Source organism: Dama dama, chromosome 20 (genome assembly GCF_033118175.1).
Source record: "Dama dama isolate Ldn47 chromosome 20, ASM3311817v1, whole genome shotgun sequence".
NCBI classification, from domain to species: Eukaryota; Metazoa; Chordata; class Mammalia; order Artiodactyla; family Cervidae; genus Dama; species Dama dama.
In genome coordinates this window covers 30,210,711-30,352,154 of record NC_083700.1, presented here as the reverse complement: position 1 = coordinate 30,352,154, position 141,444 = coordinate 30,210,711, and the positions used below count along the sequence as shown (strand labels likewise).

Below are 141,444 nucleotides of genomic sequence, written 5' to 3'. Positions count from 1 at the left end.
ATATTTCAGAATAATCCCTTTCTAACTTTATTCTCTTTTTAGGGAGGGATAAGATGGAGATAAGAAAAAAAAAACAAGAAAGTCAATAAGAAACAAAAACTTGCTGAGATCCAATGTATGAGGATCTGAAAATAGCATCTTAGCAGAACTGCAGATCTTCTTTAAAAGCAAGCAGCAATGCTCAGGATTCTGTTCCACTCTCAAACCAAAGATACAGAAATATCGTGAAATAACTAAACCTCAAAAACCCACTTAGCCAAAAGGCCATTTCCTGAGCAGACCACTCAAGCAAGCAAAAAACAAACTGAAGGTGAAAACAAAGCACCCATTTTATGTTTAATAAATCTAAGTTACCACTTAATTGTTCACACTTCTTTTTACAGATACTGGAGGACAATAGGAGCATAATTCTTTTTGATGACGATTCTGTTGACTCATCTGTATCTTGTGGGTAGATCAAGAGCCGGTGAAGGAAAACAGGTCATTCAGCAAAGATTAGCAAATACCTTAAAGAATCGAAGAGTTTTTACAATGAACCATTTAAACCAGTCCAGCATAAACCCTAAGTGAACACAACAGTTCCATGCAGTAAAAGAGTCATAAACACTTTATCAGAACCATCAAAGGCGGGCTCAAGTGGAAAGTAAAACTGTAACGCCTGAAAAGGAGTCAGGAAGGAACATCTCACTGCTGCCTCACCTGCCACTGGCATTTGTTCAGAAGAAAGATGACAACAAGGAAGGGCGTCAATCACTCTGTCACCTGTTCCAACCAGAGGGGAATGTGCCAGTTTAAGGGGAAACATCAGTGTCATAGGGATTGGGAGTTAGAAGACAAAAAATCTTTAACCAAAGAGAATATCGGTGGATCATTAAGACAAGATAAACTAGTCAACAAGGAAGACATTCCATTTTCTCAGAACATCCTGCTCTCCCAGGAGGCACGTTTTACCTTGAAAAGCCACTTACTAGTCTTGGCTTTAATTTCACTACCCCTGCCTTCCTTTATATCCTAGGGCCATTGATCTTATTTGGCCTTTGCGTATTATGTGTGAATCACTCAGTGCTTCATAAGCGTCCTCTTGCTTACCAAGGTCTCCTGATCCTTTCTCTTCAATGTCTTTCAACTTCAACTTGTCTTCTCTGTTCCCATGTATACCACCATCCCCATTTCACGTTTGGATTCCTGCAGTGATAAGCTCTTAGTCATCTTCCTATCTGTATTCTCCCAATCTGGTATCTCTTGGTAACTAAAGCTGGATAAAAGTTAAGACTCAGGATTTCCCTGGTGGTCCAGTGACTGGGACTCCATGCTCCCAATGTGGGGGGCTCAGGTTTGATTCCTAACAGGGAACTAGATCCCACATGCCATAACTAAGATCCTGCACACCACAACAAAGATCAAAGTTCTTGCGTGCCCTGACTAGGACCTGGCACAGACAAATAAGTAAATTTTTTAAAAAGTTAAGACGTCTCTTTAATGCAGAACAACCGAAGTCATTACTGATAGTCAATGAGAACCAGTATAGCTTCCTCATCAAATATCCCCAACCAACCGATCCAACCACATCACCCTAAGACCTTGTTCATTCTACAGCCATATCTTTGGTTACTTCCTATCATTTCTCCTGATTTTTGCCAAGAAAATAAAGCCTAGTTAGTTACTCCTTGCTTCAAAGATCCGGCCCCTAACTCCATCTCACTATGAACTTCTCTAAATCTGAATCTCTCCAGTATAAGTCTTTATGTTCAGCTATGGAAGCTTAGTTTCTCCACATGTTCTTTGTCTCCCATAAGTTTATTTAAAAGAGGAATTTATTCAAAGGAAAACATATAAAATGCCTCCTATAGTTTTAAGCTTATCAAAGGCAATGACAGCATCTTCTATACATTTGTGTGACCCACAGGACTTCACATGGTTTTGAGCATACCTAAAATAGCTCTACTGTGATAACTAACTTATTGTGGTTAGGCCTTGGTGAGAGATCCACTCTGACTTGGTTACTCACTCCATCAGTTACTCTAGGTCTCTTGCCTGTCACAGTCTCTACTTGTCTTTGCCTGGACACCTTCACTATGCCAGGAGCAGATGGGCTTTCCCTACAGGGAGGACCAGGAACCTGCCAAACAGTACTTGCCTGAACACTGCTGACCAAGCAGCAGGGCTAGTGTTATAAAAGAAATGGTGCTATTACGGAGGCAGAGTCCACCCCAAAGGGCTGCAATGGCCCAGAAAGAAATGACCTTCTTTATCTCCAGAATCAACTACTTCTCTTTTTAGAAATGAACATTGAGGGCTTATAAAACATCTCTTTTTTCCACACCATCTCTAGCAATTACTATTTGTAGATTTTTTTTTTTTTTTTTTTTTTGGTGATGGCCATTCTAACCAGTGTGTCATGATACCTCATTATAGTTTTGATTTGCATTTTTCTGGTAATTAGTAATATTGTATAAAGGAGACAGCTAGTGGGAAGCTGCTGTCAAGTACAGAGAGCTCAGCTTGGTGCTCTGTGAGGACCTGGGGGGTGGGAGGGAGGTTCACAAGGGAGGGGATAAATGTACGCCTATAGCTGAGTCAAGTTGTTATACAATAGAAGCTAACACATCACTGTAAAGCAATTTACTCCAATAATAATAATTGAAACACTTCTCACTCAGTTAATTTGCTTTGCTCATGTTTTCACATCATCCACAGCAGGAAAGTCCCCTACCCATCTTCCAATTGGCTTCTAGTCATTGCAGCATTCTGGGATCTCATCATGTTTTTCAATCTACCAGTCATGAGCTTCACAGTCAACTTCCCATGTACTACACAAGGAATCACTACACAAGGAATCACACTCTGCCTTTGGTTTAAGAAACAGTCAAGAGGCAAAGGTCAACTGATAACTTTCAATTGAAGCAATTTACGGTTTTTGTTTTTTTTTTCATAGAGAGTTGGAGCTCTTAGGCTTGGCGTCTTGTTCAAAATATAATCAAACCTGAAGTCTCAGCTTTCATTTGATTGTTCATTCATTTTTCCTTCATTTGTCCATTTAATGAATTTTTATGAAATCCCTATACACGCAAGAGAATGGGGAAGACCCACGTCTCCTGCGTCTCCTGCATTGGCAGGTGGATTCTTCACCACTGAGCCACCTGGGCAAAGTGATAGGCAAGAAGTAGATTTATTAATATCCTTTATAAAGAGATTGCAAGAAAATGAGGCATGAGAAGATGGTCATGTTCTAGGTCTTGGGTGAGCCTTTGGGATAGATACCGAGTGAGGGTCCTTTTCAGAGGCAGAAGAGAATTCAAGAGTGAGCCATAGTGAAGTGAAAGCAGAGATACACATTCTATAGACAGAATGTGGTCTGTCTCAGGAGGCAAGAGCGTCCTGAGGTGTGGGGGTGGTTAGTTTTTATGGGTTGGGTAATTTCATAGGCCAATGAGTGGCAAAAATTATTCCAGCTACTTTGGGGAAGGGGTGGGGATTTCAAGGAATTGGGCTACCACCCAATTTTTGCCTTTTATGGTCAGTCATAAATGTCCTGGTGTCTGTGGTGTGTGTGACCTAACTAATGTATTACAATGAGTGAATAATAATGATCAAGGTCCACTGGAAGTCAAATCTTCTGCCATCTTGGGCCTAGTAGGTTCTAACCAGTTTTTGTTGTGTCCTCAATGACTGTCACTCTTTTAGTGGTTGTGCCCTGCCCTCTTTCCTCCTGTCTTAGGCACATGCTGGCAGAGGAAGCATGCAACCATTTGCAGAATGAAGGAACTGATGCTGCCAAAAGTGTTGGGTTTCTGTGCCCACTGAAGCTGAATAAAAAAATACAGAGACAGTTTGGAGGAAATAGAAAGGTGGCATTAATCGTTAGACAACAGAGGGCAGACACAACAGGCTCATGCCCAAGAACTGTGCCCCCAACTTCCATGAGGAGTCTAAAGGCTTATAAATGATGAGGGCTCCCAGTCCCGGCAGGTGATAAGAAACAAAGGTATAAAGATCTTGTATTCTTCCTCTTGCATTGTTTCAAAAATAGTCACAGGGTGGTGTCAGACAGCCCAATAATTGTCCATTGTCTTTTGTGTATTGCGCTCCTGGGCCTTCTTTCTATAATACAAGGAGAAAAACTACTAGGGGGGGTCTGCAGAGAGAGTGCTGTAAAGGTGAGCACCAGATATAGGATGTAATTAGCATAGAGTCAAAGGATAATAGGTACAAAAGGTAGCTAATGCAGAGTTAGAGGGCAGAAAAGCAAATTTAGTTACAGACTACATTAGGAACAAACTAGATTAGGAACAGTTATTTAAAGTAAACCTAAGAGTGATCAAGGGGCTTCCCAGGTGGCGCTAGTGGTAAATAACTCACCTGCCAATGCAGGAGACATAAGAGACGCATGTTCGATCCCTGGGTCAGGAAGGTCCCCTAGAGGAGGGAATGGCAACCCACTCCAGTGTACTTGCCTGGAGAATCCCATGGACAGAGGAGCCTGGCAAGTCCCAGTCCATGGGGTTGCAAAGAGTTGGATATGACTAAAGTGACTTAGCACAGGAGTGATCAGGCTTGCTCACTGTTATCTTCTTTGTTCTCAGGAAAGAAAAGAAAAACTCATTCTTCTTTTTCCCTTTTCACTGCAACAGAATGATGGGTGAATTGCTCAGGAGAAGTTTTTTGAGCCTCTGCCTGACACTGTGCCTTACCACACTCTGACACACTCCTCACTACAATCCTGTGAGGTAGGGATTATCATCTGGGCCATCGTACAAATAAAAACATGGAGCCTCTCAGAAGCTGAGAAACCTTCCCACTCGGAGTTGTGGGCGGGGAGGGTATAATCCAAGTTTACTTGACCTCAAAGTCTCAGGAGCCAAGGAGAACTTATTTAATGTGTCAAGGCCGCACTTCTTTAGAACAAAAAGGAGGATGAAGGTCCAGCTGAACGGAGGGAATGGGCAGGAACAGATCAGCAGAGTTAGCCCAGGAGTGCTCAGTACATCCAAAGTGAAAATCAGTCGTGTCCAGCTCTTTGCAACCCCATGGACTCTAGCCCTCCAGGCTCCTCTGTTCACAGAATTCTCCAGATAAGAATAATGGAGTGGATAGCCATTCCCTCCTCCAGGGGATCTTCCCAGAGATCCCAATCTAGGGGTCAAACCCAGGTCTCCTGCATTGCAGGCAGATTCTTTACCATCTGAGCCACCAGGGAAGCACCATCCAAGAACCAATCAAAGCCCAAGCTCTGAATAAAGCAGTGTGTCTGTGTGATCTTGAACTGAGTCACTAGAAATGAGGGGGTAAGGGATATGAGGAGAAAGGGGCATCCAGTCCAAGAAAATAGTGTTAATAAATATTAATCTTGAAAATGAAGGCCAACTTAGGTAAATTGGTGGGACTGAAACAAGGAGGTTAATGAGGCTAGGAAAGTAAGAAATAAGGTTAGAAAGGCAGATAAGGGGCCTGATCAGGAATGACTTTGTGTGGCTTCTTAAAGGGGTTTGCATTTTCTCCTGTTACAAGCAACAGAGACCCACTCTCCAGTTTTAAACCTCTGAGCAACATGATCAGTTTTGCATGTTTGTAATATTACTCTGAAATGAGTTTGAAGTAATTCAAACCTAAAGGCAGGTCTGGGAGACTATTTCAATAATCCCTGTGATGGAGGCCTTAACTGTTGACTTCTGGGCAGGGAGAGGAAAGGAATGGCTTTACCTAGAAATGGGTTTGAAGAGGAAAAAAAAGTAGTCCTGTTATAAACACAATGAGTTTGATGTGATCATGCTATATCTAAACTGCTATCCACACACACATTTGAGAGGTCCACATCTATGATCTTATCACAGATGGTCTTAAATTATAGTTATTTTTGTGACCTAGGTTAAAGTTTAACTTTTCTTCACTTCAGGACTTTTCAGTGCCTCCACTATGCTATATCACGAATGCAGAGGGAGGATATAAGATGCAGTGTTTACCACACTTAATCGAACAAGAGTATTTCCCCCAGCTTACTAACATGTCTTAGGACAATGGGGCTACCTGCTGTTCTAGAAGTTTTCAACTATATTAAGATTAAAAAACAACAGTTTTTTGAACTGGCTCAAAAGCAATTAGAAAGCAGACCAAAAGGAGCTTAAATAATCAGCAAGGTGTAAAGAATGAGCCTTGCCTGGCTCATGTTCTTAACAAGTGGTAAGAATGGAGAGATCTGCCTAGTGTTAAGGACCCTGTGAAATATACTATCAAAGTAAAACAGATGTAGAGGTTGCTTAAAAAGCCAACTATGTCCAAAAAAGGTAAGCACACAAATAAGTGTAATTTAAGACCATTTGTGATAAGACCATAATATGGTGCAAACAAAATTACGAGAAGACAGTCAGGGTCAGAGCCAGAAAAAAAAAATTATTATGAGAAGGTAAAGATCACTTCTTACTTGGATTATCTAGATAGCCTTTAAACAAATTATTTATTTATTTGGCTGCCCCAGGTTTTAGTTGCTGCATTTGGGATCTTTGATCTTTGTCAAAACATGTGGGATCTTCAGGTGCAGCATGCAAGCTTGTGGGATCTAGTTCCCTGACCAGAGATCGAACCCAGGCCCCCTGCTTTGGGAGTGTGGAGTCTTAGCCACTGGACCACCAGGGAAATCCCTTATCTGTATAGTCTTCACAGAGGAAGTAACATTTGAATTGGGTCTTGAAGATATCTGTACAGCCTGAGAGAAAGCAATAGAAAACAGAGAACAGTAGGCAGAGGATGGCGTAATGATGGCTCAGTTTGACTGGAGCATGGGTTATATAGAAAAGAGTCTTGATTTGTAACACTAGAAAAGACAGCTGGTGCCAGACCCTGAGAGAACTTGAATACCAGGCTGAAAAGTCAGGCTTTATTTGATGGGAAATGGGAAAACACTGATTAAAAAGAAAAAAAAAAAAAAACTTTATTGAGGTAGTACTGACATACGATAAACTACGCATTTCCAAGTGTAGATTTGATAAGTTTTGGTATGTGTACACACTCATGAAACCATCACCAAGGTAATGAATACATCCAATTACCTTCTACTGAAAGATTTCAAAAGAATGGTAATCAAAGCAATGCTTTGGGAGAATGATTCTTAGTTTTTAAATAGTAAGTGCTCCCATCTGACACATTTTTAAAGGAATTTTTATTTTTTAATTATTTGTTTTTGGTGTGCTGGGTCTTCGTTGCTACACAGGCTTTCTCTAGTTGCAGCAAGTGAGGGCTACTCCCTAGCTGTGGTACATAAGCTTCTCACCGCAGTGGCTTCTCTTGTTGTGGAGCACACGCTCTTGAGTGTGGGCTCAGTAGCTGTGGCACATGGGCTTAGTTGCCCTGCAGTGTGTGGAGTCTTCCTGGACCAGAGATGGAATCCATGTCTTCTGCACTGGCAGGCAGATTCTTAACCACTGCACCACCAGGGAAGTCCTGATACATTTTATTAAAGTTTTAAAATCTTGTTCAGTGGCATGTAAAATTTCAAAATGAATTATACCATATCCAAAAAGGGACAAAAAAAAAAAAAATAAGTCACAGCTTTGGCCAACTTGGTGGTAATATATGGGACAGACTGGAATGGGTCAAGCTTGCAACAGGATGATCAATTGAAAGCATAACTAGGTTTTATCAGTAGTCCCAGCAGGTGGTAATAAATTCTTGTAGGAAGAATCAGGACAAAAAGGAAGGAATAGTGAGAAAGACTAACCAGGGGCATAGAACTGAAGAGAGGGAGAAGGGAAAAATGACTGAGGCTTTGAGTTAGTTGGATGGCAATCTGAGAAAGTGTGGGGATAAGAAAGGTCGATAGAAATAAAGAGTTAGAGTTTGTGGGTCTGGATTTAGGAAGAAGGAAAATAAGTCAGATTTAGGATTCACATTGAGGCGAAATGTAAAATAAGACTGGTTTGCCTTTGTGGGAAGCAGAATTAATGAAGAGAAAAAAGTCAAGCTAGAACTTTATGAATTTCAAACCACAGGGTCTCCAAATTGTTCAAGCAGTGCTTAACATATTCCAGGCATTAGGCTAAACCCTTCACAAAGTGTATTTATCATTTATCCCTCACAATAATCCTATCGTGGGAACACAGGCACAAAGGAATTGGATTACTTGCCCAATGTCACATGGTTTGTCTACAGTGAAATCAAGTTGTTAAAATCAGACAGTCTGAATGCATTCATGATTTCTGGGCTACAGTATCTCTTTCATGCAAATCACTTCAGCTCTCCTAGGACAGAGGGTGGCCTAGCAACAAACACAACACCCAGGCCAGAGCTGCCTTATCTATATGCCTAGCACCATATCCTCTGTCTCAAGGTATTACAGAACAGGGGAACTCCTTGGTGGTCCAGTGGTTAGGACCCTGCACTTTCACTGCTGTGGCCCGGTTGGGGAACTAAGGTCCTACAAGCTGTGTGGCATGGCCCCCAAGAAAGATACTACAGTATACTTGGAGCTAGATTCACATTCTGATGTTTTGTGGGCAACATAGAACAAAAAAGGGAGCTGGCATGGCTAAGAGGGGGAAGAATAAAAAGAGGGCACTGCTGACCTCTAATACTTATCATTCAGTTTATTTTTTTCCATTTTTATTGAGATATAATATTGTGTAAATTTAAGGCATACAATGCAATGATTTGATATTTATCTTTGTAAAATGATCACCATAATAAAGTTAGTTAACAAACCTATCACCTTACATAGCTACAATTTGTGTGTGTGTGTTGAGAATTTTAAAAATCTACTCCATTAGATTCAAATATATATTCTAGTATTGTTAACCATGTGCTTCCCTGGTGACTCAGCAGTAAAGAATCCGTCTGCAATGCAGGAAACATGAGTTCATACTCTGGATCAGGAAGATCCCCTGGAGGAGAAAATGGCAACCTATTCTGGTATTCTTGCCTGGGAAATCCTACTGAGAAGCCTACAGTCCATGTGGTTGCAAAACAGTTGGACACGACTGGTGACTGAACAAGATTGTTAACTATAGTCAACATGCTATACATTTCATCTCCAGAACTTTTCATCTCATAGGAAGTTTGTACCCTTTGACCACCTTCACCTATTTTCTCTACCCCAACCCCCAATCTCTGCCCTTGGCAACCAATCTGCTTCCTGTTGCTGTATCATTCAATTTAGATTGCACTTGCTGAAAATTAGATCAAATGCACAGAGAGAATTTTATTTCATGAACAGTACAGCATTAGTCAAAGTGAAAATAATGATTTCACCTAAGAGGTCAAATACCACAAAACTCACCATGTTGGGTTTATAGTAATGTAAGGGACAAAGAAATACATCAAGTATCTGAAGTTGGTAGCAAGAAAAGCTAATTTCTACTAAAAAGAAACATGAAATCTCATTTCTGGATTGCCAACCTAATTCATTGAAAAATAGAGGAAACAGCATAACTTGAAAAAGTCAAAATATATTAGCAGCACTATATCTTTATGTCTGTACATCTGGAGGAGCCAGATAGCTGGCTAGTTGAAGGGAGGGGATGTGGTTAGCTTTGTTAAACTTAAGCCAAAGCCATTAACGCCTCACTTAAACAGTAGTGCTTTTCTTCTTGATGTTTAGGTAAGTCATCTAGTTTCTGGAGTTTAGAGATGAAGAAGTCTCTACTTGATGACTGTCTATTAATCCATGAGATTATTAAGAACTGTTATGTGATACACAGACCATAGAAACCATATGTTTTACTTCCAATCACTTCCAATCGCTTGTAGCAGGACCAAGGAAATACACACCTCTATCAAATACTCAGGAGTCCCGGAGTTCACTGATTTGCCAAAGGTTTTAGAGAAAGTGTGGACTATGCAAGAACTAACAAACACTCAAACTAAATTCTGAAAAAAAGAGTCATCCTATCTACGGTTTCTTTTGGAATTATCAGGATTGCAATAGAGTTTAAATTACTCAAGGAGAAATGGTCATGGAGCTCTAGAGCAGAGGTCTGAAAACTTAAAGGGCCAGAGAGTAGATATTTTAGGTTTTACAGGACAGGCTATATGGTGTCTGCCATAGGTCAACTCTACAGTCACAATGCTACAACAGCCATAGGTAATATGTAAACAAGTGAGTGTAGTTGCATTAAAAAAAAACTTTCTTTAAAAAAAAAAATGCTGTGGGCTGATTTGGTCTGTGGGCTGTAATTCCCCAACCCTTACTCAAACGTGATGGTTCTCAAAATTTGTATGCACATCAGAATCACCAGTGGAACCAATTAAAAGGTAGGATCCTAGGCCCCAGTCTACCCCTACCAAAACAGAATCTCTAGGGATGCAGCCTGGAAATCAGCAACGCATACGGTTCACAAGTGGTAAGTGAACTGCACTCTGAGAAACACTGTGGCCTGTACACAGCTAGCTTCATCTAAACTAGGATGGCCCTACAGTCCCAGAAGGGGGCCAGCACTTCCTGTATTCTGTAGTGATAGAAATGCAGTGAGTACTCTATTGCTCTTTGGGCTTTCTAATAGAAAAGCAGATGAACAGACTGCTATTTTCTTGCTTCCAGCCTTGACAATACATAAAATAATTTGGCTCCAGTGAAATTAACATGACATTTACGTTATGAATTTAAAATAAAATCCTCAAGTTAAAATAACAAGATTTTCTAAACCAAAGATCTCCCTGGAATGCTTTAGACAGCAAAATTAGTAGACAAGATGCCTTATCGGAGGATGGCGCTAAATCTGATGGAATGGTTCACTGTGGGCTCCCTTTTCCCCCACACTATCTCCAGCAACCTGCCCTGTTGCCTGGAACTCCACTTCTAAAGTCATTACTTTGTGTCTGGAGGTATTTGTTGCACTAAAAATCTCATTAAAACTACTGCGTCACTGTGGAAGCCCCCTCATGTAAAAACAGAAAGTATAAAAATCTCTGTAGACCTCTGGGAGATGCTCCTAACTTTAACAATCAGTAGAAAAGAGATTATTCAGCTAAATTCAGTGCTGTCCAAGAGAAAGAGGGTTTTGATTTGGTTGTTTGTTGATTTTAATCACCAGAGATCAATCATCCAATCAGGCAAAGAAGTCCTGTTCAGGCTGGGAAACAGCTCCATCTCTTCTTCAGCCCTCCAGATTTTCCTAGGAAAGACAATGAATATCCTACAGTCAAAGGGATGGTCTTCAGGAATTCCCTTAAGAAACCAGAAGGACCTGCAGACACTTCAAGGGAAGGCAGCTCCTACTAAGGCTTTTGCTCATCCTGGAAATGAAGAGACATGCTTCACAGAGCAGATGCTCTAAGGCACAGGCTTAGAACGCCGCCTGTCGTTACCACTACAGCAGATGTCGTTGTTCTTAGTTAGACAATAGTAAGATGATTCTGAACTTCCTCAACACACACCCAAAAGATGTTAGGGGAAGAAGACCCAGAAACTTACCAAGGGGTAGAGCAAAGTCAGACTGACGTTACAACCTCACCATAATTATAACCATAGATGATTATGTGAAGGAAATAGAAATTAGTTTGACAAAGTTAGCAGTCAATATTTTAGGCAACCTGCCTCTGGGGTCCAGGGCTTCCCTGGTAGCTCAGCGGTAAAGAATCTGCCTGCAATGCAGGAGACAATGCAAGAGATGCAGCTTCGATTTCTGGGTCAGGAAGATCCTCTGGAGGAGGGCATGGCAACCCACTTCAGTATTCTTGTCTGGAGAATCCCATGGACAGAGAAGCCTGGTAGGCTACAGTCCATAGGGTTGCAAAGAGTTGGCCGTGACTGAAGCGACTTAGCATGCATGCATGCACGCATAACTTTGGGGTCCAAGACCTGCTGGCTGAGCTTCTGACTGCTCTCCTTTTCCATGGCAAAAAAACCCCCGAATAATCCTGTCATTTTCAGCAAAGCTGGAGGGCCTATTTTCCTGCATGGTTTCCAACTGACAGAAAGAACCATGAACTGGAGTCTCAGGCATTAATATTAATATGAAAACAATGCCAACGCCCAGCAAAGCCAGGAGTCCAAAATACTTACCCATCCTCCCTGGCCCTGGATGTATTCTCGGATGGCAGTGTCGCCATTGATCATATTCGCCATGGGCCTCGCCACCTGTCTTGCCACCTCAGGAGCCATGCTGGCCACACGTTCAAGAAGTTTCACTAACACTGCCAGAAAGGCTCTCTCGTAAGCCAAGCTGGAATCTTGGGCACACCAGGCATTGCTGAGCGATTTTACTGTGTTCTGAAGTACAGCTCCTGCCTGGGGAAAGACAGAGGATCTATCAGTGGAGTATCACTAAACAAGTACAGGAGGCTACAGTTGCAGGAATCCAGTAAAGCAAGTGTTTCTCAAAGAACAGCAAGGACACATTGGTTGTATCTAAGGTAATCTTTTTTTCCCCCTTGGTCATATTTTTAATTAAGTAAATTTATTTTGAGATAGTATTTTTTTCAAACTTTTTATTTTGTATTGGGGTATATCATATTAACAATGTTGTGAGTTTCAGGTGAACAGCGAAGAGACTCAACCATATATATACATGTATCCATTCTTCCCCCAACTCCCCTCCTATCCATAAGGTAATCTGAAGGAGTAAATGGATAAACTTTTCTTATTTTAATATTTTTTAATTTATTGCAATGGGTATTAGAAAAAAGAAAAAAACACAAGTAGCTCATCAAACCCACAATTTGCTCAGGATGAACAAAATGATTAAAGGGGAAAAAAAAGATTTGAAAGAAAAATCCTAAGTACATGACAGTAGAGCTGGTCAAATTCTGAATGTCTGGCTTAAATGACTGAAGTCTGAGAAACTCTAAAGTAAAAAATAGATTAAGCTTTTCCTCTTCCTTTATCCTTCCCCAAAAGTTTGATCCAAAAGCCATTATTTGGGGCCAGCGAAAGTGAAAGTTGCTCAGTCGTGTCCGACTCTTTGCGATCCCATGGACTATACAGTCAGTGGAATTCTCCAGGTCAGAATACTGGAGTGGGTAGCCTTTTCCTTCTCCAGGGGCTCTTCCCAACCCAGGGATCAAATCTAGGTCTCCCACATTGCAGGTGGATTCTTTACCAGCTGAGCCACAAGGGAAGCCCTAGGTGGGGCCAATAAAGATTCCTGTGGTATGGCATAGAGGGCCCATGGTTGTCAGAACAGGGTGTTAGAACCAAAGAAGCTGAGAAGGGCATCCACAGAGAGAATGCCTATATCCTGGTTTCCAAATTTCATTCTCTGTAAAAAGAAATCAGAGTTCCCTGGAAAATGGCTAATTTCAGGTTGGGGCTTGGAAAATACAAGATCTTCTGTAAAAGAAATTAAAGTAGTACTCAGAGAATGATAGGGACATGCCAAAATCACAGTTCAGATTGAAAGGACTACTACCGGTAGAATCTGGGGCAATTTGGGCATACAAATAAATAATGATAGCAATAGATTATAACCCATTGAATAAAGTAGGAATTCATGAGTCCACATTGAAATAAAAAAATAAGGTCAAAATGTGAAAAGGCAGTTAATTTTATGGTGACGGAGAGAAACCAGACATTTGGTGGTGAGCATGCTGTGGTGTATACAGAAATGGAATTATGTGATACACATGGAACTTGGACTTCCCTGGGGGCTCACAGAGTAAAGAATCTGCCTGCAATGCCTGAGACCTGGGTTTGATCCCTGAATGGATCCCCTGGAGAAGGGAATGGCAACCCACTCCAGTATTCTTGCCTGGAGAATCCCCATGGACAGAGGAGCCTGGTGGGCTACAGTCCAAGAGGTCACAAAGGATCAGACACGACTGAGTGACTAAGCACACACACAGTTTCCTTATCTGCTTAAATGGATATTAAGTCAGAAAATTGAGGACCGATCAGCAGTCCCCAACTTTTTTGGCACCACGGGCCAGTTTCGTGGAAGACTATTTTTCCACAGACTAGGGGTGGGGGGATGGTTTCAAGATGATTTAAGCACATTACATTTATTGTGTACTTTATTTCTATTATTATTACATCAGCTCCACCTCAGGTCATCAGGGATTAGATCTTACAGGTTGGGGTCACCTGGCCTATAGGTTCTACAATCTAAGTTGTGTCAATACAGCAAGTGGACAAAATTGGGTTAGATGTTTGCTCTCACAATGTTATACATACATGGGGAGAAGCTGCACTACAATTGTTTCTATGATGCCTCATAGAGTAGTGTAAGGATTAAATGAGATAATAAGTATAAAACATTTAGAATATTGTCTGACACATGGTAATGAGTTAATACTAGCTGTCATTATTGATATTAATCAGCAACCTCTTCTAAAACATGGTCTATGGTATTTATATCCAATACAGAATCCAAGAATCAGGACTCTGATGAAAAGCCAGATACACCTAAGTGGGCTGCTGTAAGTACTTATTCCCCATTGCATCAGACTTGTCAAATGCCTGTCCTTCCTATATATAATTTTATTGCTGGATCCTGAGGGGAAAAAAGATGCCCACTACCAACAAAATAAAGGCTTCCCTTGTGACTGAGCTGGTAAAAAATCCGCCTGCAATGCAGGAGACCTGGGTTCGATCCCTGGGTCAGGAAGATCCCCTTGGAGAAGGGAAAGGCTACCCATTCCAGTATTCTGACCTGTAGAATTCTATGGACTGTATAGTCCGTGGGGTCACAGAGAGTTGGGACGTGACTGGGAGACTTTCACTTTCACCAGCAAAATATTTTAAAAGGTGCTAAAAGAATAGAATGTTTTACCAAGAATAAAGTTCTATATATATATATACACACACATATACATATATAGAGAGAGTATATATATATTTACACACACACACACTCTATGCCATAAAGCACAGCTCTGATGAAAAACAATCAGAAACAATCAGAAGGCTGATGAGCCTGTGGAAAAAGCTATTCACCTCAATACCACCTTGTCTTTGATCAACTGCTAAAGACTTGGAATTGAAGAATTCCTGCTGTATCTCCTTGGATGCAGTAAGCCCTCAAATCTTTCATAGAACATTTGTAGTCACAGTTGTATAGGCGTAGTAAGAGAACAGTGTCTGAAATAGAATAAACAAGAAGCTAAAAATAGAAAGAAGTAGTGGAAACTTACCTGTCCCCGAATGGTTTCTGCGATGACATTTTTGGCAGAAGCTTCCAATTCTCCATTGAATTTGTCACCCAGCATCCGAAGGCGACCCGCAATGATGGCCACATCAAAAGAGGAAACCTCCCCTGAAACATATGGGGCACAGTCACATTTATCACAATGCCTGAAGCGATGGCAAGCCCCAGGGACCTGGGCATTGAAGAAAGTTCTCTAGACTTTTAAACAATCCAGTCCTCATCCTCCCAAGAAAATCTTTAATATAGTGTCAACACCAATAGACAAAAAATTCTGCCTTCACTGAGAATCTCTTTCCCTGCTACAAGGACTCCAGATATTGAAAACTTAGCTTGCCTTTTGCTACTTCAGAGGAAATAAGCAGATTCAGATTCTCTTACTGACCTGCAATTACCACCTCAGGCCCAGAAGCCTTACCTGAATCTGTTTCGTCTTCACTTTGTAGGGTCCGGTTACCAACCTGCCAAGCGGGGCCTAAGAAGTCAGCGAGGAGAGAATCCACTATGCATTCTGTTTGCTCCTCAAAAGTTCGGGGGCTCTTCATTTTAGATGTATGTTTGCAGTCAAGTTTTGCTTTCCTACAGAGCAAGCAATTCAGTTCAGCAGGGAAGTCAGAAACCCTGGTGAACCAGATGTGTCCTCACGTAAAGTTACTTAGTGGGATGTGGAGTCTTTTCTTACACCTGTCCTCAAAACAGCTGCTCAGAAAGGGGAAGACTTCTGTAGAGCTCACCCACACACAACTGGAGAGGTTTGTTGAAGACTTTCAGTTCCCTATCTGAGAGCCACACCCAAGCCAGGGTTAATGGATAACTTATATTAGTTAGATAGCCAATCTAGAACTGAAATAGAGACAAGGAAGAGTCTCTTGGGTAATATCACTAAGAAACTTCCTGTTGGGTTCTGGGTATGGTGTAATTTAAAGAAAGAAGTTTTTGAGGTTATATTACACAAACATTCAACTCCTGACTATGGCATTCATTTGCCACAATGGCACATTGATTATTTACTGAGTACCTGTGTGTAATGAACTGCACATACTTGGCATATAAATAATCCAGAAAAATGACAGATACAGTTCCTATCCTCATGGGGCTCACACTTGGACATAAATGACAGATTTAAATAACTAATCACATAATTTCTTGTGCTTATTGAGATACAGTGTGTTATTATAGTGTGTAGTAAGGAAACAAACCAAAATAAAGAAGGCTTCCTTTATGTTGTAACATCTGAGAGGAGCTCTGAAGGACAAGTAAGGACTCATTAGGCAAAGATTAGGAGTAAAACCATTCCAGATGGAGGGAATAGGACATATAAAAAGCTGAGGAGATGAAGAAAAATTTGGGCATTTGAGGAATTGTAAATGGGAATAATATAAAGTATTTCACAGGGAAATAATGAGGATTAAATGAGATAATGTTATGTGGAAGGATCACGCAGTATCTGAAATATGTGTGTGTGTTAGTCACTCAGTCACATCCAACTCTTTGCGACGCTATGGACTGTAGTCACCCAGGCTCCTCTGTCCATGGGATTCTCCAGGCAAGAATACTGGAGTGGGTGGCCATTCCCTTCTCCAGGGGATATCCTTGACCTAGGGAAACCTGGGTCTCCTGCTTTACAGGTAGTTCTTTACTGTCTGAGCCATCAGGGAAATCCATCTGAAATATAGCAAGAGTTAAATGTCTTCCTTTTAGCCCAAGGTCTAATCACCGGGATGAAAGGAATCTGGGATCTACTCTCTAAAATTAACTGGGGTCTTCCAACAGGGCTGGACTCCATCGGTGTTTTACAGGTTCTCAGGACTGGACACTTATTTTTAGTGGTTGCCTTCTTAATGGAGCTACACCTAGATTCTGGGTTTGTGTCTCAGAAGCAGCACTCAAACCTATCAACTTTTCCAGGGTATTCTGACCTGGTGAACTAGTAGGACGACATTCAAGCATAAACAGTAAGTTAATTGTTCAAAGTGGAATTTCTAGCTTGCAAAATAATCAGAGCCAATCTTCTGCTTTCTATTCCATTCTTAAAAAAGAAAAGATCATACATTCCTTTGGGACTAGGAGTAGGAATTATATAGCTAAAGGGTCATTTTTATTTGTCATTATCACCAAGGCTAAAAATAGTGTCTAAGTAGCTTTCAGACCTCTAATGTCAGAAGATTCTGCAAAGATAATTCTAGGCCAATGTCCTTTCACACTAGAGCTAGCCACTGACAAGTTAAGGACTCCAACAAATACATTTATGACATACTCCCAAAATAATACACAAAAACAAAAAAAAATTGTAAGATACAATCCAGCTGGTGTTAAATAGCCTCCCCAAGGTAAGTGGCATCAGTAAGTGGTAGAACAGAAATTTAAAACCAAGTATGTCTTACTATCAATAGTAAACCTTTCCCCATAATAATAAACCACTTTCCTCATTTCACTACTGGTATACTTATGGGCAAATACCATCTTGGGAATCTAATCATTGCATAATCTTATCTATCCTTTGCATTATTTTGTACAGTCAATGGTGTGAGGCTAGAGAACCAGAATATATCTTTCATGAGCAATGTGGGGTAAAATTTCCTCCTTTGTTTACTTCTCTCTGGGCCTTCCCCACCCAACCATCCCTTCCCCTCCCTGCCCCCAGCCCACATACTGTTCACTAGTGTAGTTCAAATATTGTACTCTTAATTATTACTGAAAAATGAGGCCAGAACTTTTTCACTTTCACTTGCTTCTCTTGCTGCTCTGGTCATAATAATTTCTATCTTTTCCCCAAAGCCTCATCTCATTATATCATTGGCTCAAAATCCAGGATCTTGTCATCTGCACCAGGCCTGCATGTGAACGAGGATCCTGGGGTACAGCTCCTCTCAATGTGATGACCTGTAACTAAGAAAATAAGTTCTTTGTCTCCTCACCCCCAAACACTCAATCTATGAAAAAGTGATAGAATAATTGTAACAGAACTCCAATTCAAAAAGGAAGAGGGAATGGAGGCATCTAACAGTTGCTGGTCCACAGCCATAAAATGATCATCAGGAACTATGTAAATGATTGCTTCTGTAATGTTCCAAAGCACCACAGTCATTGGTGGGCCCTCATTATATGTGTTACCAACTAACATATTAGAAGGCCATTTTTCTAAAAGCACAGTATCAACTACCTTCATAGATTTTAAAGATAAGCATCTGCCTATATCATCAAACCAATATATCTGCAGAGACTAGAGAGTGCTCCTAGGGAGGAGGAATATTAAATAATTAACTTCATTTTATGAAAGTAAAAGTGTTAGTCGCTCAGTCATGTCCAACTCTTTGGGACCCCATGGACTATAGCCCACCAGGCTCCTCTGTTTGTGGAATTCTCCAGGCAAGAATACTGGAGTGGGTTGCCATTCCCTTCTCCAGGGGAGTCTTCCTGACCCAGGGGTTGAACCCAGGTCTCCTGCACAGCAGGCGGATTCTTTACCATCTAAGCCACCAGGGAAGCTTTAATCATTTCGCTTGTAAATGAGTAAAATCAGGCAACAGTTAAATCAGTTCTTCATTGAGATGATTTTAAAATTGTTGCTGCTGTTGTTCAGTCACTCGATCATGTCCGACTCTTTGCGGCCCCGCGGACTGCAGCATTCCAGGCTTCCCTGTCCATCACCAACTCCCAGAGCTTGCTCAAATTCATGTCCATTGAGTCAGTGATGCCATCCAACCATCTCATCCTCTGTCGTCCCCTTCTCCTCCCGCCTTCAGTCTTTCCCAGCAACAGGGTCTTTTCCAATGAGTCAGCTCTTCCCATCAGATGGCCAAAGTACTGGAGCTTCAGCTTCAGCATCAGTCCTTCCAATGAATATTCAGGATTGATTTCCTTTAGGATTAACCAGTTTGATCTCCTGGCTGTCCAAGGGACTCTCAAGAGTCTTCTCCAACACCACAGTTCAAAAGCATCAGTCTTTTGGTACTGGCCTTCTTTATGGTGCAACTCTCACATCTGTACCTGACTACTAGAAAAACCGTAACTTTGACTATACGGGCCTTTGTCAACAAAGTGGTGTCTGCTTTTTAATATGCTGTCTAGGTTTGTCAGAGCTTTTCTTCCAATGGGCAAGCATCTTTTAATTTCATGGCTGCAGTCACCATCCACAGTGATTTTGGAGCCCAGGAAAATAAAGTCTGTCACAACAATTTCCATTGTTTCTCCATCTATTTGCCATGAAGTGATGGGACCAGATGCCATGATCTTAAGCTTTCTGAATGTTGAGTTTTAAGCCAATTTCTTCACTCTCCTCTTTCACCTTTATCAAAAGGTTCTTTAAGTTCCTCTTTGCATTCTGCCAACAGGGTAGTGTTTTCAAAAGCAACAGTTTCATATTCTGCTATGCTTCTTACTTTACAGGAAAGCAACCAAGTAGGGCTTAATATTCTAAAAGCTCCTATAGTTAGGATCACTGTAGTTAACATTCAATTACTGAGCTGTACCTAATTTTCTTTAGTTCAACATTTCAGTGATAACCCTTAATTTTTTAAGAAGTCGATCAATTTACTCAATTTCTACCACTCACATCCTGTTTCCTTCCAACACTTAAAACTGGTAGCACTTAACACTTCGACTTTGTTTTAGTACCTAATTAAATATTCAGTTTAACTGAACAAGTCAAAATATGGAAAGTGGTTCTGAAGATGTTCTGATCCTCCTCCTTCCAGTCCCTGGGGATCCAGGATCCAGATCTGTCTTTTTCAACTGTGGGTGATTTTTTTACTCCCATGGTAACCTGGCAACATCTGAAGATATGTTTAGTTGTCACAACGAGGGCTTGGGGGCATCTAATGGTGTAGATCAGATTCTGATGATTATCCTACAGTGCACAGATAAACCCCCTACAGCAAAGAATTATATGGCCCCAAGTGTCAGTAGCACCACTTCTGAGAAACCCTAGCCAAGATGGAATTCCATCTATTATCTTCTATGGTTGACGCAATATAACAAAACACACTTCAAACACCAGTCTACAAATACCATCAGAATCTAATTATTCAAAACTTACAGCCATTCATTCAATACTATTTATTGAGTAACCACTATCTTGTAGGCACTGTAGACAGAAGGAAAGAAAGATAATCACTGTCCTTAAAAATTGTCTGGCAGAGACAGACAACTGACTAAATCCAGGCCCTTGCCAGAAAATTCAGCACTATCTGTTTTCTACTCCTATTAAAAGATTAGCTGAGAGAAATCATAGGCAAAGCATTCTCTGAAGGATATGCAGTCCATCTATGGATCCAGGTAGAAGAAGTCCTTGAGTTAAGCTGGATGATATTTGGGTCGTAGTATCTTTAGTCCTTGAAGAATGCCCTCACTAAGCTTCATATTAAAATTATGTTCTCTGTTCATATTGAAGACCACCACAAGAAAGTCATGTGAAACACTTTACTAACTTGCCACACAAGTATTTTACATACCATTCAGTACCATCCATGTAAAAACTACATGTAAATTTCTTTTAGAAATTAGAATTGAAATATTTCTTTCTCTCTGGTGACAGCTACCCAACCATTCCTCTTTAATTCTGGCTGCTTCCAAGTGGCGCTAGTGGTAAAGAACCCGCCTGCCAATGCAGGAGATGCAAGAGACGAAGGTTCGATCCCTGAGTAGGGAAGATCGCCTGGAGAAGGGCATGGCAACCCACTCCAGTATTCATTCTTGGAGAATCCCCACAAACAGAGGAGCCTAGCGGGCTACAGTCCACAAAGTCACAAAGAGTCGGACATGACTAAAGCTACTTAGCCTGCAAATCACTTACAAAGCTAAATACGACCTCAACTGTATCAACTATGTAGACCCTTTCAGCCTGGACATTTGTATACTTTCCCATCCCTAACTCAACTGGTCTTAACAGGTATTTTTATTTTTCCTATGCTGGATTCTCTGGTTATTTATACTTTACCATCAGTTTATTACATCTGTTTTGGCCATAAGTTGTCTCCATGTCTAAAATGTGGTCAGTTATGAAGAAAATTAAACATGAGAAAGAGTGACAAGAAAACAATTACAATAGTACTGCTGTGCTGTGCTAAGTCGCTTCAGTCCGGCTCTTTGCGGCCCTGTGGACTGTAGTTTACCAGGCTCCTCTTTCCATGGGATTCTCCAGGCAAGAATACTGGAATGGGTTTTCTTCCAGGGGATCTTCCCAAACCAGGGTTTGAAGCCATGTCTCTTATATCTCCTGCATTGGGAGGTTGGGTTCTTTAGCGCCAGCCCAATAGCACTGCTAGACACATGCACTGACTGCCTTCACAGCTTGAATGAAACCCCAATGAAGGCAGCGAGGGTCACAGAAAACATCCTGAAAGAGCTCATATCTGAGCTGAACACCAAAAGATAGACTAAGCGTTACTTAAAAAGATTTGAGGGTGAGGAAATATTGCAGGCAGGAAGTAAAAGCACAGAGATAAGAGAGAGCTGAGTATATTCAGGGAACTGCATGTGCTTTGCTTTTGCCAGAACACGGGGTATTCTGGTGAGCGCTGAGACATGGCACAGAGGAGGAACTTCGGATATCCTACTAAGGACTTTGAACTCTGGCCTGAAAAACATGATTAGAAATATTATAACAGTAAGGAATTTACTGTAATAATCCAGGGAAGAAAAGATGACCCTTACAAACTGATGTCCCTGTCAGTTTCCAGACACATCAGACATCTTTAATTAGTAAAATAATCCCTTAAACTAATTAGAAAAGAATACAAATTCTATCCTCACCCTCTCCCCAACAACATTAACCTTTACAACATCACTTGGAAAAGTGGGGTCATTCACCAATAGGTATGAGAGGAACATGTCAATGTTCTTTGGACAAAAATGGAAGAATCCTCATTTCCAGATTCCCCTTCTCCTTTGCATCTGATATTATCTGGACTTACAAGCAGTGATGATAAGAAAAACTAAGGAACTCTGAGAGCTATTCATCTCACTCAGGACAGACAAGAAGCCGTTATGATTTTATGTCTCCAATCGTTCCGATCACAGTTTCTAAAACAGAAATAAAACTCTTCAGTGTCTCTGTCCCTGCCTCGCTTTGTTTCACTGAGATCTGCATTTGCACGTTCGCAGGCTCCAGCAGCAGTTCTGTTAGGAACAGACAGCCAGTGTCATCCTGAGCACTGAGGTAGGCTTTCCATGGCTGAGTCCCAGCCCGGCTCATTGCGATGGTCTGGATGTTCACGACTTGCAGCGCCATCTGCAGGGTGTCAGGATGGACTGCTCCCTGCCATGGGAATGCCTGCTGATGAGCAACTTTGAGGCTCAGCCAAGTTTTCTCAAAACACTCCGCAGTAAGCTGGTGATTGGGGATGAGCATGAGGGCTCCGGAATCAGGGAGTTCCTGGACCCTCTCCCTGTTCTCTGCGGGAATCAGCGGTCCTACAAGAGTCAGAAAGCTTGTTTAAGAGATGCTCTCAGTCTGCTGGAACTACATTTTTAACTCTAGATTTCCAAAAGTACACAATGTGATTTTTATCTTTGGAGAAATGGCTTAAATAACCAATGGCAAATTTTCTTGTTCACAAAGACGAAATTCAAGCAACAATCTGAAGTTTAGCTGGGGTACTTTACTCTCTACCATAAAGATTTTTCATAACAAGATAGAAAATAAGGATGATTTTTACCTGATGTGGGAAAGGCTGCAGTGTTAGGAAGCTCTGGGCCATGATGTTCTACTCCCTGGCATTTAGAGATGGTTGCCCAGCGGGCTTTGCCATAGACTGGCACCAGAGTGTTGAAGTCCAAGGCCCAGCTGTTCACAGGTCTTTCTGCCTGATCCTCCAAAAGTCTGAGGGAAGGGTCAGATTTAGGGCTACACAGGATCTGCTTTACTTCATTGATGCCCGCTAAGAGGAGGCGATAATAGAAGAGACCTCGATCTCGTACTGCCATGTCCTTTTCTTCCTCTGAGGTAAGATAAAAGATTGAGTTAATTAAAAATAAAAACATTCTTTCTATCCCTGTGCCCACCAGAATAGGAGGGAGGAAACCCTAGAAAATGTTGACATTTTCTCCTTGGGTCCCAGACACAGCTCATCAAACAATGAAAGCTGTGAGAACCTCTATGACTGACAGTGAAAATGTTAGTCGTTCAGTTGTGTCTGACTCTTTGTGATCACAGGGACTGTAGTCCACGAGGCTCTCTGTCCATGGAATTCTCCAGGCAAGAATACTGGGGTGAGTTGCCATTCCCTTCTCTGGGGGATCTTTCCAACCCAGGGATCAAACCCGGGTCTCCTGCATTGCAGGCAGATTCTTTATCATCTGAGCCACCAGGAGGTATACACAACTGGCCATGGCAAGTACCATTTCCTCTCAAGAGCCTACCTATGCAGTAGTGTAACAAGCGGCCTAGCATGTCCTGGCACTCAGCTGGGCGAGAGAGGAAGAGGCGCAGCACAGCTGTGAGCAGCTCCATCTTGACAGCTGGGAACGTCTCCGACTTCACATTCTCTATGAAGTCTTCCAACACATAAGGAGCATTGGGGATTCTCTTCCCATGGACACCGAGTAACCAGATAAGTGCCTGCTTCCCCTAGGGAATTAGGGAGTAAGAACAGATGCTTAACATTTGGCTGTCCAAAACATAGGCGAGAGCAGACGGCAGACAGCAGAAGGTTTTGCTTCTCCCCTAGAGTTAGCTAAAAAAGTATATTTTATTTGCTTCAACTTGCATTTATTGATCTCTACCCACTACTAAACTCTCTACAACAAATAGGAATGAAATTCTACCACAAAAAAAGGAGACTTATGACTCTCATGCCTATGATGTTTAAGCAATAAAGATTCCTCAGTTTTGGGGCTTCGGCCCCAGTTTGGGGTTTCACACTCCAGTGAAAGTCACTGGTAGATTTCCCTAAGTTACTCCATTAAAGTGGTGATTAACCTAGAGTGCACGTCAGAATCGCCTGCGAGGCTTCTTGAAAGTGTATGTGTCCAGGGTTCCCACTTGTGAATATTTGAGTAGACCTGGGATGAAGCCTAAACATTTATAGAAAGTCCACAAATGACTCTGATTTTCCTGCCAGCTGAAAACCCTATGGTCTAAATCTCTCACTCAAAATAATGAATATGTTACACGACAATAATGGTATCAAAATATTTGTAAGGAAACCATAGTTAAATCCTAATGTTTGCATAATTTATATCCCGCCTACACCCAAAAGAGAATCTGAGGTGGCAATTGATTCTAAGAATTCCCACTTCAGACACTGGAGAGAAAGAATAATTAGATTCCATTTCAGAGAGCAGGTCCCAAGCACTTCCCCTTGACCTAGAAGTAAAGGAGAATCATAGTCTACCTCACCATCTTGAATGTTCTCCTCACAGCCGGGCAGGGCCTGACACACAGCTTCCGTGCATTGAGGACACAACCATACCAGGTCTCGGAAAGTCTGCACCACCGCTGCAGCACAGCTCAGGACACAAGAGCATAGGATTAGCGCCTCCGCGTGGGAAGGAATCTTAGAAAAGGCACATAGGCTGCGGGAATGTCTGCAAAACGGGTGTTGGAGGGGGTGGTCGGTGATTATCTGAGAAAAGTCTGGCATGGGCAACGATTTCTTAAATGAATGTTGCTCTTCTCAGATTGCCATGAGGATACAAGAATTAATGTATGCAAAGGCACTTGGTAAACTGGAAGGCCATACACAAATGTGGGGGAGTGCTGCTGTTGAATGATGCTCTGAAGACAGTAGAAATGGAGACGCTGGGGCTATGGTGAAGCCCTAAGGACCCAAGCAAGGTGCCAGGTTGTAAAACATAAGAGGACACACAGAGGTAGCACCTGCATGAACCTGAGACTGAGTGACTCTCTATATACATTATATATATATATATATATATTCATATATTCTTTTCTCATAAGGCTTTTTTTTTTTTTAGCTGTGCTGGGTCTTTGTTGCTGTGCAGGCTTTTTCTAGTTGTGGTAAGTGGGGGCTACTCTCTAGTTGCAGTGCATGGGCTTCTCATTGCGGTGGCTTTTCTTGTTGCAGGGCACAGGCTCTAGGCGCACAGGCTTCAGTAGTTGTGGCGCACCAGCTTAGCTGCCCCGCTGCATGTGGAATCTTCTGAGACCAGGGACTAAATCCGTGTCCCTTGCATTGGCAGGTGGATTCTTAAACACCAGGCCAGCAGGGAAGGCCTCCATTCTGGCTTATCACAGGATATTGAATATAGATCCCCGTGCTGTAGAGTAGGACCTTCTTGTTTATCCATGCTCTATATAATAGTGAGTGCCTCTTTAAATGTCTGTATCCTTGGCACCTTGTTTACATCATTCTAGTCCCAGGTCTGGCAGCCACTGCTCACAGTTGCTGCTGTAAAGCAAAAAGAGGGACAAAGGTGGGGAAATGACAAGCAAGGTCATCTTTAGCACCCTTCATTAGCTATACAACAGCCTTGAAGACTCATGGCAACCGGAAGACTCCCTGCCCTGTTAGGTCTATATGCTCCTCTGGTGGCAACTGATGATGACATAAAGAAAAGCTTAAACCTCTCATATTCAACAACAAACATATTCTGAGAAACCATCACAAGCCAGGAAATTGGTCCCCCCTCAAAACACACAGAAAAATCCTAGAATGGTAGCTATTACCCGTGGTAATGTGCTCTTGTCGAAGCCCCAGCAACTCTGTTAGAATCTGCACACACTGATCGGTGTAGGTCCTGGCAATGCCACCTACAGAGGAAGGAAAGCAGAAAAAGTGTTAAGTCAAATATTAGCACCTTATTCTAAAACAATTTCCTACCAACCAAAAACAAAGAGGACCGGAAACACCTAAAAAAAAAAACCAAACCAACCCTTGCTTGATGAAATAAGAATTTAAGGGAACTTAGGTAAAAATGAATTCCCTGTTGAACAAGGTTGAAAACTTTCAGAGTATTTATGTGGCCGCCAGTTTGCTGCAGCACACCCGCACAGGAGTATTCCTGCTGGGGACACTTGACAGCGGCCTCCGGATGGCAGGATTTCTACTCCCCTCGTTGTTTCCTCTTCTCTGTCCCTAAAAATAGCCATACTTTATTCTATCTAGGAGAGTTCCTTCTCCTCCTTCCCTGAAGTCCTCCAAAACTGAGCTCCCCAGCTGCTTTCACATTGTGGCTCACTCTAGCTCTTTAGATTCCAGACACGGTAGTGTGAAAAGGTCTGTAGGCCTTAGGTTTTACTCCATGTTGATCTATGCAGCACAATACGGAGTAGCCCAGAGTAGAAGCCCAATAAATGATTGTTGAATGACATAGGACTTTGAGTCAGGAAAGCTGGGTTTCAGTCCCAGTTCAGGAACTATATAAACTTTGGGCAATTTAAGAACCTTTTTGTGCCCGAGTTGCTTCATCTAGAAAACGAAGTTAATAACCACTTGTCCACTTTTCTTGACTGTCTCACAAGACTATGGGAAGATGATATACAGAAAAGCATTTTTGGTAAGGTACAACAAAAGGCAATAAAAATTGTGTTGGACTTCCCAGATGGTCCAACAGTGGATGGGAATCTGCCTGCCAATGCAGGGGACACAGGTTCGATCCCTGTTCCAGGAAGATCCCACATGCCACGGGGCAGCTAAGCCCGGGAGCCTCAACTACCCAGCCAGTGCACCAGAGCCCAAGAGCTACAGCTAGGGAAGCCAGTGCACCTAGAGTCCATGCTCCACAACAATAGAAGCCACACAATGAGAAGCCTGTGTACCACAACAAAGAGTAGTCCCCACTCTTCTCAACTAGAGAAAGCCTGAGAGCAGCAGCTAAGACCCAGCGCAACCCAAAATAAATAAATAAATGTTTTTTAAATTCAATTAATCAATCATGTTATAGTTTGAATCACCTGTAGTCTATATCCTAGAAAGACATGGCAACGCCGGTGTTGACCAAAAGAGCCTTCCTCCTCCACTTATTCATAGTCACTGACCCAATTTTTTGGTGCTAAATACTTTCCCTTGAAGCAAGACTCATTCCCCTTTGCTCTCTGTGGTTCCCCAGCTCTCTAGCTGTTTGGTGTAGGCTCTCATGAAGGAAAAGCAGCAGACACCTACCAATGGCGAAGATGGCGGCCTGCGCGAAGTCGGCAGACACGTCGGTGCAGTACCCTCGAAGCTCCTCCAGCACCTGCTGCACATTCTCGTCGTTCACCAGTTCACACAGCACCTCCACCTTCTGGAGCTTGATGTAGTGGGGCTCCGAATAGGAGCAGAAAAATTTCTTGTAGTGGCCGCTGAAGTGACCCGGCAAGCTGTGCAGGATCTGGCGCACATGGCAGAGGGCAGCAAAGCAGAGCTCTCGGCTCTCGGAAGAACAGGCGGCCAGCAGAGGGCCCTTGACTTGCATGAGCACGTCGGTCTGCACGTGGGGGAATTTTTTGGCCAAGATCAGAAAGAGTTTGGTAGCTCCCATCACCACGCCTGGGCTGCTGCTCTTGAGAAAACTGTCCAACAGATTGAGAATGTCAAACAGCTCCTCCTCACTTCGGGGTTGGTAGCGGAGCAGAAAGTTCAAGACTTCAGCCTGGCCCCACTGGTCCAGTTTTGACATTCTACCCCCAAAAGAAAACAAATGGGCTATGTTAGCAACAAAATTAGGACTACCTCCATGCGATTTCTCTGTTACTAGTCATTTGCACATCACAATAAGGGTAGAATTCTTAAAAATAGGTTGTACCATAATCGAATTATTCTTTTTACATATTACTTAAAGTTTATACAAAGTCTTTAAATAACAAGATGAGTTCACAGTACAAATGCATACTCATCTAAGGCCAAAGACATGACTGGTATACCCTAGACCCAGACTCTCTACAGTGTAAGATAGTATGTGTGAATGGCTTAGTTTCGGGGACATAATGACTGCAGGAGACAGAACCTATCCCCGAAGGATCTTTCTGCCATCTCTCTATATTATCAAAAGAAACTAAGACAAAAAAAAAAAAAAAAAAACCATAAAACTTACAATGAAACATGAGGTAGTTAATGGTTACAGTTAACTTTTTTCTACTGCTCTACAGAAGTTGTTCAAGAACCTCTCCTTCATTGAATACATCAACAAGATCCCACTATGATGCAGAGATGCAGGTCTGATCATGATAAAAAGAGAACAGAGGCATCCAAACCGATTTAAGAGATGGTGGGCGATGGGCTTATTGATGACAACACCTCCTTCCTGTTTCAGAATTTCCTCTAGAGACCTCAGGCAGTTCACAACCACAATTGGATCCTGGTCGCGCAGCAAACTATATAATTCATTTACCAGGGCACCATCTACAAAAGAATAAAGATCTCATATAAACAAAAGCTTCAGAATCACGAGAATAGAGCCAGAATGATAGTTCTAGGCAGACAAAGCTGAACTTCTCTGCTATTACACAAAAGTAACAAAGGCAGTAACAATGTACAAGGCTAAAAATTGCCATTTCCAGACTATCCTAAGTAGTTGATGCAAAGAATTTCACCTGAACCCCAAAGAAAGGACTTCTTTAATCTCAGAAAATACCAAGCCTTGCATCCTACTTAAAAGAGACACCTAGGGTGGAAGGGAAGTTCAAGAGGGAGAGGATATATGAATATTTCTGGATGATTCACATTGTTCCATGGCAGAAACCAACACAACATGTAAAGCAATTATCCTCCAAATAAAAATAAATTTAAGAAGTAAAATGAAATTTTAAAAAAGGGACATCCAGTAGAGCCACATTATTATTTTCTACCAAAACGACATAATCTTTTACAAAGTCATATAATGGAAGCACAAATAAATACTGATCATGAGAGATTACATTGAAACTTACCCACTTCGGAGTCTCCATGGAGATTATGCATCTTGGCACAGCCAAGGACTGCTACCCTCCTGACATATGAAGCCTTGTCCCGCAGACCATTGAGAATTGGTTGTTGGATATATTCCTGCACACCAGGCATCCTAAGCAACACAGTCTGGAGTCAGCCAGATCCTATAGGACTACTGTTGACATAATTTAGCCTCTATTCACTTAGGGTTTAGTAGATGTTTGAATATGCATTGGTCAGATTCTTCTCAACAAACTCAAGAAAGCTGCTGCCAAACTTAAAAAGCTTCACTTGACTTTTCATGTGGATAATGCTGCACAGGCAAGTTAAAATACACACACATGTAGAAATCTTTAACCATCTCACTGAGAGTAAAGTAGGAAGAAATCCCTTAATAAAATCATCTATATAGTTTTTTATATCAAAGTAATGACTGACAACCTGAGTTCACGTTACAACCATGTTTTCCCCAGTACTAAAGAGCTCAAATAAATTGTCACCATTAAAAATCTGCCTGTGAGATCTGAAAGAGACACGTGCACCCCAATGTTCATCGCAGCACTGTTTATAATAGCCAGGACATGGAAGCAACCTAGATGCCCATCAGCAGATGAATGGATAAGGAAGCTGTGGTACATATACACCATGGAATATTACTCAGCCATTAAAAAGAATTCATTTGAACCAGTCCTAATGAGATGGATGAAGCTGGAGCCCCTTATACAGAGTGAAGTAAGCCAGAAAGATAAAGAACATTACAGCATACTAACACATATATATGGAATTTAGAAAGATGGTAACAATAACCCTATATGCAAAACAGAAAAAGAGACACAGAAATACAGAACAGACTTTTGAACTCTGTGGGAGAATGTGAGGGTGGGATATTTCAAAAGAACAGCATGTATACTATCTATGGTGAAACAGATCACCAGCCCAGGTGGGATGCATGAGACAAGTGCTCCGGCCTGGTGCACTGGGAAGACCCAGAGGAATCGGGTGGAGAGGGAGGTGGGAGCGGGGATCGGGATGGGGAATACGTGTAAATCCATGGCTGATTCATGTCAATGTATGACAAAACCCACTGAAATGTTGTGAAGTAATTAGCCTCCAACTAATAAAAAAAAAAAAAAAAAAAAAATCTGCCTGTGACCACATGAACTCATCAGCCACTGACATGCAGGAAGGGAAGAGAGTGCTCACCTGAGGCTACACATGCTCCGTAATGCCAGCCCTCGCACCATTGGGTTGGGGTCCGAACAGTCTTTGCACAGTGTATTGATGGCCAGGAGAGCCAGATCTGGTTTCAACGGAGCGTAGGTACACATGTAGAGATAAACTAACTTCTTCTGAACAATATCTACAGTGGCACTAGCTTTCACCATTTCCATGAAAACACCAGACATGTCCACCCCTTGAGTCATGTGCCTGAAACCAACACACACAGCAGGGAAAAGTAAAAAACATATTCCCCAACTCATCACCAACAACCTACAGAAAGCCTTTTACTTATACATGTCCTGGATGGCCAACTAGATTGTGACCTTTAGAGGGAAGCAACCAGGTCTACCTTTTCTATCATATCACACAAAACTTAACACGGCCTGCAATAAACGTTCTTCTATTCACTCAACAAACACTTAACAGAATTCCTAAGTATTGATACATTCCAACAGCATTCAGCTTTTACATTCCAGGGATAAGTTCTGGGGACATAATCTGAGGAAGGCATGTTCTCAGATCTGAAGGAACTCAAATCTACCAAGCAGGCAGACAAGGACACCTCTAATTACAGAATGACTGATAAGTATTACAACAGAAGGAACAGATAAGGTGCAATGGGTATCTAACACTGCCAAGAAGTAATACTTGAGCCAAATCAGCAGGAGCTCGAGGGAAGTCTAGTAGATAGGTAATGATACATACTGTAAGGCATGTGGACATGAGCAAGAATGGTATGTTCTTTTGACAGTCTGAAGGTAGTTAACAGGGTGTTCCTTGGATGTTATGGTAAGAAATTTGGACTTTATTCTGTAAAATCACAGTCTGAGAAACTGTGATCTCCTATAGGAATTTGAGGGGATGTCTGTTCAAAATGCAGATTCCTGGGTTCCATCCCACCTACTGAAATCAGAATTCCTGGATTGAATGAAATTTTTACATTTTCTTAAAAAGCATTAAAGAAGCATTAAAATTTTAAAAAGCATTCTTAAAAACTTCTGTGCATGCTAAAGTTTGTGATACAAAGTTTGCCACAGGCAAGAGGTATATTGTCAAATTCATATATTGGAAAATCACTCTAACTGAAATGGGAGCAAGATGACCTAATACTCTGCTGTTGTTTTAGTCACTCAAGATGACCTGATACTTTGTTGCTCTTTAGTTGCTAAGTCATATCCGACTCTTTTTGCAGCCTCATGGACTGTAGCCTGCCAGGCTCCTCTGTCCATAGGATTTTCCAAGCAAGAATCCTGGAATCGGTTGCCATTTCCTTCTCTAGGGGATCTTCCTGACCCAGGTATGGAACTGGAGTCTCTTGCATTGGCAGCGGATTCTTTACCACTGAGTCAGCAGGGAAGCCCTGACCTACTCTTAAACTACTGTAATTCTCTTTTATAAAGAAACCAGAACAGCAGTGCCGATTTTTTAAAGAGGATGGATATTTAGAACCATAAATCCATACCACCTGACTTGAGCAGTGAAGATCAGGTGTCATCAAGACTGATTCCCACACTTGGTCAGCTGGGTGGTGACATTTATCAACACAATACAAGCAGAAGAGCAGGTCTGGGAAGGTGGAAGGAAGAAAGCAGGTGCTATTTTGCATGTCTTTGAAGACATATCCAGGCAGAAATACCAAGCAAGCAACAGGATGTGTGAGTCTGAGGATAAAAAAGGACGTCTGTACTAGATATAGATCAGCAGTACAAGGTCAAGATATGGATGAAACCACCCATCTGAGTAAAAGAAGCAAAATATGCCCCACAGGGGAGACTTAGATGTCATTCCAGAGAAGCAGAAAGACCAAACCGTACAACTGCCATGCATGAAAGTTCATTAATTCTTTCTGCGCAGCCATGGGGAGAGAGGCCTGCTGGGGATGGCAAAGGGGAAATTAGGGCGTTAGGTGATACCTAATCACTCGCTGGATGACACTCCGATAGCGCAGCCTATCAGCCTGAATGTGAGGATTACACAGAGCCTTCTTCAGCTCCTTCACCACGTCCTCGGAGCCAAGGTACGGCATCTTCTCCAACAGTCACGGGGCAGTTCCCACAGATCCCTAGGGAACTCGGGCTCCTTCTAGCCCTGATGTGGGGACCTGGGTAAAGGAAATGTCAGTCAGTGAAGGGACAACAGGCGCGATCTTGCCCCAGCCTTGTCTTCCCCAAGGCCCGCAACCAGGACCTAGCATACTCAACTTCAACCCTCTTGCTTCCGGGAGAGGCCCACCCGAGGCTTTGCGGTTCTATCCCGGGACCTGCAGGCTGGTTCGCTCCGCCCACAGACTCTGCCCAACCTCTAGGTTCTCGGCCTGATTTCCAGCCCCGCAGCCAACTGTCCGTGAACCCCTCCCTCTCCAGTTCCAGCCTTTCTTGCGCCTCCACGCGGTTGCCATCACCTAGAGGCCCAATCAAGCTCTCTGCGGAAGTCCCGCCTCCTCCAGAGGGACCGCGTAGAGCGGCTGCCAATCACCCTCTCCCAGGGAGCGCCGAGCGCAGCCTGGATCCCGACCTTTGGGTGCCCTTCCCCCAACCTCTCACCTCCCGGCGCAGCCGCGCGGCTCCCTCTGGTGGAGCTGCTGCGGGCAATCGGAAGTTGGCTACTTCGGCCTGTCTCCGCCCAGCAGCGCGCGCTTTGAGTGCCGGGCTTTGGCCCCTGGTCCTGCGCGTCCGGGGGAGTGGCGCTCAGTTGGGCGCCTTCTGCGGTTTGAGATTCCACCCAAACTCCTACCAGCAAGATCACTTCCTTCTTTCTGCCCAGTCTAGCCATTCATTCCCTCAGTGGGCTGGCTTTTCCTTACGGTCTCTAGCCCTGTTCTTGCCCGAGCATGTTTTTTTTCAGGGCGGCATGGTAGGAGCCTCACACAGGAACTCTGTTCCCATAAAGAACCCACTGGTGACTCGAACCCCGCCACCATGAATGGGGTCTTGATCCCTCATACGCCCATCGCGGTGGACTTTTGGAGCTTGCGCCGGGCTGGCTCCGCCCGACTCTTCTTCCTGACCCACATGCATTCGGACCACACCGTGGGTCTGACTAGCACCTGGACCCGGCCCCTCTACTGCTCCCCAATCACGGCTTACCTCTTGCACCGTCACCTACAGGTATGGGGGGTTGGAGTCGGCCTAGGAGAATTAGTCCTGGCATCTGGGTGGGGCCTTCCGATCTGTTAGTCTTGGAGTCATAGAGTTGTGGCCTGGAGAACTGATTTTTACCAAAGCGACAGTTTTGGGGAACCCAGAAATGCATATTAAACCCAGAACAAGAGAGGTTTCCAACTGGCCGGCTTGGGATGTTTCTGCGATAAAACTGGGGAGGACTTCTAGGCCTGTCAAGGAAACTGTTCCTACCTCTTCACATAAGCTAGGCCAGTGTTTTCCCATCTTGGCTCCTAAGAATTCATCTAATGTTCTGAGTAAATAGATTCTTCAGTGCCTCCCTCCTCCCGCATTTGAATCAGTAGACATAGCTGATGCAGGTCCTGGAAATCTGGCTGGAATTTTTTTTAACAGGCACCCCCCAAGGGCTTCCCTGGTGATTCAGACGGTGAAGAATCCGCCTGCAATTCGGGAGACCTGGGTCGGATCCTGGGGTCGGGAAAATCCCCTGGAGAAGGGCGTGGCAACACACTCCAGTATTCTTGCCTGGAGAATTCCATGGACAGAGGAACCTAGTGGGCTACAGTCCATGGGGTGGCAAAGAGTTGGCCATGACTGAGTGACTAAGCACAGCACTCCAAGGGATTATTATGATTTGGAAAGTTGAAGAATGGTTAAGTAGACTTGCTTTCTGGACTCTTAATTTAGCCTTTTAGGAAGGATGGGGTAGAGAGAGGGAGGAGGAAGAGAGGACTGTGATCCCTATCACAGCTTCTGATCCAGGGAGGTATCAGGGAGGGGCGTCTGTGTTTCCTGGGATGACCTGCTGTTTCTTCAGGTGTCTAAGCAGTGGATCCGAGCCCTGGAGGTTGGTGAGAGCCATGTCCTGCCTCTAGATGAAGCTGGACAAGAGACCATGACGGTCACCCTCTTGGATGCCAATCACTGCCCGGGCTCTGTCATGTTTCTCTTTGAAGGATACTTTGGAACCATCCTCTACACAGGTGGGCTTCTGGAGGGCTCCTTCCCACTTGCCCAGCCTAGACACTACTTTTTTTTTTTTTTTGACCAAGCCCCATGGTTTTCAAGATCCTAGTTCCCCAACCTGGGATTGAACCAGTCCTGCCAGCAGTGAAGCACTGAATCCTAACCACTGGACTGCCAGAAAATTTCCAACATTACTTTTCTTGAGTAGCCTTGACTCATAGTAGAAGCCTGGAGGCCTCCTAGCTTCTTGTCACATGAGCAGAATGATCCTTTCTCAATTGATTTTTTCATTCTTTAAGGATACAGACTTTGCAAAGAGTACTGAAAATGCAGAAGCACAATGGAGACATTTCCACAAAGAAACTCTGCTACATTAGATCACTGCTAGACTTTTCCAAGGTGCTAGGTTTTTTTCCAAGATGCCAATAGGCAAATGCCCATCTGCTGTTGGAATTGGGAGAAGCTTGTCTTCTATGCTTTTGTCTCTGACTCTGCCTCCCATATTTTTTCCCCAGGTGATTTTCGGTATACACCATCTATGCTGAAGGAGCCAGCCCTAAGACTGGGGAAACAGATTCATACCTTATACCTAGACAATACCAATTGCAACCCAGACCTGGTTCTTCCTTCCCAAGAAGAAGCTGCCCGCCAGATTGTTGAACTCATTCGAAAGCACCCACAACATAACATAAAAATTGGTGAGGGTTTTCCTTTTTCTCTCACTCATGGAACTAGTGAATCTAGGTTCTTTGGGGGTTCTCACATCTTTCATGTCTTTGTGCAGATCTCCTTTTCTCCATGAAATCTGCCCTGACCTTATTATTTAAAAATACATCACTGCTCCCACATTCCCAACCTCAGATCCCCTAAGTCAATTCAAATTTTTCATTTTTTCATGGCACTCAACTTCCCACATACTTCATGTTTTCCTGTACTATTGCTTATTGTTGATTGCCTATCCCCATTTCTGCCACACACGCATTTATTCCTTGAGAGTATGGTTGGAGGTGGGAAGAAGTGTTACGTGTTTGTGGAACAGAGAAGAAGCTGTGTGACAGGCGCATAGTGGTTGAGGAGGCTGGAAAGGCAGGAGGGACTGAAGTGCCTGTGAGCCATTTTGCACTTGATCCTAAATGCAACCATTGCTCTTAGGTCAAAAAGCTATATTGAAGGGTTTTAAGTAGGAGAGGGACACTATTGCAGTAATCACCTTATAATATATTCCATAGTTTACGTATTTATTGTATTTAGTTCTTATTATCTGTCTCCCCCTGCTAGAATGGAAATTTCACAATGAACAGGCTCTTTGTTTCACTTAACGGATATATGCCAGATGCCTAGATTAATGCCTGATAGAGGAATTTGATAAATATTTGTTAGAAAGTGAATGCAGTTTATCAGAATGTAGATGCTCAAGTGAGTGTTATGCTTACAATTAGATACATTGAAATCACAGCTGTCTGCTTGTGATTTTGTAGTTCTACGAGAGTACAAAACATTTGGGGATTCTTGGAATTGCCTTTTGAGATAGTTTATGAAAATCAGTTTTTGTTTTTTTAAATGTAATAGATTTAATTCCAAATACCTTTTTTAAAAAATTTTAATTTATTTAGCTGTGATGTGTCTTAGCTGTGGCATGTGGGATCTAGTTCCCTGACTAGGGATTGAACCCAGGCCCCCTACATTGGCAGCATGGAGTCTTAGCCACTGGACCACCAGAGAAGCCAAATGACTTTTTTAATTGTTTCCAAAATTGTAATAAATCCACAAAAGGAAGAAGATTTGCCATCATGATGAATATTTTAAAAGGATATGCCCCAACTCTGAAAGGAGTTTCGAAATAGGCTTAAACAGAGGCATTGAAAACAAATTATATACCTTCCAGAGTGACACCAAATTGATGGAGAGATATTATCTTTCAGGATTGCTTGACTTCTTGAATAAATACCAGTCCTAAGTCTTCTTGGAGTTTTTAACACAGAATTTTCCTAGAGGAGCATAGCTGGCTAGGAGGGTAATACAGAAGGGCTTGATTAATTTTTCAGATATACAATAAGCCCATACTATGTGTCAAATATTCTGATAGGCAGTGGGAATAGAAAAATGAATAAAATATGAGGGCTTAAAGTCTAGTAGTAAAGGGCCTAGAATGGGTTCTTTTTAAAAAGGGTGAGGGGGGATAGGGAGAGAGAAATCAGCTGCATTTGTGCCCAAAGAGTGAGATTTTGAACCATGATGAGGAATAAAGTAGATATAAAGGAAATACAGATTCTTTAAAGGAGGTCACAATCTGACTGTAGACTTTTCTCCTGTATCTGTTACCATAAGCATTATCCAAATTCAGGCCTCCGTTTCTTTCTCTCTGAGTACTATTTGGACCTTCTAACTGATTGTTGTTTGGTTTCACAGTGCTAAACACTTGGTAGGTGCATTCCTTTGCTGAACTGAATGAATGAGTGGATTCTGTGTTAAATTTCTCTCTACCCCCTTCTCCATATGTGCTCAGTCCCACCCCACCCTCTGTGACTCCATGGACTGTAGCCCGCCAGGCTCCTCTGCCCATGGGATTCTCCAGGTAGGAATGCTGGCATGGGTTGCCATTTCCTCCTCCAGGGGATTTTCCCAACTGCCTGCATCTCCTAGATTGGCAGGTGGACTCTTTACCACTGAGCCACCTGGGAAGCCCCATCCTCCATATACCTAGCTCACATGCACCTCCTTCCTGATATACAAACAGGGGATAGTCCCATTAATTTTGTGTATTTTTATTAAACACTTTGTTGACTTATTAGGATTCCCCCATAGCTTCATTAAGGAGGGCATGGCAACCCACTCCAGTATTCTTACCTGGAGAATCCTCCATGGCCAGAGGAGCCTGATGAACTCCAGTCCTTGGGGTCGCAAAGAGTCAGACACAACTGGGTGACTAAGCACGTAGCTTCATTGTGGCTTCCCTGGTGGCTCAGTGGTAAAGAATCCGCCTGCCAGTGCAGGAGACACGGGTTCAGCCCCTGTGTCAGGAAGATCCCCTGGAGGAGGAAATGGCTACCCATCCCAGGATTCTTGCCTGGGATATCCCATGGGCAGAGGAGCCTGGCGGGCTACAGTCCCTGAGGTGTTACAGAAGAGCTGGATGTGATTTAGCAACTGAACAGCAACTACAGTAACATAGCCTCATTGTCTTCCTTTGTTAGTTTCCCCAATCTCTTTAACATTATTCAGGACTCTACAGCCTGGGAAAAGAGTCGCTGCTGGAGCGTCTGGCCCTGGAGTTTCAGACCTGGGTGGTCCTGAGTCCTCGACGCCTGGAGTTGGTACAGCTGCTGGGCCTGGCAGATGTGTTTACAGTGGAGGAGAAGGCTGGCCGCATCCATGCTGTGGACCACATGGAGATCTGCCATTCCGCCATGCTGCGTTGGAACCAGACCCACCCTACCATCGCCATCCTCCCCACCAGCCGGAAGATCTACCGCTCCCACCCGAATATCCATGTCATCCCTTACTCTGACCACTCCTCCTACTCGGAGCTCCGTGTCTTTGTCGCAGCCCTGAAGCCTTGCCAGGTGGTCCCCATTGTCCGGCGACAGCCCTGTAGGGACTACTTTCAGGACAGCTTGAGCCCCATCCTCTCTGCGCCCCTGATTCCAGACTCTGTACGGCAATACATGAGTTCCTCCTCCAGAAATCCAAGTTTTCTCTGGCCATTTTTAGAAAGGAAGCTCAAGAGGCTGAGAACCCAGGGTGTCGTGTTTGAATCCCTTGAGGAAGACGCTGATCACTCTCAAGCTGATAGGGACTCGAAGACCAAGAATGAGAACCTGGCTGGGAAGCTTGAGAAGCAGCCATCCCACCATCCTTTGCAGATCAAGAAGCCGTCGTTCCCAGATGTCTGCAGCCGAGAATGGGAGGGGGCAGTCCTTTCCTCTGAGTCCCAGAAGATGGTGACTGTATTAACTACCCCTTCGGGTTTTCCTGTCCACTTAAGGTCTACAAATGAGAAATTTCTTTCTCCGAAAACTGGGGAGGAAATTGGTGTAGGGTCCTACTTGGTACCCGTGGGAGACAGTGTGGCCTCAGCAGCCACAGAGAACCAGAGAGCCTGGATGGGCCAGGATTCTCCCCTGTCTCCCAGCAGTGAGGCTGCCCCTCTTCTGGCTCCTGAGCTCAGGGGCCTGGCACTGAAATACCTTCTGACTCCAGTGGACTTTATCCAGACAGGATTTTCTCCCAGGATCTTCGACCAGCAAGTGGAAAAATACCATAAACTCTTGAGTACAGATGGGAGAGTACAGAATGACAACCTTGTTTGATCCAACTCTGCACTTTTTTTTTTAAACTCATCAAGAGTTGTTTATTTTCAAAGTTAGCTCTCTTTGTATTTCCACCACTAAGAAATGGGCAGTGCCACAGCCCTACTGTACTTTTGAAGATAGTGGCAGATGGCTTATTTGGGGCCTTACTTTTCTGTATTACAGGCCCACCCTTTAACAACACTTCTCAAGGTGTGTTCATTGGACTCCTGGTGCTTATGGAATCCTTAGTTCTCTAATTGACTTGGTGTTTAAGAAACACTTTCCATTCTAATACCTTTACAGTATTTGTGCGCACTTAAAGGTTTTGAGAAGTCCTATAGGAACTTAATCTATTTAACTTTGTTTAGCCCAGTATTTCTGTAACCTTTGTGAATATGTAGTCCTCTTTTGTGACTGCAGAGAGAGATGAAGGGTCTTTTCAGAAAGGACCAGTTTATTCCCACTGTTTTGCATGTCATGTGTCATTCCCCATGTCGCCTTCTGTCTCTTCCTAGATGAAAGCCCCTAGGTAGTTCTGTTCTTTAATTCAGGAACTGTGGAACAGGAAGATAGAGTGGTGACCCAGGCAGCATGCTCCAGTCCTGAATGTCACTGACCCCATCTAAGTCACTTCCTGGGTCTGCCCCAGGGAGGGAACAGGAAGTGATGAACATCCTTAGAAAAGTGGAGAAAAATTCCACCTCTCCTCCATGAGAGTTTGCAGTTAGTGTCCCTGCGGACCTACCTGGAAGAGAGCCAGCTGGGGGTTCTGGACGCCCCTCACCAAGGCAGTACCTGGAACTCAGCCGACAATTAGGCTGAGGGTTAGAATGGGCCTCTCAGCCACCTGGAGGCCCCGACTGTTTGGCAAAATAAGGTTACAGAGATCAAACTTGCTGCCAGGTAGTCCTGATTGGTCACATAGCTGGGATCCTTGCTGTCCCTGCCTTCCACTCTGTATCTCCCCTCCCCCATCCTCAGGTTGAGAGCCAGAGGACACAGCCTGTTGGTTTTAGTATCCAGGGCAGAGACCAAGAAGCCAGCTGGTGGAAGGGGTGGGGGTGTGACGTTCTGCCCTGTCCTTCTGCTCACAGCCTGACAAAATGCCAAACCAATAAGCAGGACAGCAGACACCATGGTCTCAGAGGGTGCAGGCATGTGGAGCCGGACACATGGATAAAAACTGTTTCACAGTGGAGCTCAAACCTTCCCAATGAAGAGGCCTGTGTTTCTTTTCCAGGGGACAGGAAATTGTCTACTTCTGGAGGAAGATATGAAGAGTTTAGAAAGCAAAATAAGGCCTTTCTCTAGGGCAAGCTATCCACAGTTGTTTTGTCAGTGACCTTCACTGCAACCCTCCCATGGGCCTGCTAGGAACCATACTGGTGAGGCATGTGGGGCAGCAGGGGACGTGGGCACTGTCCTGGGCATGAGTCCAAGGCACCTGGGCAAGTAGAGATTCCAGGCTTCCATAACAGAGCCTCAGTTTCTCATCTGTAAACCAGCCATGGAGATGCTTTTGTGTGTGTGCTCAGTCGTGTCTGACTCTGCAACCCCATAGACTGTGGCACCTGTCCATGGGATTTCCCAGGCAAGAATACTGCAGTGGGTTGCCATTTCCGTCTCCAGGGGATCTTCCTCACCCAGGGATTGAACCCACATCTCTCATGCATTGACAGGTAGGTTCTTTACCACTAGGGCTACCTGACCTCTCCTGACTGCTATGGAGCTTAGATAATTGGTCACATTCCTAGCTCAGTGCCTTCCACATGATGGGTATTTGAAATATTGGTTCTCTTAGCCTCTGGTTCTTAAAAAAAATTATTCTCTGATAAAATAAACTGGAAGTCATAAAATATAAAGAAAGAAGTCAAACTTCTTCCATGTGGATCAATTGTCTTCTAGTCTTTTTCTGTGTGTGCAAATATATTAAATGTACAATTTTTTCCAAATTGGGGTAATACTGTATATAGTTTTATATCCTGCATTTCACTTTATTAATATCCTAAGCACTTTCTCATACAAAATGTCATTTTAATAGTTTTATAATACCCTATTATGGGTATACCTTAATTAAACTATTTGTTTTATTTATCATTTTGTGTGCTTTTTTTTCCACAGTTATACATATTGCAATGAATATCCTTATGCATATATCATGGCATTTGTGTTTATTTTCTTGGAGTAAATTGCTGGAAGTGGGATAACAGTTTTAAGGTTTTTTAATTTAGTTCATTGAAGTGTAGTTGATTTTCAATGTTGTGTGAACTTCTGCTGTACAGCAAAGTGATTCAGTTATACATATATATACATATAATGGAAAAGAATATCTTCATATTTTTTATTACAGGATATTGAGTGTAGTTCCCAGTGCTGTACAGTAGGACCTTGCTGTTGATCCATTCTCTATATAGTAGTTTGCATCTGCTAATCCCAGCAGTTTTAAGTTCTTGATGCAAATGGTGCCTAGTTGCCCTCCAGAAAGTTTCCTTACTACCTTTTCTGCAGAATAGGATAGCAGTAAAATACTATGAAAGGGCTTCCCTGGTGGCTCAGTGGTAAAGAATCCACCTGCCAATGCAGGAGATGAGGGTTTGATCCCTGCTCCAGGAAGATCCCACACGCCACAGAGCAGCTAAGCAACTCGAGAGCCTGTGCTCAAGAGCCCGGCAGCCCCAACAACTGAGGCTGTGTGCTGCAACTGTTGAAGCCTGTGGACCCTAGAGCCCGTGCTCCACAACAAGAGAAGCCACTGCAGTGAGAAGGCTGCACACAACTAGAGAGTAGCCCCGACTCTCTGCAACTAGAGAAAAGCCCACAGGCAGCAATGAAGACCCAGCACAGCCAAAAATAAAATTTAAAAATGCCACGAAGACTCATTAAGTTCAAATGATGTTATTAGAATGGTAGATGTCAACACATGGAAAATCATCTTCCGTACTTAATAAATATTTACTAAACTATGTGGGCAAGGTTTAGACTTCATCTGGGAGCCTCTAGCTGTCTCACTTCTGTGCTATGCAAAGGTGGCTGGGAGAGATAAGGTAGTCTTCCGTACAAGGGCCCCCAGATGGGAGTTATCTTCTAGCAGCGAGGACACTTGTCCACTCTTGGCACATGCTGTGTCACACGTATTCCTTGAAGCGGGATCTATATGAATTCAGATGGTTGGGGGGAGGGTGAGAAGCGAAGGGCTTTGAGAAATGTAGTTGTCGGTAGCATGTCTGTGTATTAACAATGAGAAGATTCCATGCTATTCTAAATCAAATTTTCTGGCTTATAATAGAGATTGGCAGTTGTATTATTTGATTTCTCAACACTCTCAAACAAAAATGCTTCAATGCATGTATCTTTAAGAAGCCAATTTATTTTTAGAATCTAAGGATGACCCCATTGATCTGTGAAGATCTTGCAATTAAGCTTCAAGTTACTGGGAGAAAGAAAGTTCCCTAGAGATCAATTAGTTATTTGCTTCATGATCTGTGGGAAAACTTGTACTTTTCCACAAGGAGACTGACAGTGATTTAAGTCCCTTTAGGGAAGAAAATCTGCCTGACTGGCCTTGGGCAACCATCTCTTACATGTGACCCAGACTGCCCTTTGTGGTAGGAAATAGAAGATAAGTGAGTCTGCTTGTTCAAGAAAAGGGATTTAGATCTGGGTTCTCTATCTCAAGTCCACTCCTAAGGAGACAGTTCCCTCTGCATTCTTGGAGTGGTTCATAAGTAGGAGAAATTCCATCTGGAGGTCCATGTACACATTTTAAAAAATTGTTTTATTGAAGTATAGTTGATTTATAAAGTATTAATTTTTACTGTACAGCAAAGTGATTCAGTTATACATACATACATTCTTTTTCGTATTCTTTTCCATTGTGGTTTATCAAAGGATATTGAATATAGTTCCCTGTATGTGCATGAATTTTCAATGCAATCACTGGTGAGTAGCCCTTGGTCTGTTACCTGCTTCCCACCTCCCACCCTCCCTAAGCACCACCACCACAAGCTGTTTTGTCTTGAGTTCTTGGCACTTCCCCCTTTTTCTTCTGTAGGACATCCCATCTACATCACTAGAAAATGATTCTGCTTGCCTTTATATAATATTTGTGTCTACAACTGCCCATGGGGGATTCTCATCCTCAGAATGTTGTCTTTTTTTTTTTCCCAGATGATTTATTTATTTTTGGCTGTGCTAGGTCTTCATTGCTGGGCTTTCTCAGAGTGGGCTTTCTCTGGTTGTAGCGAACAGGGGCTAATCTTTGCTGTGGTGCATGGGCTTCTCGTTGCAGTGGCTTCTGTTGGGGCCGAGTACAGGCTCTGGGGTATGTGGGCTTCCGTAGTTGTGGCACATAGGCTCAGTTGCCCAGAGACATGTGGTATCTTCCCAGACCAGGGATCGAGTCCGTGTTCCCTGCATTGGCAGGCAGATTCTCAACCACTAGGCCACCAAGGAAGCCCCAAGCTTGTCTTTATTTTGGTCACAGTGCTTTTATTTAGATACCCTTCCACCTTGACTGTCTCATTCCTAGGTAACTTTCTCTTTGAACACCTCCTCGACCCACCAGATCACAGAAAGCTCCCAGAATCTTGGACTTGGTTCTTTTCCTAAACAGAAAGCTTACCGAATCATCTTTCAATCACACAAAACTTCTGGCTCACCTTGGGTTAGTTTTTCCCTTGCAATATTTACATAATCAAAACACCCTTGGGACTTCCCTGGTGGTCCAGTGATTAGGAATCCACCTGCCAATGCCAGGGACACAGGTTCAATTCCTGGTCTGGGAAGATTCCACACGACGTGGGGGGAACTAAGCCCCTACACCACAACTACTGAGACCTCATGCTGCAACTACCAAAGCCCCCGCGCCTCGAGCCTGCGCTCCGCAGTGAGAAGCCACTACAATGAGAAGCCCAAGCACCGCAACTGAAGAGTAGCCCTCACACAGCAGTGAAGACCCAGCACTGTGAAAAATTTTAAAAAACAAGCAAGCTACTGCATTAGGGCTATCTAACCAGTCCTGACTCCTCTCATCAATTTTTAGTAACTTTGGGAAGTGAGGGATGAAGTTCATCCCTAGTGCTACAGTCCCATCCTTAATGTGCTCTCTGAAAGGTATGCTTTTGAGAAGCGAAGAAGATTGGGTCAAGCCCACTCCCCCTACTAACCAGATTGTAGAAACAAAGCATGAGGGTGAAACCAGACTCCTGCTGCTAAAAGGTCTGAGCATCCAGTTCCTAAACTGGAACCAGGGGTTTCCCTGCCAACCAGCAATGCTAACACCAGCTGGGTGTCCTACAATTCAACTCAGGTCTGAGACTGTCTACTTGGAGATAGCATCAGATCTAACAGATTAAGGCTTCAGTCTCACAAGACTGTCCCCTCACCACCTGAGATGCCCATTGCAAGTCCAGGTCATCATCTGTGCTTCTGAGTGACCACAATAGATTGGAGGTTTCAATGATCCCCTCTTTGGATTTGACTGGTTTGCTAGAGCAATGCACAGAACTCAGAGAAATACTTTACTCACTAGATCATCAGTTTATTATAAAAGGATATAACTCAGGAACAGCCAGGTGGAAGCAATGCACAGGGCAAGGTATGTGGGAAGGGCTGGGAGCTTCCATGCTTTCTGAGTGCTGCTTCCCCAACACCTCCACCTGTTCTGTTCCTCCTTCAGAACGCTATCTCCACCCTGGATGATATCAACATTCTGGTGTCCCAGTCTCTGACCTCGTCATCTCCAAAGACCTCATTTCCCTCTACCTTACCACCCTGTCATTACCAGAAGTTATACTACATTTGAAATCTCAAATTTAAACCCTCTTTTCTCCAGCTGACTTGCTCAAGCATCTTCATTGCCAATGTTTCACTGCTCATGAGCCCTCTCATCTTCACTTCCTTCCTTGACTGGACTGTATCCTACAATCCATCTTTATAATATCACTCCCTTTCTCTCTCTCACTCAACCTTACCTTGGAAAACTCCAGTTCTGGATAAACCATAATATCCATTTACTCTTTGCCTGTACCGGAGCAGCTAGATGTTCCTGGAGAAATCATTCAATCAGACTGTCTGGTTTCATCTTAAAATTGTGATTTCAAACATCAGAATGGCCTTCCATACTGCTGAGCAATCCTATTACATGTCCCTAGTAAGCTTGGTTTCATATTCTCCCTTTCTCATTGCTTTTCCCTCCCACCTGCATCTCAGTAAATCCTGTTGACTCTACCTGTATCCTGAATCTTCCTTTCACCATCTTAACCTCTACTACCCTTGTCCAAGCAAACTTTGTCTCTTGTACAAGTTCTTCAATAGCCTCCTAAATGTTCTCTCTGCTTCCAATACTGTCCCCCTTCTCTCCAAATACAGAGTCCCCATGATAGCCATGATATAAGTCATAGCATGTTATTTCTCTGCTCAAATCCTCCAATGGCTTTCCAGCTCACTCAGAATAAAAACCAAAGTTCTCCTGGTGGTCTGCATGGCCCCTATGATTTCCAGATTGCCTCATCTACTCCTCCTCTGCCACCTTCACTTACTCTGCTCCAGGCATGCTGACCTCCTTGCAGCTACTCCAATCTATCCTGTAGACAATCACTTCTTCTCTCTCCCCACCATCGTTTCCACCCACATGGCTCCCTTACCTACTTCAAGGTTTTGCTTAATGAGGCTATTCTTGACCATCTTATTTAAAATTGCAACCACCTTGCCCACCACTCCCTCTTTTCTTGCCTTGCATTTTCTCCACAGAGCACTATCCATATGATATCATTTATCTATTGAGGTTAGTGTTTGCCTCATGGACTAGAATGTAAACTCTAGGATTCCTTTTTTCTTTTTGATTGTGTTGTTCACTGTTTTATTCCTGTCTAGAACACATACCAGGTTCTTAATGATAAATATTGGGTGAATGAATAAATGAATTAATCTGGAGGAATGGATGCATCGCACATCCTTTAGGCAATCCTCCTTCAATAAACACTATTTCTCTCCAGGAGGGAATAAAGCAGAGTTCAAAGTCCTCCAGGAGCTGACTACTATTGAATGCTTAAGTTTGGCAGATACAGTATAAATATTATCTCTATATTAACTTGCAACTATCCCAGTGAGAAAACTAGTGCCCATAAATCTCTTCATTCATTTGTTCATTAAACAAATATTTAATGAATGCCTATGTGCCAGGGAAGTTTTCTAGACATTGGGGATATGAAGTAGTGACCAAGACAGAAAAAGGCCTACCCACATGGAACTTCAACATTCTAAAGGAGAGAGGCAGTATGCATAAATAAATATCGAATGGTAATATGTGTTAAGAAGAAAATAAGACTGGAATTTCCCTGGTGGTCCAGTGTCTAAGATTCCATGCTCCCAATACAGGGGCCCCGGATTTGATCCCTGGTCAGGGAACTAGATCTCGTGTCGTCAACTATAAGTTTGCATGCTACAACTAAAAAAAAAAAGATCCCACATGCCACAACTAAGACTGGCACAGCCAAATAAATTGATAAATAAATAATAATAAGAAAAATAAATAAAAAATGTTTTAAAAGAAGAGGAAGAAGAAAATATTAATACTGATTTAATGGATGTGGGGAGCAGTTCAGATAAAGGTCAAGGAAGTATCCCAGTGGGAATGACACTTCAAGACCTGAGAGATGAAAAGGAGCCGGCCAGGGGAAGATCTGGGGGCAGCATCAGCACCAAAACCACGTGATGGCCGTTAGCTCTGTGCCCAAGGAACATCAGCAAGAGCTGTGCAAGTGGAGGAGAAGAGGAGATGGGATCAGAGGCAGAGGGAGGAGTCAGATCCGATGTGACCTACAGAGCGAGAAGTTTGGGTTTTAGTCTAAGTGTTGTGGAAAGTGCTTTGGTGTACTGGGGTGGTATGATCTGATACATAGTTTTGAAAGCAACAGATGGAGAATGGGGCAAGAATGAAGCAAGAATGCCAGTCAGGAAGCTTTTGCAGCTGTGAGAGATACTGGTGTTTTTGCATTGTGTTTGGATAAAAATCAGAGTTACCTCTTTAGCACAAGCAACTGAAGGGAGAGAGACGTCCCTTTTCTTCTACCAGAGCTTTCACAAGGGAAAAGTATATCTATACCCAAAGACATTATATAGATAAACATATTTGAAGGAAATGAAGAAAGGAAGAAGATAAAAAAAGATTTATCTACAAGTAAATAATTGAAATATTTTATGAATCAACATTATTTCCTATAATAGACATGTTTTAGAACTATGTACTTAAGAGGAAAAAACATGTTTCACTTGCTTTGGAGTCAACACAAGCCTTGGGGTTAGAGGTTACACTTCCTGAGAGACTAGAACTTTTCAGTAAACAAAAATGAATTTATCAGAGAGTACTTATTTTTTTAATTATTTAAATTATGATGAAATTTTATAGCAAATAACATTAGTCCTGACCTTTGAATAGCTGCATCTTCTAGGAGAGATCTATAAGATACAGTAGAAGACACAGCATTATCATATTTAGTCTGATTTAATCTTTTCTGTTTAATTCACCAAGTAGTGATATTTTATCTCCTTATAGAAATGCGCCTGAATGAGCAAGGCAATTTTGGTTCATGAAAGAGCAGTCTCTTTCTGCAAGGCTCTTAGTCAGTACATACATAATTAAAACCTGCACTTTTAAATCAAGATAGGACTGACAAATCCATATTTGTTATTATTCTATATTCTACTTCTCAGAGACTTTCTGATTTTGTAGACAGTTATCAGTAGAGATGAATGGGAGTGGATTTCAGGATATTTTTTGAAAGTAACATTGAAGAAATTTTCCAATGGACAGAATGAGGGAGGTACAGAAAAGGTATTATTACCATCTCCATTTTAAGGATGAGATAAGTGAGGCTCATGAGTAGACCCACTATCATGCCCTCGTAACTAGAAGAGTTAGGACTCCTAGTGACATTAAGCTCCAAAGTCCACGCTTTTTGTTTATACTGGACATTCTGGGAGCACTGAGGTTGGTCAGGCAGAAGCCCTATTTCACATCAGAAAATTTACCCTCTATGCTTACCCTCTATGATAGGGCAGCTCCCCCGCCCCAACCAGAGAGAACCACTTGCTAATCACTTGATGACAACTTACAGATTTTATACAAATGAGTTTCCAAAAGCAATAATAGAAAAAAAATCAGTTAAATGTATGGCCAAAGGTGAAGACTGCTATTTTGAAGTTTCTTAAACTCTATTCTATAGTTTACTGAATTCTGATGCTTTGAGTACCATGAATAAACAGTCAGTAATTTACTCAGCAAAATAGCTATTATTACCAACCACAAATCAGGAATTGTGTTAGGCAAGGGATACTTCATTAAGGTCTTTTTGATTTCAGAGTTTGTAGGAACTGCAAAATGATAGAGCATAAACAATAATCAGTTATTAAATTTTGAGGTCCTGTCCTGATTTATTGCCCTCTCCCTTGTGGGTCTCTGTGTGCATTCTTAAAGCATGTTTTGGCTTTTGCTTAGAACTGATGATAGGGAATGACGTATGGAATGAAGGTGAGAAAAGCTCACGCATGTAACAGTTGGTCAAAGAAAAGGAGAGAGGCTAGGAAATGATGGAGGCATGATAATGAGAAATGATGCTGATCCAGGTAAAGGGAGAGAAAAGCACTATCCCTTGGTTTTGCTGAATAAAGATCTAGTACTTGAAGAAAGTGAGAGACAGGATGATGGTTACGTGTGGGTAAGGGAGGAAACAGAAATGAAACCTCAAACCCTCCTTCCCTCATAATTGTTGTATAAGTGGTTAAGGCATTTGCTCTTCTCCCAGAAGAGTCTCTGGGTTGACCCTTGAAAATCAGAAAAATTAGGGGTGAAGTCTTTTAGCCATTATTTCTAAATCCTGCAAACTTCCATCCTCCTTTTTTTTAAAATTGAGGTGAAATTCACATAACAAACAACCATTTTTAAGTGTACAATTCAGTGGCATTTAATGCATTCACAATATTGTGCACCACCACCTCTCTCTTGAGTCACTTTCCTGTTCTTGGTTGCAGTACACAGGCTTCTCATTGTGGCGGCTTCTCTTGTTGGGGAGAACAGGCTCTAGGCAAACGGGCTTCAGTAGTTGTGGTGCACAGGCTTTAGTTGCCTGCAGGATCTTTCCGGACCAAGGATCGATCCAGTTTCCCCTGCATTGGCAGGTGAATTCCTATCTGCTGCGCCACCAGGGAAGTCCTCGACTCTTTCTCTTTAATCCCACAGGCATAGTCTTCACTCAAGATCATGTTCGGCCAAAGTCATCACTTCTGCTGGAACCCAATCCTCAAAATGTCCTATTGTGATCCAAAAAGAAAACAAGATGTAGACTTGAGAGCAAGCAAGTCAGACTCCTGCCTGCAATCACACTATTCAGCCCAGTAACCAACCTAGCTTTAATGGGGAAATGCTGGGGAAGGAAAGTAATGTGGATGCAGTGAGGGACATAGCCTTCTCACAATGTATAGAAGGGACCTTCATGATGATATGGAGAGTTCTTGCTTACCTGATTATCCTAGGCAGCTTCCAAATGTGCATGGGTGATTCAGTTTTCAATTTTGTATATCATGCTCTTCTCTGCCCTGGTTTTAGCTTCTAATCCCAGGGCTGTCTGGCGGCCTAGTGCAGATGATAACCACTTCTTCCCAAGAGTGTACCTGTCATACTTGAGCTAATATCCCTTATATATGATAACATAATGGCATATTTATTCCTCTGTTCACATTTTACATGAAAAATGTACTTAAGATAGTTACTAAAAACAAAGACTGATGCCCCATTGGAGCACAAGACAGCCATGGTAGCTCCAGATCTTGGGTATTCATCCTTTTGTCTTAGCCAAAAGACAGAGACAGGAGCAAAAGAAATTTTTCTCTTTATGCAAAAAATAAAAAATTCCCTAGGAGCCTCCCAGAAGACTTCGTTTCATATTTCATTAACCAGAACTGTGTCCTGTACCCACTCCTAGACCAATCACTGGCAAGGAGAAATGGTATCACTATTGATTTAGATGAATTGTGATTTATCCCCTGATTTGAGGGGTGGGAAAGGGCTTCTTGGTGGCTCATATGATAAAGAATCTGTCTGCAATGCAGGAGACCCAAGTTCAATCCCTCAGTCAGGAAGATCCCCTGGGTAAAGGAATGGCTGTCTACCCCAGTATTCTTGCCTGGAGAATTCCAAGAACAGAGGAGCCTGGCAGGCTACAATCTATGGGGTCACAAAAAGTCGGACATGACTGAGTGGCTAATACTTTCATTTTTTCACTTAACGGAGAGGAACTTAGCTTCCTTGAAATCAAAGGATCTTCCTTCTATCTGAATGAAACTGGGATTCTATTAATAGGGAAGCATGAATCTAGGGAATGGCATTTGGATAAGTGTGACAGTGTTAGTCTCTTAGTTGTGTCCGACTCTGTGTGACCCCATGGACTGTAGCCCGCCAGTCTCCTCTGTCCATGGAATTCTCCAGGCAAGAATACTAGAGTTGATAACTATTCCCTTAATTCTTACTGAATCATATCTATTTTCCTCTTGGGCACACAGCTAGATTGCATCATCTCCTAATCTCTCGGCAGTTAGCAGCATCCATGTTCCTGAGTTCCCAACAATGTAAAGTGTACAGAGTAGATGAATGTATTTGCTACCTCCAGTTCTGGCCTATAAATAAAAACTTCCCACACAAATCACCCTTATTTTCTTTTCCCTTTTTTTTTCCTGGCCAGATGCAAAATACTCAGTGGAGAAATTCAAGGCTCCAAGGAATGGTGAAGCTGCAAGAATTTAGATGGGAGGCACCTGAATCCTTGAATGATTCCACAGAGCAGAGCAACTCTCTCATCCCTGGTACTTTGCTCTGGCCACCACCAACAGACTAGTGACATGAGTAAGCAATGCAGCTTAATTGTGTTAAGCCACAGAGTTATGGATTTTATTTGCTACAGCAGTTGTGAACCCGAACTCTTCACGGAATAGGCAATAAACAATGTCTGCCATATTCTTCTACCAAAGCTTTCTTTGCTAAAGACAACCCAAAGGAGCTCTGGAAAGAAAAATCTTGGGGATACCAGAGTCTTGCAACCCTGGGGGAAGGGATGAGTAAGCAAACTGTCCATTCAGGGTTGGCAGTCACACCCAAGGCCACAAGTATCCTTTAAGAAATCATTACGTACCTAGTGCCCAGACTTTGTTTTCTAATATAATTCCCCACAAAAAGAACCAGGACTCCTCAGAGAAATGGCTGATTTTAGGGTTAAGGAAGAGAAGGTACAAGAGGAATCTAGAATATCTTGTTATAGAGTATGCTGGAAATTTTTGGCATTCAAATAATTAAGAACAGCAAGGTCATTGAAAAACATAGTAATCCCCAAGTCTATATCATTAATAAATAGATAATTAAATTAACTGAGAGAAGGGAGGATTGGTACAGGTAGGAATCACCAATTGATTATAAATCTAAAGGAACGTGTTTAACGAGGAGCAGCATATTCCAGTGGTCTAAGCTGTCGCCCCACAGATTACTTATAACAAGAAAAAATAGTAAATATGCTGTGGAGAAATCAGATAGCTCAACAAGGTGATCAAAATTATTATCACTCTATCATTATATGTAGAATCTAAAAAATAATACAAATAAATCTATACACAGAACAGAAACAGATTCACAGGTGTAGAAAATACATTTATGTTTACCAAAGTGGGGAGAAGGGGGAGGGATAAATTAGGAGTATGGAATTAACAGATATAAACTTCATGCATTGTACTCAATTGTGTCTGACTCTTTGTGAGCCCATGGACTATAGCCTGCCAGGTTCCTCTGTCCATGGAATTTTCCAGGCAAGAATAGTGGAGCGGGCTGCCATTTCCTCCTCCAGGGGATCTTCCTGACCCAGGGATTGAACCCCAGTCTCCTGCATCTCCTGCATTGGCAGATGGTTTCTTTACCACTGTGCAACCTGGGAACTCACAACAGATATAAACTACTATACATAAAATAGATAAGCATCAAGGATTTACTGTGTATCACAGGGCACTATATTCAGTATCTTATAATAACCTATAATAGAAAATAATCTGAAAACTATCACTTCATTGTATGTAATTGAATCACTTCACTGTACACCTGAAATTCACAATATTGTAAATCAAGCACACTTCAATAAAAAAAAAAATTATTACCCAATGAGGGACAGGGACATCATCTGACTTTGGGTGTGATATTCTGAGAAGGACACAATATCATTATTCTGCAACAGATGCGGGTTTGATCCCTGGGTCAGAAAGATCCCCTGGTGGAGGAAATGGCAACCCACTCCGGTATTATTGCCTGAAAAATCCTATGGACAGAGGAGCCTGGAAGGTTACAGGCCAAAGAGCCAGACACAACTGAGCAAACAAGCACATAAATGTTAAAGCAAGAGGGTCAAAGGTTAATTAGTGAATCTGAGTAAAGGGTTATATGGGTTATATATTATTATTATTATCATTGTTGCAACTTTTCTATGAGTTTGAAATTATTTGCAAATAAAAAGTTTCCTGGAGTCTAGATTTAAAAAAATCAGTGAGGGGGACATCCCTGGTGTTCCAGTAGTTAGGAATACACCTGTCAATGCAGGAGACATGGGTTTGATCCCTGGTCTGGAAAGATTCCACATGCTGCAGAGCAACTAAGCCCATGTACCAGGACAAATGAGCCCACACTCTAGAGCCCATGCTACACGACAAGAGAAGCCATGGAAAGGAGAAGCCTGTGCACCGCAACTAGAGAGTAGCCTTCTTTCACTGCTACTAGAGACAGCCAACGTGCAGCTATGGAGACCCAGCACAGACGAAAATAAATAAATAAACATGAAAAATCTTGAAAGAAATAAAAAGTGACACAAATAAATGGAGAGATATACCAAGTTCTAGGACTGGAAGAATCAATATTGTGAAAATGAGTATACTACCCAAAATAACCTACAGATTAAATTCAATCCCTATGAAACTACCAATGGTATTTTTCACAGAACTAGAACAAAAATTTTCACAATTTGTATGGAAAGACAAAAGACCCCAAACAGCCAAAGCAATCTTGAGAAAGAAACAAGGAACTAGAGAAATCAATCTTCCTGACTTCAGACTATACTACAAAGCTACAGTCACCAGGAGAGTATGTTACCAGCACAGAAACAGAAATATAGACCAGTGGAACAAGATAGAAAGCCCAGAGATAAATCCACACACTTCTGAGCACCTTATCTTTGACAAAGGAGGCAAGATTATACAATGGAGAAAAGACCCATACAATAAGTGGTGCTGGGAAAACTGGAGAGCTACATGTAAAAGAATGAAACCAGAACACTTCCTAACACTATACACAAAAATAAACTCAAAATGGATTAAAGTCTTAAATCCATTCAGAAACTATAAAGCTCTTAGAGGAAAACATAGGCAGTACACCTTTGATATACATCCCAGCAAGATCTTCTTTGACCCACCTCCTAAAATAAACAAACAATATGAGACTTAATTAAATTTAAAAGCTTCTGCACTGCAAAGGAAACAATAAACAAGATTAAAAGACAACCCTAAGAATGGGAAAAAAGAATTGCAAACTAAAACAACTGACAAAGTATTAATCTCCAGAAAATATAAACAGCTCAAACAGCTTATATAGTGAACTAAAATGGACCAGAATAGGCGAATTTAATTCAGATGACCATTATATCTACTACTGTGGGCAAGAATCCCTTAGGAGAAATGAAGTAGTCATCATAGTGAACAAGAGTCCCAAATGCAGTACTTGGGTACAGTCTCAAAAACGACAGAATGATCTCTGTTTCCAAGGTAAACCATTCAATATCACAGTAATCCAAGCCTATGCCCTGACCAGAAATGCTGAAGAAGCTGAAGTTGAATGGTTCTATGAAGATCTACAAGCTCTTCTAGAACTAACACCAAAAAAAGATGTCCTTTTCATTATAGGGGACTGGAATGCAAAAGTAGGAAGTCAAGAGATACCTGGAGTAACAGGAAAATTTGGCCTTGGAGTACAAGATGAAGCAGGGCAAAGGCTAACAGAATTTTGCCAAGAGAATGAACTGGTCATAGCAAACACCCCTTTCCAACAACACAATAGACGATTCTACACATGGACATCACCATATGGTCAATACCAAAATCAGACTGATTATATTCTTTGCAGCCAAAGACGGATAAGTTGTATAGAGTCAGCAGAAACAAGACCAGGAGCTGACTGTGGCTCAGATCATGAACTCCTTATTGCCAAATTCAGACTTAAACTGAAGAAAGTAGGGAAAACCACTAGGCCATTCAGGTATGACCTAAATCAAATCCCTTATGATTATACAGTGGAAGTGACAAACAGATTCAAGGGATTAGATCTGATAGAATGCCTGAAGAACTATGGATGGAGGATTGTAACACTGTACAGGAGACAGGGATCAAGACCATCTCCAAGAAAAAGAAATGCAAAAAGGCAAAATGGTTGTTTGAGGAGGCTTTACAAATAGCTGAGAAAAGAGGAGACGTGAAAGGCAAAGGAGAAAAGGAAAGATATACCATCTGAATGCAGAGTTCCAAAGACAGATAAGAAAGTCTTCCAAAGTGATCAATGCAAATAAAGAGTAAAACGATAGAATGGGAAAGACTAGAGATCTTTTCAAGACAATTAGAGATACCAAGGGAACATTTGATGCAAAGAAGGGCACAATAAAGGACAGAAATGGTATGGACCTAACAGAATCAGAAGATATTAAGAAGAGGTAGCAAGAATAACAGAAGAACTATACCAAAATGATTTTAATGACCCAGATAACCACAATGGTGTGATCATTCACCTAGAGCCAGACATCCTGGAATGTGAAGTCAAGTGTGCCTTAGAAAGCATCACTACGAACAAAGCTAGTGGAGGTGAAGGAATTCCAGCTGAGCTACTTCAAATCCTAAAAGATGATGCTGTGAATGTGCTGCACTCAATGTGAGAGCAAATTTGGAAAACTCAGTAGTGGCCACAGGACTGGAAAAGGTCAGTTTTCATTCCAATCCCAAAGAAAGGCAATGCCAAAAGAATGTTCAAACTACCACACAATTGCACTCATTTCACAAGCTAGCAAAGTAATGCTCAAAATTCTCTAAGCTAGGCTTCAACAATATGTGAACTGAAAACTTCCAGATGTTCAAGCTGAATTTAGAAAAGGCAGAGGAACCAGAGATCAAATTGCAAACATCTGCTGGATCATAGAAAAAGCAAGAGAATTCCTGTAAAACATCTACTTCTGCTCATTGACTATGCTAAAGCCTTTGACTGTGTTGATCACAACAAACTGGGAAATTCTTAAAGAGATGGGAATACCAGACCACTTTACCTGCCTCTTGAGAAATCTGTATGCAGGTCAAGAAGCAACAGTTAGAACCAGACATGGAACAAAGGACTGGTTCAAAATTAGGAAAGGAATACATCAAGGCTGTATATTGTCAGCTTGCTTATTTAACTTATATGCAGAGTGCATCTTGCAAAATTCTGGGCTAGATGAAATACAAGCTGGAATCAAGATTACCAGGAGAAATATCAGTAACCTCAGATATGCAGATGACACTACCCTTATGGAAAAAAGCAAAGAGGAACTAAGAGCCTCTTGATGAAGGTGAAGGAGAAAAGTGAAAAAGCTTAAATGCTACCTTAAAACTCAACATTCAAAAACCAAAGACCATGGCATCCAGTCCCATCACTTCATGGCAAACAGATGGGGAAATAACGGAAACAGAGACAGACTTTATTTTCTTGGGTTCCAAAATCACTGCAGATAGTGACTGCAGCCATGAAGACGCTTGCTCCTTGGAAGAAAAGCTATGACAAACCTAGACAGGTTTGGAGAAAAGGGAACCCTGCAGCACTCCTGGTGGGAATGCAAATTGATATAGCCAGTATGGAGAACAGTATGGAGATTCATTTAAAAACGAGGAATAACATTACCATGTGACCCAGCAATCCTACTACTGAGCATATACCCTGATGAAATCATAATTGAAAAAGACACATGTACCCCAATGTTCACCGCAGCGCTATTTACAATTGCTAGGGCATGGAAGCTGCTGAGATGTCCACTGACATATGAATGGATAAAGAAGCTGTGGTACATATATACAGTGGACTACTACTCAGCCATAAAAAAGAATTTGAGTCAGTTCTAATGAGGTGGATGAACCGAGAGCCCATTATACAGAGTGAAGTAAGTCAGAAAGAGAAAAACAAGTTATCATATGTTAACACATACATATGAGATCTAGAAAGATGGTACTGATGAACCTATATGCAGGGCAGTAATGGAGAGGCAAACATAGTGAACAGACTTGTGAACATAGTTGGGGAAGGAGAGGGTGGGATGAATTGGGAGAGTAACACTGAAACATACACGTTACCATATGTAAAACACTGTAGTAATTTGCTCTATCAAAAGGGAGCTCAGAGGGGTGGGACTGGGTGGGAGATGGGAGGGAGGTTCAAGAGGGAGGAGACATATATATACCTATGGCTGACTCCTGTTGATATATGGCAGAAACCAACAGAATTGTAAAGCAATTATCCTCTGATTAAAAAAAATAAATTTTAAAATCAGTGAGGATTCTCTCTTGTCGGTTCAAAAAATTTCCCACGTTTTGCCTTCTATTCTTCATTTCAGTCTTTCACTCTCATCTGGTTTTCCCAGTTTTGAAACTGTTGGTTTCTACTTGAAATCTTTTTCCTTCTTGGTTCCTCATATTTACTACTTGTGTAGGTAGTTTGTCTTAGTTTCTCTCAAGATGGCCTTTTGGTCAGCTTCTACTTGGCCTTATGCACTGCAGCTCCTGCGGAAGAGACTTCTGGCCTACAATACTGAATCCAGGCTCCAAGCCCTAGAGGGATATAGTACCCTAGATGAGACATCAGTGCTTCCAACTGGCAACAGCTCCATCTCCGTCTCCAGCTGCCCTGACTTTGGGAGGAAATAGTTCACATGTGTGCCTGCTAAGTCATTTCAGCCATGTCTGACTCTGTGATCCTGTGGACTGCAGCCTGCCAGGCTCCTCTGTCCATGGGAATCTCCAGGCAAGAGTACTGGAGTGGGTTTCCATGTCCTCCTCCAGGGGATCTTCTCGACCCAGGGATCAGACCCATGTCTCTTACTTCTCCTGTATTGGCTGGTAGGTTCTTTACCACTAGCGCCACCTGGGAAGCCCAATAGTTCACATATCTGCCCCCTTCTCCATGTTTTCTGCTTCATCAAGCCCTCATCCTAGTTTGCTAAGTACGCTCGGTTTCTCCAGGCTTTTCCCACTCCAGCCTGCCATCCTCCTCACTGCTACCAGCTCTCTCTTTAAAGCACACGTTCCTTCATATTACTTGTCTGATGAAATTCTACTAGCTCTGTGTCGCCTTTCAAAATCTGACTCAGCCATTTTAATTTCCAAATCCTGACATTCCTCTGCTGAACTGTGAGCTCCTTCAGAGCACAGACCACACCTTTTCTTCTTTGTATCTTTAACTCTAACACAGTGCTTGGCACACAGAAGATACTCAGTAGATTTCTGCTGAATGAATAGATGAACTCTAGCTAAACTCTGAAACTTCTTTGAGCAGACCATGTTTAAATATCACCTTCTCTGATGGTGAATGATAGTCTTCCTTGACACTGTCATTCAAATCTTCTTCAGGTAGATGTATTTCTTCACGGAAATACATCTCCCAGGCATCCCCCCACCCCCACTACATTGTTAACTATTCTGAGGGACAGGACCATGTCTTATTCATCTCGCATCTGACTGAGGGTCTAGGAGAGTGCCTGCCATTGAGCAGGCAGAGTTTGTTGGATGGGTATAAATATTAGAGAGGGGAAAATACCAGATTTTAAAAGGTCTCCATATAGTGAGACTGACTGAGGAAATGACCAAAGAACAATGAAAATGAGATCAACAAGTATAAATAAATAATGTACAAGAAGTAAGTGAAGTAGTCAAATGATGATGCATGACTGAATAACTAGAATTAAGTGGGAGTTAAACAGAAAAGGCATCCTCAGGGCAAATTTTGAGATGTGTTTGACAAGAAGAAAGGGACATAATGTTCTATTCTCCTAACAGGAGCTTAGAGGCCTGTCATACCAAAGCTGGGTTGAACCAAAGCAGAGTAAGCAATTAGTGTATTGGAAGCCTGCTTTTCAAGTGACATCTGCTCCTCCCTAAAGCTCAAGTTCTGCCTTTCTCCTGGCTCCCCAAGCAGCCATGTTTGCCCACTCTCCATGTCTGGATGTTTCCCAGGTCAGCTTCAATGTAGCACTTTATGTCCTCCAAGTTTCTGTGAAAATATGTAACCAAAACTTCCCTGTGGAACTGAACATTCTTGCTAACCCTGGTTCTCTAGGGAAATAAACTTTCCCCTTCCCAACACAACTGTTCCTAGTGTTGTTAAGGCCTCCAAAGGCAGCATAACCACTTGAGAACATCTTCACAAAAATGATCTCTTTGATCCAAAGGTTAACGAGGTTAACGAGGGACTTCCCTGTTGGTCCAGTTGCTAACACTCCACACTCCCAATGCATGGGACCTGGGTTTGATCCCTGATCAGGGAACTAGATCCTGCATGTCACAACTAAAATATCCTGCATGCCCCAACTAAGGTTTGGTGCAGTCAAGTAAATAAATAAAATAAACATTAACAACATCCACTTTTTCTTCATTGACTATGCTAAAGCCTTTGTGTGGATCACAATAATCTGTGGAAAATTCTTAAAAGACATGGGATTATCAGACCACCTTACCTGTCTTCTGAGAAACCTGTATGCATGTCAAGAAGCAACAGTTAGAACCAGATATGGAACTGACTGGTTCAAAATTAGGAAAGGAGTACAACAAGGCTGTATATTGTCACCTTGCTTATTTAACTTATATGTAGAGTACATCATTCGAAATGCTAGGCTAGATGACTCACAGGCTGGAATCAAGATTGCTGGGAGAAATATCAACAACCTCAAATAGACAGATGATACAACTCTAATGGCAGAAAGTGAAGAGGAAGTAAAGAGCCTCTTGATGAGGGTGAAAGAAGAGAGTGAAAAAGCTGGCTTGAAACTCAACATTCAAAAAACTAAGATAATGGCAACCAGTACCATCACTTCATGGCAAATAGAAGGGGAAAAAGTGAAAACAGTGACAGATTTTCCTTTCCTGAGCATCAAAATCACTATGGAAGGTGACTGTGGCCATGAAATTAAAAGGCTTGCTCCTTGGAAGGAAAGCTATAACAAACCTAGACTGCATATTAAAAAAGCAGAGACATCACTTTGTTGACCAAGGACTGTATAGTCAAAGTTATGGTTTTTCCAGTAGTCACGTAAGGATGTGAGAGTTGGACCATAAAGAAGGCTGAGCATCGAAGAATTGATGCTTTGGAATTGTGGTGTTGGAGAAGACTCTTGAGAGCCCCCTGTACTGCAAGAAGATCAAACCAGTCAATTCTAAAGAAAACAAACCCTGAATATTCATTAGAAGGGCTGACGCTAAAGCAGAAGCTCTAATACTTCGGCCACCTGATGCAAAGAGCCAACTCATTGGAAAACACTCTGATGCTGGGAAAGACAGAAGGCAAAAGGAGAAAGAGGCAGCAGAGGATGAGATGGTTAGATAGCATCACCAACTCAATGAACATGAATTTGAGCAAGCTCTGGGAAATAGTGGAGGACAGAGGAGCCTGGAGTGCTGCAGTCCATGGGGTCACAAAGAGTCAGACATGACTTAAGAGACTGAATAACAACAACAAACAAAACCCAAAGAGGTAAGATGACTGGGAACTGAGAAATGTAACCTGATAGTATAATCTTGTTTTAGCTACATCGGCCCTCTCCTTAAAGAGTGCCAGCTTTCTAAGTCACTTCAGTTGTGTCCAACTCTTTACCACCCTATGGATGGTAGCCCACCAAGCTCCTCTCTCCTCCAGTATTCTCCAGGCAAGTATGGTGGAGTGGGTTGCCATGCCCTCCTCCAGGGGATCTTCCTGACCCAGGGATGGAACTCACATCTCTTAAATCTCCTGCATTAGCAAGTGGATTCTTTACCACTAACACCATCTGGGAAGCCCCCTTAAAGAGTGTATGCAAGTAAATACCACAGATTCTGTACAGTCACTAGAAAGGGCTCAGATCCTTGCTGCCTCCAGAACTTGTGGGAAGGAAAAAAATAAACTGCTTAAAAATGTCCCACACTTTAGGAATCAGAGCATTTTACACACCAAGCGGTAGATCTGAAGACTTTCAGAATCTCTTGGCCGAGGGAGATGGCAACTGTCTTTCTTTTAGGATAATCTAGTTTTTGGAGAAAGAAATGGCAACCCACTCCAGTGTTCTTGCCTGGAGAATCCCAGGGACGGCGGAGCCTGGTGGGCTGCAGCCTGTGGGGTCGCACAGAGTCGGACACGACCGAAGCGACTTAGCAGCAGCAGTTTTCAGGCAGTGTTTATTTTTCCAGAACGTTGCATTCCTTTTCCTGAACACCCGGTTTTACTATCTCCTGGTAGAGGAGAGAAAATGTTGGTAGTATGAGCTCACTGAAGCGCTTGGGGGTGGGTAGGGTTCAGAGCACAGCTATTCTTTCTCACCTCCTGTTGCAAACCCAGCTTCCCAAGGAGGGAACGGAAGAGCCCCCTCAGGGGGTCCTAATGGGCGTGGAGGCTCACAGATCCCATACACCTCTGCCAAGCAGCTAGAACGACTCTAGATAGCAAGGAAACATTAAAGCCTAAACCTGGGTCATTCCTCACCAGCAGGGGGGCTTCCCGGTAGGCACTGCCTCCCCGCGCGCTGCTCAATCTCTGGAGGTGTCACACTGGGCGGTGGTGATGTCACACTGGCGGGGATGACTTTTTAAACCTGGACCTCACACCGACACTAGGCACCTTTAAGTCACCTCGGTGTTGGCCGTCAGGAGGGGGCGGGGAGATGACCCCAGCACTCTATCCACGCTGGCTCCCCACGGAGGCCCACCCACTCCCACTCCCACTCCCACTCCCACCCGTAATATGAGGTCGTCGTAATCCTCCTGCTCTCCCGGACTTCCGCCTCAGTAGGTGTCATGGCGCGGGACCCGGGACTAGTTCCCGTGAGGCGGGGCGGGCCGGATGAGGGCGGACGCTCGGCGCTCAGCTTGTCGGGTCTGGCGACAACCGCGGCTGCGGAGCTAGGGGCCCGGCGGTGGCCCCGGACAGCAGCGGGAGGCCGAGGAGGGAGCGCGCGGGTCAGAGGCGGCGGCGGCGGCGGAGAGGGGCCGGGCGGTGGAGCGGGCGGGAGGCTGAGAGGGCTCCCCCCGCGGGACGGGCGCGGGGACGGCTCCGGGGGGCGGGGGCCGGGGCCCGGGCCGGCTCGCGCAGGGGGTATGATGACCCGGCGGCGGGGCCCCGGATCTCGTCTCCTCCGCCGCCTCCTCACGGCAGCCCCAGCTCGCGGCTGAGAACCAGAAGACACACCGGCGGTGAGTCCAAGCGGGAGAGCGGTCGGGCAGGGGCCTGGGCGGGGAGCGATCTCCTATCGGGTCCCCGAGGCGGGGCCGGGCTGGCCGCGGGCTCTTCGGGGCGCCCGGCCTTGCGGGGGGCGCCTCCCTCGGCTGCCCCCACCCGGGACCCGGCGCCAAGCCCTGTGGCCTGGCCTCTCCCGGCTGCGGAGGGCATGGCATTCCCAAGAAAGTGGGGAGGCTGCGGGCTTGTTTCGGGGCAACTCCTCCTGTGTCCTGCCACTTCTCTCCTGGGCGTGTTGTCCTCAGATGACAGGGGGCCGCCTGGCGTCTCCTCACCCGGCCGGTTTTTCCTCGGGTGTCGTGGCCGGTTCCTAGTGTATGGCTTGCGCGTGTGAATTTCACAGCGCTGCTTAGCGCCTTGGTTTGAGGCTGTCTGTGCTGTTGGGGACAAGGAAGCGGTGTCTGGAACGGACGGCGGCGGTGGGGTGGGTGTGGAAGCCCTCCTATCCTCTCCGCTTGTGTTCTTTAATCGTTAGGTTGGTAAATCGTGATGATGGTGGAGACTAAGTGGGACCGGCCAACCTAAATGTATATCTGTGTTAGGTAGATCTAGAAGTCTGCCTCAAAGGGAAACTTTTGCTGTTTGTCGCCACTTTGCCAAAGCTTTCGTTTAAAAAAAAAAAAAAAAGAAGCCTGGCGGGGGGGCGGTGGGAGGAAACCACCAAAACTCTTGGGTAAGCCTCCCCGCCCCAGCCCCCCACCCCCGCCCCGGTGTTCACAGGTCTGTGGGAAAGAGGCCGTTTTTGTGCCTAGCAACCGAGACCTGGGACTCAGTCTCCGAGAGCGCTGGTGTAACCTCCAGTTTGTTGTGGTGACAAACGGTGAGCTTGGCCTGTGTTTACGCTGGGCGCGCTTTCTTTCCTGTTTAGGTGGGGGAAGGGAGGAGGGGCTGGGGAAGGGGGAAAAACAGCCCCGAGCGCGAGTGTGTCTTTTCTCCAATTAAACCATTGACTATGTTGCAGATTCTCTTTTTGAGGCAGCTCTAGGTGCTTTTTTTCTTTGGGAATTTTCAGTCATTGTATCAAATTGTTAATTTCAGCTATAGACTCTTCTGCCCAATCCTTCCTTTATCTTATTTGTTTCCTAGTAACTGATGAAAACAGCAGCATGGCTTCCTGCTACTGATGAAATGGGGTTAAATTAAGTGGCTGATGCCCTCAGCAAAACCTACAATTTTGCTCTTGTTTGTGTAAAGCTATTTTTGATTCCTGGTCTGTACTGTAGTTGTTTTTTTTTTTTTAAGATTATAGAGAATGCAAATCATTACCAGCTCTTTTTCATACGTAGGTCTAAAGCTTTCTGTAAAACATCTAAAAAATACACTAATAGGTCATTTTATATAGTTGTTAATGCAGCTGGTGATTTTGGAGATACATGTAATAATCTCTGGGTTCTGTGTTGTAGAACTGGTAATGATGGTGTGAAGAAGGATATCATTGACTTTAAGGCACTGTTCCCTGGCTTGAAGAATATTTTGGTAAGGTACTTGTGGTTGCAACTGGAGGCAGTCAGGCCAGTAAAGCATCTTACCAGTAAAATGGTGAATGAGATCTTGTAAATATACTGACTCTGGTTAGTAATAAGACTTTTGCTGGTGATATCTTTATCCTATCTGGATATTGTAGTTTTATGGATTGCAGAGCAAGTTGATTGGAAATTTGAGATTGAAAACCAAACCAGAACTTTCTACTAACAGGGGGGAAAAAGAAAAGATAATCTCAACATCCACAAATCTCTGGAAAATAGAATTCTTTTTTTCTGTGGTTTGGTTTTCATAAGCACAGCTTAGTCATTGGTTCTGTTGGTAGAAATCAGTGAGCCAAACCTGCCTTATGAACTTCTTACACTTGGAACTTGTGCAACTTGTTATATATTGTAACTGGTTCTTTTGTAATTTGAGGTAATTTTGCAAACATGAACTTCCTGATGGGCCCTTTTATTTTCATGACTGTATAAAGCAATCCATAATTTTTAAAGTTACAGTTATTAATTCTTCCCCAGTTTCTTCCCTTAAATTTAATGCCATTCTGAACAGAAGTTATCAAAATAATTTTTCTCTCAAGTACCACTTCAACAGTCATTGATTTGCTTTTCGGTTCCTTTTTTGTTTTTATTTTTTGTTTCCAATCTCCCAGCTCCCTAAATACCTTATGTATTTTTGCAGAGCATAATTTGACACTTAAAAAATTTTTACATTCTGTTTTTATATTTTTCTTTTTTATGTGTCACATCAACTAAGCAACATTTTAAGTTCTTTGAAGATAGGGAAACTTAGGTGCATTTCTTTTGGCTTCTTTAAGGGTGCCTGGTACAATGCTTTCCCACCGTGCTTAATGAAAAAGAATCAGAAAACCTGAATTCTTTGACAGCATTACTGCTCATTAGCTCTGGGTAAAACTTGTGTGGCTTTCTTGGGTCTACTTTTTCTCATCTTGGAATTAGGAGGTTTTAGAAAGGGCCTTTTAAGGTCTATTTTAGCTGTAAGAATCACTGTTTTTTTTTTTTTTTTTTTTTTTTTGCCAGTGTCTTCTTCAGTCAAATACTCTAAACAGTTTCTCATTTTTCCATATCCCCTGGAATACTTGCTCAAGTTAGTTCTTTCATCTGTAAGACCTTCATCTGCCTTTCATCTGTCAGACTGTTGTTACCTTATTTGAGTCCTATTTTCCTTAGGCCCTTTCTGGCTAAGGGTCCTCTCTTAGTGTTCGTGTTTCATATTGGCCTATGCTTTGTTAATTTGTCATTTTTCTTATGATAGAAACTGAGGTATAGTTTTCTTTATTGTAAACTTTATAGATCTTATAGACTGTTCTGTGTATATACTAAGATAGGACCATTTTACCAAACACCAGGAAAACCTACTTTTCTTTTGTTCTGTTGCTTTAGGTTCATCATTCCAAATAAATCTAAGAGAGCTATTGAAATTTAGGAAAAAGATTTCTTCCCTAGAAGGAAAGCACCTCAGCCAGTTTACCAAAATACTCCAAAATTGGCTTACATGGCTGGAAATTACATAGAATTGTAGAGTTACTACTTTGTCTGCTAACACCACTATTCCACACCCTGTTTTTGCATACTGGTTGGGGAACTGGCTCCTTTCACATGGTTCCATATGAAGGAAGTGCTACAGGAAAGGGGGTGGGGAACTTTGATTCAGATAGTGTCCTCAGGGCTTCAAGGTTATTTTTTTCTTCTGTATTACTATACTTAGAAAAGTATTCTCTTGTAGACAAGAGGCTGTAATTTTTATCACGTATATTTCTCTAATTTAGTGAGAATGACTTCTGAGATCCCTTTATATATGGAGAAATAATGTGGTCTCTTTATAATCATTCATTCTATCAAACATTTGACACATGCTGTATTCCATCCATTGTGATTGATGCTGGTGATACAAAGGAAGAAGATACTCTGCTATTGACAATTGCCCTCTTAGAACTTGCAGTTCCGAAGGGAAGTCAACTTTTTTTTTAGAAGTTAACTTTTAAATAAATGATTTCAAATAGTCATACTTAGAATAAAAATCCAGAGTGGCCCACAAATCAGTATGTGTTCTGGCCCTTGTTTTCCTTTTTGGGTCCTTCTTCTGCTACTTTTTGATGGACAGGGGACTCTGCTCTATATGATCATTCAGGTACCCGTGTTCTTTCCATCTTGCTGCTCTGCCCTCCCTCGAGTGTTGTCTCATGGCAGAAACTGGGTCTTCATGGGTTCCTCCTGGTGGAAAAGGAAGAGAACGCTAAAGGCTCATTATCACTTTGTATTGGAGAGAGGGACTGGTAAATGGAGTCTGGCTTTGTGCGTGGGATTGAGGAGAGACTAAACTATAATCCAGACTAACAGTCTTGTGCCACACTGAAAACGTGAGCTTTAAGTCGAGGCTGAAAGGATAAGTGGTAGTTCAGAGAAGGCTAACTAAGAGGGTAGAATGAAGTGTAGAGAGAGAATGTTATATGTGAAGGACTGAGGCAGGAGAAGTCAAGGCCTGCTTTAGACCTGGAGATATTTAGAACTACTGGGAAAGGGAGTGCTGTGGGAGAGAGTCGGTGACATGAGACTACAAAATAGTCAGGGTCCAGAGCTTACAAAGCCTGACAATCCAAATTAGAGGTTTTGGACTTTATTCTAAAATTTTAAATGGGAGATAGATATGCATTTGTAAAAGCTTCGATTGTAAGGTGAAGAATGAATTGGAGAAGGGAGCTTAAAAAGAAGGCCAGAGAGTACTATTTGGGGAGACAGGTTAGGCAGTTGAAGTAAGCAGTGCAGGATTGTACAGTAGGGGTGGAGTGAGAGATATCTGGTGTTCCAGTGGAAGAGTTTTCTTCCCAGTCTTACCTTTTTTTTTTTTTTTACAGAATGTGTATTCTTATTTACCCACTGAATACTCTTTCTCTATCAGTGTACTGGAGAATATGTACCTCTGTGTACATGGCAGCTGAGGACAAGTTCTAGAGGAAGAAATCAGTATGTAGTTCTGATTTTACAGTTATTTGGGTAACCATTTGTTAAATTGTATCAAAAAGACAAAGGTGACACCAAGTAAAAGTGTTGGGAATTTATTATTGGTGTCTCAGGGAGAAGAAGGAAGTCACTGAAGACTAAGGCAAAACATTGACCAGTGGGTGGCCTGGTGGCTCAGTGGGTAAAGAGTCTGCCAGCAATGCAGGAGACTGGGGTTCGATCCCTGGGTCAGGAAGATCCCCTGGGGAAGGAAATGGCAACCCACTGGAAAATCCTTGCTTGGAGAATGCCATGGATAGAGGAGCCTGGCAGGCTACAGAAGATGAAGTCGCAAAGTCTGACACAACTGAGCAACTAACACTTTCACTTCTCACTTATCTGTAGTATAGGATGGTAGTGGTTGTTGCTTAGTTGCTAAGTCATGTCCAGCTCTTCTGTGACCCCATGCATGGTCTGCAGCCCGCCAGGCTCCTCTGTCCATGGGATTTTCCAGGCAAGAATACTGGAGTGAGTTGCCATTTCCTTCTCCAGGGGGTCTTCCCCACCCAGGGAGTGAACCTGTGTCTCCTGCATTCTGTACCACTGAGCCCCCAGGGAATCCTGCCCCTAAGGTGGGGCACCCTGTTAATACTGTCAAATAGATGTGCCCATGGGAGGGAGTGGGGAAGGTGTTAATTTGACTGTTTTTGATAGCATTGGATCCTTCTGCTGCTGCTGCTAATTCGCTTCAGTCGTGTCCGACTCTGTGTGACCCCATGGACTGTAGCCCACCAGGCTCCCCTCATCCCTGGGATTCTCCAGGCAAGAACACTGGAGTGCGTTGCCATTTCCTTCTCCAATGCATGAAAGTGAAAAGTGAAAGGCCTTGGATCCTAGCAAGACTCAGTTCTCTTTTTAGTAATGCACACAAGTACCAGTAGCCTTTTGGCTACCAGTTCTGGTTTGGGATTAATTCAGTGGCAAGTTTGTCATTATATTTAGATAGTTAAATCCTTGGAAAATCAGGTTTGAAATGCAAAGACTAGTTTACTGCTAGAGTTAAGAGGTGCAACATTTTCAGGAAGTTAGCTTTTAATTTATTGGGAGCAGTTCTCATGTGAATTGAAAATATGTGTAATATGCTCAAGAGAGTGTGATACATAGTAAATTTTCCACAGATGTTAATTCTGTTGCATGGTTTTGCTTGGGAAGTCTCAACCTAGGGAGAAAAGTGTCTCCCCATTTGACAAAGCAAATTTTGTGGGGCATAGTATTTTGTGTCTAGAGATGGCTGTTTTTAGCTGAGTTTCAAATTGTAATGTAAGTAAGAGTGTAGATTTTTCTAGGCAGTTTTGATTCTGGGTTTTTTTTCCCTACATGGTGCTAGTTGAGGTCAGGGTGAATGTCACCCACACTATAAGAGTTCTGGTGGCAAACTGGTGACTGCAGTGTCACATACCCTTGCTGGGGGGAGGGGGGGGAGGGGGAAAGCCACTGAAATTGTGGGTTGTTGTTTCCCTATGGGTGGATTTAAATTTGTCTTACTGGATAAGAATTATATTCATTTATATACTTAAACTTTCAGAACAGTTTCTTAGAACTTGTACTTTTTGCAATGCTCAGTGTGAATTTGAAGCCATCAGTATCTGTTATTTAGTTCATTGGGTGACAAGTTGTCATTACATTGCTCTGGTAAATAGAATATTTTTACAAAGTATCTAGTTATGACCATACATAAAAAATTTGTTATATTTCATGAATTCTTTTCAGTGTTATTACTTTAAACCTCCATATTCCTAACATTGCTACAAACTGTAAATTTTGTATTCAGATAGTTTTACAATACTCTTAGGTACAAGAAGCTTCCCAGGTGGCTCAGTTGGTAAAGCATCTGCCTGCAATGCAGGAGACCTGGGTTCAACCCCTGGTTGGGGGAAGATCCCCTGGAGAAGGAGATGGCAGCCCACTCCAGTACCCTTGCCTGGGAAATCCCATGGACAGACGAGCCTGATAGGCTACAGTCCATGGGGTCGCTAAGACTAAGAGACTTCACTTTCACTTTTTCACTTTTAGGTATAAGAAGGTTATGCTTATGTTTTTTGATAGATTGTTAAAAGATTTAGCAAATATATGATGGAAATCAATTTCAAAAATGTTTGATTTCATGATGTTATTTTTTCATATATTAATAGGTAAGTTTTGTAAAGGCACCACTTGATTTCAGTTTTCGTTTTATCATAGTTTGGTATTATGTCAGCTTTATTATAGTTTGGTATTACGTCAGTGATATAGGTGGAACAAGATGATTTGTGAATTTGTAACCTAGGAGTTAAATTGCAATAATGTTCTTTTAATTTACACTTCTTTTCTCTTCAAGGTTCATATAAATTATGGAAACACTTGTTCAAAGTAAATCCAGACAGCATTTTAGAAATTGAAGATTGAGGGCTCTTCCTTTCAGCTATTTGGTCCAGCGCAGATGGTTTTTAGCTACATTCAGGCACGAAGAAACACACACTTTGCTTTTTTATGTTCTGTGACGTCCCTTTGCCGTGCTCCCTCCCTTTCTAGGTGTGTGTGTGTGTGTTCTCTTATGACTAATAAAGTTACGGTCTATACTAGAGGGGAGACTCCCCCCATTATCTCAAGGACAGCACAGCTAAAAGAGAGGGCTGTCGAAAAGCCAAAACAAAACAAGCATTTGAGTATCCTGGAGTTTAGCACCAGCAGTAGGGAGTAGAAATGAGGTTGGCTGGCAGTGGTCAAATCAACCAGCAGATACCGAGTGTCTGTGTATCGCCAGAGTGTGTGGCACATTCTGGTGACATGAGCAAAAGAGCAGGACAGTACCTGGGAATATAACATTGTAAATAAATAATTTAGTGTTATAAGGTAGGAACAGCGTGGTGTGGGAATGCAGTGGTGACGGAGTTTGTGAGAGAGAAGAAACAGTTTTCCTAACAGAAAGTCTCCCAGCATACTAGAGGGCCTCCCAAAAACTGCCAGAAGGGCAGCATGGCTGGAGTGGTGGAGGAATTGAAGTGAGGGGATTTTGTAAGACCGCAGCCAGAGTTGGGAGGAGCTTTCTTAAGACAGGTTGAGGATTTTAACTTTATCTAAAGCAATGAAAGAACCTGGAGGGGGAAGGAGGGTGATGGTTAAGAAAGAGTAGTCCTCCAGTCTACATGGTTTAAAAACAAAGATTCCCTGAGTGCATTCAAGATGAGTTTGGAGTCTCCTGGCAGTTTGCACTACAAAGGTTCCAATAATGGTAGAGAAAAATGGCTGATTTGAAACATGCTTAGGAGGTGGAATCCTGGTGGCTTCCCTGGTGGCTCAGACGGTAAAGCGTCTGCCTGCAATGTGGGAGACCTGGGTTGAGAAGATCCCCTGGAGAAGGAAATGGCAACCCACTCCAGTATTCTTGCCTGGAAAATTCCACGGACAGAGGAGCCTTGTAGGCTACAGTTCATGGGTTTGCAAAGAGTGGGACAGGACTGAGCGACTTCACTTCACTTCACTTAGGAGGTGGAGTGATAAGATTTGGTTATAGATTAGACATGGGGATTAAGGGAGGGGAATGAATCAGGATAATAATATTAAATGAGTTCTACACACTAAGCCTGTCCTCCGTATTAAATCATTTAATTCTCAGAAGAGCCCCGTAATGTAGGTATTGCTGTCACCATTTTGTAGATCAGGAAACAGAGACTCATTGCCACCTTTTCTGCTTGAGATATTGGATGTGTGGTAGTGTCTCTCAATTGAAGTAAAAAACTGAGTGTGGGCATCTTAAAAGTTGAATTTTGGACATGTTGAATTGAGATGTCTCTAAGGTATCCAAATTGAAGTATGAAATAAAGATTTGGAGTTGAAGAGAGGAGTCTGGGTTAGAGAGAGAAAATTTACAAATAGAGAAATGTAAATAATGTTGGGAAGTAGTAAAAAGAGGGAAGCAAGAGAAGGAGGATTAGTATGAGCCCTGAGGCATCTGAGGGTTATATAATTGAGAAGGGAGAAGATAAATATGAAATGGCTTGTATGCTAAGTCAACTGTTTGGACATTTGTGCTCAGTTGTGTCTGACTCTTTGCAGCCTACGGACTGTAGTTTGCCAGGCTCTTCTGTCCATGGAATTTTCCAGGCAAGAATACTAGAACGGGTTGCCATGCTCTCCTCCAGGGAATCTTCCCGACCCAGGGGTGGAACCCACATCTCACGTCTCCTGCATTAGCAGGCAGATTCTTTACCACAGTGCCAAGTTTGGACTTTAAAGTCCAAATTAGTCCAAATTTGTAATTAGTCTTTGGGCTTATTGAGCTCGAGGTGTCTATAATAAAGTGGGCAATTCTTGTTACCTTTCCCCATATTTTTCTAAGGATGATTTCCCCAAGGTTCTTCAGAAGATCCTCTCTAGGTTTCACCTCATCCTGATTACTTTCTTCTGGTCAGTTTATCAGTGGTCCTTTTGCAGTGCAGTGGACAGAGCTATTGTCTGCCACATTCTGGACACTACTTTTCCTGTGAACGTAGTTTAAGATTGAATTTGCTTTTGAGGAGAGAGGAACATTATTACATAGGGTTTCTCTTGCTAACAAAAGTGTGTTTTTCATATATGCTTCTGCTTAACCTTGTATCTCTTATCCTTGTGTTTTGTGCTAGCCAGATTTCAAACCTAAGTAGGAAGTCTGTATTTGTGTTAAAATGTCATCGGCTAGGTTTACTTTATGGTTTCTGTTCTTGGTGATACTTTTGGACCTGTTACTTGGCAATGTTGAGTATCCTGCCCAAACTTGATTCATCTATGAATTTTATAGTTACATATTATATACCAGCTATGTCTAAATTTAAGTAATTGATTAAAAGCTAATTAGGACAGGAATGAAGACAGAACTGTGGAATAAACTCTGAGGCCAAAGAACTTGGTTTTGAATTCTAGTCCTGCCACTTAAGAGCTGTTTTATTTGGGACAAATTATTTTAACCATTCCCTGCCTCAGTTTCCTCATCTGTAGAGTGGAAGTAAGGATAGTATCTTTTTCAAAAGGTTGTGGTGAGAATTAAATTAATGTGTTTGAAGTGCTTAGACTACCTCTTGGTACATAGTAGATGATCAGTCATCTAAGGCATTATTATTGATGTTGTTTTTATTTTATAAACCATCATAGATGTTCATACTATTCATTCCTATTATTGCTGAGTCTCAAAGAGTGATTCAGGATGTGTAATTAGACCAAAAAGTTTATTCTTCTTTAACGGGCAACAAGTTTTGGAAAATGTATAAAATAAAAAGTCAGCCAGATACACCTTTACTTGTGTTTTTTTTGAAGTGAAAATTTTCTACTGTATTAAGTGAGGAGTTGTATAAAATTAAGGGCTTAACTCCTCTTCCTCTTTCTCAATGTAGGTATGGCATCACAGCTGCAGGTGTTTTCCCCCCCATCAGTGTCGTCGAGTGCCTTCTGCAGTGCGAAGAAACTGAAAATAGAGCCCTCTGGCTGGGATGTTTCTGGACAGAGCAGCAACGACAAATATTATACCCACAGCAAAACCCTCCCAGCCACACAAGGGCAAGCCAACTCCTCTCACCAGGTAGCAAATTTCAACATCCCTGCTTACGACCAGGGCCTCCTCCTCCCAGCTCCTGCAGTGGAGCATATTGTTGTAACAGCTGCTGACAGCTCGGCCAGTGCTGCTACATCAACCTTCCAAAGCAGCCAGACCCTGACTCACAGAAGCAACGTTTCTTTGCTTGAGCCATATCAAAAATGTGGATTGAAAAGAAAAAGTGAGGAAGTTGACAGCAACGGTAGCGTGCAAATCATAGAAGAACATCCCCCTCTCATGCTGCAAAACAGGACTGTGGTGGGTGCTGCTGCCACGACCACCACTGTCACCACGAAGAGTAGCAGTTCCAGCGGAGAAGGGGATTACCAGCTGGTCCAACATGAGATCCTTTGCTCTATGACAAACAGCTATGAAGTCTTGGAGTTCCTAGGCCGGGGAACATTTGGGCAGGTGGCTAAGTGCTGGAAGCGGAGCACCAAGGAAATTGTGGCTATTAAAATCTTGAAGAACCACCCCTCCTATGCCAGACAGGGACAGATTGAAGTGAGCATCCTTTCCCGCCTAAGCAGTGAAAATGCTGATGAGTATAATTTTGTCCGTTCTTATGAGTGCTTTCAGCATAAGAATCATACCTGCCTTGTGTTTGAGATGCTAGAGCAGAACTTATATGATTTTCTAAAGCAGAACAAGTTTAGTCCACTGCCACTCAAGTACATCAGGCCAATCTTGCAGCAGGTGGCCACCGCCCTGATGAAGCTCAAGAGCCTTGGTCTAATTCATGCTGATCTTAAGCCTGAAAACATAATGCTGGTTGATCCAGTGCGCCAGCCCTACCGAGTGAAGGTCATTGACTTTGGTTCTGCTAGTCACGTTTCCAAAGCTGTGTGCTCAACCTACTTACAGTCACGTTACTACAGGCAAGTGGCAAATGCTAAAAAACGTGTCTTAAACTAGAGATCTGTCTTTATATTTAACATGTACTACAAAGGGCTACGTATAACAATGAATTATTTACAGATTTCAGCAAAGAATAGGGTAATACATTTCAGTTTATTCCCTGTATGTGGCATTCCTGTATGTAACATTATTTTATTTTTGAAATTTTAACTCTAGAAAAATTAATTCAGTCTGATTCTGAAATTTGTTCTTAGTTGAATTATTCTAGCATCTGGTTCCTTCTTTGCTACCTTTATACATAATCTTTCCTTTTTAAAGTATCTTTAAATATATAAGATATTTACTTAATTGTGATGAATTTGGGCATATGCTGCTATTTTTTCCAGGTTCCAGTCTTGGCAGGTGAGATGCCTTGGAATAATTCCAAGTTTTGTTTTTTTTTTTTTAATTCCAAGTTTTAACTGTAGCATCATTTTATTATTTTACGTTTTCTCTCTTGCATAATAGAATTGGATTAGATGATTGCTAAGATCTCTTCTTGTTTTAATATTCTCCATAGGTCTTTGAACTTATTTGCATATGAACTCATTTGGTTATCCTAAAATGGCCTTGACCCAAGCACCTTATACTTTAGTGATTTATATTTCCATATTGATACTTCTAATAAAGCTACCTTTTCAATACATAGTAATTATTGGAACAGAACTTAAATGCTAGTATATAGAATTTTGTCTGTACTGTAATCAAGGAGCATTTCTGAAAGAAAGAAGAGGAGAAAATCTTTATATGAACTTTTATTTCTCAGTACCTCATTTGTCTGTCTAGTTATTAATTTTAGGGAATCTGATATTTATTTTAATGGTCATGCATTAAACACAGATTGTACACACACCCAATCAAGAAGTGAAACAGTAAAAAAGGTAATCGCCAAAATAACTTTTGTCAAGTTTTATGTTTGGCTAATAAATTTTGGGGGAATAGAAATTCTGAACTAAGAATTTTATGTGTGAAAAAAATACAAGGATATTTTAACCTGTGCAGGGATTCAGAATATATGCCATCTATATATTTTTTGTTTTTCTAATTGTGGTAAAACCTACCGAACATGAAGCTTGCCTCTTTGACACGTACCATTCAGTGTTACGCAGTACCTTAACAGTGCCCTATAGCCTTCACCGCTGTCTGGTTCTGAATTTTGTTTTCTGGCTCTGCTGGATCTTCATTGTGGCAGGTGGGCTCTTCATTGTGGCTCGGACTTTTCTCTAGTTGCGGTGTGCGGGTTCATTAGTTGTGGCACCTGGGCTGAGTTGCCCCGAGGTGTGTGTGATCTGTACTGTACTCAGACGGTAAAGAATCTGCCTGCAATACAGGAGGCTTGGGTTTGATCCCTAGGTTCGGAAGATCCCCTGGAGAAGGGAATGGCAACCCACTCCAGTATTCTTGCCTGGTGAATTCCATGAACAGAGGAGCCTGGCGAGCTACAGTTAGTGGGGTCACAAAGAGTCGGACATGACTGAGCAGCTGAGCTCACGCTCGCGCACACACAAACACACACACGGAATCTTAGTTCCCCCACCAGGGATGGAACCCATGTCCCCTGCATTAGCAGCCAGATTCTTAACCGCTGGACCACCAGGGAAGTCCCTCCACAGAGTTACGGGAACTCTGTAACCGTTAAGTAGTAACTACTCTATCCTACGACTGCCACCCGTTACCCTGTTTGATTTTCTGCCTATGAATTTGCCTGTTCTAAATATTGCAGATAAGTGGAATCATACAGTATTTGTCCTTTGGGTCTGACTTACTTCACTTAGCATAATGTCTTCAAGGTTAATCTCTGAAATTCTGTAGCATGTATCAGAATTTCATTCCTTTTCAGGACTGAATATTTCATTGCATGTATATACCACATTTTATTTATCTTTCATCTATTGATGAACACTTGGATTGTTTCTACGTTTTTGGCTATTGGGAGTAATGGTGTAATGAACATTGGCATTCAAGTATTTGAGTCCCTGTTTTCACTTTTTTGGGGGTATAAAACTAGAATTAGAGTTGCTGGTTCATATTGGTGATTACTTAACCTTCTGAGGAACCACCAAACTGTTTTCCTCAGCCACTGAATGATTTTTTATTCCCACCAGCTGTGCATGGGGTTCCAATTTCTCCACATACCAGCACTTGTTATTTTCTTTCTCTCTCCCGCTTTTTTTTGGATAATAGCCATCCTTATGTATGTGAAATGATATCTCATGTAGTTTTGATTTGCATTTCCCTAATAATTAGTGATGGTGAACATCATTTCATGTGCTTTTGGGCCATCTTCTTTGGATAAGTCCTTTGTCCATTTTTGAATTGGATTGTTTGGTTTTTGTTGTTGTTGAGTTGTAAGAGTTCTTTATATACTCTGGGTATTAATCCCTGGTCAGATACATGATTTGCAAACATTTTTTCCCAGTCACTGGGGTTTCCTTTTCACTCTTTTGATAGTGTCATTTGCACAAAAGTTTTAATTTTGATGAATTTTGTCTTTTTTGTTGCTGTTGCTTTGTACTTGTGGTATCATAACCAGGAAATCATTGCCAAGCCAATGTCATGAAGCTTTTCCCCTGTGTTTTCTTTGAATAGCTTTAGCTCTTATAGTTAGGGTTTTGATCCATTTTGGGTTAATTTTTGTATGGTATAAAGTATGGGTCCAGTTTTATTCTTTTGCATGTGATTATTCAGTTTTTCCAGCACTATTTGCTGAAAAGACTGTCCTTTCTCCATTGAATGGTCTTGACACTCTTGTCAAAATCCTCTGACCATAAATATGAGGGTTTATTTCTGAGCTGTCTATTCTGTTCCATTGTTCTAAATGTCTGTCTTTATGCCAGTACCATGCTTTTTTGATTACTTGTAGCTTTGTAATAAGTTTTGAAATCAGAAAGTATGAGACCTCTGGTTTTATTTTCTTTCAAGATTGTTTTGGCTATCTGGAGTCCCCTGAAATTATGTATGAATTTTAGGATAGATTTTTCTGTTTCTGAAAAAAAGACTCTTTGGTATTTGATAGGGATCACACTGAATCTGCAAATCATCTTGTATAGTACCGATATCTCAACAACATTGTCTTCCAGTCCACCCTTGTCTGTTTTTATCTTTTCTTTTTATAGTTTTAAAAGCTATATCACAGTAATACTTGATGGTGGGCCTAAGGCAAGGGGAATAGCAGCTCAGGCATTTCTTTTTTATCATTAATTTTATCCACAGTGGTCCTCTTCATGTTGCATTGTTGCTTTATTAGAGTCCACTAAATCCTCACCCTCTTGTCTTTTCAGAAAACTTCTCTGTAATCCTTTTGACTAGTGGAGCATTCTGGCTTCAGAGCCAGTCTTCCCCTTTCCTCCCTTTTAGTTTACATTGCTTCATCTTGCTGATAACGTGCCAGAATACTATCAGTTGACATAAGTTTTTGCCACCATGCTGTTTCTGTTGGCCATAGGCGTGGCTGGATGAAAATACTTTTATTTCCTAACCCACTGTAAATGTAAATGTAGATTAATTCCAAGGAAAGTTGCTGTCTTTGGGGCTTGGGTTTTAGACACAAAGGTTTGCCATACTTACAGCTCAATGCTTTTCCATTTTGAACAGGCCAGCTGGCCTTTATTTAAAGCTGAGATCACTTTATTATGTATGGAAGGACAAGGTCTAGATAAGGAAAGCATATTTTCAGTTTCAGTTCAGTTCAGCTGAGTCGTGTCTGACTCCCTGCGACCCCATGGACTGCAGCACGCCAGGCCTCCTTATCCATCACCAGCTGCTGGAGTTTACTCAAACCATGCCATTCAGCCATCTCATCCTCTGTCATCGCCTTCTCCTCACACCTTCAATCTTTCCCAGCATCAGGGTCTTTTCCAATGAGTCAGCTCTTTGCATCAGGTGGCCAAAGTATTGGAGTTTCAGCTTCAACATCAGTCCTTCCAATGAATAATCAGGACTGATTTCCTTTAGGAGAACTGGATTGATCTCCTTGCAGTTCAAGGGGCTCTCAAGAGTCTTCTCCAACACCACAGGTCAAAAGCATCAATTCTATGGCGCTCAGCTTTCTTTATAGTCCAACTCTCACATCCGTACATGACTACTGGAAAAACCATATCCTTGACTAGAAGGACCTTTGTTGGCAAAGTAATGTCTCTGCTTTTTAATATCCTGTCTATGTTGGTCATAAGTTTCCTTCCAAGGAGTAAGCGTCTTTTAATTTCATGGCTGCAGTCACCATTTGCAGTGATTTTGGAGCCCCCCAAAATAAAGTCTGCCACTCTTTCCACTGTTTCTCTATTTGCCATGAAGTGATGGGACCAGATGCCATGATTTTAGTTTTCTGAATGTTGAGATTTAAGCCAGCTTTTTCACTCTCCTCTTTTACTTTCATCGAGAGGCTCTTTAGTTCTTCACTTTCTGCCATAAGGGTGGTATCATCTGCATATCTGAGGTTACTGATATTTCTCCCAGCATTCTTGATTCCAGCTTGTGATTCTTCCAGCCCAGCGTTTCTCACGATGTACTCTGCATATAAGTTAAATAAGCAGGGTGACAATATACAGCCTTGACGTACTCCTTTTCCTATTTGGAACCAGTCTGTTGTTCCATGTCCAGTTCTAACTATTGCTTCCTGACCTGCATGCAGGTTTCTCAAGAGGCAGGTCAGGTGGTCTGGTATTCCCATCTCTTTCAGAATTTCCCACAGTTTATTGTGATCCACACAGTCAAAGGCTTTGGCATAGTCAATAAAGCAGAAATAAATGTTTTTCTGGAACTCTCTTGCATTTTCAATGATCCATTGGATGTTGGCATTTGATCTCTGGTTCCTCTGCCTTTTCTAAAACCAGCTTGAACATCTGGAAGTTCATGGTTCATGTGTTGCTGAAGCCTGGCTTGGAGCATTTTTAGCATTACTTTACTAGCGTGTGAGATGAGTGCAGTTGTGTTGTAATTTGAGCATTCTTTGGCATTGCCTTTCTTTGGGATTTGATTGAAAACTGACCTTTTCCAGTCCCATGGCCACTGCTGAGTTTTCCAAATTTGCTCTCGTATTTAGTGCAGCACATTCACAGCATCACCTTTCAGGATGTGAAATAGCTCAGCTGGAATTCCATCACCTCCACTAGCTTTTTTCGTAGTGATGCTTCCTAAGGCCCACTTGACTTCACATTCTAGGAGGTCTGGCTCTAGGTGAGTGATCACACCATCGTGATTATCTGGATCGTGAAGATCTTTTCTGTACAGTTCTTCTGTGTATTCTTGCCACCTCTCAATATCTTCTGCTTCTGTTTGGTCCATACCATTTCTGTCCTTTATTGAGCCCATCTTTGCGTGAAATGTTCCATTGGTATCTCTGATTTTCTTGAGGAGATCTCTAGTCTTTCCCATTCTGTTGTTTTCCTCTGTTTCTTTGCACTGATCACTGAGGAAGGCTTTCTTATCTCTCCTTGCTATTCTTTGGAACTCTGCACTCAAATGGGAATATCTTTCCTTTTCTCCTTTGCCTTTCGCTTCTCTTCTTTTCACAGCTATTTGTAAGGCCTCCTCAGACAGCCATTTTGCTTTTTTGCATTTCTTTCTCTTGGGGATGGTCTTGATCCCTGTCTCCTGTACAATGTCACGAACCTCCATCCATAGTTCATCAGGCAGGCTGTCTATCAGATCTAGTCCCTTAAACCTTTTTCTCACTTCCAGTGTATAATTGTTAGTTTATCCTAGACAAAAAGCAATCCAATTTCGTTTGACACTGAAACCACAGTTACACCTAAGCTACAGATGCAGGAAGTTAGACTTTATATAACATCTCTTATTTGATTTGATGCCTCTGAGATGGGTGGGATGAAACAAGAGTGTTCTTGAAAATGAGCAGAGAATGATTTGTGCTCTCAAGTTACCCCACCTTCAGCTTGCTCTGGGTTCCAGTGAAACAGAGCTTTATGATTTAGGTGGAATTTTTCAATTTATAGGAATTTGAAGTTGGGAAATCAGAAGGCGAAGATTGCTATTTCTACCACCTGGTTACAGCAATTAGAGCCTGTTTAGCATTTGTTCTTTAAGGATGGAATGTATCTTCAAAGAAGAGAATCCCTGTGTCCAAAGTACAATTAATGCCATTTTTCTACTGAAGGCTGCTAGTTTGTTTTTCTTTTTCTGTGTGTAATCTTTTTTACTGCCTAGTTGTTAGAATGTCAGAGCTGATAAGAACCTAGAAGAGTGAGTAATTTATTATATAGATGAGGTAGAACCAGAATTTCAGTGTTTAGTTTACATTGAGGGATTGAGAAATTACAGAGGCCAAGGGGAGAGATGATATCATAATGAGAATATTACAAAGAATTTTTATCTGAATTTAAAGTTTAAAACATTCTGTCTTTAGAGGTGAACCTGCTGTAAATGATTTTCAATAAAGAAATTATAGCTTCAGTCTTTTTGCTTCCTAGAGTTTACATAAGTCTAACATTTTTAGGCTCTAATGATAGTGAAAAGTCCTCAGTAGATTGAGCAGCCTTGTTTTATTTTTACTGCTTTCATATTTTTTCTTTTGATTCTTACCATTTTGTATAGTAGATGTGGTAGAGTTAACTGTTTTGAGTGAGCTTTAGCTCAGAATACTTAGCTGCTTTTGTTACTCTAGAAGCAGAGCAAGACCAAATGGAAAAACTGATTCCAGCCAATCTTTAGGGGTTTTTTGTTTTATGGAGTTTGGGGGATGGAATTAGCATTTTTCTTAATTTCCCTGAAATTTTAAGCCTTTGAAGCCTAACAGTTATCACATATTATGGCTGTCTTTTAAAAAAAGTAAGTTATTGGGTGGTCTGGTCCCTCCCTGTGACCTACCTTTTAGATTTTGAAATGTCTTCCTGGTGTAGTGGGAATGGTAAAATCAATCTGCTGCTCTTCAATTGATGTTTAGGAATGTTCTAAGCCCAGTTTTTATTTTGGCACAAAGCCATTTGCATTCTCCCTGCCAGCTATTTTTGGCACTGTCATGAACTTAGAAATTAATGAGTCTGCTCAGTGAAAGTAAAAATTTTGTTCTTTTTCAATTTTAGAAAGGCTTTTATGTTTCAGGGTACTCTTGCCCTCTAGTTTATTAATGCTCTCAAATATGACACAGTGGTTGTATTTAATTGAACTCTGAAATTCCATCAGTAATTTCAGCCACCTGCAACAGGAATGTCACTTTTGAAAGTTGTTTTCTTTGGCTAAAAAAGACAGTGCACATCAAATGGAACAAAATCTGATGGTATTAGTGGTTCTGCCCTTTCTGGTCAAATAGTGTAAGTCCCAGCAGGCCAGGATCTTAAGCTATTGGAGTCCTCTAATTTACCCTGTTTTCTAGGGGCTGTTTAGAAAATTACTCTGGGAAAGTAATATTCTTATTAAGAGAAATATCTTTATACCCGCCCCACTCAATCTTTGTCCCCCTCCCCCTTCTCCCACATACACATAGTGCAACAATAAACACATACTGCTTGAAAGTAAAAATTTGGGACACTTGAGAGGAGACAGCTGTGAGATGGGTCCTAATGAAGAGATCTGCTTTTCCATTTAGCTCCTGTTAAATGAGGGATCTGGATCTGGAGTGCCCTTACGGATTCAAATTCTGGGGCTTACTAGAAGGAAAGGAAATTATTTGGAGATGATAAAGTGTTTTAAGAGCTCAGATCTTGGACCCAGACTGCCTGGTGGCCAGCCTTGAGCACTTCAACCTATCAGTGTCCGGTTTCTTTATCTTTAAAATAGAAATGATACTTTCAATGTAGAGGCAAGGTGCCATTGATTATAAGATGAAATATTATTTATGTACTAATAAGAAAGTAAAAACATTGCTATTAAACTAAAATATACTGTCATTTGTAAGAGTCTCAATTTCAGAGAGGTTAAAATGTGAAAAGTGTGCATCATGTGATTGAGGGCTTAACAGTGATAATACTTTTCATAAGATTGTTGTAAACAGGATTAAGTAAACCCCATATTTATAAAGAACCTAGAACAGTGCATGGTACACACTTGGCCCTACACATGTGTCATTTATTATTATCATCCCCCTTTTGAATCCATTTATCTCTGTCACAGTTTGAAAAACACCATGTATACCACAATGCCAAATAGATGTATATAGATAGGTATGTATTTGTTGTTGTTGCTCAGTCGCTAAGTCATGCCTGACTCTTTGTGACCCCGAGGACTGTAGCATGCCAGGCTTCCCTGTCCTTCACTATCTCCCAGAGTTTTCTCAAGGTCATGTCCATTGAGTTGGTGATGATATCTAACCATCTCATCCTTTGCCTCCCTCTTCCCCTTTTGCCTTCAATATTTCCCAGCATCAGGGTCTTTTTCAGTGAATTGGTTTTTCACGTCAGGGTATGTATTTAACTTTTGCTTACTTAGAGGTAGTAATAGTACAATGTACTCAACTTCAGAGCTAGACTGCTAGAATTCAAATTCTAGCTCTGCCATTTATTAATTATATGATTTGGGATAAATTTCTTAATCTATTTGCATCTGTTTCCTTCTCTATAAGTGGGACTTTGCCTTGGATGTATTCATATATATATATATATATATATATATATATATATATATATATATATATATATATAAAGCTCCTAGTTTGTGATATTACTGTAGTCTTCTCTGTAAGGTTCCCTAGGGTTGGGTTTCTCACTAGAGTATTAATCAAACTGAATATTTCTGAAAGCACACAGAAGGTTCAGAGTTTTTAAAAAATGATGATGTTAATAATAATAGTCATTGTTTTATCTAACAGTTACATAGTGTTTACTGTGTTCTAGGCACTGATCAAGAGCTTTAGCATTTGAGCAACAACATCGTCATCATTAACATCTTTTTTTTACTTATTTATTTAAACCTTACCACAACCCTATGTAGTAGGTACTCATCTCCATTTTATGAATGAGGAACCTGAGATACAGAGAAATTAATTGCCTATGGCTTTTAAATAATGGAACTAGGGTATGAACCACTATTATCTCTACAGAAGGCATATCTGTCACAAAGAGATATTTATTGGTCAGGCCACTTAATTGATTTTTCTGTAATTAAAAAGGTGCTAAGGATAAAAACTGCTAAATTTTCAAAATTCAGAAAGCTTTCAAAACTAAATCTTTTTCTAAGTTTGGTGTAAGCTATTATTAGCAAGAGCTGACTTGAATCAATGTAAGGCGATTAAAGGTATTTGTCTGGAAAAAAAAAAAAAAGGTATTTGTCTGGCTTAGTGTGATTGCTCATATGTTTTGTTGCAGAAATATTAATGTGTTTGATTATGTGATGCTTCCTGAACTCTATAGGGATTATTATGCAGTTTGTAGTTTATACATGGGTAGTACCTTTCTGAAATTCAAGAAACATATCTAGGGCCAAGAGTTTCAAATTACAGATTTTATACCCAAGATTGTATTTAGTTTCATTAAATCAGTATACCTTTACTGATACTAAAATGAATATTAACAACACAATTTACCAAAATAGTGTGTACTTTTTTTAATCTGCTATTTTTGTTTTTGTTAGAGCCCCTGAAATTATTCTTGGCTTACCATTTTGTGAAGCTATTGATATGTGGTCATTGGGCTGTGTGATAGCAGAGCTGTTCCTGGGATGGCCTCTTTATCCTGGTGCTTCAGAATATGATCAGGTAAGAGTGTTTATTTGGATAGCAATAGTAAGCAAGTAGTTACTGGTGAAAGATTCTAGAGGATTAGAAGTACTAGTGAAGTGTTTAGATTGCAGGGAAAGAATAATCCAATTAGAAATAATTTTTTAAAGAATGAAATTTTGTCTGCCTGCTTTTTAGTCTGAAGTTATATCTGCAATTCTGTACTTTAAAAAAGGATTTTATTCGTATTACTTTAGATTGCTACTTTTCCAGATCTGTAGTGAGACTTTAGTTAGCTAATGTGTCTTGTGAGTTAAGATACGAAAGTAGTGTAAGGATGTGAAGTTGGAACTTTAAGAGCGAACTTTGGCTCATTCAATGCTGTTATTTCCTTTTACACATGACACACACTAAAGTAATTACTCTCTGCATACTGAAACATATTGGACCCTGGAAGCTGCAATGTGTGTTAGGTCTCTGTAACATAGGATTTAGGAGGGAAATCGTAAGAGTTGAAAGGTACTTTAATAAATGATCTGTGTTTCAGAATAGAAAAGCTTTAGAAGATATGCTGTGGCTTCCTAAGAAACTGGTCCTAAAGGGAAAAGTTTTGCCATGGAAGAAAATTGTGAATTCTCATTTCTTGTTCTTTCAAAAAGCCAGTTCTAACTACTATGCTGTGAGCTCTTTGAGGGCAGAGATTGCTTGAGTCTACCAGTGTATCCTCAACTGCTAACATTGTATCTGGGACACAGTAGGTACACGAGGTTTTTGTTTTGTTGTTGTTTTTTTTTTTTGTTTTTTTGTTTTTTTTTGAGAAATGAATGGTAATTTTGAATTTCTAAAAGGAAAAAGAGTAAAATAGTGTTTTCCCTTATTCACCGAGGTTCATTTTAGAGTAGATGTAGCATTTACCAATTTCTAAAAATTTGACTCTTTGGACTTGTCTCTGTTGTTGTTCGTTTTTGTCCAGTCGCTGAGACCTGTCCGACACTTTGCAGCCCCATGGACTGCAGCCCGCCAGTTTCCTGTCCTCCACTGTCTCCTCCACTGTTTGCTCCAATTCATGTCCATTGAGTTGGTGATGCCGTCTAACCAGCTCATCCTCTGCCACCTCCTTCTCTTTTTGCCTTCAGTCTTTCCTGTCATCAGAGTCTGACATAAACAATGAGTTGCTCGTTTGATAAGTAACCAGTTATGTTGAGTGTTGTAATTTTTTATTTTTCAGTCTTTCATCCACCTTAGAGACAGGAGCCACCTTCCTTATTTTAGCAACCACAAATAAGTGTGAGGGAGATTAAATGATGGAAAACCACCGTTAGTTGAACCAGTTCAATAATTCTCCCCTTTGGGTTTTAAACTCTTTTGAAAATCTGGTGTGAATCTTCTCAGAAAAATATGTGCACAGTGTCTTATATACAAAGTTAGGGAATTCATGGACCCCCTGATTAAGAAACCTTGCTCCAAGCAATTATCACCTCCAAAGTGCCATTCCTAGGCCGGCTGTTTTGTGGCATCTCTTCAAACTTAGTAAACAGATTATATTGTAATGTTCCTAGGAAGTGGAACCAAGTAAAATTACATCTAGAAGCTCAGGTACAGTGGGGGCTTATCATGTAAAGAAATGATCTGGTGGTTTTGAGAATTTTTGTCTGGTGTGTGGATTGAAACTATGGGTAGTAGGAGAAAGTTGTTTTTCCCATGCTGAATAATGAATAAATCGGATGTTGTTGTTGCAGAGCAGGATTGGGGATACTTTCTCTTGAGGTATCTTTGCTTATACAAAAAGATTCATGAGGCAGGATCTTTCTTCCTACAGCTGAGGTCTTTTAAAGCAACTTTATTGAGATACAATTCACACACCACATAATTCAGCCGTTTAAAGTGCACAGCTCAGTGGTCTGCAGTGTGTGCACAGGGCTGTGATCCATCACCACAGTTAGTCTGGAACATTTTCAGGACTGTAAAATGAAACCCAGTACTTATTAGCAGTCAGTACCCATTGTCCGCTAACTGCCCACCACTACCACCCTAGGGACTCCTTTCAGTCTCTTTAGAGTTGCCCGTTCTAGTATATTTTATTCTTTATATACAATATGTGGTCTTTTGTGATGGGCTTCTTTTACTTAGCATGATGTTTTTCATCCATGCTATTGCATGTATCAGAACTTCATTACTTTTTATGACTGGATAGTGTTTCATTGTGTGTGTGTATGTGTGTGTCTGTGTATAAATATATTAATATATGTATACCACATTTTTAATGTGTTCATCTGTTGATGGACACTTGGGTTGTTACCACCTTTTGGCTGTCATGAATAATGGTGCTATGGATCAGTTCAGTTCAGTTGCTCAGTTGTGTCCGACTCTTTGTGACCCCGAGGACCCTATGCCAGGCTTCCCTGTCCATCATCAATTCCCAGAGCTTGCTCAAACTAATGTCCGTCAAGTCGGTGATGCCCTCCAACCAACCATCTCCTTCTCCTGCCTTAAACAAATGTTTTAAGTCCCTGTTTTCAATTCCTTGGGGTATTAAAGGGGCTTCCCTGGTGGCTCAGCAATAAAGAATCTGCCTATAATGCAGGAGACCCAGGTTCGATCCCTGGAGAAGGGAACGGCAGCACACTCCAGTACTATTGCCTGGAGAATTCCATGGACAGAGGAGCCTGGTGGGCTACAGTCCATGGGGTTGCAAAGAGTTGGACACGAGTGACTAACACTTTGACTTTTTTTGGGTGTAAAGCTAAAAGAATTGGGTTGGCTAACAAGTTCATTGAGGTTTTTCCGTAACGTCTTACAGAACTTTTTGGCCAACCCAATAGAATTGCTGGGTCATATGGTAATTCTATGTTTAAGTTTTTGAGGAACCAACAAACTTCTTTCCACAGTGGTTACACCATTTTATATTCCTACCAGCAATGTACAAGAGTTCCAGTTTCCCTACATCCTTCATCATTGCCAAGGCTGGTTATTTTCTTTCTTTTTTGAAAAATAATAGCCATTCTTATGGATATGTTGTGATATCTCTGGGGTTTTTATTTGTATTTCTCTAATGATTAGTGGTGATGAGGATTGTTTTATGTGCTTATTGGGCATCTGTATATCTTCTTTGGAGAAGCCTATTCAAGTCCACTGCCCATTTTTGAATTTTTGTTATTGAGCTACAGGAGTTCTTTCTGTATTCTTATTATTAATCCCTTATCAAATAAATGGGAAAAGGCAATGGCACCCCACTCCAGTAATCTTGCCTGGAAAATCCCATGGACGGAGGAGCCTGGTAGGCTGCAGTCTGTGGGGTCGCTAAGAGTTGGACATGACTGAGCGACTTCACTTTCATTTTTCACTTTCATGCATTGGAGAAGGAAATGGCAACCCACTCCAGTGTTCTTGCCTGGAGAATCCCAGGGACCGGGGAGCCTGGTGGGCTGCCATCTATGGGGTCGCACACAGTCGGACACGACTGAAGTGAATTAGCAGCAGTATCAAATAAATGATTTCCACATACTCTCCTATTCCATGGGGTTGTCTTTTCACTCAGTTGATAGTGTTTACCCAAAAGTTTTAAATTTTGATGAAGTCATCTTTCCTTTTGTTGCTTATAATTGTAGGTATCGTAAAAGTCATTGGCAAATCAAAAGAAGCTTTTTTCCTATGTTTTCTTCGAATAGTTTTATAGTTTTAGCTCTTACATTTAGGTTTTTGAGTCATTTTAAATTAAGTTTTGAATATTGGGTGAGGAAAGTATCCAGTTTCAATCTTTTGCACGTGGGTTTTCTGTTGTCTCAATACTGTTTTCTAAAAGACTTCTTTCCCCAAGAATTGTCTGGGCATTCTTGTAAAAAATCAGTTGACCATAAATAAATACAATGATTTATTTCTGAACTGTTGGTTCTTTTCCATTGACCTATATCGTATATCTGTCCTTATGCCAGTACCACACTATTTTGATTACTATAATTTGGTAGTCAGTTTTCTTTCTTTTTTTTTTTAAATTGAAGTATAGTTGATTTACAGTGTTGTGTTAGTTTCAAGTGTACAGCAGAGTGATTCCTGTGTGTGTGTGTGTGTGTGTGTTTTTCACATTCTTTTCTATTATAGGTTATTACAAGATAATAGATATAGTTCCCTGTACTGGATATCTGTTAATCCCAAACTCCTAATTCATCCCTCTCATCCCTTTTCCCCTTTGGTAACCACAAGTTTGTTTTCTATGTCAGTGAGTCTATTTCTGTTTTGTAAATAAGCTCCTATGTGTCATATTTTAGATCCCACGTATAAGTGACATCATGTGTATTTGTCTTTCTCTGTCTGGTGGCAGCCAGTTTTTGAAACAGTAATTGTGAGTCCTCTGGTGGTGGTGGTGTAGTCGCTAAGTTGTGTCCAACTCTTGCCATCCCATGGTCTGTAGCCTGCCAGGCTCCTCTGTCCATGGGATTTTCCAGGCAAGAATACTGGAGTGGGTTTCCATTTCCTTTTCCAGGGGATCTTCCCAACCCAGGAATTGAACCCGGGTGTCCTGCATTGCAGGTAGATTCTTTACCGACTGAGCTATGCGTGAATCCTCTGTTCTTTTCAAGATTGTTCTGGCTATTCAGGGTCAATATGAATTTTAGGGTGGATTTTTCTGTTTTTGTCCCAAGAAAGTTATTTATTTATTTTTTGTAGGGATTTCTTGAATCTGTAGATGACTTGGAAGTATCACCATCTTAACAGTACTGACTTCTGATCCATAAACATGATCTGATTTATTAGGTTTTCTTTAGCAGTGTTCTGTAATTTTCAGAGTTCAAGTTTTTTACTTCTTTTGTTAAGTTTACTTCTAAGTATTCTTTTTTTGATGCTTTAGTGAATAGAATTATTAATTTTATTTTCAGTTGTTCAGTGGTCGTGTATAGAAATGCAGTGAATTTTGTAATCTTGTATTCTGCACCCTTCTTGAACTCTTTTCTAATGACTCTAGTTCGAATAGTTTTGTGATAAATTCCTTACAGTTTTCTAACTAGAAGATCGTGTCATCTACAAATAAATTTTCCATTTTCCTTTCCAATCTGGATTCCTTTTCTTCCCCCTTGCCTAACTGCTTTGCACTGAACCACACCAGTACAGTGTTGAATAGAAATAGCAAGAGTCGATTTTCTTGTCTTGTTCCTGATTTTAAGGGGAAAGCAGTCTTTCATTGTTAAGTTTGATATCAACTGTGGCATTTTTGGAAATGCTAAAGTTGAGATTTTACTAGCAGATGTTTTTGAGTCGTAAAGTCAAATGTGTGTACCCTCTCCAGATATTAGTTAATAGCATCAACTTTGTTGGAAACATTTCAGTTGTTTAAAATAACAAATGACAGTAACACTTTCTGTTTACATAAAGGTGGGGCTCTTGTTGTTGCTTTATTTTAAGCTATTGAAAAGCAGTATCTGTATGATAGTTCCCATTCTACTTTAACAGTTATTAAAATTTTTTAATGTTTTAGTTTTGTTAAGTGCATCATTGTAGACAAATTAGAAAAGATGCAGTGAGACAAGAGACAAAAATTTCATACTTTAGTAGTTCTACGCCTCCAAGGTAACCTGTTACATTTTGGTATATTTTATATTTATTTACACGTTTAATTGTTAATTTTCTTTATATATTTATTGAGTACCTACTTTGTATCACAGGTGCTCTGATTACGTGGGATACAGCACTGAATAAAACATTGTCCCTGCCCTCATGGAGCCTATATATTCGTGATGGGAAATAGATATTAATAATTATACAAATAATTAAATAGTACCATTGAGATAAATTCTATGAAGGAAAATGTAGTTTTGCAGTGTATGTGTGCATGTGCACTCACATGCATCGCCTGACCGTCTATGTCCTAATGCCTCTTGAGTATCCTCATTTTTTCCTACTGCTATTACCCTAGTCCAGTCTGTCTCCATCACTTACATGGGCTACTAGACAACCTCCCTCTATCTACTCTGGCCTCCCTCCAGTCTTTTTTCCAGAGTGATTTTTTTCAGAACACCAATTTGATGATCCCACTCCTCTGCTCTTTTAGTGGTTTCCTGTCACTTAGAATAAAGGGCTAAATTCTTAATATGGCCTCTGAACCCCTACGTGGGCTGTTCCTCCCCTTCTCTCCCTTCCTAGATTTGCTCTCATACCACTTCTTGCACTTCTTGCTCTAGACCCACTGGCATTATTTCAGCACTGGTTAAGAGTGTTTCCTTCTAGCACAGGCCCTCATGCATACTGTTCTCTTAGTCTGGAATGCTTCTCCACCACTCATTTATTTCATTTAGTCAGTCCCTACTCATTTATTAGCTAAAGTGTCACTTCTTCAAGGACCTTTTCCTCACCAGTCCTCTGTCTTGGTTAGGTTCCTTTTGTAGAAGCCTATTTATTTTCTTCAGGATACCTGTTCAGTTTGACTTATACATTCAGTGTCTGTTTCCTTCACTTGACTGCAAGGTCTGTGAGAGCAGGAACCATGTTTATTTTAAAAATCATCATTGTCTGGCTCAATAAGTACTTACTGAAAGAATGAATGAATGAATATGCGCTGCATATAGTTATGTTTCAAATATAAATGGATATAGACACTGTGTTTATCAAATCTAAGACACCATTGGTTGAGAGATGCACTACTTTTCTGTACCTATAAGAAAGAATGCTTGCAATTAAACCATGATTTATTGTGGCTATCAGTTGTTAAGACATACCCTAATTGCAAAGATGTTAATGTGAAAAAATATGCCTCTTAGAATCAGGGAAGTATAATTTAAGTGAGCTTGTATTTAATTGATAATCTGCTTTTTCATTTAGGATATTATGAAATGTCTTTCTTACAATGTCAATAAATATACTTCTGTCATTTAAAATGTCTGCATAGTATTTAATTGCACAGATTTTATCCTGGATGTTACATAATATTTCACCCTTTTTGTATGCAGAAGAAGTTCACATTTAAAATGTTCCTATTTGCAACTTAAATTTTTTTTTCCTATTTTGCTAATGCTTTATTTCGGCTTCCAGTTGTGTATGTCCCACAGACTCAGGGTAATATCCTGCTGTTGTCTGAAATTGTCTTGTGATAGCTAGCAGGCCAGGTTTGGCCTTTAGACTGACCTCTGCTTTATACTCTTAAAATGTTGAGGACCCCAAACAGCTCTGTTTATATAGCTTATGTCTATAAATATATATTGCATTAAAAATTAAAACTGAAGTTTTTGGGGAAGAGAGATGAGAAGTAAGATATCCTTGCTTTCAAGTTTGTAATTTCATCGTTAAATATAGCCATTCTCATATGGAGTAGGTGTGCTTAGTCACTCAGTTGTCTGACTCTTTTCTGCCCCATGGACTGTAGCCCACCAGGCTCCTCTGTTCATGAGATTCTCCAGGCAAGAATACTGGAGTGGGTTGCCATTTTCCTACTCCAGGGAATCTTCTTGACCCAGGATCGAACCCTTGTTTCTTGTGTCTCCTGTGTTGGCAGGTGGATTCTTTACTTCTAGCGCCAACTGGGAAGCTCCTGGAGGTGGGGGGAGTATAAAAAAAAAATTACCTATTATTTTCCTTTCAATTGGTTAAGTGGAAGTTGCTCAGTTGTGTCCAACTCTTTGCAACCCCCAATGGACTATGTATATAGTTTATGGAATTCTCCAGGCCAGAATACTGGAGTGGGTAGCCTTTCCCTTCTCCAGGGGATCTTCCCAACCCAGGGATCAAACCCAGGTCTCCCACATTGCAGGTGGATTCTTTACCAGCTGAGCAGCGTGGGAAAGGAGCAGACTACCTTTTAGGGTAGACAGCATTGTGAAAGTAAAGACAGGTGTGGACAATGAAACTGGGAAACTTATTTATTTATTTATTTATTTATTTACTGGGAAACTTTTAAAACACAAGAATATGTAAGCACATGTCTCATTAGCCATTGGAGCAGTGATGTCATCACACATTACTTCTGGAACTCTTTACTGTATACTCGTGAGAAAGAAATGAAAAAGGCAAATAACTTCTTAGTACTATTATGTAAATAGTTTATATTTCATAGACTCCTAAATAGATATTGAGGACCCCTCAGTGTTCCCCAGACCACACTTTGAGAACTGCTAGCCTAGTTCAAAGTAGTTGTTCAATAAATAGTGAATGAATGAACATAGTACCTGCCCTTTATTAATGTGGGAATAGAGAAACTGAATTAAGTGCTTAATTTTATGATATGAGAGAGAAGCTCTGTGGCAGTTTAGAGCAGGGACAATTGACTAGGGACTATTGACTGGAGCTAGAGTTAGAGCTAGAGGTAGCTAAGGAAGAAAGAGGCTTATGGAAATTTTTTCCTGATCTTTTGAATCTGATAATATATCAACAAACATAACCTTGGTAATCCATGAAATAGTTTGTTGAAAACTTTCTGTTCTGTCCTAGAAATCTCTTTTTTTTTTTTTGAGCTCTGTCAGAAGTCTACAGGAAACCAATAAAGGTCACAGAAAATTTTCAAAACTGAATTTTCCTTGTAAATAACAGGTATAGTGACAAAGTTACTAAATAAATATTTGGGAATAATATATGTATTTACAGATAAATTTCATTTGTATTGATCAAATAGTTAATTTCTTTGTGGTACCTTTTTTTTTTTTTTTGACTACAGCTAATAATATTTTAGTGTGAAAGTTTTTAATAATTTTCCCTTTTTCACTCCAAATCAATGTTTTGATGATTTTGACATTTCAGATTCGTTACATTTCACAAACACAAGGCCTGCCAGCTGAATATCTTCTCAGTGCCGGAACAAAAACTACTAGGTTTTTCAACAGAGATCCTAATTTGGGATACCCGCTATGGAGACTTAAGGTCTGACTTTTATTGTTCTATACTACTCATTCCTGTACTCCTTAATCTCAATTTGAATTCAAAGTTTAGTTATTAAATTGAGGCAAAGGAGGGTGGGCAGTGAGAATGTATATTTGCAAGAGGAAATACTTCGAGAAATTACTTCACTGTACCCGTATGCCTTATCCTTAGTTAAAACATTAAATTCCAGTACAGTTAGCTCAGTTAGCTGAGATTATTTTATATATTTGAATCAGCAGCTAAGAAGAGGGTATGAAAAGTAGTGCTTACTTATCATTGAGTGATAGGAAGAACTAGAGTAATTTAGTAGTGTTTTTTTTTTTTTTTTTAGTGAATTCTCAATAAATAGACAATAGCATAATTTTATAATTGCCCATATTAAGACCTTACCTATTTTCTTGAAAACATTGATATGTGAGTAATTTAATTAATCCAGTAGCACTCTCTGTCTCTGAACCTTTTGAATAGTTAGCATTTGAAATATAGTTTCATTTGAATGTAGCTTTTAGAGAAAAATGGCTATGTCTCTTCTTAACTGACATCCTTCAGGAACTGTGCTACATCATTGGTTCACATTTATTTTATCACTGTTGAAAGGGAGGCTAGGTATCAAAGTCCCATCTCTACTGGAAGACTTCCTGGTTGTAAATTACTTTCATGTTTGTGACCTCTGGTTGGGAAGATGATAATACTTGTTTCTTTGTAATCTGGCTTTAATTTAGAATAAAATGTGGAAATATCATACAGATGGAATTTTTAAAAAACTGTATTTTGTAGACACCTGAAGAACATGAATTGGAGACCGGGATCAAGTCAAAAGAAGCTCGAAAGTACATTTTTAATTGCTTAGATGATATGGCTCAGGTGAGTATAGAATGTTTCAGAAAGTCAGACATTTGTGTATCTTCTTAATCAGAGATATACTTCTATTAGTTATATTAAAGATAGATTCAGTTTATTATCATCTAGTGTTTTTTTTCATTTTTTACATAAACACATTAATATTCTTCCATGTATTAAAAGAATGTTTGAATCCTAGCAAAAGATATTTTTAGAATTATTTCTCCTTTGCTTTTGTTTAACTAGTCTTGATGCATGTCAGTATTTTGAAATATTATTTATGAAGGTTTCTTTCTTGTCCATTTTCTCTACTGAATAAATAGCTCATTTTATCTTTTCAGCAATAGAAACTTGTATTTAAGTAATAACAGTCATTTTTGTTTAACCTCTTTTATACAGATTTTGAACAAAAAGAGCTTATTCATCTTTATTCTACCAATGAACTGTACCAAATTGAATATTTTAGTATAAGAGCTTCCATTTGTGAAAAAATTTCATCAGGTGTTTCTCTTGAAATCTATCTATCTATCTATACACATATATTTGTGTGTGTGTGTGTGTATATATATATATATATATAAAGCATACATATTAATATATATGTATAAATATATATACACAATACAGATGTTAAATGTCAGCATTAAAGGTGAAGTGATGAACTGTAATATTTCTAAATTTTCCTTGGAAGGTGAACATGTCTACAGACTTAGAAGGAACAGATATGTTGGCAGAGAAGGCGGATCGAAGAGAATACATTGATCTGTTAAAAAAAATGCTAACAATTGATGCAGATAAGAGAATTACTCCTCTGAAAACTCTTAACCACCAGTTTGTGACAATGACTCACCTTCTGGATTTTCCACATAGCAATCAGTGAGTATAGCATGATCTGGGGCATCTTGCCATGATGTCGTTCTCTGTTGAGTTACACTCAACAGGTTCTCTGTTGATCTTGCTGCTAAATGGAAGTATCACATGAGCAGTGGCTTTGGTACTTGCATATTTGGCTCAGTGATGGTTTTTCTTCTTACTGAAAAGTCATGAGATTAAAAATTAGATGTGTGTTTTTCCTCTTTATGGTTATAAAAATGCTTGATTCATTTTCTCTGAAAGATGCTTGGTTCATTTTCTCTGAGAGTACTCAGGAGGGAAAAACATCGATCGTATTTATCTTGAGTTATTTACTATCTTCTTTTTTATTTATTTATTTTTTCCTTTTTTTTTATTAGTTGGAGGCTAATTACTTCACAACATTTCACTGGGTTTTGTCATACACTGATATGAATCAGCCATAGATTTACACGTATTCCCCATCCCGATCCCCCCTCCCACCTCCCTCTCCACCCGATTCCTCTGGGTCTTCCCAGTGCACCGGGCCCGAGCACTTGTCTCATGCATCCCACCTGGGCTGGTGATCTGTTTCACCATAGATAGTATACATGCTGTTCTTTTGAAACATCCCATCCTCACCTTCTCCCACAGAGTTCAAAAGTCTGTTCTGTATTTCTGTGTCTCTTTTTCTGTTTTGCATATAGGGTTATCGTTACCATCTTTCTAAATTCCATATATATGTGTTAGTATGCTGTAATGTTCTTTATCTTTCTGGCTTACTTCACTCTGTATAATGGGCTCCAGTTTCATCCATCTCATTAGAACTGATTCAAATGAATTCTTTTTAATGGCTGAGTAATATTCCATGGTTTACTATCTTCTTAAATCACAGCATTTATTTCATTGAATTTTTAATCTCTTTTTCAGTGTTAAGTCTTGTTTCCAGAACATGGAGATCTGCAAACGGAGGGTCCACATGTATGATACAGTGAGTCAGATCAAGAGTCCCTTCACCACGCATGTTGCTCCAAATACAAGCACAAATCTAACTATGAGCTTCAGCAACCAACTCAATACAGTTCACAATCAGGTATTTAGTAAATGATTTTGGAAACTCAGAACCTAAATGGGATAAAACCTAGTAAGAGTACAGGGTGAGGTAAAGAAACCAGTCTTTGCTTTGATGGTTGCTTCATAAGGAGTTCCAGACTGATGATACCTACTGGTCATGTGCTAATATAGTCTTAGCATAGTCAAATAAGTGGAACCTGTCTTCTTTAGTTATCATTGCTATTCATGTACTGATTTCAGCCAAATAACTCTCTCTTTGTTAGATAGCTCTCATTACATGTATTGAAAGGTGTTTTCAGTAAATTTTTTTTTATGCTGTATATTAGGTCCTCAGAATTTACTTATCTGATAAACTGGAATCTTGTACTCTTTGACCACCTCGCCTGCCATCTCCTATCCTGCCCACCAACCACTGATCGACTCTTTGTTTCTATGAATTCTATTAATTAACTCTAAGAGTGATTTTGCATTTGTTTGCCAAATAGTGATATTTACATTTACGCTTGTTTCTGAAGACATTAAGTTTCCTAATTTCTTAGCTAGTTCTAACTTTTAAATAGAAGAGCATATGAAATTCTGTGGGATCTCATATCCAGTAGCTTTTTGCAAAGAAGGAAGAGGTAGGGGTTTATTTATATAGCTTCACTTAGAGTGGAACTGTTTTTTATTCTTGATTTTTTTATTTTCCAACTTTATAATTGACCTTCAGTTTAGAGATAGGAAGAATTTCTTAAGCAGAGAGTTATTTCAAAGACAGCATTACATTTTAAAACTTTGTTCCTAGTTTTCTGGATAGATTCTGTGTATGTGAAAATGTTTATACCAGTTGTAATCCTTTTATTTTTAGGCCAGTGTTCTAGCTTCCAGTTCTACTGCAGCAGCTGCTACTCTTTCTCTGGCTAATTCTGATGTCTCCCTGCTAAACTACCAGTCAGCTTTGTACCCATCATCTGCCGCACCCGTTCCTGGTGTCGCCCAGCAGGGTGTTTCCCTGCAGCCTGGAACCACCCAGATTTGCACTCAGACAGATCCATTCCAACAAACATTTATAGTATGTCCACCTGCTTTTCAAAGTAAGTGGGGAAACCCTTGTATTATATATATCAGACCTACCTGCTTTAGGCAGCTCCTAATTAGATATCAAGTTGCTTAGTTTTGATCTTTGATAGCTTTAAACTCAGTCTCTGATACGAAGATTTCTGAAGAAGGCTGACCTTTTTTATACTGGTTACTTGTCTAATTATGATACTCTCTGATGCATAGGAGTTCAATTACTGTTTCCTTATTCGAATTGCCTGATACCAGTTTTCTTGTACATTGAGACCTTGTACCAATGTCCTGTGTCTGGCATAAACATGTGTTTCTCAATGTGCAGAGTATATACATCTTGAAAAAAGTTGTTTGAAACAGAACTGCTGTATACTGAATCGTATTTCCTCTATCATTCCATTATAAAATAAAATTAGTATCCCAAATGAAAACAATTTTATTCAAAAATTTAAAACTCATGTTTAAGAATATAGAAATCTCTTAAGTTATATTCAGAAGTAAAGATCATTATTGAACTGAAAAATGAAGGCATTATTAAGATTATCTGCTTCAGCTTATTAATTATACTGTTCCTACAAATGCCTGTCAACAGGAACAGAGTAGCTGAAGAAGGGAACTCTCACCTGATGTGTTGCAATAAGATTTTGATTTTCACATTTCCGTCCTTCCTCATTTTCTCATTGTTGTTCAGTGTTCATTGATCTCATGAACCATTTAAAAAATAATTTAAAAAGTTAAATTATTTTAAGGATATATTCTGACAGCATCTTGACTTTCCCATTACAAAGTCAGTGTCAATGTCCTCTGGAAATAAATCTGGATTCAGGCTACTCTAGCAGTTCATATAGAAGCAGTTAGCATTTTTATCTTTTTACTTCAGTTACTTATTGACTGTGACTCTCTTGTTTGTTTGGTTTCTGACAGAGTCGGAGCAAGCAGAAGGCAAAGAGGGGCTAGGGGAGACTGAGAGATTACCGGGAGGACAGGAGAGCGATAGCGATGTAAACCAGGGAGAAACCACAGGGAGAGCGGAGGAGCAGATTCAAAATCCGTAAATGCAAATTTAGCCTAATTTACCAAATTATTTTTTGCGTGTGCTTCATAGTAAATTCTGTACTTTGGGTTATCATATGTTGAGTGATTCTTCTACTTAGCAAATAGCCATCTCTTCCCCATCACCTTTTCCAAAGTGAGTTTCATTGTAACAATTTTCAGATGTGGGACTCTGAAGTTTTCTGCTGCTTCTCAGATGATATTTAAGAGATGAGGCAGAAGAACTTTTAAAAGGTTCTTTTAACAAAGAAATGTAAACAGAAGAGGTAGAAGGGAAAAGTGGTTTAACTGGTTTTGGTATAATTAGGTAAGTATAGTTTTGGAAATTTTTTCCTATGTAGGAAGCCTAAATAACCTGAGGAGCTAGGTAGAGCAAATATTAAAATTTCCAAAGGAAAGGGAGTTTTAGAATAAAGTGATGACAATGTTGAAAACTGATATGTATTACAATACATGTCAGATAATGTTCTAAGTGCTTTTACATGTATTAATTCATTCTCACAACCAACCTTTGGAAGTGGGTAATGTCATTATCCCCAGTTTGTAGATGAGAAAACTGATCCTGATAACCTCATCTGCCTAGTTTTTTTATGACTGGTTAGTGGTAGAACCACAGTTTGAACCCAGGCAGTGGGGCCCATAGTTTATATATTGTGTTATTCTTTACTATCTTTCAGTGCTTAAACTCAAATAGTGGTAAAGAGTTGTCAGTTGATTTACCAGCCATGGCCATGTGCTGGTTTCTGCCCAACAGTCCTCTATTACAGGCTTGCCCACTTTGGTTTCACCGTGAGCTCTTTTATAAGATGCCTGTACTTAGAGGGGAATAGACCCTCATCATTAGGTAGTTTTATTCTTCTTTCCATACTTTTCATGTTTTTTTTTTTTTTTTTGTTTTAATTTAAAGGACGGTGTTCAAAAACAAAAATAAAACTTTACTCCTTTTAGTTCAGGGCTCAGGGAGAGCCTTCCCAGTGTTGCCTTTTGTGTTAATCTTTGTTTCCACTTGGGGCTTCCCTGAAAAAGCTAGTTTTAAACTATCTTGACTGCTGTGGCTTAGCCTAAGTTATTGTAGCAATCTAATACTTACTTAGAGTCACATTTGTGGGTCGGTATATAAATACTACTTTCTGTAGTATTCCAGTTGACCAAAATAGATACACATTTTGCTCAGTGGAAACTATTATTCTGTAATTTTGTCCTCTTTTATTTCATCATCCTAGGACACAAAGATGAGCTTCTATAGTGAACATTTCTTTCTAAATTTTGTCTCCTCAGTTCCTAACAATTTGTAGGAGGCTATTATAATAATGTAGTTATATTATATATATATATATATAAAATATATATAATAATGTAGTTAAGCCATGGGGATATAGACAAGAATTTTGATGTTACCTAGCTTTCTAATTAAATAGCATTGCCTTAGGAAGAATGGCTGGTAATTTTTTAAATCTGGATACCTGGATTTGTTCCCTTTTATTTTTATGTAAGTAGCACTTTTTAAAAAGTTATTATTAGAGTATTCTAATTCTTATTTTACTAGTCTCTTTTACTTTGTACATTTCTGGATTGTGTTTTCCTGTATGACAGTTAGTTACTAAGTTACTTGAACTATGAAATGGAAAATTGCTGAAAGCAACATATTAGAGTTTATGAGTTGTGCTCATTTGATACCTCCATAGTAAGTTTCAGAGAAAGTAGTTGGTGATAGCCCAGAAAGTGTCATTGACAGAGTATTCTAATTAAAATGGCTATAAGCTCTCTTTTAACAAAAATGCAAGCTTTAGTGAATTAGAGGCATAATAGAAACTTAAATTCTCTACATAGAAAGCTTTGACAGGATAGGTTTAAAAGAAAGCTTTGAAGGTTCTTTTCTCAAGTCTTAACAAAGGGGGAACTACCTTGAGCCCCCTTTTCCCCCAGAATGAGATACTCCTGATTTGTAGGAAACATTTCTTCAACATGTGTACCCAGAGGATAATGAGTAAAAAAAAACAGTAATGAGATATGGTCATTGTTTTAAAGGCAACAAAAATTTTCTTAGCTTTCCATTATCTACGAAAGAGATTTCTGAGAAAGCTGTTAGTGATGAGAGCAGATTTCTCAAATAAATACTGAAAAGTGTTTCTGTAAACCACAGTGTCTACTTTCAAAATACTTTTATCCTAGGTATAATTCCTTCAGTTCACATACTGGTTAAGGATAAAATATATGACTAATTTATGACCTAGGTAATATATTTTTGAGGAGTTGGGTAAAAGCATCCCCTTAAAATATTCTAAACAAAAAGATGACTGAGATAATAAATTATTGAGCTTTTTATAATGTTCCTTATCTAACCAAAAGTAATGAAGCCTTTGTTTTTAATAGATTATATTTTTAATGATTTTAATTAATTAAAATTAATTTTAATTAATTAAAAAATTTTTTCCCATCTTTAGTGGATTAAAAGGTGAATGTGACTTATTAAGCAAAGTTGTTTATTTTTGCCTCTACTGTTACTGGGAGTGGAATGAGTGTAATGTTTTAAGCTTTGTTGGATAAAAAAAATTTTAGAATTTCCTGAAACTAGCCCTCCCCCTATCAAGCAGCTTTCTATTGATCTAACCTGAAGGGAATCAAATCTCCCTTTCCTTAACTTCTCAGACTTTGATGAAATTCCTTTGTCTGAAGTGTCTAGAACGAAAACCTGGGTGGTGGAGTCTTTGAACTGAAAAGCTAAAAACCAAAAAACCCCCAAATAGGTAGTACCCCCAGGCCTAGCAAAGCAATATAACTGTGATGTTGCTTTTTACAGCTGGACTGCAAGCAACAACAAAACACTCTGGATTCCCTGTGAGGATGGATAATGCAGTGCCGATTGTCCCCCAGGCACCAGCTGCTCAGCCACTACAGATACAGTCGGGGGTTCTCACTCAGGTAAGAGCCAGCGCAGCTTGGACGCTCAGTAGTGCTGAAGTTCTCTGAAGCACTGTTGAGAATCAGATATTTGGTCCTAGAAAATGAAATTTGCTTTGACCATAAGATCTTTCTTGGTCATATTCAGTGGACTTAAAATGGAACATCTATAATGGAATGATGTACTCATTCCTAACGCTATTGCAGCTCTGCCATTGTCTTCCTTAGACTTAGAGACATAAATAGCCAGACTTTGAGAAATCATCCCCTGAGTAAATTTAATTTTGTGGGATGAAGTTAATCTTTTATCTAGATGCTCTTAAAGTACAACATGTAGCAACACTTAAATTCTAAAAGTAAAAGGTTTCCCTTTTGCTCTCTTAGTGTCCCCTTTACTCTTTGAGAATTTCATCACATTTGAGACGTTGGATCATATCAGAATATCTCTTCAAGTAATACATCTCTTCATTCCTTGTGTTTAACTAGGCTGTAGAAAGTTTTAAAACTTTATACCTGCCATGCAAAATGCAACTAAAGTGATCACTAGTGATCCCTTGATCACTAAGGTGATCAAGAAGCTCATGAAATATTCCTATAAACAACAGATACTGTATTTTAAATTCTGTGTGTAAATGTTTGTGGCCCATGACATATAGCAAATCCTGAAATCCAAAATCCTCCTTTTGTGAGCAGGAAGAGGAGAAAGTCTTAATACATGCCGTTGTTAGCTGAGTTTTTTAGTAACTCAGTTTCCTGATCCTCTGAATCTGGTCCAAGAAGGATTCCTGTATATTTTTTTGCTTTAGGCCATTGACATTTGACCTAGTTGGCCAGTGCTGTGCGGAGTTGGAGGGGAAAGTTGTGTTTGGTACATGAATTTTAAGTGATGTGAAACTACTGCATATTGTTGGTAATAACTTGGGGGGGGGATGAAAACCCTTCTGAATCCAGATAACCTGCCTCGGTGTTTGTTTCACTCACCTGCCTAATCTACATTTCAGGGAAGCTGTACACCACTAATGGTAGCAACTCTCCACCCTCAAGTAGCCACCATCACGCCGCAGTACGCGGTGCCCTTTACCCTGAGCTGCGCAGCCGGCCGGCCGGCGCTGGTTGAACAGACTGCGGCTGTACTGGTAATTCCCCTCACTTGGTTGTGTTACTAACGGAGTTTCTTTGGTTTCTTTCTTAATTTTAATTTTTCCTGTTTGTTTTTGTTCTGTTTTTTTTCTGGTTTTCTCATTTTTCAAAAGAAATTTTTTTAACTTAGTCTTTGCAGAGGGCATGGAAGCATGTGCCATCTTGTGGCTGTGTTCTTGCTACATCTTTAATGTCTCATTGTTTTCCTCCCTGACATTTGCTGAAGCACTCACTGTTTGACTCTGGTGTTCAGTGTGACTCTGAAAGAGTCAGATCCCTTGGTTCTTCTTTGCCAGCCTAGTGTGATGAAAGCTCTTGGTGTAGCCTCAGAAGAGCTTCAGCACTGCTCTCTGTTCCCTGCCCTATCTTTTACCTTCTGAACCTTAAGAATGAAGGAGATGGCCCTTAGTTTGGCCCTGCTACAGGTACCTGGATGGCCAGAATTTGAACTCTTTGGCAAGTTAGCTTCCTTCCTTGACCTACTGTTTTAAGCTTCTAAAAGTTTTGTGCATGTAGAAATGTTTTAAGATTCTCTTGATTTATTCCTCAGTTGGTATTAATTTTCCCTCCATGAACCTATGAAGATAACTCTTTGCCACTCATGATCAGTAGCAACTTATACCTTCCATTTAAACATGTTCCCTTTAGAGCCTTTTTAGATCATATTTCATTTGTTGGTTGAAATCAAAGGTGAACTCATTTATAGGGAAGTAAATGATTTTACAAATAGGTCTTTATACCAAGGTGAAAATATGATTGAAAAACTTTATGCAAGAATAACGTCTTTGTTATCAAAAGTCATGGAGAAAAGTTGTTAAATACAGCATCAAATGTAGTAGTATGGGTCTTAGAAATTAGAAAACAAACAGATAGAACTTTGAGGTATATTTCAACATTTGGAACCCTAACAGTGATTTTTGGATGTGTTTTGGTTTTTTAGGGGGAGTTAGAATTATTTATTTGACATCCAGCATTTTATTATTTAAAAATTAAAATCAGATAAGCATTTGAAAACCTATTTGATAGTATTGAATCCTGATATTTCCCCATCTTTCAAAGTAGCTCTAAATTTCTTTTGTTGTTTCTCAAGGGCTTATGTGAGTGAAAAACACTTTTAGAATACATATTTTTATTGCTGGGGTTTGTTTGGTTTTCAGTTTAAAAGTCCATGTCACCACCAAAATAATTCCATCATAAGCATAAATGCTGAGTATAAGGGAGTCAGATGAATTTCCAATTTGGAGATCCAAGCCACTGGTTTTAACTTGCACACCTATAGTTTTGAGGTTGGGAATGGTAGTTGACACTTCTCCTTTGCTGCTTCTCCTAAGTTTGCACTAGCCATTTGCTAAGCTTTGCATATTTTTGCTCTTCCTCTGTCAAAACAGTTCGTCGCTTGGAACGCCAGATTTCTGCCTCACGTTGAAATGTTATTTCTTGCTCTGTATTAAACTACATGCTTTGTCTTGTGCAGGTGTTGGCTTATGGAAAGACGCATGGTGTGACTTAACATACTTTTCTTATTTTCTGTTTTGTTTTGTTTTGAATTCTGCTTATGGTAGCAGACGTGTTTGCAGTTTCTCTGATTTGAAGGCTTCTTGTTTGGAACCGGTATTTGTAACAAGTGGATCTGTTACTTGCAGAAATATTTTTAAAACAGTGTGTTGATGGCGTTGCAGTTTGAAATTCAAGAAACAGAACAATATGTACTCAGGCATTGTAGGTGATTGTACTGTAGAATTCAGGTTTAAAAAGCAGACTTTCAAATCTGTTCCCTTTTTTTAAGGACATGCCACAGTTTTCATAAGAAGTACAGAAAACATATTTGTTGATATCTATTGCAAGTGGCATGGCTTGTTAAAAACTACAAATAATGTATTTTGTTTCAGTGATTAGTTTTTATGTCGAGTTATGTTCCTACAAATTACACATATTTTAGGAAACTACTAAAAACAAAATATGGTATTCTGCATCTATTTCTTAAGTATTTTTTATTGCCTTTAAAAAAATTCTATCACATGACTATAAATGATGTTTTCTCTTGCTGGCATAAGCTTGTTTGCCAAAGGATTTTGGCCTTTGGTCATCCACATCTGGCTCCATTTTCCAAGTACTACACTTTTAAAAAGGAACAATTCTTCTCTTTGTTTTATGGGTCAGATTGACCTGATGTCTTTTATCTGATTGGCACTCACATTTTTAAATTCCTATTTTTAATCTCAAGGGAGTTGTCTTAACTCTTTCTAGGGACATTTTTAGACCCTTTCCAAAAATATTACTCTAGCATTTAACAAGAGCTTACCTCTTTACTCTGCAGTGCAGTAGAAACTCTTAACCACAGGGATCTGCCTTTCTTTAATACCCTGGTGGTCAGGTTATGGAGGTGGCCAAGAGAAAGCAGTGCATTCTTTTTCCCTGTTCATGAGACTTGTAACCTTGAGCCCCTCTGACCTTTCTTTTTTAATCTCTGCAAGTTAATAATCTACAAGGAACTTCTTTTAAGATATGAATTTTTCTTTCATTTAAAGAAAAAGAAAAAGCCAAGAATGAGTCAAGTCTGGATCTTTTTGTGTGTGTTTCCTTACAGCAGGCTTGGCCTGGAGGAACCCAACAAATTCTCCTGCCTTCCACTTGGCAACAGTTGCCTGGGGTAGCTCTACACAACTCTGTCCAGCCCACTGCAGTGATCCCAGAGGCCATGGGCAGCGGCCAGCAGCTCGCAGACTGGAGGCAAGTGCCCTGTGTTCCTCTCTGGGAGATTTACAAGGGCAGATCCCTTAGAGAACGGGCACTTGAAGATTTGGTGAGACAGGAAGCAAATAAAGGAAAGGAAAGATTTATCTCTGTGTGAAATCCTTGAAGAAAAGAATCCATATCAAGCTAGGAGATGGAGTTACAAAAAAATTCGAATACAGGAAAACAGTAGGTTCCAAGTTCAGGAATTGATTTCTTCAGATTTAAAGGAAGTCTTATACAATTAGAAACCATACAGTGAAAACCCCCAAAGCCTTATAATCCAGGTGCCCAGCCTTAAATAAAACATATTTATTTGGTTGTTTCCACTGCTCTTCGTACCTATTTGGTCCAGTTTCTGAATGTTTTTGGTGTTCACGCTCCTCTTTCTGTTGATATAGGAATGCCCACTCTCATGGCAACCAGTACAGCACTATCATGCAGCAGCCATCCTTGCTGACGAACCACGTGACTCTGGCCACTGCTCAGCCCCTTAATGTTGGCGTTGCCCATGTTGTCAGACAACAACAATCCAGTTCCCTCCCTTCAAAGAAGAATAAGCAGTCTGCTCCAGTTTCTTCTAAGTAAGTCTCTGTTAGGGCTGATCGTTTAACTGCCAGTTTGAGAGAGAAGTTGCCTGGCATTTAGAGTGTGGAGTATAGACACTTTTGGTATGAAGCAGCAAGAAGCTGCCAAATTGAAAACCGCTAACCTTTGGGCATGCACACAGAACAGAGGTGTCCTGGTTACACTAATCATTTCTTTCTGCTGCTACTTTGAATCCAGCCTGATTTTGGCTGATGTTTTATTTTTCTGCCCACTTTACACAGTGAAATTTAACCATGGGGTAAAAAGGCATACAGAAATAAAATCTATATTCTAATTTTGGTGTTCTTGCCCCTGGAAACCCTGGCTAGAGCAGTTTGTTTAGAACTTTTATAGTTAAATGTATTGGCTTAATGGTTTGGTAAAAAGAAATCAAAGAGTTCTGGGGAAAAGATATCTATTATAGTTTGAGGGACCAAGCCTGAATGATCTTTCTTATGACTTTTTCTTGCAGGTCCTCTCTGGATGTTGTGCCATCTCAAGTCTATTCTCTGGTTGGGAGCAGCCCCCTCCGTACCACATCTTCTTATAATTCCCTAGTTCCTGTTCAGGATCAGCATCAGCCAATCATCATTCCAGATACTCCCAGCCCTGCTGTGAGTGTCATCACCATCCGCAGTGACACTGATGAGGAAGAGGACAACAAATATAAGCCCAATAGGTAAGACAGGTGAAACTTTCCCTGGCTCTGTGACTCCTGCTCTTGGTCTTAGTCTATTGGCTTCAGACTAGTGGCTGTGAAAGGAATTGCCCTTCCAAAAAGGGCATTTTTTTTTTTTTTTCCCGTTAATTTTTATTAGTTGGAGGCCAATAAAAAGGGCAATTTTGGAAGCATGGCCTTTCGTGAGTGAGCCAGAACACTGAGGTTTCCATCACTGAACACTGTCAGGTTTTCTTTAATATTACTTATGTTCATCAGTTAAGTCATTCGTTCAGTTACATTTGATGGTTACTCAGGCTACTCTGGCTTAGAATGCACATTATATACTACAGACATGATCCCCTGCTTTTAAGGAACTTCAGAGTCTGGAAACAGATACTGTAACAGAAGCATATAAACAATAGTTGATTGGAACAAGTTGGAACATATGAGATTATTTGAAATTCATGTAATTTTTTATGTGAACAGACCTCTTTGGAAGAGGTAGAGCTTTAAGTAGGGCTGCCTTCTTTCCCACCCACTGCTACATGATCATTCAGCTTAAGAATTTAAGTACCAGATTGTTTCCTTTTATCCCAACATCTTAATCCAAGTCCTTAATTGAGCAGTGAACTAAGAGAGAGTGGATACATTTAAGGACTGTGATACACACCTCTCTTGGTCTGAGCATAGTCAATTGCCTTGATGGTTCTGTGTTCCTTTTCATTGGGTTTTTGGTGTTAGGCATATAGAAGAGGTGATAACTGTTTTGAGAGTGGTCATTGAACTGATTTGGGGAAGAAAAAAGTAAATTTTCCACATAATAATGACAAAAATTACATAACCAGCAGGATTGCTTTGACTGGAGCAAAGCCTATTTAAAATTAAGGAAAAAGTAAAAGTAGTAAGGTAGGGATCAGTTTGTGAAGAAACTTTTTTAAAAACACCTATAGTGAAAAGTTTAGTTAGATACAATAAGGAACTGCTTATAGTCTAGCAGGGTGATATGAAAAAAAAGTGGTGTTTGAAGAATACTGTTGAAATTACTGTGAATAGGAATGGCTAAGAGGCAACATAGAATAGTTAAAAGTGTATACTTCGGAGTCTAGGACAGATTGTCCTGGATCTGACTCCTGTCTTCACCACCTACCACTTGTATGACTGCAGTCAAGTTTCTTAATCTCCCTCTGCCTCAGTTTCCTTCTCTGCAAAACATGGATCGAGTACCTGCTTCATGGAAGTGTTGTGAGGATTCAGTGAGATACATGTAGAATGTAAGAATAGTGCTTGACGCATAAAAAGTATTCAGAAATTTGTTGCCACAATGATTATCATTGTTGCTGTTATGGGAGGACTGGAGACTAGCAAAGAAACATTGCTATAAGAAGGTTGAATTTTCATGTGTTTTTCTTCTCCTCAGCTCTGGCCTGAAGGCAAGGTCTAATGTCATCAGTTACGTCACTGTCAATGATTCTCCAGACTCTGACTCTTCCTTGAGCAGCCCGTACTCCACTGAGACTCTGAGTGCTCTCCGGGGCAATAGTGGGCCCCTTCCCGAGGGGCCTGGCAGAGTCGTGGGAGATGGCCCTGGCACCCGCACCATCATTGTACCTCCACTGAAAACTCAGCTTGGTGACTGCACTGTAGCAACCCAGGCCTCAGGTGAGTATTGTCACAGCTGGAGTTGAATTCTCCTTTAATGTGTGTATCCTTAGGACACACATCCCTGCGCGATCCCTGGGTCAGGAAGGTCCCCTGGAGAGGGAACTGGCAACCCACTCCAGGACTCTGCCTGGGAAATCCCAGGGACAGAAGTCCATGAGATTGCAAAGAGACGGACCCGACTGAGCAACGAAACAGCAGCAACAGCTTGTGCTGGTGGTACAGACTAGTGGTGTAGATTCCCTAAAATTTTCCTAATTCAGGAATCAGTTCCTTGTAATGGGAAATTATTTTTTGCCATCAGTTTTTATTTCCCTGTGTTCATTTTTCTTGGATTAGTATAAAAATGAACTTGTGGTCTCAGAAATGTACTCACTGTTGATGGAAGAAGGTAGATAAGATATGTTGGGTGGCATGGAGAATTAGCAGGCAGGTTTTTTTTTTTTTTTTGCCACAGGTGATTCAAATTTGATAGTCCAAAAATGGGGTAATATTGAATCCTGATAATATTAAAAATGATTGCAAAAGCTTTTTTGGAAAGCAGTAGGTACTTTAGATCTTTTCTTACCCAGTGGCATAGCAGTGATGCTTTTGTAGCTTGTATTATCAACCAAATTACCTCCATCTTTTTTTGTTCTGTTATGCTGGGGTTAGGCTTCCTGGTTTAGTTATTGGGTAATGAAATGCAAACTGTAATAACAAACCCCAGTTTTCCTGGCTTAACATGATAGAAATTTTCTCCTTATTCACATGAGTTCCCAGTGTTCCTGGTTGGTAGGCCTGCAGTAAGTCAGGGATTAGAGCCTTGGAATCCTGAGTATCTGTTCAGAAGGGAAAAGGAAGTATGGAGGGGGTACACACAGTGGTAACCTCTTTAGCCCTAGAAATAGTGAAAACTCATCACATGCCCCCCCCTAGAAGCAGGGGGGCCCAGAAAACATAGTCCTTGTCTAGGCAGCTCTGTTTCAGTGGCAACTTTATACTCTCTTTATAGAGAGGCCTGTGAATTTTTGGCATCAATATAGCCATCCCTTCCATACTTTTATAACTTAATATTTTACTGTGAATTATAATACCAGAGACATAAGCAGGGTTCTAGTTTGAGGGTGACATGTGGTTCTGCTCCTCAGAAGTAGCCGTCCACTGCAGACGGGGCAAAACTTCCTCCTGCCAAGCTGTGCTGAGTGTGTCAGTCATGTCCGACTCTGCGACCCTGTGGACTGTATCACCAGGTTCCTGTGTCCATGAAATTCTCCAGCAAGAATCCTGGAGTGGGTTGCCATTTCCTCCTCCAAGGCCTCTTTCTGACCCGGGGCTCAAACCCAGGACTCCTGTGTCGGCAGGCGTATTCTTCACCACCAAGCCACTGGGGAACCCCTGAGCAGCATTACTGGGGGCTCTGTCCTGAACTGGGTCCAGAGAAGACCGGATGCTCCACCAGTCACTAAATATGTGCTCCAGTTTTCCTCATGAGGCCACAGAAGGAAGCAAGATTTTGAAAACTGATCATGCTTATATTCAGCTGTAGTTTCTTAGAATTTCAAGACAGTGAATGCCTAAGAAGATACAATCTTGCCTTCCTTTAAACCCCTTTGACACCTTAATGTTCTGCAGTATTACCAGTATCTTACTCAGCTTCACATTATCATTTCTGTTCCTGTTTAATTCCTTCATACATAAAACCCTATGCTTCTTGAGAGCAGGGTCTGTTCTTTCTTGTGTTATATTTCTAATAGCACCTTAACACATTACTGGCGATCAGATACTATTTACTGAAGTGACCCTTCTGAAGACCCTCTTGGAGGTCTATAGGAAGACAAAAAGGGTTAATATAGTTTTTGTTCCTCTGGTGTAAATGTAATTGAGGAAATAAGATGCACATGAAACCTTAACTCTTGCAAACCTCATACAGACATGGACTGATTAATGTGGTGCCATGTGAGGTTTAGCTCAGTGATACTAAGCCCATGTCTGCTCATAACTAAGGCCTGACTGACCCTTTTTTTAGGTCTCCTGAGCAGTAAGACCAAGCCAGTGGCTTCAGTGAGTGGGCAGTCATCTGGATGCTGTATCACCCCCACAGGGTACCGAGCTCAACGCGGGGGGACCAGTGCAGCGCAGCCACTCAACCTTAGCCAGGTAAGCGCTAGGGGCTGCTGCTTTCTGTTTGGGACCCCCCCTATTGTTGCTTTCTGGAGAAACCCGCTTCTGGCTGGATTGCTGAATAAAGCCAAATGAAGCACCTTTTGTGTTGAACAGCTTGGTGTTCCATGTCCCGCATCGTATCTGCATGTGCTGTGTCTCTTTATTCCCGCTGTGAGTGTGTTCAGGGTATACGATCCAGGTTTTCCATCAGACCTCCCGAGTCTGCCCTGGATGATTAGAGAAATGTCTGGAATTTAGAAAGCACCAAGGATACTCTAGTCCATGCCTAGTTCTGCACCATCACTGGCGTTGAGACCAGATTCTCTTCTTTCATCTCCTGGGTCATAAATAACTTGAGCCTCATACTGTTTACTTGAAGCAAGGGACAGTGAAAAGCTGTCTATACACTTAATCTACTGGTTCTAGTCTTACATGTTGCTCGAGTCTGGGGTTTGGGGCTCTTTTCCCTGCATCTGATCTTCTGATGGGTGCGGAGGGTCCCTACTCTATTTGTGTTCACTTTTTCCTCAGCTAAAATTCTGGTCCTTGTATGAAAGCTGTTAGCAGTGAGAAAGTGTAACTATGAGGATGTAACTCTGGGTTTGTGTGCACGTGTGTGTGTAAGAGAGAGCACATGCAAGTGCAGATGTACGTTCGAGTTAGTGCATGTGTTTTAGGCACCACAATTCAAGAGGGATGTGAAGAACTTAGAGGAGAACAAAAGAAACAATGGCAAGGAAGAGAGGTTAGGGAAGATTCAAAGTCACTGACGCCAGAATAGGGTGAGTTGAGTCGACAGTTACTCGCTTGTAGGAGTGGGTAACCCCTGTGAACTCTATTTCCCCCTTTCCTCTGTCATACTGGAGAGCAAACCGCTGCTGTTTGGGCTGGGTTAGGATCTGTTCTGCCAGGAGGCAGAGGGATGGATGGCCGCCTTCTGACAGCATTGCCAGTCTGGGAGGTCTGTGCTCTGGCAGCCCAGAAGCAGTTTATGTTAGAATCTCAACTCTCAAAATTGACCATTAGTGACCTCAAGATTGCTCACTCCCTTCTCCCTCCTTCCAGAACCAGCAGTCATCATCAGCTCCAACCTCGCAGGAGAGAAGCGGCAACCCTGCCCCCCGCAGGCAGCAGGCATTTGTGGCCCCGCTCTCCCAGGCCCCCTACGCCTTCCAGCACGGCAGCCCACTGCACTCGACGGGGCACCCCCACCTGGCCCCAGCCCCCGCTCACCTGCCAAGCCAGCCTCATCTGTATACGTACGCTGCCCCCACCTCTGCTGCTGCACTGGGCTCCACCACCTCCATTGCTCATCTCTTCTCCCCCCAGGGCTCCTCGAGGCACGCTGCGGCCTATACCACCCACCCGAGCACTCTGGTGCACCAGGTCCCTGTCAGCGTTGGGCCCAGTCTCCTCACTTCTGCCAGCGTGGCCCCTGCACAGTACCAACACCAGTTTGCCACCCAGTCTTACATTGGGTCTTCCCGAGGCTCAGCCATTTACACTGGATACCCACTGAGTCCCACCAAGATCAGCCAGTATTCTTACTTGTAGTTGGTGAGCATAAGGGAGGGGAGGGGCCCGAGTTCTCAATGGGCTGTCATGAGCCCCTCCCTTACCCTCTCCTGAAACTCCTTAGCCAGCAACTTGCTCCACAGGGGCCCACTGAAGCAGAAGGCTTTTCTCTGGGGAACCTGTCTCAGTATTGACTGCATTGTTGTAGTCTCCCAAAGTCTGCCCTGTTTTTTAATTCTTTATTTTTGTGACAGCATTTTTGGTATTTGGAAGAGTTCAGATGCCCATCGTCTGCAGTTACCAAGGAAGAGAGATCATTCTGAAGTTACCTTTGAAATATATTTTCCCTCTCTGACTTGATTTCTATAAATGCTTTTAAAAACAAGTGAAGTATCTCTTTATTTAACTTTATTTTATTGTAATTCCTGGTCAGAGGAAAAATGCTGATAGGAGGACTTGAAATCTGGTAACAAGTAAGGAAAGGAAAACCATTGCTTTCTGCTTGTTTAAAAACCAAGACTTAATTGCTTCTCTTAAGAGCAGCTTGCACAAGTCTGTATTTTACTGTCTCGCATTTCTCCTCGGAATTTTACCTTTGCTAATGGGACATTTAAGCTTACAGTGTTTTAGTATTGTTTTCATGTCATGTTATATTTAGTGGGAAATTTTTATTTTTGCAAAACTGGTTACATACTACTCTGTGTTACTATTGGGATTCTCTCAGTTGCTCCTGTGTTTATTATAAAGTAGTGTTAAAAAGGCAGCTCACCATTTGCTGGTAACTTAGTGTGAGAGAATCCATATCTCCCGTGAAAGCACTGGGTGTTCTTTTTAAATGAAGCCCTGTGCATTCTTTTTAAATTATTTTAAAAAAGTCTTTCTCTGATTCAGCTTAAATTTTATTCTTGGAAAAGCCATTAAGGTGGTTATTATTGTATGGTGATGGTTGTTTTATTATATGCAAACTCTCTTTGTATTATGTGATACTGGCATTGATGAGCTTTGCCTGAAGATTAGTATGAATTTTCAATAATACACATCTTTCTCTCTTTGCCTCATCTCTCCCTTTGTTCTATGTGATTTATTTGGGGAGAAAGCTAAAGGATCTGAAATCAGATAAGAACGTTGTGTATAGCTTTTATACTTAAAAGTAGCTTTCTTTGTATGCCAGCAGCAAATTGAATGCTCTCTTACTAAGACTTATACAATAAGTGCATGTAGGAATTGCAAAAAATATTTTAAAAATTTATTACTGAATTTAAAAATATTTTAGAAGTTTTGTAATGGTGGTGTTTTAATATTTTGCATAATTAAATATGTACATACTGATTAGAAGACTATAACAAGCAATTTTTCCTGCTAACCCAAAATGTTATTTGTAATCAAATGTGTAGTGATTACACTTGAATTGTGTATTTAGTGTGTATCTGATCCTCCAGTGTTACCCCGGAGATGAAATTGATGTCTCCATTGTATTTAAACCAAAATGAACTGATACTTGTTGGAATGTATGTGAACTAATTGCGATTATAATAGAGCATATTACTGTAGTGCTGAGTGAGCAGGGGCATTGCCTGCAAGGAGAGGAGACCCTTGGAATTGTTTTGCACAGGTGTGTCTGGTGAGGAGTTGTTCAGTGTGTGTCTCTTCCTTCCCTTTCTCCTCCTTCCCTTATTGTAGTGCCTTATATGATAATGTAGTGGTTCATAGAGTTTACAGTGAGCTTGCCTTAGGACGGACCAGCAAGCCCCCGTGGACCCAAAGCTGTTCACCGGGATTTATCAGAACAGGATTAGTAGCTGTGTTGTGTATATGCATTGTTCTCAGTTTCCCTGCTGACATTGGAAAATAAAAACAGTAGCTTCTCTTTTTTACCACCACCTCTACCCCTTTCTGTTTTGGATTCTCAGCTGAGTTCTCACAGAAGCATTTTCCCCATGTGGCTCTCTCACTGTGCATTGCTACCTTGCTTCTGTGAGAATTTAGGAAGCAGGTGAGAGGAGTCGAGTCCATATTAAATATGCATCCCCCCCTTTTTTTTAAGTAAGTGCAATCACTTTTAGATGATTTATTTTTTCCTTTTCCCATGTGGCAGTCCTTCCTGCAAATAGTCGACATTCCTAGTAAAATATTTGCTTGTTGAAAAAAACATGTAACAGATGTGTTTATACCAAAGAGCCTGTTGTATTGCTTACCATGTCCCCAATACTATGAGGAGGAGTTTTGTGATGCCGCTGGTGACAGGGAACTCGCAGAAAGGTTTCTTAACCGGTGAAGAATATTAAGAAGGAACCAAAGCCTGTTGAGTCATTGGGCTTCTGAGGTTTCTTTCTAACAACCTCTGTGTTCTCGGGGCCCTTCAGACTGTGAGATTGTCCTTGTACTCTCAGCTCCTGCACGGATCTGGGTCAAGAAGAGGGCACTGGGGATGGCAAAGTTCCTGCCCGTAAAAGATTTGGGGGAAGAAGGTTAACCCTAAGATGTGGATGTGTTCCATCTGAACTGAAGGTTATAGATTTGAGGGATACGTCTAGGACTGGTTCTTTGTAGAGATGGCGTCAAGGAGGTGCAGGATGGAGATGGGAGATTTCATGGGACCTGGTCAGCAAGCTCTGAACCAGGTTGAACACCGAGGAGCTGTCAAGGTATTTGGAATTTCTTCATTGGAAGGAGGAAGGGCTTTCAGGATGGGGCAGATAGTCAGAACAGCCTACCAGGAACATGTTGGTGTTTTTCTACTTTCTTTTCATCATTATATTGAGTTCTGTTTTCAGCACTGTATTGGTCAAGATACCCAAGCAGTTTGTACAGTTTCTGTCACGAGTATTATACAGTTTTCTGTGTCAGCGTGGTTGATCTTTATGTCTCTTTTTGCCAAACACATTCTCATTTTCTAGCTCAAAGGCAGATCTACGGAAACTTTTTTTGTTCCTTATCTTTCCTCTACAGGGGATAAGTTTTGTTGTTTTTGTAAGAAATGAGATGCGGGGGTGGGGGGGACACAAAACACTCCACTCCTGCGCCCCCCACCTTCAGTCCAGTAAGTGGATACCACTTAAGGTCGGAGTCTTCATGGGGAGAAGACAGTAATACCCAGAGCTTATATTGTTACCGTAGTCACCTTACTAGCAGTGTGTGGCTTTAAGAATTTTAGAGATCTTCAGTCTCAATTTTGCAAATTGGCGTTTCAGATTTACCAAGATGGAATGCATCTGTGTCTGCTGAATGCGTATATGCTTAATGTGGCTTAGATTCTGTCTCTGGGGCTTAACATTGCTGGCCCTGACAGGGTGAGGGAAGCCCCGTAATAAAGTGAGCAGCTGGCCCCGGTCACAGAGGCCTGACCTCAGACCGGCTTAAGACTTTAAGTCCTCTCAGAACTTGTATTTCCAACTTCCCCACTTCAGGGGGGAGAGAGAAAGTGGGAAGGTGCAGCCACTCTAGGCTCATCAGGACACTTGATCACTCCAGAGTTGGTCAGTGCTCAGCTAAAACCCCAGTCCCAGGAATGAGAACACCATTTAAACAGTTCTGGCCATCCATCGTCCTCCACTGGAGGGGCTAGCTTGACTGCCCTTAGCCAGGCAAGTGCAGTAATGTGTGTTTTATTCAGCATTATTACGCAGAAACCCACTGGTTAGGATGGTTTGTTTTAGGATAGGAAATGAAATTGCCTCTCAGTGACAGGAATGACCCAAGCCTGCTTCCTATTTCGATTTTTTTTTTTTAACTGATGGATGGTGCAGCATGTCTACATGGTTGTTTGTTGCTAAACTTTATATAATGTGTGGTTTTGATTCAGCTTGAAAAATAATCTCACTACATGTAGCAGTACATTTTATGTACATTATATGTAACGTTAGTATTTCTGCTTTGAATCCTTGATATTGCAATGGAATTCCAACTTTATTAAATGTATTTGATATGCTAGTTATTGTGTGCGATTTAAACTTTTTTTTGCTTTCTCCCTTTTCTGGTTGTGCGCTTCCTTTTACAACAAGCCTCTAGAAACAGTTTCTGAGAATTACTGAGCTATGTTTGTAATGCAGATGTACTTAGGGAGTATGTAAAATAATCATTTTAACAAACAAAAAAAAAATAGATATTTAAAATTTAATACTAACTACGGGAAAAGGGTCCATTGTGTAAAACATAGTTTATCTTTGGATTCAATGTTTGTCTTTGGTTTTACAAAGTAGCTTGTATTTTCAGTATTTTCTACATAATATGGTAAAATGTAGAGCAATTGCAATGCATCAATAAAATGGGTAAATTTTCTGATTCATGTGACTGGTTTTGACTTGTGTTACAAGGGTGCAAAGAGGATCAACAATGGCATCTTTGGAGTCGCTGAATACGTTGCATCTGAAGACTGGCAGAATGTTAGAGACAAGTTCCTTATTCATACAGATCTCCACAGCAGAACTGACTAGGGCCTGGTAGGGGACACTTCCCCAGAATGGAGTGTCCGGGACCCTAACTTAAGAGCATCTGGATCTAGCCCTTTGGAAAAGGCAGAAACTTCTGACACTTATTAATGAAATTGCTTCCTACTATGTTCCACCAAACATTTAAAGTACCAAAATGAAAATAAGAATAACCACAAGATGATGCTATTTTCCCCTCCTTTCAAGCTGCACTGTTAGAAGACTAGTTTTTGTTTTTTAGAGGAGAATTTCTGATCAGATTTCTCATGATTAAAGTGAATTAAATTTCTCCTGATTTGTCTAGATTCATCACTGAGGGTCTCTGAATACATGCTATGTTCATTTGTCTTCTTTTGACGTATGTGTTTCAAGACAAGTCTATCTTACAGTGGCCATTAATTCATTTGGGGCTCCTGCAGTCATAGTTGGAATATAGAAATGAGAAAACAGTTAGAAACGCCCTTTGGAGCCATAACCAAGAGAAATTATCAATAGTCTGTTCTCTCCCATTAGCAGGGAAGTCAGAGTACATTTATTTTAATTTAGACTACAAACATAAATTTTTCAGATTTTCCCCCCCTAAATGGGTGTAAAATTAGTGTGAACTCACTGAACACTCTCTAGTTTTGGTAAGATAATATTCTAGGAGCTTTCAGGCAAAGGAAGAATATATAGAATGACTGCTGTCAGACTCTCTTCCAGATAATCAAGAATTGATTTATGAATTTCTCAATGACCTGTTTTGGGTTTTTTTGTTTCTTTCGTTTTAATCTCAGTTACATTGTCTTTCTTAGTCTAAATCAAAGAGAGGCTCCTTAAGTAACTGGATAGTCTGTGGGGAAAGTTGCATTTTAATCATGAAAACCCTTGTAAATTCGGCCTACTTGGCTTGCCTTGTGGAAAATTTTCCACCAGAGGTGAAGTCTCAGCCTTGGTTTTCCTCCTAATTCTGAGGTGACACCGGGTGCCTAGCACAAGATGGCGCCAGTGAGCTGCAGAGGCGGGTCCTACAGATGGGAGCACTGTGGCCTCTTTCCCCACCTCTTCTCAGGCCTCACCTCCCCTGCTTCCAGCTTCCACCAGAGGCAGAAAACAAGCCATGCTGTTATTGCTGGGAAAGGAGAGGATAAACAAAGAATGTTTCTGAAGTCAGCATCGGAAGCATTCTAAAGCAGAAGTAAAGAGTTGGCCGAGTTTGCTCTGGGGTCTCTGCCTCCCCCTTCGAGCTCCTCTTCCTGGGTGCCTGCCCAGAAGGCCTTTGCCCTAGACTTTCCAGTCCGCTTCTCCTCTCCTGGGGAGCCTGCAGCCTAGGCGGGAAGTGGTTAAAGCTTCTGGCTGCTCTGCAATAGGGCCATCTGTGTTTGATCAATCCAGGCAGAAAGGAGGAGGGCCTTAAAGAGACTGGGAAAGCATTCCAGAGTAGTGAGAGAGACCAGGGATGGAGGAGGAGAGGACGCACCGCCCCCACCCCGCCTCCAGAGCTAACCCGCCGGCTTGAGTGGAAGAGGCCGACCGCACACAGGACTACACGCTCTGGCCCTACTCTGCCACTGCCATGGGGCCCCGCACTCTGCTCCTCGTCATGATGTTCCTTTTGGCATGGTTGGGACCCCTTCAAGGACAGCAGCACCACCTTGTGGAATACATGGAACGCCGATTAGCTGCCTTAGAGGTAAGTGACTCTTCTGGCCCAGCCCGGAAGGATTCCATATCTTCCAAGTTGATTCACCCAGTTTGTTAGGGACCTGGGGATGGATGACAAATTAGGCTCTGTAAGTACCTACAGAAAACTCCATCTTTTAATAAGAGGATTCTCAGAATTGCAAATCTTCCTCTTTCCCCACATCTATAGAGTGCAGTGCATGTGTGCTCAGACTTGGCCGACTCTTGAGACCCCATGAACTGTAGCCCTCAAGGCTCCTCTGTCCATGGGATTCTTAAGGCAAGAATACTGGAATGGGTTGCCATTTCCTCCTCCAGGGGATCTTCCCGACCCAGGGATTGAACCCAAGTCTTCTGCATCTCCTGCATTGCAGGCAAATTCTTTACCACTGAGCCACCAAGGAAGCCCACATTCATAGCGCAGTTCCAAAGCAAATATACCTCTGTGTTTCACCTCTGGGATTCAATGGGATAAGGGAACAGAGTGGAAGTGAGAGCTAGAATTGCAAGGATTTATGCATCTCAAGAGGAGCTGATGGTTCTATTAAAAGTTGGAAGTTCTCAGAGAATCTGCAACTTTCTGCCTATTTAATGGCTTGGAGCCTGTAGCATCCTAATTCCTAAGAGGGGGATAGCATAACGGAGCAGAGATCCCTTCTCACCTTCATGCACTTAGACTGCCCTAGAGGCTCAGATGATTCAGTGGCTCTGCTCACAGACAGTAGGCCAGAGGATGCAAAGTCAGGATAGGGGCCTGCATGGGTCTTAGCCTGGCTCTTTGCACATTTAGCATCTCGAACATTTTATTTCCTTTGGGGATTGCGGGGAATGCTGATGCCTGCCTGAGTTTGTGCCTTTTTCCATCCTGACTCCCTGCTCGGGCCTCTTCCTGCCTGGGAGTTGTGACCCTGCAGCTCTCCCTCCTGCTGCCCCCTCCCTTCAGGAACGGCTGGCCCAGTGCCAGGACCAGAGTAGCCGGCATGCTGCTGAGCTGCGGGACTTCAAGAACAAGATGCTGCCGCTGCTGGAGGTGGCTGAGAAGGAGCGGGAGGCACTCAGAACCGAAGCCGACACCATCTCCGGGAGAGTAGACCGTCTGGAGCGGGAGGTGGACTATCTGGAAACCCAGAATCCAGCCCTACCCTGTGTAGAGGTTGATGAGAAGGTGACCGGAGGCCCTGGGACCAAAGGCAAGGGCAGAAGAAATGAGAAGTACGATATGATAACAGGTAAGCAATCTGAAACAGACCCCTGTGTTCTTCCTTGAGTCTTTCCCTTTTTTCTCCTTATCCCAGTCTATCTGGCTCTATCTTCTGGAGTCTCTTTTAGGGAAATCTCTGTAATATCAGGTTCATTAAGGAGAGTTTCTGGGGACCCAGGCCTCTGATGCCCTTTCTCCCAATCTTCCATAGAGTAGAGGTATCCACTGGGCAAATGCCCGCTCTTGTCCAAACTGCCCACCCAGCGAGGTTCCTGCAGTGAGCATCTAACTCTTGCCTGTATTTCCTTGTCCTGTGATTTTCTCCTTTCCCACGAGACTGTGGCTACACGATCTCTCAGGTGAGATCAATGAAGATCCTGAAGCGGTTCGGTGGCCCAGCCGGTCTATGGACAAAGGATCCACTGGGCCCAGCAGAGAAGATCTACGTGTTAGATGGGACCCAGAATGACACAGCCTTTGTCTTCCCAAGACTGCGTGACTTCACCCTTGCCATGGCCGCCCGGAAGGCTTCCCGGGTCCGGGTGCCCTTCCCCTGGGTAGGCACGGGCCAGCTGGTATATGGTGGCTTTCTGTATTATGCCCGGAGGCCCCCTGGAGGACCTGGAGGGGGTGGTGAGTTGCAGAACACTTTGCAGCTCATCAAGTTCCACCTGGCAAACCGGACGGTGGTGGACAGTTCGGTGTTCCCAGCAGAGGGTTTGATCCCCCCATACGGGCTGACGGCAGACACATACATAGACCTGGCGGCTGACGAGGAGGGCCTTTGGGCTGTCTATGCCACCCAGGAGGATGACAGGCACTTGTGTCTGGCCAAGTTAGACCCACAGACACTGGACACAGAGCAGCAGTGGGATACCCCATGTCCCCGAGAGAACGCCGAGGCCGCCTTTGTCATCTGTGGGACCCTCTACGTCGTCTATAATACCCGCCCTGCCAGTCGGGCTCGCATCCAGTGCTCCTTTGATGCCAGCGGCACCCTGACCCCGGAAAGGGCAGCACTCCCTTATTTCCCCCGCCGATATGGTGCCCATGCCAGCCTGCGCTATAACCCCCGTGAGCGCCAGCTCTACGCCTGGGATGATGGCTACCAGATTGTCTATAAGCTGGACATGAGGAAGAAAGAGGAAGAAGTTTGAGGGAGCTGGTCTTGTTTTTTCTGAATCTCTTTCACCTCCATACGTTTATATCCTGACTAAATTTCCTGCTCCTCATTCTCCAGATGTGGGCAAGTTGTGATTCAAATCTCGTGTTTTTAATGCATGGAAGCTATATTCTCCTGGCCCCATGCATTTCACATGGGACTCCAGATCTTAAGGAATCCTTTCTGAGCTAAAAGAGAGAAAGCCCCAAATGTTCACTCCTCTGCTGCCCCATGTAAACAAACTACAAGCCAGTGAAAGATGACCCAGTTTCAGAGCTCTGACCCTTAAATATATGGGGGCAACCCCAATGATCAGGCAACAGAATATTTCTGGCCTCAGTGGGAGTCAGGGGAGAGAGGGTGAGGAGAAGACTTTTAGCTTTGCCCTCTCTCCCTTTCTCTTCAGTGCCCTAGAGAATGGGACTCATTCTGTACTGCAGACTTTTGCATTAAAAGGAAAATCCACTGCTCCTCGCCTGTGTGTGTTTGGGGTAGCCCTTGGATCAGATTTCTCCCCATGGTCGTCCATTTTCTCCTCTGCCACATAGCCACTCCTTAAGCCACATTAGGACCTTGGCTGGGCTCCCAGGCCGAGGCAGAGGGGCTTCTCTAGTTACAGACTTCATCAGGAGGCGCCTGGGGAGGCGGAGTATCCACCATTTAGGGAGGTTGGGCAGAAGGCCTCCCTCCACACCCACCATCGTCCACACCAGCCTTCCCAGAACCCCAAATGGCACCGTGCCTGTGGCCATGGGACTAGGGCCCAGGGGCAGAGTTTCTAATTCCAATTCTCTGAGGTTTTGAGGCAGAAAATGGATTTTAGTCACACTGCAGTCGAATGTGGGAACTAGAGCCCTGAATATACATGTGTGTTCAGTAAGAACTGTCTCACTTCTGAAGTGGACTCTGCGCCGCCCCCATGCTGAAGCCCGCTCCCATCTCTAGCATGGCCCAGGGCCAGGTTGCTCAACTGTGCTCCTGGTCTGCAGCGCTCTGATTTTCCGGCTGCCATGGCGTCTGCGGTTTGGGCGAGGAGGAGGGGCAGTGACCACGTCCTTACCAGTTTCCCAACACATCCTTCTCTCCACCCACCTCGCCCCCACCTACCTACCCCAGTCCAGGACCTCTGGGAAGTCTGTCCAGAAGTCCTGGAAACTTAACCCTTTGCTGCCTAGCACCCTGGCCTCTGGCCGAGACGTGGAGAAGGCCAGTGCAGGAAGGGAGAAGGGACAGGAGCCGGAAACCCAGGTTTTGGAGCCCATTCTCTAGGCATCTGCTAAGCTCTGTGCCAGGCCCTGTTCCAGCCTCATCATCATGTCCAACATTAAGGAACAAGGCCCTCTGATGGACAAGATCCACTTCTTTGACAGTGAAATTGACCTCGAGCAGCCCTGGGGGTGGGGGTGGGGGGTCCTCCTGGTTATTAGCCTCCTGACAGGAGGGGAAAGGGACCTGGTCTTTTCCCCTGAGGATATCTCTCTCCCTCACCCAGCCCCCACCCAGGGTAAGGTTTATGTCGGGGCCCTGCGATCCTCCTTTTGTCTTGTCTCCCCAGGCAGAGCTGCTCCTGACGTAGGTTGGGGAGGAAGGAGAAAAGAAAGCCCTGCAGCACCTCACAAAGGCCCTATTGTGGGGAGCCCGGGATGGGTGGGGGCTCGCTCCCATTCAGTTCTCCGTAATGTGAGGCTGGCAGCAGTAATCACCACCTGTCAGCCCACAGAGGGGTCTGCCCACGGAACATCTGGTTCCGCAGCGCACGGCGCACGAGAGGCTGTGGAGGAGGGAGGAGTTCCCGCAGGCCCGGAGACAGGGGGTCCCGGGCTCCGAGGAGGGGGCGTGCACACGGGGCGGGGCGGGGGAGGGAGGGAGCTCGTCTCCTTAATGTGACCCGCGGGTAAGTGCCTGACCCTAAGCTGCTGGATAGAGGATGGGCCCTGTCTGTAGAGGTATCTTGATACCGCACCAAACAGCAGAAGTGGCTTTTTGAAGACCCTGAGGAGGGAATAGCTCTGGGACTTTGTGTAAATGACATCAGTGTGAGGCTGCTGCTGCTGCTAAATCGCTTCAGTCCAGTCCGACTCTGTGCGACCCCATAGACGGCAGCCCACCAGGCTCCCCCATCCCTGGGATTCTCCAGGCAAGAACACTGGAATGGGTTGCCATTTCCTTCTCCAATGCATGAAAGTGAAATGTGAACGTGAAGTTGCTCAGTCGTGTCCGATTTTTAGTGACCCCATGGACTGCAGCCCACCAGGCTCCTCTGTCCATGGGATTTTTCCAGGCAAGAATACTGGAGTGGGTTGCCATTGCCTTCTCCGTCCGTGTGAGGAGTGAGGACTAAAAACTGGTCCTTCAACCTCACCATGTGTGTGCCTATCTTTATGTCATTTTTCTTTCCCAGGTTCCTCAATGAGGAAAAAAGCAGCTTTTTTATTTTTTATTGTTTTTTTTTGCTTAAAATTTTTTTTGGAAAATTTCACTCAGACTTTTCTGAAAGGACAGAAATCTCTGAGGTCTTGTCATTTCTTACTTTCTGCTTTTCTTTTTCTTTTTTTTTCTTTCTGGCTCCTGTACAATAGCTAATGCTATTTTGGAAGCCGTTTTAGAAGGTGAGTGGAACTGTGTGGGCAGATCCAGTGAACTGTCCAAATTCATTAACAGAAATTAACTGCTGCTCAGAGAGAGCACCTTGGTGGCTGAATCCTATCATCAGAAAACAGCTTCACAGCCCCTTCTCAGACCCTCTATTACATGTCACTTGACAGAAGCAGGTTATGACCTCTGGTTTGGGTTGAACAAAAGACAGTGGGAAGCAGAGGCCCTAATGGGGGAAAGAGGGGCTAAGAGTCCATAGGGAAGTTCCGCATCTGCCTCCAACCCCCAGCCCGAAGACAATAACCACCAGGGATGGGGATGCAGGAATGGAGTCAAGAAGCAGGAGGTGCTGCTGCTGTGGGGACAGCTGTCTGCCAGATGTTTGGTCCAGGCGTGTCTCTGCATCACAAGCAGGGTTGAAAGGGTCCCCTTTACCCCTACTCTGCCCTCAAGAGTTCCCCACCCTCACTTCCCAGCTCTCCTCTTTATTCTCAATATCCTCTCCTCCCCAGTGCTGGCCTTTGTGTCTGCCCACGAGAGAAACCAACGTGTTCATATTGTCACTTTTTCATGGAGGAACCTGAGCCAGTGTTGTCTGAGTCCCAGATGGTGGGGAAGGAGAGGGCAGAGTTATAAGGAATGAAGTTGTTGATTCAGCTGTCAGTGATTCCTCCGGGATCGGGCTCTGAGCTAAACAGGAACCAGAGTCCTTTCCCTTTTCCTCCTCCAGTTGCAGACTTTCTGGATTTCTTCTTCTTGCATAGGGACCCTTCCCCAAGTCTCCTGGAAGCATCCTCTTCCACTGATCCTTATTTCTCTACCTGCTTTAGGTCAGAACATGCTCACTATGAGAGCTGTGGAGACGGTCCTGGTGTGTCTCCCAGTCTGCAGGATAGGACCTTAAGCCTCAGCAGTGCCATCTCTGCTCCAGGAGGGCTCTTCCAGGCCTCAGCCAGAGGGCAGGAGCCATCCTTCTGCCCTTAGCTGCTCTCTGCAGCTGCGGCCTCTCCTGTTCCTCTGCCCAGCAGCCAGGATGCATCCTTTGCTGCCCCGGCCACCAGGGCTGGTAAGCTCTCCTCTGCCTGCTCTTTAAATTCTGCTCTCACAATGCAGAGCTTCAAAGATTAAATCTTTATTTATGGATTTAATTATGCCACAGAAGAATTATAAATGTGGAAGCCAGTGTATTACTTTGCAGAGCAGAATGAGAAAGTGAAAATGAAGGCCTCTTGGCAGCCTCTCTTTAGAACATGGGTTCTGACGATATCTGGAGTTGGACACATCTCCAGAACACCCTGACATGACCTCCGGGTCAGGACCTCCAGCCTCCCCAACTCCACCTTCTCTGAGAGTGGACACCCTACCTCCTCATCCACAACTGTGTGGCCCAAGGGGAACAAATCGGATTCCCTTTCCTGGGGATTTAGAACTGCAATCAGAGACGTCAGGTCTGAGAGATTGTCTGGAAGCATCTTTTCCTTGCCACAGAAAGATAGTGAGAACCAGACCACAGAGGGCAAAGGACGAGGAGACACCAGACAGAAGCAGAGGCAGGAGGGAGGGGGCAGCTGATGCGGCCTTGAGCAGTGATCTCAACCAGCCCTCCTGTGGTCACAATACCTCTACAAAATGCCCCAATCCTTAAATAGTCCCTTTTTTTTGTTTGCTTTTCTTGATTTATTTTTTTTGCTCAAGTCATATGAGTAGGTTTCCTACAACTCAAATCTGACTCCTCATCTTACCTTACCTTCCCACCAAAAAAATCACCCTATCCCCTGAATTGTTGGGCACATGGCCTTGAGGCCTTGACTCTTTAGAGTAGTGACGTCCGACCTTTTGGCACCAGGGACCAGTTTTGTGGAAGACAGTTTCTCCACGCACTGGTGTGGGGAAGGTGGTTTCGAGATGGTTCTCATAAGGAGCATGCAACCTATATCCCTCGCATGAACAATTACAGCAGGATTTGCGCTCCTATGAGAATCTAATGCCTCCGTTGATCTGACAGGAGCGGGAGCTCAGGCACTAAAGGGAGTTATGGGGAGGAGCTGTAAATACAGATGAAGCTTCCCTCCTCACTGCCCACCTCCTGTTGTGTGGCCTGCTTCCTAACAGGCGGGGGGCCTGCTAGAGGGGTTGAGGACCCCTGCTTTAGAGTGTTCCTCCCTGCCTAGGACCTAGAGGACTCACTAGAATAATGAAGAATCTCTGCAGACCTGTCCTGAGTCATTGTACCATGGCTGGCTCACACCATTTGTCCTTCATGACACCTCACAGATGGCGACTCAGTTACCCTCCTCTGTTCTAGCCCCTCAAATGGTGTGTGTTTCTTTCTCCATCCTGGTTTGTAACACTGTATTCTCTGCAGCAGCCTGATGTGACTTTAGGGTCTGGCAAACTTGGAGTCACAGCGCTCCTTGGGTCAGCATCTGGCTCTGCTCTGATGCTCTGGGCAAGTTACTTAATACCTTATCTATGAGATAATAACATCTGCCCAAGAGGATTGTTGCAATGAGGATTAGAGACGATATATGCCAACTCTTCAGCAGTGCAGGCTATCAGAATGTAGCTCTGAAGTCCCACTTCCACCGGGAGGCTTTCCTGGCTGTTTCCAATCTCCCTTGGCCGCCGCCAGCCTCCGGCAGGTCAGGGTCTTTTCCCTCTGGGCCCTGGTTTGCCCGTGCGCATCCCAGGTGGAGCCGGTAGCACCACGTGTGGTGTTTTGCTATTCTCTGTGTCCCCAGGGCCTCACCCAGACCCTGGCTCAGAGATGGGGCTCAATAAATACTGTATTTGTGACCCCAGGAGACTGTGAACCCTTGGAACTCTGGGCAAATTTGCCCCCTAACTCAGGTCGGCAAGAAGTAAACGTTTTTGATGGCATTTTCCAATTCAGTTGGAAAAAGACAAGCTACAGATAAAAACAGAATGCAGTCTCCTTTCAACTGCGGGACGTGCTGGCCTTCTCACAGTGACAATTTCTAGCTCCTACATCTAAGGAGAACGTCTCAAAGTAGGCTAAGCCCTGTGGCCGCAGGGGAGGAAGGCAATAAAACTACAGAAGGCAGTGGGGAGACCTTTGTTGTTCAGCATCTGGTTCACAGCAGGCATCATGGAGTAGTTAAGCCCATTCCCTCCTCAGCCCTGCCATTTCCTATCACTTCTCTTCGAGCCTGGGTTTCCTATTACTTCTCTTTATTATTTTCCTATTTCCTAGTACTTCTCTTCGAGCCTGGGTTTCTTCACCTATAGAATGCAGATAATACCAATTCCACATATTGCTGTGAGAACGAAGTGAGGTAATCCTTGTAAAGCAGCAAACCAGTGCCTGGCACATAATAGGTGCTCAATAAGCATTGTTATTATTATCACCATCATCTTGCTTTCAGGAGTCTTCTCAGATTAAGAAAGGCTCATGCTTTTTATCTCCTCGGACTCTACAACAATTCCATGAGACAGGCAGTTCTCAGGAACCTGAGGATTATAAGAGATTTAATGACTGGTCTAAGATTGCATCGTGATAAGTGTCGTGGGGCCAGAACACAGTCTTAGAGGCTATGCAGAGGAGCTGGGAGAGCTGGAGCTCTGAACGCAAGCTGAGTTCAAACCCTTGCTCAGGTGCTGTGCGCCGCCGCGGTCCCATGGATCTGTCTCATGCTTGGATAAAAAAGACCCAGGCAGGGCCCTTGCTCCAGGCTCTGACCATCCTCCAACATTTTTTCCAGTTGCAGTCTTTGGAATCAGCCACTCAGTTGTCCTCCATCAGCCAACACCATTTTTTGTTTTTGTTTTTTTTGTTTTTTTGCTTTTTAAATAAAATTATTTTTAATTGGAGGGTAATTGCTTTACAATATTGTATTGGTTTCTGCCATACATCAACATGAATCAGCCATAGGTGTACCTATGTCCCCTCCCTCTTGGGCTTTCCTTCCACCTTCCACCCCCTCCCCTAGGTTGTCACAGAGCACTGGTTCTAACTCCCCGCATCATACAGGAAATTCCCACTGGCTATCTATTTTACATGTGGTAATGTATATGTTTCCATGCTACTCCCACCCTCTCTTTCCCCTACTCTGTCCACAAGTCTGTTCTCTACGTCTGCGTCTCCATTGCTGCCCTGCAAATAGGTTCATCAGTACCATCTTTCTAGTTTCCATGTATATGTGTTAATATACGATATTTAGCCAACATCATTTTTTGAGCTTAACTCCTTATTACTGATCAACCATGAACTGATGCAAAAAACTGACTCATTGGAAAAGACCCTGATGCTGGGAAAGATTGAAGGCAGGAGAAGGGGACGACAAAGGTTGAGATGGTTGGATGGCATCACCGACTCTATGGACGTGAGTTTGAGCAAGCTCCAGGAGATGGTGAGGGACAGGGAAGCTTGGCGTGCTGCAGTCCATGGGGTTGCAAAGAGTCAGACACAACTGAGTGACTGAACTGAACTGAACTGATGAACTCCCACATTTGTCAGAATTATTCCACTGAGGTGGAGCTCGCCATCAACCACCCGGTCAACATGTCTGCCGGCCTCCTACACCTACCTCTCTCTGGGCTTCTATTTCCACTGAGATGTGGCTCTGGAGGGCCTGGACCACTTTATTTTACAAATTGGTTGAGGAGAAGCGTGAGGGTGCCAAGGGTCTCTTGAAAATGCAAAACCAGCGGGGTGGCCATGCCCTCCTCCAGGATGTGCAGAAGCCATCTCAAGATAAGTGGTGTAAAACCCAGGATGCTATGGAAGCCACCCTTCTCGTACAGAAGAACCCGAACCTGGCCATATTGGATCTGCATGGCCTGGGTTCTGCCCGCGCAGAACCCACCTCGGTGACCTCCTGGAGAGCCACTTCCTAGATGAGGAGGTGAAACTCTTCAGAAGATGTGTGACCACCTGACCAACTTCCACAGGCTGGCTGGTCCCCATGCTGGGCTGGGCGAATATCTCTTCCAAAGGTTCACCCTCAAGCACAGCTAGGAGCCTCAGGAGCCCAGCGGCCTTTGAGAAGCCCCCCTAATAGGGCTTCTGTCTGAAGCCCCTCTCTGCAACCACTAGGCAGCTTTTAAACCACCCTGGAGCCCTCTCCCAACCCTTGGACTAAATAGGAACAATAAAGCTTTTTGCCACCAAGGGGAAAAAAAATAATCCTTGCTCAGCCACTCACTGGCTGTATGATCCTGGGCAAATCAATTCTCTGAGTGTCAGTGAGTGTTACCCACTCATAAACATGTTGTGAGTGGTAGATGGACTACTGTGTATAAAATATCTAGCAGAACATCCAGGAAAGTAAAGGTGCTCACTGGATGATTGTCCCCAGGGCTGTGACTTGCAGTCTCATGTCAGACAGTATGCAGCTGGCATCCCTGTGTGGTGATCAGTCGTCTGTCTCAATCCACTGGCTCTCTGGCTGCCTTTGCTCTCCACTTGTACATTGTCTACTGGAAGACAGAGCCCTTGTTTCCCACCATAATCGGTACATGATCAACAACAGCAGGGTTGACAGGTGTCCTGTGCCAGCGGTGAGGGAAGAAAGCAGGCTATGTGGAAGCACCTCCACCCTTCCTCTGCACCTAAGCCAACTCCACCAGCAATGATGTGTGTGTTTGGGTCTTAGTTTTCTCTTCTTTTTTAAAAAATACAGTGCTCCCAAGCTGCCTTTTCCCTTCTACCACGTTTTCTCCCTCGGAGATATTTTAGTTGTTCAGCACGTGTCCCTAGTAGCCATCACTATTGACTTTTTGGATTTATTTTGCTGTTGGTTTTGACAGATCCTTCGAGGCACTTTGGTTGCACTTGGTCTTACAGATACTTATTGCTGTCCAATTGCACATGATTTTTGTTTTGTGGCTCTGAATATTGTATTTGAGACCTGGAAATTCAGGCAGCTGTCAAATGCATGAGCTGTTTTCCATCTATTCTGCCTGTCCCCTTGGAGGAAGGAAGACTGTGTGGAGCGAGCACAGGAAAGGGAGAAAGAAGACCTTTCCATCTCAGTGTGATGGGTTTGTGTGGCTGAGTGTCCAGGCTTTGCTCCTCATCCACTGTGTGACCTTGAGTCAGATGCTAACCGCCTTGAATCTCGGTGCTCATTTGCAAAATAGGATTATGTTATCTGGATTACCATCTCATAGGACTGTTGAGGTTCAAGCCCTAATGCATAAAGCTTTTAGGACCTCTAGGAAGGAATCTTAGGAATCATTGAGATTAGCTGCCTCATTTTACACTCGAAGAAATTGAAGTCCAGAGAGCCTTTTGAGGGCAGGGACCATGTCATATTCATCTTGCTATGCTGAGGAATCCAGGCAGAGTCAGGCGCACATGAGGTGTCTGATAAATACCTTGTAAATGAGTTGAGTGATCAGCTCGCAGTGACATATCTATGATTTAACCTCTTGGTGACTCAGGGTTATCAACATCAATTACTGCATGGTGTCGCTTTGCCCTGATGCCTTCAGAACCAATTATGCTGTGTACAGTGCGGCTATGATGCTTTTCTTCTCTGTGTTTCTCCTCTCTCCTCCTTCACTGTCACCTGTTAGTTCTCCCTGTAGCCTTTGGGGCCACTCTGAGAAATCTCCATCACTGTTTCTAATTGGCTGTCCACTTAGGCTTAGACGGAACAAGAGTTAAAGGGCTTTGAAAGATTTCAAGTTGGCGGTCATGCCAGGTACTTTTATTGGCGTCACAAGGAATGTGGCAGAGTATTCTACAGACTGGAAGTATAGCCTATTTTAATCTGGAAGAGGCTTAATGTCATCTGGTTTAGGACCCTCAAGTCATGCAAGTATTTTCTAGCCCACCATGCCCTTCCAGTGCCTTCCAGCATGATGTGATCAGTTTACTCAGTGATTTGTGGAGCAGGTATACGGTTTACGCTGGTAGTGACTGAGGATTCAATGTTCTACCCCTGGAATATCTGCCTGATGACCTGGATTCTTAAGCATTTTTTCCTCCCAGCAGAGGGGAGGTAAACATCACAACTGTGGATTTTTCCTCTCATTCCTGACTATGACCTACAAATTCCCTTTTCTTTCTCTCTCCATCCTTTCCAACCCTCCTTAGTCCAGATTGAGGTGAAATATTTTTTACTGCTGTATATTGTTCAGATATCTAAGGGAAGTTTTAATGTTGTAAGCTAGAAACAGGTAGGTAAGGGAAATGCTAGCTTTATCAGTGGGTTTTTTTTTGGTTTGTTTTGGTTTTTGGCTGTCACTTGTGGCTTGCAGACTTAGTTCCCCAACCAGGGATTGAACCTGGATTCACAGCAGTGAAGGCGCAGAGTCCTAACCACTGGATGGCCAGGGAAGTCTTTATCACTGGATTTTAAATTGAGGTAGAAGTAATCTCATTTAAACCGGGCTTTAGTATTCATTTGAAAGCTTGTAAATTGCAGACAAATTATCAGCCACAAATTGGGATTTATGTTTTGTGGGTTTCTAATGAGGACAAGGGAGGCAGCTCATCACTCTTACTGATTCATGGTCTGGGAAAGATCAGCATGGCTTACCATTTCCCTGAGGACAGGACAGTGGCAGGGCACAGAGCAGACATCTGAAATTCAAGTTGTACTTCAGCTCTTTTCTGCCTGCATAATCTCAGTTTCCTCATCTGTAAGGTAAAAACAATATTTATATATCCCTCACAGGGGCAGTGTGATGACTAAAACGATATAACACATGTGAAAGTGTTTTGTAAATCACAGAGACACACATAGGCCTGCTGCTCAGATCACTGTTAAGATTTATCGTAGAGTGCCTCGTGACTGTGCTGGGAATGGGACGGGCTGAAGAAACTGGCAAGAAGGATAAAGGGGATGTTGTACAAATAAAAAAGGCACCATTAGGGAAGTTGATTATTACAAATAAAAGGAACTTGTAATAGGTATCTCAGACTCTCAAAGGGGATATGATTTCTATGGAACTTGGACCCTGTTATGAGATTGAACCGCTGTGAGTGGTCATCAGAAGGCAGAAAATGCTGTCATAGATGGCGTTCAGACCACAAGGTCAGAACACCACACAGTGTTGAGCGAAGCCCAATGCCTAGTTATAGTGCGTGCATGCTCAGTCGCATCCAACTTGACGACCCATAGACTGTAGCCACCAGGCTCCTCTGTCCATGGGATTTCCCACACAAGAATACCGAAGTGGCTTGCCATTTTCTCCTCCAAGGGATCTTCCCAACCCAGGGATAGAACCTACATCTCCTGTGGCTTCCACTTGGCAGGTGGATTCTTTACTACTGAGCCACCTGGGAAGCCTGCCTAGTTATAGAGCATGAAGCAAATCTGGAGGTGAGACACACATCTGAGTTAGGGGAGGTCACTGAGAGATGCTGAAATCTGAATGGAGCTTGAGTGAAAAGCAGCACCTGCGGGAGCACTGCAATGTCAAAGCCAGCTTGGGCAGGCAATTGATTAGTGATAAATAATGGATATTGGTGAAGTATATACTTTGTGCTTCCTCACAACAGTGAATAAGACAGGTGTGGACATGTCTTCTGGAGAAGGCAATGGCAACCCACTCCAGTACTCTTGCCTGGAGAATCCCGTGGACGGAGGAGCCTGGTGGGCTACAGTCCATGGGGTCGTGAAGAGTCGGACACGACTGAGCGACCTCACTTTCACTTTTCACTGTCCTGTCCTGGAGAAGGAAATGGCAACCCACTCCAGTGTTCTTGTCTGGCTGCTGTGCCGGAGAGTCGGACACGACTGGTCCGACTGAGCGGCAGCAGCGGCAGGACGTGTCTCACAGTTTGTGGACTGCTGGTTTAAAGACGTGAATCAATAGAAGCCATTCTGCAGTGTGGTCAGACTTGTGCTACAAGAGGACTTTGTTCGTTGGTGGGGGGTGGATTGTCAACTTCTAGAGGGTCCTCAGCCTGACTGGAGGGAGGGCCCCTCTGCACACCATCGCCGCCACGCTCGCCATCACTCAGCTGGGCCACTGCAGGCGTCCCCCTGCTGACGTCCTGCCCCGGAGTCCCTCCTGGCTCCAGCACCGGTCACTCTGTCTTGCTGTGTGTCACTCTTTGTTCATGGACCCATCTTCCCAGACGAGACCGTGACTTCCTCCTATAGCTGTGGTAGCTACTCCTCAGGCTTCATGGATGTTTGAGAAGGACAGGGAGAGGAAACGACACAAAGGGAGGAAGGAGCGTCTTCACTGTCCAGGGCTGTCCTCTCCTTCCAAACTGGTTCACCGTGAGCTTGAAGGCAAGTGCTCAGGGCTGGGAGTTTGCACAGGTGTAGGTGCTCCTGCGGGCTTCCCAGGTGGCTCAGTGGTAAAGAATCCACTTGCCAGTGACGGAGATATAGGAGACGCGGGTTCGATCCCTGGGTCGGGAAGATCCCCTGGAGTAGGAAATGCCAACCCACTCCAGCATTCTTGCCTGAAGAACCAACCCCATGGACAGAGGAGCATGGCGGGCTACAGTCCACAGCGTTGCAAAGAGTCAGACACGACTGAGCACACACCAGCACACAAGCTCTCCTGAAGAGCAGCTTCCCTCATGAGACAGCCAGCAGCCAGAACCCTGGCCAGTTCTTTTTTTGCACACAGGTTTCCTTACAAGTCTCCTAGGAACAGGACCTTGTTGCCAGTTGTGCATCCCCTGGAGCAAGTCTCACTGGATGCCCCCCATGAATTCATCTTGGCCTTGGGCAGCAGCCTCTGTAGAGCACTTGCCTCCAGGCCTGCCACCCACAGAAATAATAAACAGAGCACTGTTTATGGAGCCTTTGGCACCCACCCTACACAGCACAAACGTAGTGGTTTCAAGCCTCAAAACACTGATTCCCAACACATTTAATGAGAGCCAGACTTGGTGCTGGGGGCCGAGAAGACGTGATGACTTCTGGGCCTCAGAAATTGACTACTCAGTTGGGATGGGGGAATGCGGAGGTGGCCAAGGGTAGAATGATAAGACAGGCATGGATTTTCCTCTGCCTGTGGCTGGAGTAGTTTAGGATAAGTGGTGTCAGAGAGCATGCTTCATGAGAGTTCCAAGGAGGGAGTGGTCGTACTCCACGAGGGGAATTTTAAGAGGTGCCATCAAGTGGTAGTGTTTGAGGTGGCCTCAGAGGAAGGGCTGGACTGAAAGGGTGTCCCAGGAGAGGACACTGGCAGAAGCCCAGGTGTGGAGATGGTTGGATGCAAGTATAGTCAGGAAAGAGCTTCTAGGTGAGTTTTATGAGAATATAAATTGCCTCTAAGGTGTACAGTGAAATAAAAGCCCCAAACCCCCAGTCAGGCCATATTGCTAAGGGAGTTCTTTTTGAGTTGAGCTAACCAACCAAGGTCCACCTAGTCAAAGCTATGATTTTTCCAGTAGTCATGTATGGATGTGAGAGTTGGACTATAAAGAAGTCTGAGTGCTGAAGAATTGATGCTTTTGAACTGTGGTGTTGGAGAAGACTCTTGAGAGTCCCCTGAACTGAAAGGAGATCCAACCAGTCCATCCTAAAGGAGATCAGTCCTGAACATTCATTGGAAGGACTGATGCTGAAGCTGAAACTCCAATACTTGGGCCACCTGATGTAAAGAACCGACTCATTGGAAAAGACCCTGAAGCTGGGAAAGATTGAAGGTGGGAGGAGAATGGGACAACAGAGGATGAGATGGTTGGATGGCATGACCAATGTGATGGACATGAGTTTGAGTAGGCTCCGGGAATTGGTGATGGACAGGGAAGCCTGGTGTGCTGCAGTCCATGGGGTTGCAAAGAGTCAGACACGACTGAGTGACTGAACTAACGAACTAAGCATGTTGAGGGGACTCCCAGATGGCGCTGTTGGTAAAGAACCCACCTGCCAACACAGGAAATATGAGACACCGGTTCAGTCCCTGGGTGGGGAAGATCCCCTGTAGGAGGAAATGGCGCCCCACTCCAGTGTCCTTGCCTGGAGAATCCCATGGACAGAGGAGCCTGGGGGGCTATGGTCCATAGGTTTACAAAGGCTTGGACACGACTGAAGCGACTTAGCAGGCATGGGAGAATGAAGAGGAGCCAGTGGAGGAAAGAGACTGAGTAGAACTAGGAAAAGTCCTCACCTCTAAATCTGAGAGGAGGAAGGACCAAGAAGGAGGAGGCAGCCAGGACCCTCAAACGTTCGGAGAGGTCAGAAAGGTGAGGGAAACAGCTGGAGGGAGGCTGGAGGGTGTTTGCTGTGAAGTGCAAAGCTGGTGAGGGGAGGGGAGGCAGTGAAACAAGGCTGCTCAGTGAGGAAACTGGGTGTTCAACAGGCAGGTGTGGTGGACAGGAGGCGGGAGAGAAAGAGAAGCAAGGTTGAGGGAAGTTTTAACTATTTTAAATTATGAAATATTGATATTTTGAATGTACAGAAAATAATATAATTGGCAACCATGAATCACCACTCAGACTTAAAATGTTAACATTTCTGATGCTTGCTGTAGATCTTTCTTTCTTTAAAAAAAAAAAAAAAAAAAAAGACATATATGCTTACAGATTCAGTTAACTATCTTCCCCACCCTCACCTCACCTGTCTCCTCACAGGTCATTACTATCCTTAAACTAGTATCATCACCTTGTGTTTAAAACCAATGTGTTTATTGCGCATATCTGTACCAAGTCAGCTTGTAGAATTATTTTGTATGTTTTAAAATTCACATAAAAAGTATCTTCTATAAATGTTATTGTTGTTCCATTGCTCAGTCATGTTTGACTCTGGGACCCCATGCACTGTAGCTCACCAGGCGCCTCTGTCCATGGGATTTCCCAGGCAAGAATACTGGGGTGGGTTGCCATTTCCTCCTCCAGGGGATCTCCCCCACTGAGGGATTGAAGCCTGGTCTCCTGCATCGGCAGGTAGATTCTTTACTGCTGAGCCACCAGGGAAGTACCTTCTATTAAGTAAATGTATGCAATCTTTTTAAACTCCAGCATTATTTCGGAGCTTGCCCAGGGTGATCCCAGAGCTCAGGTTCCTTCATTTTGACCCCTGCTGTGTTCCTACGCCACGCCTCTCCCCTCCTGCCCATCGTTTGCACTTCTCACTGTTACAGACAGTGTGGCGCCTCCTGGTTCAGGCATCCCTGTCCATGTGGGAGGGTCCTGGACAGACCCCAGAAGTGGGGGAAGCCATGCATCATGGTGCATCTGCCTTGGGTTTCACAGGGCACTGGGACTTCCCAAAGTGGGGGTGCCGCTCCATTCCTGTTTCTCCTCATTGTTTGTCTCCAGAAGGGGAGAGGTTGGCATCTGGGCAGAGGTTGATGGTCAGTATGATGGAGAGAGAGAACCAGCCCACACAGGATGAGAACAGGCATGTGGGTAGGAGGCTTCTTGGAGAAGAGCAAAGGGATGAGATACCGAGTGAAATGGAGGAAGTTGATGTTAGAAACAATCAGTCCTGTTGCGAAGGTGAGGGTGAGGGGCTGGGAATTAGCTCTGAGAAGGAAAATTAGGGGAACAGCCAACACCAAAGGGAATTTGGCGCCAAGGCAGCAAGAGATGGTGGAGATATGGCTGAGAAGTGAGGGCCAGGGAAACTTGCCAGGGGTCCACAGCAACTCGCCTTGTGGCCAGCCTCCCCTTCCCCTCCTGGACAATATTGGTCGACTGGTAACAGCTAACAGCGCCTCACTTTTTTTGAGCCTTTACAATGTGCCCTTGATAGGCATCTTCCCGTTTCACAGTCACATTCGGTAGCATGACAGTCTACAAACAAAAAGACTTCAGGCTTTGAGTTGCTATAAGGTTTACGTTAGTAGGTGCTGTGTGTGGTGTGACTGCCCCTGAAGATGAGACATCTCAGGCCAAATGAAGAGAAGCACAGCATTAGTGGGGCGGTGGGGGGCAGGGGGGTGGGGGGTGCAGGAATCAGTCTGGTCACTCTGCTGGGTCAGGTCTGAGAAGGAATGTTCTTTTCTGCTCTAGGTGTTCTGTTCTGTTCTAGGTGAAGAGGCTAATTAGATCTGCTACTATTTATTAGGTACCTACTGGGTGCTAGGCTCCTGTGAGATGCTTTGCATGCCTTCTTTTTAATCCCAACAACAATACTGAAAAGTTGATGTTATTATCTCTACTCTACAAGCAAGAAAATTGAGCCTCCAAGAAGCTGTCACAGGGCAAGGTCACTGGGATCTGGCATTGTTAATATCCACTGAAGAGAAGACCTGTGGGAAGTAAGAGCCCTGTCTTCAAATATGAGAAAGACCATCATAACAGTTGTTTCATCTGGCGCATAAGTGTAAAGCAAAGCTCTCTGTAGAGATAAGTTATACAAAGAGAGGGAGTTCCATTTAACAAAAGGAAGAATGGTCAGCCCTGTGCTAGGATGTTTTGTTATCTTTGGTGGTAGTAAGTTCCCTGTTCCTGGAGGTATTCAAGCAAAGGCTGGATGAAAGTTGGGTGGGGCTTCACAGAGGAAGGCAAGGGTTAGAGGAGTGGAATAGATGCCCCTCACAATATTTTCCAACATTCAAATTTTGTTAAAGTTTTCAGCAAGATAAAAAAGAGGAAAGTCAAGAGAGAAGAGTTCAAAGGCCTTGGAATGGCTGGCCATGGGGCAAAGTTCCACATGCTACACCTTAGAAAATGAGCGAGGCTCTTCTGGCCACTAGGGTGAGGGGTAGAACTTGCGTCCTGCCCCACCCACCCCTGATTCGGCCTCAGGTCTCCTGGAGAAGTTGGAGGAAGAAGTTTGGTGTGTGCATTTGTGCCTGAGTGACTCCCAATTCATTTTTCATAGGCTCTGGCTTAGGCAGGTGTCTGGCTGTGGTTTGAATCTGACTTGTTTGCATTTCTGCAGCAGGTGGCCTCTGTGACTGGCTGCAGAGGGAGAGATTTGCTTTGCACATAATTTAATCCAAGGGTTAGTTACTAAGTTTGCTCCTCCCCAGACAAGGGGAATCAACACACTTTCCTCCAACCTTGCCTTCGTTTGGTCATTAGCAGGGATGCTGCTCTGTGAACCTCGTTAGATTCACAGGATCACAACTCAGGGGTGATTTACTGTAACTCCTGATATTAAAAACCTCCGAATGAGACATGTGGAATGAATAATGCTCTGTAGTGAATTCGTTAATGAATTTCCTCTCTGCTTGCAAAATAAAGGGACTGGCAAAAAAAAAAAGGAGGAGGTACTGGGACCAGAAAAAGACCATGAAACTGTGCAAATTGGGTTCTTGATGATTCTGGAGAGAAAACAATCAGAAATTGCTTTTTTTAAAAAAAGTCCACTTTCTAGTCTCAGTAGGGACTGTCATTAATTTCAGGGTAGAAGATGGCTTGGCATCTCTCTGTTATCCTTAGAATAAATAAGCAGTTACCTTAAAAAAAAAGGGGGGGGGGGAGGTTATGATCCAGGGTGTAAGTCATCTTGGCTGGTTTCTGATTTGCATGTAGATGATGAAGTTTGCCTCTGTTTCAGAGGTTGATTGCTGGGAAGGGGGATTCACGAAGAATGAAAACCTGTTCAGCAACAGGTGAGGAGGCAGTGGGACCTCTGATCAGTTCCTCCGAGCTTGTTGCTGATCTGCACACCCTCACCTGCTGGGCCACAGTGTTCTGCTCCAGGCTGATGAACAGAACCAGCTTCCTGGGCGTGTGATGCCTGCACAGGGGTCGCAAAGGACCCCCACACTTAGAAGGGTCCCACACTTGGTTTAATGCTCTGCTCTTGCTGTCTTGAGGTTCGTAATTTTTGAAAAAGGAGCCCCCTTGCTTTCATTGTGTACTGGGTCCTGCAAGTTATGTAGCTAGACCTACCAGCCAGTGATTCTTTCACTGATCTATCACTTGCTCTGTCATCTGCCCTTTCTAGCTCTGGCTTTTCTCAGAAGACCATCCACTAAGATGTTTGCTCTACAAATACGTGTATTGGGTAAAAGTATGCGTCTGTGTTTTAGAAAGATGGACAATTAATTGCTTTTTACACTCTGACTGAAATATAAGACATGTTAACTGTGGAAAAAAAGATGAGTGCAAAGAAACCATCCATATACCCCCCACACAACAACATAACTTTCTAGTCCTCTTTTGTACATATTTTTGCTTTCCTCTATCTTTATGTCATTGGCAACATGCAGAAATAATGTATTGGAAAATGCTTCTAAACAATTCCCAGTGTAGCCTGGGCTTTCCCCTATATTTTTTCCCCTCAGATTTTATGATACTCTAGTGTATAAGGATACCATCATCTACTCAGTCCCTTACTGTTGGGTCATTTTATGTTTAATATAAATAACACTTCAAAGAGAACACTCCCGGATATAAACAAAACATTCTTTTCTTGGGATAGTTCCTAGAAATCAGACTTAGTAAGACCTTTGGCACACACTGTTGCCAAATAGGCCTCTGGAAAAGGGTTCCAACTTCCAGTGGGGAAGGGAGGAGCGAGGGGGTTGAAGAAGGGGTAGAAGACAGTGACGGAAAGCAAGGGAGCTCTGCTTGGGCCTTTGGGCTCTGGGTCAGTGGTTGAGTTTCTTTTCCAAGTTCGGATCCTGGTCTACACTACAGGGACCTGGAACAGGGCTGTTTTCCGCTCATCTACAGCTCCTCCAGGAGGCGACTAAGGATCTGACCGCCGGGGAAAGAGGGCTCCCAGGAGCTGTCTGTGTCACTTCGATGGCTGTAGGAAAGGGACACGTCTGTCCCTGCAGGGCTGCTGTGCTTACCAAGTGCCGTCAGTCGAGTCTGACTCCTTGCGACCCCATGTCCTGCAGCCCGCCAGGCTCCTCTGTCCATGGGGTTCTCAGGCAAGAATCCTGGAGTGGGCTGCCATGCCCTCCTCGGGGGGATCTTTCCAACCCAGGGATCAAATCCAGGTCTCTTATGTCTCCTGCCTTGGCAGGCAGGCTCTTTACCATGACCACCACCTAGGAAGCCCACAGAGATGCCACTGGGAATGTTTAAGGGTGCTCAGCTTAGCTGCACATCTGCACTCCTTCTGAAGTCTCCTGAGTGGAGGAAAACAACATCCCCAGCTCGATAGCCTCTTCCAATGTGAAAAGAGCGTGGAGAGGCCGCTGCCCTCTGCAGGTTCATTTGGAATGTAAATGATCTCTGTCTGCAGTTGCTGAAGGAGTCGGCCTGTGGCTGTCTGGATCATTTAGATGTTTATTTAGGTTTTGGGGAGGGGGAATAATACATGATTGGTCTATTTACTGTGGAGGCCGAGGCCTGACTGTGGGAGAAGCTGCCATATGATGCTGGGGTCAGGGGAGGGGGTTCTTGCGATCTCTGAGAATCTCTCGATGTTTCCACTCTGGGTCTGTGGCCAGGGTCACTGCCAGAAACTGACTTCTGCCAGGTGAGAGGAGAGGGGAGGCGTGTGTTCTAGGAGGCCTGGGGTTGAGAAGTGGTCTTTAGAGACCCGCAATGAAGCAGACTCCAAAGGCGCCTTGGCTCCCGCAGGGTATGGGGCCAGGAAGAAGCAGGGATCTGGCTTCATATTTAGTTGCCCTGGTTCTTCTTTGCTTGGATGACCCTCTGTTGACTTGGTGATTTTTCCCATCTGCTGCAGATAAAAATTTCTGAGTTACATCGTTTTCCCAGGACTTCTTCCTGCCTCTGCCCACAGTTGATCTCCCCTTAGCCTTGTGCAAGGCGCTGCTGGTTCCGGGGGCTCTGGTGGGAGGTTCCTCACTCCCACCAGCTGGCTGTACACCAGGCTAGAGTCTCCAGGGACAAACCGCTAGCTTTTTGACTCCTCCTCCCTAGCGTCCCCCTCCCCATCATGGGAAGAACAAAGGACTCCCAACCGCCCCTCCCCACACCCCCTCCCGCGCCCACTGCCTCCCCCAGCCACCCCTCTGCCTTTGGGCCTTTGGTTCTGTCCCAAGTCCACTTAATAAACAAAAGCTCTCAATTAGGGTCTGTGGACACAAGCCCGAGCTTCCACAAGTTCTTCAACAATTGCTTGAATTTTGACTTTTCAGTCTTAAGGTAAGTTTTAGAAAATTACTGACACCTTTTATACAGACACAATTTATAGATATTTTTAAGCCACTGTCTTTGCACTCGTGTTCTAAGGGAGCCTATGAAAAAATGTCCCCTTTGAAAGGGGCTAAAAGGGTGGGGGGAAGGACGAGGGGCTTCCCTGGTGGCCCAGAGGTTAAGACACTGCACTTCCACAGTAGAGGGCTTGGGTTCGATCCCTGGTTGGGGAACTTAGATCCCACATACCTCACAGCACAGGCAAGGGAAGAAAAGGAATAAAAAGGGGCTGAGTAGGACTTCTCTGGTAGTCCAGTGGTGCAGACTCAATGCAGGGGCCCTGAGTTCGATCCCTGATCAGGGAACTAGATCCCATAGCCACAGCTAAAGATCCTGCATGCCTCAACTGAGGCCCAGCACAGCCAAATAAATGATTAAATAAATATTTTTTAAGAACTGGGGTGGGGATGAGGGCTGAACTTCACAGAAATCTGAGAAATTCTGCACAGGGCCTCTAATGATCACAGCTGCCTTTGTTGAGCCCTTGATGAGCAGACAAGCCCTGTGCTCATTTTTCTTGAAACAGCCATCACCATCCTCATCCTCATTTTCCAAAAAAAGGATGGACAAAGTGTGGCCGGACAAGGCCTCACAGACCTAGAAGCTGAGAACCAAATGTCAGTTCAATCCCAGAGCCCATGCTCTTAATTTTATTAGAATCTCCCTGTGAGAGGCATCATTCTAGGTAGTGAGGGGATGAGAATGGAATGTGGTCACCAAAATTAATTCCAATGTTCCTGGACAGTTAGTTTATAATCCAGGAGGGGCTATAACACACAAAACTAATGAAGGTTGGACTGTGATAACTGCTAAAAATCAAAGGCAAGAGGGTGCTTAAGAGCAGAGGAGAGATTAATTCTAGCTTAATGGGTTGGGATTGAAGAGGGAAGGAAAGAGATCATTCATTTTTAAACTAAAATTTAATTGAGCGGCTACTATGTGCAAGGAATTGCTCTGAGAACTAGAGATACTGAGTTGAAAAAGACACTAGTCTTCAGAGCACTCTCTGGCTCAGGCAGATGAATGAGCCATGAGAAAACAACGGAACAGGGCTGTGGTAGAGGTATGCGCAAGATGGGAACCTCCTGGCCCTTCCCCACCGCCAGGCTGGTTAGGGGAGCACTTGAGCGGCCAGAAGAGATGGAAGGGAAAGGCTTGAACACTGTAAGCAGAAGGAACAGCTGAAACAAATACAGTGTGAGAGGTGGGGCCCCACACAGGAATTTGAATGGGTTTCGGCTGGTTGAAGGCAGGGCTTGCTCCTTGGACAGCACTGTAGGAAGATGACAGAGGTGTATCTAAACCTGAACCACAAAGTTTTAAAAATTCAACAAGGAAATTGTTCTTTTCTGGCAACAGTGGGGGTCTGTTGAAGGTGTTAAGACTGGAAGTGATGAGCCTTAGAAAGCTGACTCTGGTATCACTGACCAGTGAAGACTGGAGTCAGGGAGGCCAGACAGAAGGCCATTGCAGTGAGGCAGGTGAAAAATGAGTTTCAGTTAAGGTTTCCCATTGCACTCCGAGTAAAGACCAAAGTCATTACCAATGAAGCATCAGGCCCCCAGACTGACCCATTGTCTCTGTGACCTCATCTCCCACTCAATCTCTCCTGGCTCAGCCACACCGACTACTAGCTGACCCTTGAACATGCCTGTCACACTGACCTCAGGGCCTTTGCGTCTTCTCTTTCCTCTCTCTGGAATGATCTTTCTCCAGATGTTCACAAGGTTCACTCCCTTACCTGCTTCAAGCCTTTGCTTAAGGTCTCCTTTCTAATGAAGCATTGTTGTTGTTCAGTTGCTAAGTCATGTCTGAGTCTTTGCAACCGCATGGACTGTCCTCCACTATCTCCTGGAGTTTACTTAGTTTCATGTCCATTGAGTCAGTGATGCTATCTAACCATTTTATACCCCCTGCCACCCCTTTCTCCTTTTGCCTTCAATCTTTCCCAGCATCAGTGTCTTTCAATGAGTTGGCCCTTTGCATTTGGTCGCCAAAGTATTGAAGCTTCAGCTTCAGCAACAATCCTTCCAATGAATATTCAGGGTTGATTTCCTTTAGGATTGACTGGTTTGATCTCCCTGCAGTACAGGGGATTCTCAAGAGCCTTCTCCAGCACCACAATTCAAAAGCATTAATTCTCTGGCTCTCAGCCTTCTTTATGGTCCAATTCTCACATCTGAGAATTGGACATGATTACTGGAAAAATCATAGCTTTGACTGTATGATATTGACCATCTGGTAAGGTCCATGTGTAGAGTCATCTCTCAGGTTTTTGGAGAAGGGTGTTTGCTATGACAAACATGTTCTCTTGACAAAACTCTATTAACCTATGCTCTGCCTCATTTTGTACTCCAAAATGAGTAATAATCAGGGCCAAACTTGCCTGTTATTCCAGTATCTCTGGACTTCATAACTATGATGAAAAGGACATCTTTTTTGGTGTTAGTTCTAGAAGGTGTTATAGGTTTTCATAGAAACAGTCAATTTCAGCTTCTTCAGCATCAGTGGTTGGAGCATACTTGGATTACTGTGGTGTAGAATGGTTTGCCTTGGAAATGAACTGAGATCCTTCTGTCATTTTTGAGATTGCACCCAAGTACTGTATTTCAGACTCTTTTGTTGACTATAAGGACTACTCCATCTCTTCTAAGGGATTCTTGTTCACAATAATAGGTTCAATCATCATTTGAATTGAATGAAGAACCTTAGTTTACTTAAAATAGTCCTTTACTCCCTATTCCACTTCCATGTTTGTTTCTTTGTTTCCATCCAGCACACTGTATCTTTTGCTTATCTGTTTATGTTCTGTCTTCTTCCAGGAGAATGAAACTTCCTTGAAGGCAGGGATGTGCTTGTTTTGATCACTGCTATATCCTTAGTATTTATTGCAGTACCTAGCATATAGTAGGTATCAGTATTTGCTAAATGAGTGAATTATTGAATTCATGACAGGGGTAGTAGAAAAGGTGAGAGATGGGGAGAAATTTAGGAGGGATTGCCAACAGAATGTGGCATTGCTGAAGAGTAGGGAAGAGAGAGGAATCTATGGTAACTTTCAGGTGTCTGACTCTAGAACCAGGTTGGTGGAGGACATTAAAATAGCAGGGGAAAAACTGTATATATATATTTTTAAGGGTTTTTTTTTTCCCTTTAAGTACTATTTTTTTTTTTTTTTTTTTAATTAAAGTATAGTTGATTTGGCTTCCCAGGTGGTGCTAGTGGTAAATAACCCACTTGTCCATGCAGGAGACAAAAGAGATGCTGTTTCAATCCCTGGGTTGGGAAGATCTCTTAGAGGAAGTCATGGCAACACACTCCAGTATTCTGGCTGGAGGATACTACAGGACAGAGGAGCCTGGTGGGCTACAGTCCATGGGGGTCACAAAGAGTTGAACATGACTGAGTGATTAACAACACAATTGACCATAGGTGTGTGGGTTTAATTCTGGGCTTTCTATCCTGTTCCATTAATCGAAATTTCTGTTTTTGTGCCAGTACCACACTGTTTTGATTACTGTAGCTTTGTAGTTAAAAAAAAAAAAAGCAGTTTTGAACTAAGTTTGTAGGACTCCTGAGTTAAATTCGCCCATTCCAGTCCATTTTAGTTCACTGATTGCTAAAATGTCAATGTCTACTCTTTCCATCTCCTGTTTGACCACTTCCAATTTACCTTGATTCATGGACCTAACATTCCAGGTTCCTATGCAATATTGCTCTTTACAACATCAGACCTTCCTTCCATCACCAGTCACATCCACAATTGGGTGTTGTTTTTGCTTTAGCTCCATCTCTTCATTCTTTCTGGAGTTATTTCTCCACTGATCTCCAGTAGCATATTGGGCACCTACTGACTTGGGAAGTTCATCTCTCAGTGTGCTATCTTTTTGCCTTTTCATACAGTTCGTGGTGTTCTCAAGGCAAGAACACTGAAGTGGTTTGCCATTCCCTTCTCCAGTGGGCCACATTTTGTCAGAACTCTCCACCATGACCCATCTGTCTTGGGTGACCCTGCATGGCATGGCTCATAGTTTCATTGAGTTAGACAAGGCTGTGGTCCATATGGTTTTCATTCTGTCTGCCCTCTGATAGATAAGGATAAGAAGCTTATGGAAGCTTCCTGATGGGAGAGACTGACCGAGGGGGATACTGGGCCTTGTTCTGATGGGCAGGGCCATGCTCAGTAAATCTTTAATCCAATTTTCTGTTGTGGACAGGGCTGTGCTCCCTCCCTATTGTTTGACCTGAGGACCAAACTATGGTTTAGGTAATGAAGATAATGGCGACCTCCTTCAGAAGGCCCCATGCACGCACTGCCACACTCAGTGCCTCTGACCCTGCAGCAGGCCACTGCCGACCCACGCCTGTCGGAGACTGCTGGACACTCACGGGCAAGTCTGGGTCAGTCTCTTGTGGCGTCACTGCTCCTTTCTCCTGGGTCCTGGTGCGCACAAAGTTTTGTCTGTGCCCTCCTGGGTCCTGGTCTGTTCCCCCAGTCCTGTGTAAGTTCTGGCGGCTCTATGGTGGGGTTAAAGGCAACCTCCTCCAAGAGGGCTTATGCCATACCCAGGTCTGCTGCACCCAGAGCCCTGCCCCTGTGGCAGGCCACTGCTGACCTGTATGTCCGCAGGAGACATTCAAACACTCAAAAGCAGGTCTGGCTCAGGCTCTGTTGGGTCTCCTGGTGTGCACAAGGTTTTGTTTGAGCCCTCTGAGTGTCTCTGGTGGATATGGGTTTTGATTCTAAATGTGATTTCTCCCCTCCTACCATCTTTCTGGGGCTTCTCCTTTGCTCTTAGACTTGGGGTATCTTTTTTTGGTGGGATCAAACATTC

At 42.6% G+C, this 141,444-nt stretch overlaps 6 protein-coding genes, 1 long non-coding RNA gene and 1 pseudogene across 19 annotated transcripts in view; 5 read left to right on the top strand and 3 right to left on the bottom strand.

The window, feature by feature from the left end:
- Positions 1-8,556: 8,556 nt before the first annotated feature.
- On the bottom strand, positions 8,557-15,831 carry BCL2L15 (BCL2 like 15). Its single transcript, XM_061121111.1, has 4 exons — positions 15,484-15,831; positions 15,055-15,176; positions 11,990-12,214; positions 8,557-11,099 (listed from the first exon to the last, which is right to left on the bottom strand). The coding sequence occupies exons 1-4, from the start codon at positions 15,608-15,610 to the stop codon at positions 11,082-11,084; spliced, it is 492 nt and encodes a 163-aa protein (XP_060977094.1). The 5' UTR covers positions 15,611-15,831; the 3' UTR covers positions 8,557-11,081.
- A 4,235-nt stretch (positions 15,832-20,066) lies between these two features.
- AP4B1 (adaptor related protein complex 4 subunit beta 1) lies at positions 20,067-32,610 on the bottom strand. Of its 8 annotated transcripts, none has more exons than XM_061121106.1 (11): positions 32,496-32,610; positions 32,008-32,195; positions 30,077-30,301; positions 28,876-29,006; positions 28,201-28,348; positions 27,131-27,627; positions 25,696-25,779; positions 24,406-24,515; positions 23,427-23,634; positions 22,724-23,005; positions 20,067-22,478 (listed from the first exon to the last, which is right to left on the bottom strand). In XM_061121106.1, the coding sequence occupies exons 2-11, from the start codon at positions 32,118-32,120 to the stop codon at positions 22,051-22,053; spliced, it is 2,226 nt and encodes a 741-aa protein (XP_060977089.1). In that variant the 5' UTR covers positions 32,121-32,195; positions 32,496-32,610; the 3' UTR covers positions 20,067-22,050. The 8 variants fall into 8 exon arrangements, with proteins under 8 accessions (XP_060977089.1, XP_060977086.1, XP_060977087.1 ...); XM_061121103.1 differs by lacking the exon at positions 32,496-32,610 and adding an exon at positions 32,282-32,489; XM_061121104.1 differs by lacking the exon at positions 32,496-32,610 and adding an exon at positions 32,297-32,489 and having other exon boundaries at positions 32,008-32,197.
- A 135-nt stretch (positions 32,611-32,745) lies between these two features.
- On the top strand, positions 32,746-40,569 carry DCLRE1B (DNA cross-link repair 1B). Its single transcript, XM_061121098.1, has 4 exons — positions 32,746-33,201; positions 34,034-34,199; positions 34,698-34,880; positions 37,405-40,569. Exons 1-4 carry the CDS (start codon positions 33,013-33,015, stop codon positions 38,490-38,492), a joined length of 1,626 nt encoding a protein of 541 aa, XP_060977081.1. The 5' UTR covers positions 32,746-33,012; the 3' UTR covers positions 38,493-40,569.
- A 7,777-nt stretch (positions 40,570-48,346) lies between these two features.
- On the bottom strand, positions 48,347-63,917 carry LOC133074510 (basic proline-rich protein-like). Its single transcript, XM_061168437.1, has 4 exons — positions 63,888-63,917; positions 61,018-61,488; positions 60,528-60,958; positions 48,347-48,782 (listed from the first exon to the last, which is right to left on the bottom strand). The coding sequence occupies exons 1-4, from the start codon at positions 63,915-63,917 to the stop codon at positions 48,773-48,775; spliced, it is 942 nt and encodes a 313-aa protein (XP_061024420.1). The 3' UTR covers positions 48,347-48,772.
- HIPK1 (homeodomain interacting protein kinase 1) lies at positions 60,835-112,887 on the top strand. Of its 5 annotated transcripts, none has more exons than XM_061121096.1 (17): positions 60,835-60,983; positions 70,874-71,951; positions 81,490-81,613; positions 90,293-90,412; positions 91,190-91,276; positions 91,944-92,128; positions 93,014-93,176; positions 94,005-94,230; positions 98,061-98,182; positions 99,163-99,297; positions 101,889-102,031; positions 102,436-102,618; positions 103,095-103,301; positions 104,701-104,942; positions 106,951-107,081; positions 107,765-107,869; positions 108,153-108,291. In XM_061121096.1, exons 2-16 carry the CDS (start codon positions 70,876-70,878, stop codon positions 107,855-107,857), a joined length of 3,237 nt encoding a protein of 1,078 aa, XP_060977079.1. In that variant the 5' UTR covers positions 60,835-60,983; positions 70,874-70,875; the 3' UTR covers positions 107,858-107,869; positions 108,153-108,291. The 5 variants fall into 5 exon arrangements, with proteins under 5 accessions (XP_060977079.1, XP_060977078.1, XP_060977075.1 ...); XM_061121094.1 differs by lacking the exon at positions 107,765-107,869 and adding an exon at positions 62,430-62,502 and having other exon boundaries at positions 60,848-60,983; positions 108,153-112,887; XM_061121093.1 differs by lacking the exons at positions 60,835-60,983; positions 107,765-107,869 and adding exons at positions 61,767-61,846; positions 62,430-62,502 and having other exon boundaries at positions 108,153-112,887.
- A 1,007-nt stretch (positions 112,888-113,894) lies between these two features.
- Positions 113,895-117,520, top strand: OLFML3 (olfactomedin like 3). The gene is made up of 3 exons (XM_061121097.1): positions 113,895-114,701; positions 115,635-115,920; positions 116,229-117,520. The coding sequence occupies exons 1-3, from the start codon at positions 114,585-114,587 to the stop codon at positions 117,047-117,049; spliced, it is 1,224 nt and encodes a 407-aa protein (XP_060977080.1). The 5' UTR covers positions 113,895-114,584; the 3' UTR covers positions 117,050-117,520.
- Positions 117,521-123,740: 6,220 nt separating this feature from the next.
- On the top strand, positions 123,741-124,640 carry LOC133040191 (ferritin light chain-like; annotated as a pseudogene).
- Positions 124,641-136,497: 11,857 nt separating this feature from the next.
- The window catches only part of LOC133040877 (uncharacterized), a 15,755-nt gene continuing 10,808 nt past the window's right edge, over positions 136,498-141,444 (top strand). Inside the window, exon 1 of one of the 2 annotated variants that reach the window (XR_009689054.1) lies at positions 136,498-136,558. This is a non-coding gene — a long non-coding RNA (uncharacterized LOC133040877). The remainder of the gene's footprint in view (positions 136,559-141,444) is intronic. The other variant, XR_009689055.1, reaches the window with a different exon arrangement.

What these genes read in the sequence shown, in the direction of transcription:
- LOC133074510 (XM_061168437.1), bottom strand. Translation starts at nt 63,917, where the DNA reads ATGAACCTAAAGCAACAGAACAAAAGAAAA. An exon ending in AGCAACAGAACAAAAGAAAA is followed by an intron (nt 61,489 to 63,887) that starts GTAGGTTTTCCT and finishes TAACGATTAAAG; the next exon opens with AACACAAGCGGAGAGGATAG. An exon ending in GGAGATCGCTCCCCGCCCAG is followed by an intron (nt 60,959 to 61,017) that starts GCCCCTGCCCGA and finishes TCTGGTTCTCAG; the next exon opens with CCGCGAGCTGGGGCTGCCGT.
- DCLRE1B (XM_061121098.1), top strand. Translation starts at nt 33,013, where the DNA reads ATGAATGGGGTCTTGATCCCTCATACGCCCATCGCGGTGGACTTTTGG. An exon ending in TCTTGCACCGTCACCTACAG is followed by an intron (nt 33,202 to 34,033) that starts GTATGGGGGGTT and finishes CTGTTTCTTCAG; the next exon opens with GTGTCTAAGCAGTGGATCCG. An exon ending in TGGAACCATCCTCTACACAG is followed by an intron (nt 34,200 to 34,697) that starts GTGGGCTTCTGG and finishes TTTTTTCCCCAG; the next exon opens with GTGATTTTCGGTATACACCA.
- AP4B1 (XM_061121106.1), bottom strand. Translation starts at nt 32,120, where the DNA reads ATGCCGTACCTTGGCTCCGAGGACGTGGTGAAGGAGCTGAAGAAGGCT. An exon ending in CGGAGCATGTGTAGCCTCAG is followed by an intron (nt 29,007 to 30,076) that starts GTGAGCACTCTC and finishes TGTGTTGCTTAG; the next exon opens with GATGCCTGGTGTGCAGGAAT. An exon ending in GCCCACCATCTCTTAAATCG is followed by an intron (nt 27,628 to 28,200) that starts GTTTGGATGCCT and finishes TTTTGGGGGTAG; the next exon opens with AATGTCAAAACTGGACCAGT.
- HIPK1 (XM_061121092.1), top strand. Translation starts at nt 70,876, where the DNA reads ATGGCATCACAGCTGCAGGTGTTTTCCCCCCCATCAGTGTCGTCGAGT. An exon ending in GATTTTCCACATAGCAATCA is followed by an intron (nt 92,129 to 93,013) that starts GTGAGTATAGCA and finishes TCTCTTTTTCAG; the next exon opens with TGTTAAGTCTTGTTTCCAGA. An exon ending in AACAAATATAAGCCCAATAG is followed by an intron (nt 103,302 to 104,700) that starts GTAAGACAGGTG and finishes TCTTCTCCTCAG; the next exon opens with CTCTGGCCTGAAGGCAAGGT.
- BCL2L15 (XM_061121111.1), bottom strand. Translation starts at nt 15,610, where the DNA reads ATGAAGAGCCCCCGAACTTTTGAGGAGCAAACAGAATGCATAGTGGAT. An exon ending in TGAAGACGAAACAGATTCAG is followed by an intron (nt 15,177 to 15,483) that starts GTAAGGCTTCTG and finishes CATATGTTTCAG; the next exon opens with GGGAGGTTTCCTCTTTTGAT. An exon ending in CAGAAACCATTCGGGGACAG is followed by an intron (nt 12,215 to 15,054) that starts GTAAGTTTCCAC and finishes GTCTTTCCCCAG; the next exon opens with GCAGGAGCTGTACTTCAGAA.
- OLFML3 (XM_061121097.1), top strand. Translation starts at nt 114,585, where the DNA reads ATGGGGCCCCGCACTCTGCTCCTCGTCATGATGTTCCTTTTGGCATGG. An exon ending in GCCGATTAGCTGCCTTAGAG is followed by an intron (nt 114,702 to 115,634) that starts GTAAGTGACTCT and finishes CCCTCCCTTCAG; the next exon opens with GAACGGCTGGCCCAGTGCCA. An exon ending in GAAGTACGATATGATAACAG is followed by an intron (nt 115,921 to 116,228) that starts GTAAGCAATCTG and finishes CTTTCCCACGAG; the next exon opens with ACTGTGGCTACACGATCTCT.